The sequence below is a fragment of the Macrotis lagotis genome, chromosome 3 (assembly GCF_037893015.1).
Source record: "Macrotis lagotis isolate mMagLag1 chromosome 3, bilby.v1.9.chrom.fasta, whole genome shotgun sequence".
In the NCBI taxonomy this organism is placed as follows: Eukaryota; Metazoa; Chordata; class Mammalia; order Peramelemorphia; family Peramelidae; genus Macrotis; species Macrotis lagotis.
This window is the reverse complement of record NC_133660.1, coordinates 137758475-137902653: the sequence shown is the minus strand read 5'-3', so window position 1 is coordinate 137902653 and position 144179 is coordinate 137758475. Positions and strand designations below refer to the sequence as shown.

At 31.8% G+C, this 144179-nt stretch overlaps 1 pseudogene; it reads left to right on the top strand.

Annotated features, from left to right (window-relative positions):
- The first annotated feature begins 29347 nt into the window (after nt 1-29347).
- Nucleotides 29348-121887, top strand: LOC141519213 (eukaryotic translation initiation factor 3 subunit L-like; annotated as a pseudogene).
- The last annotated feature ends 22292 nt before the right edge of the window (nt 121888-144179 follow it).

Genomic DNA, 144179 nt, shown 5'->3' with positions numbered 1-144179 from the left:
GTAATTATTAAGTGTCTGAGACCGGATTTGAACCCAAGGTACTTCTGACTCCAAGGACAGTGCTTTATCCACTATGCCACCTAGCTGCCACGTTGATTCCCTTATGTGTACTTTTGTACAATGTTTTATTTTTTTCTTTTTATTGTAATTTTTCCTTCTCATTCTTCTTTCACAACAAGACTAATGTGGGGAATATGTTTTTACATATTTTCATCTGATCTGATACATTATTTTATGTATATAATGTGTAAAATTACTTGCTTTTGTGGGGAGGGGGAGAGGGAAGAGTGGAATTCAAAAATCTTACAAAAATGAATGCTGATAACTAGTTTTTCATGTAATTGGAAAAAATAATATTAAAATTAAAAGAAGAATACATATATTTCTAGTAGACTGTGAAATTTTAGTTTTCCTGTTTGTCCTTCACTAAATGATAGGTATTCTGAATCCTCTGAGAATTCAAAGTTTATAAGACTCCCTTCTGGCCAAAAGTTGGTAAAGAAGAAACAAAATTTATATTCTGCACCTTCCTCCCTCAAGCTATTCCACATGTGTTTAGACTATTCTTCCTTCTAATCTGGCCACATGGATAAATCCCAGCTTCTGGTTTCAGACATTTTCCCTTGAATATTACAAAGCATGACTAAGTCACTTCAACTGTTTCCAGTATGTTCCCCTGGTAACTTTATTTCATTTCACATAATAGATGAAAGCAATCTTCTTCTCCAAGTTAGACTTGATTAATTTGATTCTCATTTGGGATCCGATTTTTTGGATTTTGGATACTGATAAGTTTCAAAGACACAAAAGAAAATAGATACAACAATATTGTTATTGTTTCAGATAAATCGAAGCAAAAAAGTAACAGTTTTAAAAATAGTAATAGGAATAACCATCATAAAGCCTGATTAATCAGAAGTAATGCAAAAGTTTTCATTTCATCATTCAGAACTATGTGAATAGAGGCTAAAGTCCTGCATCTTTTTGTCATTTGAAGAATCCTTTTGTCCAATAAAATTGACATTTTTCTAGCAATATATCTACAAGCTTGATAAATGTGATAGACATTTATGTTGAAATGATATTGCTATTCTTTCTTCCAAAACAAATTAAAAAGACTTAGACTTTTAATTTCTTGACTTCATCGTTAACATATTATGACCATTCATTATATGTATCACATTTAAACCCCTCAGATGAGATGCAAAATTGATCCCATTCAGATGCTTGGTGATAACATCTGAACAGTTTCAAGTGATTGAGCTGTATGTCATCTAGTCTGTTAAAAAAAAGAAATAACCTGAGGTGTCCTCAAGTCAGGGTTGTCTCAAAATGACATATTCTATTAATAAACAAACTTATCACAAATGCGTTTTTCCCTCTCCTACAGAAATCAGGATAATTTTGTTTCTCCCTGAAACTATTTATTATAATATTTGGTTGATTCTTTTTCAGGGTTCAGTGTACCATAGGGTACTAACCAAAATTGTGGCTGAAAGAAATGAAAATGGTTTTCTTTGATTAGACAATAGTTATAAGAAAAAATAAGTGCTATGTATTTCATAAAATTTTGTGATTATTTCATAGATAGAAGCAATCTATTAGGTAATCTGTATCTGTGTGTATTAATATGTATCTATTAGATTATACAAATTAGTTTAATGTTAATCTAAATTGACTTTTAATATTTATCAATTTCATAAATAAATGCATTTGTAATTAAGCTTTCAGTCAACTGAGGCGGTCCCAGATCAGGGCAGAAATATCCCAACGAAATTTTTCAAAGTTCCTACCCACTAACCTAGACAGCAGCTTTGTCTTGTTTATATGTAAGAAGTTATTCTTTCAAAATAATCCTAAACTGTGGATTCCCCCCCCCCCCCCATAGACTTTTTTGAATGTAGGAGGAAGCCTGTTCTCATGCTGGATCTGATTAGAATAAACTTTGAGGAGAAAGTTCCAAAGACTATTTGCATATCAGAATCTAAAATCTAATTAGATAAGAAACAATTCTTATTTTAAAAATTTTTTATAGTATCACTCAGTTTTGCTCTGCTTTTACATATCTCAAGTCTGCATATCTCATGGCAAACAATCTTTTGGCAAAAGCCCTAGTTGACTTCTTTGTAATTGCTCCTTAATTTCTTCTTGTTTATAAGCTGAAAACCAACTTTGATCTGCCTAATTCAACTGTATGTGAAGGATAAAATGTGAGATCCAAACCAGGAGGCAGGCTGAAGATATTGGGATAATGTTTGAGGAAGCATAATCATTTCAAGATCCTAGCTTTATATTCTGTTCTCCCCTCATGTGTTTGTGGGTTTAGCTGAATTTATTTCTTTGGTGTCCTAAGACAGAGGCTAAGCATGATGTGGAAATAATACAATGACAGATTTTTGCTAGCCAATCAAGGCAGCTCATTATCAGAGAACCATTGAGAAGTTAGCAATGTGAGGAATGTAGGGTGCTGGTCTTCAGGGAGTGGAGGGGCCTCCTTAGGGAATCCATTGCAAAGTGGGAATGGCTCAGGCAATCACAAGACTGGGAGAATTTTCCTAATCCCATTCCAGGCATAGCAAACCCCAAACTGGTTCTCAACTGGCCAAGAGTGACCTAGAGATCTTGACCTAATGCAACTGAGTTTGCGCAATTAGGTAATTGAATATTAACCCACACACCCCCTTTGATGATTGGGGTTCATTAGCATATTATGTGTCCTATGATGTGGGGGGGATCATGTTAGGGGCATGTTATGGAATGGGTGGATCTCTTAGATTGTAACTCAAACTCTGATGGCCTATGAAAATCCAAGAGGGAGGGGAAAGAGTTTCTGAAAACCATAAATTACCTGATGCTCCAAGACCAATTCATGCCTCACACCCAGGTGAGGTACCCATACTTTGTAAGGTGTATCTTGCAAGATTCGTGAATGGAATGCACAATGTTCACTCACTCTAGCAGGTTTTTCTTTTCATTCATTTATAACAGCAACAAGGCAGCCCTATTAAAAAGCAGTGAGTTAAAGGAATCATGCTCCTCAATAGAATCGTGAAGAAATAAGTTTAAGGCAGATCTTTATATGGATTGGATAGATAGAGTTACAGCAACATAGGCAAGCAATGGAAAGGGCAATCACAAAAGAATCATAAAGGGCAATTTGGGGAAGATGTCAGTGATATTAATAGAATTCAAATCTATATTGACTGCCTAATTCATTTGGGATATATCATATTTCCTTCTCTATCAGGCTTTTCTAAATTGTTCAGAATGGCAGACCCCCATGTAAATGAGGCTGTTGAAATGTGAAAGAAATTTAGGAGATGACAAAACTTTATGCTCATAATAAAAGAGGTCCCTGAAAGTCATGGAAAAAGTAAAAAGGAACATAAGATAGAAATTAAAGTTTTCCAATTAGAATTCAAGTACCTAATAGTGATGATATTAGAGTTTAAGAAGGACAAAAACTCAATAATTTGAAATATATGACAATTTAAAGGAAAGGATGGATATGTTTAAATTATCATTTTGTCAACAATATTTCCTGGTCTATAAATGAGATCTATTATATCACTTTTGATATTTTGATATTAGATATATACTGAGATTTAAATTTGTCATTCAAAAAACTCATTAAAGGGAAAGTCAGTTAAAAATATTTCCTGCTTTCCAGTAATGTGAAACTACTAAGATTCAAAGGTGATGACTATCTTTTCTGCCTATAGACAAGTCAACATCTCCATCTTCCTAAGAAAGTGGAGAAATCACAGTTGATTGCAAAATGAGTGTATATAGATCATTTCAAAGCTATTTCAATGTCTTAGAGTTTTTTCTTCTTTAAAAAAAAGATTATAGAATTTTAGATTTGGAAGGGGCAACAGAGAAGATTGAATATAACCAGGAATTTCTTTATAACATTCATTTCAAGTGGTCAACTTAGCCTTTGTAACAATACTTTTTTACAATGGATAATTTATAATTTTACATGGCAACTCATTCAACTTTAAGTTTACATATATGTATATATATACACATATACCATATATGTATATATACATGTGTATGTATATATGTGTATATATATATGAAGATATATATATATATATTTATATAAATTTACATATCTTGAACTGAAATCTGATTGATGCTTCTATCACAGCTTCTTCCAACTTCTGCAACCAAGGCATCTTTATAATGACCTTCTTTTATCACTCATATGGGAACTCAGTAATCTAAATGATGGCTTGACCAGGGCAGAGTCTAGCAAAAAACAGTATTTTGCTAGCTATAAATATTGGATTTCCATCAATGTAGGAACAACAACCAGCTTTTTTTGAGGGATGCATCACTCTCAAATTCATATTTTCTTCGCAATTCAGGTCTCAGATGTTTTCTTCTTTCTGACCATATCTTCCCCTACATTCTCATATTGATTTTTAACTAATCTGTTCATATTTATTATGGTCAAATTTTATCTTATTAGGCAACATCTGGATTCATCTTGCCAGTTCATTTTTAATTCTGATTCTGACATCCAAATATTAGCTATTCAAACCAGTTTTGTGTCATCTGCAAATTTCACAATACCTCCCAAAAATTATTGGTTAAAATGTTGAACTTTCTCTCTACTTACACAGCTAAACACCTTAGCTTTCAGGCTCAACAACTCTTTATGAAATAATTGCAATGTAACCTGCCTTAAGTTTCTTATTATCCTAGTCATTATCATCTAGACATCGCTACCAAGTAACTTGACTTAGGCATAGAACTGTCAATGTTCTATTCCAAAGCAATTGACTTAAATACCTCCCTTTGCCAATAGTACTATATATATATATATACTATTTTTTTTCTTTTCTCACATGACTGTGTCAATTTCATTATTTTCTTATCCAATTATATTTGTGTCCAAATATATCTGGATAATTTGGATCCAGTTTTTGGATTGGAAAGGTAAATGAAAATTTTGTCCCTGTAGTCTATTATCTTAATCTAGAAAAAAAAAGAGTTGGCATATTGTTTCTGGTTTTTTAAATCATCAAATTAATTCAAGTCCATTAATTTAATTTTTTTTGAACAAACTGATCATTCAGACATACTTTACTAGAATTTTAGGCAGCAAAGTATAGCAATTGAAGAAATATAGAGTTGTGAAGTATCAGGAGAGAGGCAAAATGAAGTCTGTAATAATCTGAATTGTAACTAGAATACAATTATTAGAGCATTCCCTTTTGTGAGAAATTTAGAAGGAGACAATAGCACCAACTCAGTTCATTCACTTGTTGATTTCTGGTCCATTTCAATGACACTGGGCCTTTTGTTCTTGGGATATTTTGTCTCTCATCCAGAAATTAAGTTTCTTTTTTTTTTTTTTTTTGCAAGGTATATCGGGTTAAGTGGCATGCCCAAGGCCAGGCAGCTAGGTAATTATTAAGTGTGTGAGGCCAGATTTGAACTCAAGTACTCCTGACTCCAGGGCCAGTGCTCTATCCACTGTGCCATCTAGTTGCCCCACATACTCTTTTCTAATGGCATTCCCTCTGTTTATAATTTCTCATATGGCTATATCTGTATATCTATGTATAACCACTTGCTCCTGGTGCAAAATTTTCTTGTTTCAATTTTGTTAATAGTGTATATTTCTTTGTATGAAAAATTATGATCTCTAATACAAAATGTCATAATCAAAGCTCTCTGGCTAGTTACACTTTGAATTATTAATGAATGAGTGCATATTTCAGTGTATATATATATATATATGCAAGTATATTTATAAATATGTATGTATATATACTTATATATGTATATTTATAGAAGATGTGCACATATAATGTGCATATACAGGCTTATATGTATATGTACATACTAAATGCACAAAAATATAAGCAAGCTACACAAATACTGAAAAAAATTGTCTCATTTAATAATAACAGTTGTTTAATAAAAGAAAATTTTGTTCTCAAATCTGAATGTATTCTAACTGATTGCTTAGTGTTTTCCTCTCATTTTTATTTTCAAAGCTACTGAAAGTTGCTTCTATCTAATGGTATACCAGAAATCCCAAGGCTCCAAGGTTTTACATGACATGTCATATTAATGCAAAGTTTTACATAAGATACTGTTATCAAACATTTGTTTGAGTATTTTGACAATGTCATGCCACAAATTGCTTGACCTCATCCTCAGAAGCAGCAAGTTTTCTTTCTTTACAATGATTGTCAATTTTAATTTTAATGTAAAAATAAAGATCTTTGCTAAAGCATTTAGTTTATTAATTTATTATTTATTTAGAGAGTTTATTAAAACTCTATTTAATTTAAATGTGAAGGTACCCTTTTTACTTTACATAATTAATCTAAATTTTGAAGTTACTTTCAAAAATTTATATTTGGGGCAGAGAATTGAAGGAAAGGATCTGGTCAGTTAAATTCTGATAATTAATCCAGATTGACTACTCACAAGGTTTCTCTCATGCATTACCAAATTTCCATAAAACTCTTTGAAAAATGTAAAACAAACAAAAAATATCTAATTTTGTCAAACTCTCTTGTAAAGGATTAATAGACAGAGTAAGTGGCCATGAGGAGTTCATCCCCAGAGTCATTGAGACCTGGAACAACACAGTGCTCTGAACTCAGGAAAGAGCTCTGGCCCTTTCTCTCTCTTTGTTCTCCTGCCTTTCATCCTTATCTTGTTGAATATTCTCAGGAAGGAGCTTTTGTCCTTATCCCCTCTGCCTTTCATCCTCATCCTGTTTAAGTGTCTCAGGAAGGAGTTTTGGCCCTTATCTCTCTGCCTTTCATCCTTATCTTGTTGAAGATTCCACATATTCCAGGATACAGACCTTTTGTGGCATGCCCCTTACACTTTCACAGTCCCTGGAGATGAGGAATGCTGATACAGAGGGACTAGGCTTATATATACCCTTACTCAACTATGTGAATCAGAGATGTAGCATTTACCTGCAATAAACTCCTTGCTTATCTCTCACTGACTGACTTTCATTATTGAACATGGGGGTCATATCTAGCTGTGCCCAGAAGAGTTGTGTAAATTAGGCTGAGGCCTGGCTGCCCAGATTGGAATGCAACACTCTCTTATATTGTAAATATCATGCAAAAATTAAAACAAAATAAAAATAGCATATCTTCAATATGTTTGCCACTACCATTTAGTTCAGGGTCCCTGGAATATTTTTAAATATCTTAAATAAATGCAATTAAATATTAAAAATAAAGTGGTCTAGCATCACACGGGGAAAAAAGCAAACAAACAATGAAATACATAAATAGTATCTATTATCTATCTATGAATCCAGGTTGATAGACAACATATAGAACTCATTACGTGTGTGTGTGTGTGTGTGTGTGTGTGTGTATTTGCAGTAGACAGTGCAAAAGAATAATAATTCCATGCAGAATTGAATAAAAAGAATGTGGACTAGATTACCTATTGAGAATCGCAAAATTATTTTTATTTCTCCATGATTCTTTTTTTTTTTAATTTTAGGTTTTGTTTTTTGTTTTTCAAGGCAATGAGGTTAAGTGGCTTGTCCAAGGCCAGACATTTAGATAATCATTAAGTGTTTGAGGCCGAATTTGAACTAAGGTACTCCTGACTCCAGGGCCAGTACACCACCTAGCCACCCCTTTTCCATGCTTCTTAATGAAACAAAGGACTGTCATTGGACTAATAATAGTTTGCTGGTGACACATACACACACACACACACACACACACACACACACACACACACACACACGTACCCAAAGTTAGTGAACACTATTTTGTGTAAAATTGAAATAAAAGATCATCTAAAAGATAATTATTACAAATGAGGACTTGTGCATGAAAGGTTTATGTAAAAGATGATATTAGAAAAAGGTTGACTGAGGGATAAGAGGAAATATAACAAAAACAAAGATGTGTTAGTCTGATAAAATAATAGTTTATGTTCCACTGATTTCCACACAATATTAAAGGAAACTGGTGAAGTACACCCCATGTTTGATGACATTTTGTAACAAATTTATTGAATGTCATGGATAAAATCATACAACATGTGAAGGTAAAGCTAATTGGCATTCTGCAATTCTTTCTACATTACTACAGAGAAAGCCCACATTAATTATTGTACTAGTTCATTGAAATTTTGAAATAACTTTTGGCCATAAAATGTAGTAGAGAATTGGTAAGAGTTTTGGTTAGTTGGTCAAAAAATAACATTCATATATTGTATACCTGATGTAATATATTTCAGATCCTTAAAGATAAAGCAAAGAGTGGTCACAGTCAGCTTATTGCCCTGTGAATCAGAACCTTCCTACCAGTAGAAACTTGAATTCATATATAGTTGTCATTTTTTTTCAATCTTTATCCTTCTTTTTTTAAAATCGTTTCACGAAGGAAATCTTTCTCTGGAAATCTGATTACTCAAACTTGAATTCAGAAATTCTTGAACATAGGAACTGTGTCTTTGGTAGCAAGTGTTACTAACAAAGCATTACTTCAAGAATATCTGAAATCTTGCTTCTTAGTCAAGAAATCTAGTTTCTTGGGGAAGAAAAACAGAACAAAACATACACAAATTTAAAAAACATACCTTTCTGAATCTGAAAAAAATTATCTCTTTATATATATTTTCCCCTTAATCCTAATTCCTTATGCCAAAATTTACTAATTGGTAAACATGCTTAACAAAATATGTATGTACAGTACTAACCTGTCTGTTCCCTGGTGAGGTGAGGGAGGTGGGATGGAAAGATGGAGGGAAATTTTGTAACTTGCAAATATGCATGTGTATATGGATGAAAATAAATGAATTTTAGAAAAGAAATCTAGTTTCTGAAATCACAGTGCCTAGAGGATTGAAATCCCAACTTCCTGTTCATTGGAGTTTCAGTTTCAAAGACATTGTGCTGACCTATCTTCAACCCCAGTGAATACACATATGTCTCCTCCTTCTATTGTATTTTTGCAAAAATCTTTTTAATGCTTTAGTTTCTGTCATTTGTTGTAACATCAGAAACACCAGTCTCTGATTCTTGCTCAGAAACTATGAGTAAGCATATGCAATTACTGTGTGCTACTATTCAAGGTAACCTTTAGTGATTCTAATGGGAGGGAATTCTTTCTCCTCCTTTCTGGACCATTTCCGTACCACTTGTCATATTGAATTCTGTATTCTAAAATTTTGTATACAGTAAAGGGATAGACAAAAAGGAAATGAGAATAAGTAAAATCACTGGTCTTTTAAATTAGAGTGTTTCCACTAAGGTAATATTTATCCTCCTAAGACAATCAGTCTATAAGTAGTTATTAAATGCTTTATATATGAGGGCTTCCAGATTCTTTTCAAGACTGCTTTTTACCTTTTTTGTCCAACTTTTACTCTAAGAAGCTCTAGCACACTCTGTGACCATACACACTGTTTAAACATTTTTGACAACAGCAAAAATAGTTTGGGAATCAGGCTAAAACCAAGGGATCGCAAAATCATCAGGAAGTTATGGGGTGTCCACCCCAAGCATACAAAGACTTGCCCTGGTAGAACAGTTATCTTGAGAATAATTCATTCCAATGACCAAGAAGACAGGTGAAACATAAGCTATGGAGCACTTAGAGCTTGGTTAAACATCAAAGACACCAAAGATATCCACTGAAGAACAAGCCATGTCCAGTTTTCCTGATATTCATCTTGCCAGGGGGCTCCAATGACTCTGGAAGAAATAGTAAGACCTTGTCAATGATTTCTTGCAGTTCTCCTTCACTATAGTCCAATTTATATGGGGGTCAAAATATAGTTATGTTACTTTGGTTCTTTTTGAGTGCAAAGGACAGCAATTCATGAACCATTATTAAGTTCAATAACAGGCACTGTGAAATGAGAGTAAAACTGGAAGAGAACCTTCTATCATTGTTCTTGTCAATAGTCACAAGTTTCCTTTGTCCTCTAACACCAGAAAGAACAGTGGACAAGCCCATACTTCATAAGGAAATGTTTTCTAGGGCCTTCAACTAAATAAACAGGTTATAATACCATGAACTTGATTGAAACAACTCATTAAATTCATAGGAGAAATCAATGATCAGTTCTAGTTACAAAAGTTTTTTTTTCATTGACTTGAATATACATACATACCTATATGTACATATATGTATGTATTTCCCTCTTTTCAGTTGTCATTTCTTCTAATTCTGCTTCATGGGACTCAGCAAAAAATAATAAGAATTTTTCTAATATTCCTCAGTATGACTAAAAACATTTTTTTCTGATTCTATGAACTCACATTGGTTCTGGCTATCATCTCTACTACATGACAAGTTCCTAATTCTTTTGACCATTTCTCATACAGCATGAATTTGAAACCCCTTACTCATCTTTGTATACCCTTCCATTCTCAAGGCCCTCCCCTGGGCCTTTACCTTCATACCTAGTTATCAGATTAAAGTTTTTCAAAATGTCTTGCTCCTGGATCATTTGTTTATTTGTTAATTTTTGTGTTTGTGTAGTTTTATACAATTTTAAGCTTAATAATACTAACTCCTTTTTGCTTTACTTTTTCCATGAGTATATAGTTATTAGTTCAGCAAACTATTTATTAACTCATAGGGAATGTACTAACAGGTCCTTGATCTGTTCAGATTACATTACCATTAATCCTATTTTGCCTGGGTATTTTATTTTGTAGACATTTAAGTGGCTGGTGGTATTGAGTTTATAAATTTAATCTTCTTTCACGAATACTTCAGTGGTATCAGATGTTATCATTCTTTGTTAGCAACATTCTCATCCTTTTCAACATCCCCTGAAGAGATTCAACTCCTTTAGATAAATTCCTGCTAAGGCATGATGAGAATTTAGGAAAATCACATTATTATATTACACTGTACATATCCATACATTTTTGTCCAAGGAACTAATGTTGGATCTTGATAAATAATCTCACTGATTGGAAGGGAGGAACAGTTCAGACAAATGGCTTTAATCATGGAAGAACATATAGTGAGGAGTGAACTAAAAAGAATGAATTCATTATTAAAAAAATCATTGAAAAAATACTTCCATTTGAACTTTTAAAGGACAGACATGAACATTTCTGGGTAGACATAGGACAAATTAAGCCTGAGTCTTCCCAATTTTATGTCAGCAGGACAGTTATTCTCATTTGGATTGCAAAGCTAGGAAAAGAGCTAATACACTTAGATTTGAAAGCTGAAATCAATTTCTTGTTTTTTTGCCAAACTACTTCATTTTTTAAATAAAGTCAGAGATAGCATTGACAATTCCAAAGCCATGTTTATCATAAAGTGATATTATGATTTCTCATCAGCTCTTGATTAGACTTGAAATAGACTGAACAGAGATCAAACTATAGAATACTATCAAAGAGTTTCATCTCAGAGCTCTACTTGACACTTCTAGGGACTCCAGAGACATAACAAACTGATTTCTCAGGCTATGGAGAACGATGAACCTTCTGACTGCTTATAACAATGTGAGGACTCAGCTCTGAAGGAGACAGGTTCTTTGAAATACAAAATGAAGTAGCTAGATGGCAAAGTGAGGACAGTCCTGGATGTGGAGTCAGGAACAGAAGTTCAAATCCAAAATCAAATATGCATTTTTATAGACCTGGGCAAGGATTTAGTAGTGGAAAATTGCCTTGATTTCATGGAACCAGAGGGCAAAATAGTTATTGGAAGAATACATCAATCCACTCCTGAAAGGGAGCCCAAAATGAAAACACCAAGGAAAGTTGTGGTCATATTCCAGAATTATCAGATAAAAGAAAACTCCTGCTAGCACCCAGAAACAAATTATTTAAATACCAAGGAGCCACAGTAAGTTTCACACAGGACCTGGCTGCATCAACATTAAGGGATTGTAAGGCATGGAAGGAGATATTCTGAAGAGCAAGAGAGTTTGGAATGCAGCCAAGAATCCACTACCCAGCAAACCTGAGCCTACTCTTCCAGGGAAAAATGGACATTTAATGAAATGGGAGACTTCCAACATTTCCTGATGAGAAGACCAGAGGGGAAGAAGGGAGGAAATGAGAACACCTGACTCTTCATCTCTTGAGATTTCACTTAAAGTTAGCTTACACAAACACTCAATTAAGTTAAGAAACTTATCTTACCTTTCAAGTATTAAAAGGGGAAAAAGGGAGGGGGAGGTTGAGGAGGGAGAGAAAAAGGCTAACTAATAGAAGGAAGGAAAGGAAGAAGGGGCAAAGGGAAATGGGAAGGAAAGGGAAGGAGGGTTGAACTAGGAGGTCAAACACACTGAAGATGACAGTTTTCAGAAACAAAACACTGGGGAATATGAATAAAGAAAAAAAAGGAGAAAACTACAAACAGAAGGCAGATATAATTGAGGGAAATACAGAGTTAGTAATGATAGTTTGAATGTGAATAGGATGAACTTTCCCTTAAAACTTATGTGAATAACAGATTGGATTAAAAACCAGAATCCTACAATATGCTCCTTACCAGAAACTCATTTGAATCAAAGTGATACTTATAGAATAAAAATAAAAGTTGGAGCAAAATATATTTAGCTTCAGCTGAAGTGAAGAAAGTAGGAGCAGCAATCCTTATCTCAGACAAAGCCACTGCAGAAACTGATAACTTTAAAAGAAATAAGGAAGAAAACTATATCCTCCTAAAAGGTACCAAAGTTAATAAAGTAATTTCAGTACTAAATATGCATGCTTCCCATGGTATAGCATCCAAATTCTTAGTGGAGAAGTTGAAAGAACTACAAGAAAACATAGACAGCAAAATTCTACTAGTGGCATGTTGGGAACCATTGTGTATGGGAGTATTGTGAATTATCTTCACTTGCTGTCCTTGATCACCAGAATTTTATAGTACTGATTGCCATGGGAGTTGGACTTGATTAGAGACTGAATAGATTTATAGGCCCTGGTGTTTTGGTGAATAAATGGAGCACTTGGAGATATAGATAGAGTACTTGTCTCCTTTATAATCCTTGTCTCCCACCCCTCCTGCTGGTATGGAGAATATTGAGAGAGTCCAGAAGTGGGACTCAACATATGAATCTGGAAAGGGACTCAACAGTGGGAAACCTCAAATTCCTGCTCTCAGATTTAGATAAATCCAATTATAAAATAAACAAGAAGGTAGTTAAGGAGGCAAATAGCTTGTTAGAAAACCTAAATATAATAGTCTTATGAAGGAAATTGAATGGGTATAGAGAGGATTATGCTTTTCTTTCTGCAGTATATGACACTTACACAAAAATTGAACATGTACTAGGGCTTAAAAAAACTAATGACCAATTTCAGAAAGGCAGAAAGAGTGAATACACCTTCCTAAGATCAAAATGCAATAAAAATCATATGCAATATTGAACCAGGGAGATATAGACCCAGAACTAATTGGAAACTAAATTACTTCATTTTAGAGAGTGAGTGGACAAAGCAACAAATTATAGAAAGTATTAATTCTTTCATTATAGATAAAGACAATAATGAAACAACATACCAAAACCTAGGGGATACTCTCAAAGTGTGTTTCAGTTAATAAATTATATCTTTAAATGCTTATATAACTAATTTAGAGAAAGAGGAAATCAATGAACTTAATATGCAAGTAAAAAAATTGAGAAAGAACAATTAAAAAAACAAATTAAAAATAAATTAGAAATTCTAAAAATTAAAGAAGCAATTAATAAAATTGAAAGCAAGAAAACTATTGAACTAATAAAGAAAACCCAGAGTTGGTTTCGTGAAAAAAACAATAATATTGATAAACCTCTGTTCAATTTGTTTTAAAAAAAAAGAAAGAAGAGAAACATAAATGAAAAAGTTGAACTCATCATCAATGAGGAGGAAGTTAAAGTAATAATTCAGAATTATTTTGCCCAACTTTATGCCAATAAATTTGACAATCTAAGTGAACTGGATGAATATTTACAAAAAAATATGTTGCCAAGATTAAATGAAGAGGAAATTAAAAACCTAAATAAATCTAGCTCAGTAAAAGAATTTCAACAAGCCATTATTGAACTCTCTAAGAAAAAAATTCCAGGGTCAGATGGATCCACAAGTGAATGCTATCAAACTTTTAAGGAACAATTGGTTCCAATTCTATATAAACTCTTTGGAAAAATAGATGAAGACGAAACTCGCCTAACACTTTCTATGACACCAATATGGTGCTGATACCTAAACCAGGAAGAGTTAAAACAGAGAATGAAAGTTATAGAGCTATCTCCCTGATGAATGTAGATGCAAAAATCTTAAATAAAAGCTTAGCAAAATAATTACAACCAGGTATCACTAGAATAATACATTATGATCAATTAGCATTTATCCCAGTAATACAGGGTTGGTTCAATATTAGGAAAACTGTTAGTATAATTATATTAATAACATAGCTATCAGAAATCATATGATCATATCAATTGATGCTGAAAAATCTTTTGGCAATATACAGTACCCATTCCTACTGAAAATACTAGAGAGTATAGGAATAAATGGACTATCTATCTAAAACCATCAACAAGCATTGTATTCAATGGGGAAAGGTTAGAGGCATTCCACATAAGATCAGGGGTGAAACAAGGATGCTCATTATCATCACTATTCTTCAATGTTTTATTAGAAATATTAGCTACAGCATTAAGAGAAGAAAAAGAAATGGATGGAATTAGAATTGGGAATGAAGAGACAAAACTCTCACTCTTTGAAGATGACATGATGATATACCTAGAGAATCCCAAAAAATTATCTAAAAATTTACTAGAATAATTGACAACTTTAGCAAAGTCACAGGATAAAAAATAAATCCTCATAAATCCTTAACATTTCTATATATGACTAGCAAGATACAGCAGAAAGAGCTAGAAAGAGAAATCCCACTCAAAGTAACCTCAGACAATATAAAATACCTGGGAGTCTATTTGCCAAGGCAGACTCAGAAACTTTTTGAAAACAATTATAAAACACTTCTCACACAAATTAAATCAGATTTAAGTAACTGGACAAACATCAATTTCTCATGGGTATGTCCAGCTAATATAATAAAAATGACAATTCTACCAAAACTAAACTACTTGTTTAGTGCCATGCCAATCAACATTTTAAAAAATTCATTAATTAAAAAAAGTTGTAAGTAAATTCATATGGAGAATTACAAGAATTTTCAAGAATTCAATAACAAAACAAGTGAAAAAAGAGATTTAGCCTTACCAGATCTAAAATTATATTGTAAACCATCACTCACCAAAAGTGTCTGGTATTGGCTAAGAAATAGCATGGTGGATCATTGGAATGGACTAGGTGCAATAGCAGGAAATTATTATAATAATCTACCATTTGATGAACCCAAAGAGTCTAGTTATAGAATTGGAATTTAGTATGGAAGAAACTTAGATTAGACCAACACCTCACACTCTATACCAAGATAAGGTCAAAATGGATAGAGAATTTAGACATAAAAAACAATATTATTAGCCATTTAGAAGATCAAGTATTTTTTTACCTGTCAAATCTATGAAAAGGGAAGCTATTTATGTCCAAGGTAGAGATGGAGAACATCATTAAAAACAAACTAGATAATTTAGATTGCATTAAATTAAAAAGTTTTTGCACAGACATAACCACTGTTAACCAAGATCAAAAGAAATATAGTAAATTTGGAAACAATTTTTACAACTAGTATTTCTGACAAAGAACTCTTTTCTAAACTATACAGAGAACTGAGTCAAAGTATCAAACAAAAAAAAAAACCCAAGCCATTCCCCATTTGACAAATGGTCAAAAGATATGCAAAGGCAATTTAGAGTTCAGGAAAATAAAAGTGATCCATAGTCATATGAAAAATTGCTCTGAATCATTACTCATTAGAGAAACGTAAATTAAAGCATCTCTAAGACACCACCTCACACCTCTCATACTGGCCAATATGACCAGAAAGGACAATGATCAATGTTGGAAGGGATGTGGGAAATCTAGGACATGAATACATTACTGGTGGCACTATGAACTCATCCATTCTTTCTGGAGAGCAGTTTGGAACAACAACCAAGGGGCAACAAAAGTGTGCATAAACTTTGATCCAGCAATACCAATACTGGGATTATACCCTGAAGAGATTATGAAAAAAGGGTAAAAACATCATCTGTTCAAAAATATTTATAGCAGCCCTGTTTATGGTGGCAAAGAATGGGAAATTGGCTGAATGTCCTTCATTTGGGGAATGGCTTAGCAAAATGTGGTATATGTATGTCATGGAACACTATTGTTCTATTAGAAACTCAGAGGGAAGGGAATTCCGGGAAGCCTGTATGGGCTTGTATGAACTCATGCTGAACAAGATGAGCAGAAGCATAAGAACACTGTAGACACTAAGAGCAATATGAGGGTGATGATCAAACTTGATGGATAAGCTCATTCCATCATTGCCACAAATGGAAAATTTGGGGCTATCTGCCATGGAGAATACCATCTATATCCAGAGAAAGAAATGTGTAGTTTGCACAAAGACTAAAAACTATTACTGTCAGTTTAGGGGGAAAAAAATCTTATTATGTAATCTTGCTATCTCTCATATTTTCTTTCTTAAGGGTATGACTTCTCTTTCATCACATTCAACTTAGATTAATGTATACCATGAAAACAATGTAAAGCCTAACAGACTGCCTTCTGTGGGGTTTGGGTGGAGGAAAGCAAGAATGGGGAAAAATTGCAAAACTCAAAATAGATAAAATCTTTGTTTTAAAAGAATAAAACAAATCAAAGAACAATTAATATCACCTAAAAAATTGCCTAAAGGTTCTTTAGCAATTCTTTTGTAAAGACTGGGACCAAAATGGTTCTGTAATCTCATTACTTCAATAATTCCCTTTAATTATGCTCATTCATACTTATCAAAAACTACTCAATTTATGCAACTGTATTCATTTTCTTTGATAAGACCAGCAGGAGATCCACTTAAAGTTCTGGAAGCTTTCCTTAATTTTCTCCAGACCTCAGAAAGATAGCATTAGTGAGCTATAATTGTCCATTTATCTTTCAATTATTGGATGGCATCTTTTATTCCTGTTTTTGGAGTTCCTCATTGGTTGTATGTTATTGCCTAGCCTACTCATACATAGCATTTTAACACTTGTTTCCATACAAAAACACTTGTAAAATATATACACTTAAAAGATGAGTTTTTGCTTATATGGGAATCTTGGTAAGGAAAAATGCTTTGTAATTTCCTGAAAATACTCCCTCTGACTGCCTCTTTCTTTCTTTCTTTCTTTCTTTCTTTCTTTCTTTCTTTCTTTCTTTCTTTCTTCCTTCCTTCCTTTCTTTCTTTCTTTCTTTCTTTCTTTCTTCTTTTTTCTTTCTTTCTCTCTTTCTTTCTTTTTTCTTTCTTTCTTTTTTCTTTCTTTTCTTTCTTTCTTTCTTTCTTTCTTTCTTTCTTTCTTTCTTTCTTTCTTTCTTTCTTCTTTCTGTCTTTCTATTTTTTTGTATTTCTTCTTCTTCTTCTTCTCATTTCTCCTCCTCTTCTTCCTCCTTCTTTCTCCTTTTTAGTTTTGGTTTTTGTTTACTATCTTGACTACTAATTCTTATATATATATATGTATATATTTATACATTGTTAGACTAGAACTATAGAAAGCTGTTAGATTTAATTTTTTATTTAGATAAATAATTCAAATACATTGAAGTTAACACAAATCTCAGTATGATCAGCAGTACCTTGGCACTTGATGTAGTCAATATAATGGCATATATAAATAATATCTGAAGGGCCTCAACATTCACAATGAATCCCTCCTTGAACTAGACTCTGTTTGGGATCTCCTTCATCATAGTGAGAAATTGTCTTGAGTAATAAACATTTCCTTTCTCTCTGTCTTTCCTGATTATTATTATTTTAAATAGTCTCAAAAGAGAGTGGTCTATTGTTGAGAGAAATCTCTTTGTAGGACAACCTTTAAGAACTTATTTTGTTGGTTCCAAAAGTAAACAAAAAACATAATTGGATTTATATATTTTTCATTTATTAACCATTTTTATCCTGATAAAGATGGCTTCTATTGCTGAGTATCATCTACAAAAGTCTGTTTATTTCCTCTGAATACCCTCAAAGAAGCTGCTTTCAGTTCATGAATAGATGATTTTCATAAAAACATATTTATAATTTTAGGGGTGCCTAGGTGGTGCAGTGGATAGAGCACTGGCCCTGGAGTCAGGAATACCTGAATTCAAATCCAGCCTCAGATACTTAGTAATTACCTAGCTGTGTGGCCTTGGTAAGTCACTTATCCCCATTGCCTTTCAAAAACTAAAAAAAAAAATCAAAATTTTGAGAGTAAGAATGCAGATCAATAGTGGTTAATCTATTTTTGTTGTCCTTTTTTGGAAATCATCCCCCCCAATGCCATTCTTCTCTTTTTTTAGATAGCTTCTATTTTAGTTTCTCATTAACTTCACAGTTATATTTATACATATTCAAGCATTTATACTTAATTCAACCTTCTATTCTATTCATCTTTACTTTTTTCATTATGATTCCTATTTCTTTTGTTAGTTCATTAAGAAATATGATATAAGGGCTGAAATATTATTTAACCTTGTTGGAATATATTTTGCTGTAGTCATTTTTGCAAATATTTTTCATTTTTCTTCTGTTTCATGTGTTTTTCCTTGAATGTCCCTGGAACAATTATTTCTATTGTTAAAAGTCTCTTGTGCAAAGCTTTCGAAGAAAATAATGTGGTCCCAATTAAATATTATTCATATTCTTTATTTTTCATCTTAAATTCTCATATATTTCTCAAATAGCTCAAAAATTAAGGAAGATATAGTGATACAATTTTGCTTAATGTATTGTGATTTGATTTTCTAATGATTAAGTAAAAGATTCTAACTTGATTTCAGGAAAACAAAAACATCAAGTCATAATAATTATGACAGATCACACATCAGAGAGCTTCAAATGGTCTTCAAATACTTCCCAATAGAGAAGAGGTAACCAACTCCTAAACAAGCATAATGGTTTGCTAAGATCATTCATTAGGTGTAATATAAAAATTCAGGTGCTCTATTTTCAGAATCAATTCTCTTTCACCAATAACAGGCTTGAAATGTTTTAAATTTAAAGTTGAGTAGGAATTCATAAGGGAGAACAGACATTCTCAAATAGTATGTTAGAAAATAGTATTATTAAAAATCAAGCATCCATTTAGCATGAATATTAGTGTATATTGTCATGTACATTAATACAAGAGTAAAAAAATGAACATTGAAAAAATCAGGGAAGAAAAATTAGGGACTAGAACCTAAGGCATATATATTTTTTTTAAATTCTAAAAGATTGGGGAAGTTAAAACTTGGAGATGAAAAAATTTAAGAGTTGAAGATCAAAGTCACCTTTATGTATTTGAAGACTTGCCTGGTAGAAATTAGTTTTGATCTGTTTTGGCTGATTTCAGAGGTAGGACTAAGCACAAAGATCTTAACTTATAGGGAGAACAATTTTTATCTCATGGAAGCATGACAACAGCAGTAACAGCAATTTAATTTCATTAAATAGAGCTATACAAAAGTTGAATGGTAGTGGATTCAATAACAGTACATTCCACTTCAAGGACCTTTAAAAGAGAAGACAGGGTACTGACTTTCTTGTGGATATTGTGAGTAGATATGTAATTAGGTACATCTTGTACTAAATGCTCTCTGAAGAGAATCACAATAATAAGATACTATGATTTGCTTGATAACAATTACAATTCTCATAGGTATTTGCTTTTGTTTTTGTACTTCTGAGAGTATAGATATGTGGTTAGATAAAGAAGAAAAGTGAGAAAACTACTTAATAGTTAAATTCTTTTATTGTTTTTTTCTTGCAGTTCTGTAATTCATTGTTGAAGATATTGCCCTGTGTGGAAATTTCTCTTTCAAGCAGATTGAAAATTCTTCTGTAATATATGTCCTTAATTTGAACCCTCACCATTCATTTCCAAATTCCAATTCTACCACACTAGCCACAAAACCAATCCTCCTCTCAGATTTTTCATCTGATCCTTAAGCATCTATCAAGAACTTGTTATTAATGCATATTTTATTTCTTATGATTAATGCAATGTATTTTGTATATAATATATATGCATATTACCAATATACAGGCTTACTTATTTATATGCATATATATTAATATGACAGTTCTAATCAACCATAAAAGTAATCACTGTGTATTAAGTAGCACTCCTAGTCAAGTAGATTGCTCCATGCTTCAGGAGGAATATGGCATCCAGCATTTTCAGGATTGTGTTTTTCCAGTTTATCACCTTCTGCTTTTCATTATAGGTATTTTCCCTCCTATTATCATTTAAAGTCCATCAGTGACTCGGTTCAGATTATGCATAAAAAAGAAAAGCCAAACAGTTTTCTATATTAACCACTTTCAGAGGAGAAATAATATGAAAATTTGTCTAAATATGAACAAATTGATATAAAAACAGGAGAAATCTTTTATAGTTAAATATTTTTTCTATTGGAAAACATATATTGTTGCATTAGTCAATGGGAAGATAAGAGAAAAAAGATATTTGAGAAACCTCAGCTCTTCTCATCTTTTGCTGAAAGCATTTCTATTGACATTATGTCAGATAAGAAGGAAATGACCTGAAATATAATTTAATATCATATTGTGCATTTATCTAATATGGTTAATTTTTTTGTTAAATGATTTGGACAAAATATTAATTCCTATGAACAAGAAAAATTTCTTCACTAAATGAAAACATGAATAGATAGAAACAACTTAATACTTCTTTTATTCTGAATTCTGGTGAACATTAAAGGATGGTGTTATTCAATCGAATTAAAGTAGATAATAATTGAAGTTAGGAAGTAAAGACAAAAACAATAGTTGATTTGAATATTCTTATTTAAACTCTAATTTTTGTAAATATATTTATTTGTTTTAATTATCAGTGAAAACGTTTGATTTTAGCCTTGCTTCTATATTTATATTGTCATTTAATAAACATTTGCTATGTATCTTCTTAGCTTCAAGCACTGTTCTAAGTATTCACATTACAAAAAAAAAGAAGCAGAAGAAAATCCTAACCTTAAAAATCTCACAATTTAACGGGAGACAACATAGATTCTATATAGAGGATAAATTACATGATATTGGTAAAGGATTCCCTGGAAGGCAAGATTTTTTTTTTAACCTGAAATTTGAAGGAAATTAGGGAAGTCAAAAGGCAGAGATGAAAAGGGAGAATATCACAAACCTGAGGGACAACCAGAGAAAATGATAGGAGCTGAGAGGTGGACTGATGTTTTAAATTAAACATTTAATTAAGCATTTACTACATTGAGACAATATGTTGGGCTTTGGAGACACCAAAAATAAATAAGTAAATGGTCTCTGTCTTCAAAGAAATTAAATCTCTTGGGTCAGACTATGCATACTGAAATGAGAAAGCAAAAAATAATTAAAAATTGAAGTAGAATGTTCAGAAAGGCTTCCCATAGGAGATACTACCTCCTAGCAATACTCAAAAAATTATAATTCTAAGAGCTTGGGTTGTAGAGTCATTGTGCCCCAGGTATTAGGAAAAGCCTGCACACAGGCATAAAGAAAAGAAAATGACATTGGGTTCAGCGAACAACTAATAGGTCAACTTCTCTGGTCATTGTTAATAAGAACAAATTGCCATACAAATTCCAGCAGATATCTCTCTGTAATATAAAAGACTGGACCTAAGACTTTACAAGTAAAGGAAAAATTGGAAATCTACATATTAATGCATGTTAGTATCGTTTTATGAAATTTACACTGATACCTGCTCAGATTATTTGTCCAGGTCACAAAGCCAAAATGTATCAGAAGTGGCACTTGAATCTAGATATTTGTAACTCTGAGGACAGCTCACTACTGACCATGTGATATTGCTTCAGTTATCCAATGAAGGTTTGATAAATATTTTCTAGTAGGTCAAAGAAATATGAACATAATATATTGATTCGGAACAAAGATTTTTCAATTTTTATCTGACTGTTAAAATGAGGCATTAGTACTTGAGAGATCTTTAAGAAAGCTAAATATTCTACAAAAGCAAACCATTTAAAGGCTATAAAATGTATCTGATCCAAACAACTTGGTTTTTAGGTGAACCATCTCTGGAGAATATAACTAGAAATAAAATAATCTAATTTACTTTTTTAATCAGGGAAACAAATTAGAGCCATTTCATCTATTTTTTAATCAATTTTTGTGTTGCAGTCTCAAATTGGTAGCAGGTTCTTTCATATATATATATATATATATATATATATATACATATATATATATGTATATATATATATATACATATATATATATATATATATTGACCTAAACCAAGTTTTTTTGTTTAATTGAAAATTACAGGAATTTAGGGGTAAAAATATAATCCATATAAACAGGAAGATTTAATTATTTTTCCCTATCAAAAATGAATAAATTATTCTATATCCTTATGGTATAGCTTTGAAGCAACCTTTTACTGAATTTCCTTACTATCCCTCATTCTTCCTATTTTCTTCTCTACCCAAGTTTGCCTAATATAATAACTTTATATTTATTAGAAAGGCAAATTACCTTGACCAAAAACAGATAAATACTTTTTGGGCAAACTGTGTTAGGTACTGAGAAGTTTATTTGTTTGGTTGATTCTTATCTTTCATTATTGAAGAAAACCAAAATTACATCACTATGTTATGGGATAAGTTACAGTGTGTCTCATTATGCATGATCAGACCAGTAGGAGCTCTCAATGCTCTGCCAGTAGTCAAGCACAAATGGTCCATGTGTAGACCTTGGGTGGTTATTTTAATCTTAATTATCTCATATTTCCTTTGAACTTCCTCAATTCTACCTTTCTCAGAGAGCATAGCACCATCTTTGATGAGAGTATCCCATGCTGGGAGGTCCTATGCCATGTCTCCCATGTTGCACAATCAATTCCAAAGCTCTTAAGAGATACCTTCAGAGTTCCCTGTGTTGCTGCTTCTTTTTACCTGCTTGTGAGTCCTTGCCCTGTGTGAGTTCTTCATAAAAATAGTCTTTTTGACAAGTGAATGTTTTGACATTTTAACTTCTCATCATTGTACTCTCTGAAGAAACATTTGAGAAAAGAACTCAGCATCCATTCTCTTATCCTGCCTGGTGATCTCTAATGAGTTACTCAAGGTCTATTAGTCAGCATGTGTCAAAGGTGGTAGTAAGACTAGAATTTGCCAAAACCTTGCTGATATTGGTAGAGGAATTTGACTTATGAGTATGTCATGATACCAGTAAAATAAATGGAGTAATACCAATTCAAATGATCTTCTACAATAAACTTCAAAGAGGTGTCAATTCACAGTAGGTTTTTATATATATCAGAACTTAGAATTCTTCAAAGAATAAAATGTGGAAATAAATGTCTAGGTATAGAATTTATAAATCCTGTTTTCTGACCTGCAAAAGTACTTGAATGAGGACTAAGGAACTCACCAATCAAACATAATAGAAGAGAAGACACTTAGAAGTCATTTTTTTATCAATAGGTAATAATTTCCTCTCTGAAGAAGAGGCAAAATACAGGCAATTTCAGATGATATTTGAATATATTTATCTGTAATGAATGATTTTAAATTTTAACTAGTGAGTTTTCACTTTTTTCAATTGATTTTATTAATTAATGAGAAAGAAATTCATTATTTTATAAATAATGTTTCTAAGGACTTTGATTTATGTGAAAATGTACATATTTTTATTTATAGTGAGTTATGCATTATCAGTCCTTAAATTGAGCACACTTAATATAGCTATTTCCTTGTTTCATGGGAAGATATAGTATTCAGATAATGTTTGATAAAAATAAAATTTGCTAAAAGTTCCAACTTTGGAAAATATATTAATTTTATAAATATATTATTTTGAATTATATTGAGTTTGACTTGTTATGAAACAGTCTTAAGAAACTATTTCCCAAAATGTAAATGATAAGGAGCATAGGTCTTACTCTTAGCTAAGTTCAAAGTTAATGATTATAGGAAACTAGATATCACTGTGAATAGAGTGCTGATCTTGGAATAAGGAAGACCTGGGTTCAAATGTAGACTCAGATATTTACTAGCTGTTTGACGCTGGACCAAGTCATATAACTTCTATTAACCTTAGCTCCTTCACTTGTAAAATGGGGAAACCAGTACCTACTTTCTCTTTAGGTTGTTTGTGTTCAGCACAGGGACTCATACATTGAAAAAACTACATAAATGCTCATTCTTTTCCCTTATCCCACATTAGAATTAATCTAAATCAAAACTGTATCTGTATATTCACAAATAACATATAAAGTAAAAATAACTAAATTAATCCAAAAATATTGACAAATACATTTTATCTTCTGTATGGTAGGAATAATTTCTTTACTTTTCAACTTCTCTTTCCATGCGTAAGCAAACCAAACAAATGGTTTTGTGATTTTAATTGACAAGGGAATGAAAAAATATGTTTTCATATGTTAGCATATAAAACCTTGAATTCCTCCTCTTTATATAGATGAAATATTTTGTACATTTTTCAAAGAACTAGAGCAATTCTAACTGACTTGAACACCAAAAGTCATCCGAAATATTTTAACCAAGAATTTTATTTACAAAAATTGACTCAGTCCTGTGGAAGAAAACAAAGTATAACAAATGAATAGATCATATGCTCACTTTGTGCTCATAGCCTTTTCAAGAAATAAAGAACAGTGAACTTATTAGGTTGGGTATATCTCCTCTAGAGAATCAAGGAAGACAACATCAGGGAAGAAGGAACAGATGAATTGCAATCTACAATGTTGAAGGGAGTACTTACACAATTGATCATAAATCTATTAAAGTTTTGAATAAATAAGAAATCCAACAGCTAAAGTTTATGCTTGTTTATTTGTTTGTTTTTTAACAAAGGAGTGGCAATGCTCATTTTAATGATCTAACATATTGATTAAAAAAAATCTATCAATTTGTACTATTGTTCTGGCCCCAATACATTGACAGATTATACTAGAAAGCAAAAGAAAAGAAAAAGGGAATTATTTTGATTGAGGTATATATAGACTCAGTGGGAATGGGGTGGGGTGGGGAGAGGGAAATGGATTAGGGCTCTGAAGACTTCATAAAGCTAAACAATCCTCTGGCAAAATACTTAATAATACACTTTAAGACTTCTGGTGTAATGCCTATAGAACAATTATCTCCTGCCTAAACCTTTCTCTGTTATCCATACTACAGACAACATAAAAGATCATCAGATTATTGCTTGCTTCTCTATTATCCATTTGCCTCATTTCCCAAATATAATTTATTTGGAGGACTGAATGAAGGGATACCACATCATAGGTGCCTTAAATTGAAAGTGGATTATTTTTTCTTACTTGAATTGCCAAATGATTTTAATTATTTTGTTTTAACTGTCACTAGTAAGGGCATGCTACATTTCAGTGTAAAACTGTTCATTAAGGATATAAAAACAAATGTATTTCAACAACCTTAAAGTTGTGAGCATAAAATTTGAGACTTTTTTGTAGGTTTTTGCAAGGCAAATGAGGTTAAGTGGCTTGCTCAAGGCCACACAGCTAGGTAACTATTAAGTGTCTGAGACTGGATTTGAACCCAGGTACTCCTGACTCCAAGGCCAGTGTTTTATCCACTATGCCACCTAGCCGCCCCTCCACCTCCAAATTTGAGACTCTTAAAGGAATAAGTCACTATCAGGTAAAGTCTTTTATTCTTATTCAGTGGATAATATTGTATGTGCAATTAATTAATTAATTTGGGTTAGAATGTAAAGGCTCTGTCTGAACATTTGTTGAACACATAAATACAACATATATAGGCATTTCTATATCTATATCTATTTACCTATTTTAATAAATACCAGTTCATGGTGTAATCTATATGGAAAATTTCTGGGATAATAGTTTTGTTCTGTACTGGTGAGTGAAATCCTCATAGCATACATTTCAATACAATGCACTCAGAAAAAAAATCGGATCTGAACATTAGTGACACTTTCAAAGTGATGTCAGTATAGTAAAGAAGGACTTTTCTGGAAGAGTTGAAAAGTACATTTTACAACTAAGACTCAATTAGTATCTGATTTCAAAAATATGATATTTGAGAAAGACAGGAAGGATATAAGGAAAATGACTTGAAAGGAATGTTGCTGTGTTATAATGTATGAAGGATATTTGCTTTTCTTGTATCAATCTATAGAAAAGTCAGGCAATGATCTATCATAACTATTCTCCCAAGTCAGGTACTCAATCAAATCTATATCCCAGTAGTATGGTTAACTTCAAGCTCAAAATCCATGACAGCATATCTGATGGATATGAGCACAAAGTCTTGTAGATATTAGAAAATGTGTATATATCCATTTTCTTATATCACACAATTCTAGCTCAAGCTATTCATCTCTTCCCCATTTCTGTCTCTAACTTGTCTCTGTTATCTCTCAATATCTCATATCTCTCTGCCTCTGCTCTTCCCTTTTGTCTCAATCTCTATGTCTCATTTTTTCTTTCTATGCCTCACTGCTTATCTTTTTGTTCTTTCCTTTTTTTCTCTGTTTTTTCTCTTTTCTCTTTCTGTCAATCTGTCTTTTTCTCTTCTCCCTTTGTTTCCCTGTCTCCATCTTTATCTTTTTCTTCTCTTTCTCTTTCTCTTACTTCCTCTTTCTTCCTTCTCCTTCTCTTCCTAGTGATCTTAGAGAGCAGGCCTCAGATTAATATATAAGTGTATGTGACTATATATATATATATATATATATATATATATATATATATACACACACATATATATTAGATTAAGAGAGTTGCCTAGTATTGAGTTAAATCCATGTATTTATATGGTCTTGAATTCAACATTATCATTAGTTGAAGGATTGTCCTATAATTTTTACTATCTAAATTTTGTCCTCAATAATCTAACTTTATGAAATATATTTAAACTGGTCTGATACATATTAACTTCTACCAAAAAAGCAATAATAGGAATACAACCTAACCTTTATGTACTTATTTTTGGATGCATTCCTTAGAGTAATTCAATGTTCTGACAATAGAAATTACAAAAATCTCTGTCTAAAATCAAGTATCAGTTCTATAGCAAATATGGTTTGATAAAGTTTTTTTTTAATTTGGAGTGGGAAGGTTAAGTGTCATTTTTGAATGAATTTTAAAGGGACTACCTAGGAGTAGGGCAATTTAGGTTCAAGTGTCTAAATCTTACTACTACTTTGTCTGAGAAAGCTTCCAATATCCATTGGATATGCAGAAATATTTGTATTCCATTCTTTAAATCATTCATTATATTCTGTTAATGACTAGGAAATAGGGTTGTAATTAAAAGTCCTTTACAAATTAGTCTTCTTTAACTAAATACCTCCACCTCTCATTTCTTGGAATATGTTAACTTGACTTCAGGATACATCCATGAAAACATGTTTACAGTTACAACTATATGATCATTTACTTTCAGGTGGCAACTTTAACCTCCATGATTATCCTCAATTTCTCTTTAAAAATGTCTCTTAAAAATAGAATTAGATTTTTTTTTTCTCTTCTTACAAGTAAGGTCAATGACCCACACTTTACTTCTCATGGACCACAAGTATCCAATAGCCCATTGTTAAATGGCTCATTTCACCTTCCAAACTCTGTATTCCAATGTAGAACCTCAGAAACCTTTAACATGAAAATAGGCTAATGAGTCTTGTCAATGGAGGATATCTGTGTGAGATGGTAAATTAAAAGCTATATAGGTAACTTAGTCATGGAAATTAAGAAAAGCTTTCCCCATATTTTAGATAGACTACAAATATAAACATACACAGACAAAAATGTATATTAAAAAGAGGCAGCAGAATAGTAGAGAACTGCTGTCAGGTTTAGACTTTCCATTCTCTCATTCTCTCTCTCTCTCCATATAAATATATATATATATATATATATATATATATATATATATATACATGCATACTTATGTTTATATATGTACATATATACAGCATGCATAATATGTACATAAGTAAATATATTATATTTATACTATGATCATGCTCAAACTTTTTTAATGGTTCCAGAAAATTTCTAACACTTGAAGTTGAAGACCTAGTATTACAATACATCATAGAGAGTTTTCTCATAAGATTTCTTGATAAAATTATAGCAGATTTCATTGAAAAGAAAAAGAAAAGAAAACTATTAGATATTGCAACAACTTGATGGTTGTTCTGCTTTTCTTAAGTTTCTGCCCATTTCAGTATATTCTTCACTCATCTGTCAAATCCATCTTTCTAAAAATGCAAGTTCATCCTTGTCACTCCTTCTTTTCAATTAACTACAGTTGCGATCTGCTGCCTACAGGATCAAATATAAAATCCTCTGTTTGGTTTTAAAGTCTTCTGAAACTTCACCTTTTTTTCTACATCCACTGTGGCACTTGTCTGTTTCCTTGATTTTCCTGGGGCAAAACATTTCACCACATGATTCTGGGCATCATCTAATTGCTCTATCCCATGCCTAGAACCAAAAGTACACTAGATTCAAATTGCTTTGGTCTAATTATTAAAATTTCAGCATGTGAAACATTTATATTGTCGAAATCTGCAAATGCTACAAATCAGGACATGATTATTTTGTTGATTGTCTAGATTTAAGAAAGCAAGGGAGAAAATATTTAAAATGCAGATCAAACTTAACTGAGTAAGGTGTGTACGTTTTAAAAGGACAAGAGAGGGAAGAACTGTTTGGGAAATATTTACTGGCACACATTTGCCCAAAATTCTTTCTCTCTCTTCCCATTATATTTTCATGATATATTTTCCTGGTTTCATTCATTTCTGAACTTTTCTAAGAAACATTTCCTGATATCCTTTAAAGATAGTCCTTTCTCTCTGTGGTTTGTCTTCAAATTTTCATGCAACAAATTTAAGCTTATTGGGGCAGAGCTAAGATGGATGGAAAGCAAAAATTTCCCCCAAACTACTCCAAATTCCATTAAATTTTGGGACTCTAGCCAAATTTTATCTTGTGGGGCAGAATCCACAAAAAAAGTCAGTGAAACAATTTTCTAGTTCAATATACTGGGAATATCCACAGAAAAGGTTTATTACACCATGGTGGAAAGTGTTAAAGGGCAACCCAGGTTGTGCCATAGTAAACCTACCTAGCTATCCAGGAACAGTCTGTGGGGTCCCTGGGCCCCTGGTGACACCTGGATCTATGGAAGCAATGGTGGTTTCCAGACCTCTTAGTCCAGGGATTACCAAGGACAATTGAAAAGGTTAGCATGAAAACGCTCCTGCACCAGAGTGAGAGCCCAGTTCAATGCTGGCCTCAGCACATACTTAGCCCCAGAGGAGTAGATCTGGGGAGTTACCCTACAGGGAGTTACGCAAATGCTACTCCTAAGGGTATTTCCAACATTTTTTTAAGATGAGTCTGTAATGCTGCATCTTTTATAGGTATTTAAAATTACATACATTAAAATGAGCATGTCTATGATCATATACATATTTCATATGATAATATAATGCATATAGAATAGATAAAATGTAACCATAGAAGAGATCATAAAAACATGTTTGATTTATTTAACATGTATGTGAAATGGGAGAATTGAAGGAATACTTTCTTCACTAGCATCCCAACAGATACATTTGTATATGTGTATCAACTTTCCTTTGTCATTGAATGAAAATCTTAATCCAGGCAAGCAACTGAGTCCCAATGTCATCATCATCTTGGTTTCATAAAGTTCTCAATTTCAATCTCTTCGTTCTCCCCATTTTCACTAACCTCCTAAAATGATCACTGGGATTTAAAAAAAAAAACTCTCAAATTTCATTGTCTTGGCAGGCAATTTCTGGGAAAACAGTTTCCAAGTATTTTACTAAGGCTCCATCTATTTCATCATATAAAACATTGTGGGAGTAGAGCAAAAGTTATTCAGCAATAAGTTCTCTGGTTTTGATGCTCAAATGTAATGCTTCTTTTTAATTAGTTAGAGTCTTCTTCCAAATAATATTCTCCATAGCAATGTATTATTATAAGCCAAATAGAAAGAACACTATATCTATCTCTACTTCTCTAGGAGTTCAGGAATTCTGATTGCCACCTACTTTCACATTAGAAAGATTACTGTCAGAAGTTCTGATTTCTGAGTTATTGTCAAAAACTGTGGAATAGTATATGTATCTTCCACATAATCTTATTCTAATTTACATTTTCTACTCCGTGTAGTAGACTGAGTACAGTATTTCCCCCCCACCCCCCCAAAAAAAAAAACAAAATAAAAATACTCTGATACTTAAAAGACTGGGTGTTTTTTCTTGTTTTTTTTTCTTTGTTTGTTTTTTTTTTTTCTGATAGACTGAGTTGACTTCCCAGGCAGCATGTTAGGACAAGAGTCTACTCCTACTAAATCTAAGCAAGCTGATTACGCTGAAGTTCCCTATAGTCTATCAGAATGGAACTAGTGGACATATCTTTGCTGTCTAATGTAAGATCATCTGGTTGACTGGAGAACAGTGATAAAATGGCAAAAACTAGGCATAGATCCACATCTCACATGCTATATCAAAATGGGGTCAAAATTAGTACAGGATTTAGACACAAAGAGTAGATAAATTAATAGACCAACAAATAGTCTATCTATCAGATCTATGAAAAGAGGATACATTTATGACCAAAAAAAGAATTAAAGTACATTATAAACAAAAATGAATCATTTGGCTATATTAAATTAAAAAAGGTTTTGCACTAAAAAAATCAATTCTGTCAAAATTAGAAGGAAGCCAGAAAACTGGAAAAGTCTTCACAACCAGGAATTCTGATTAAGGTCTCATTTCTAAAACATAGAGAAATGCATCAAATTTGAAAGGTCATGAATCATTACTCAAATGATAATTGTTCAAAGAATATGAGCCCACAATTTTCAAATGAAGAAATTAAAGCTATATATAAACATGAACAAAAGTTCCAAATTATTATTGGTTAGAGAAATGCAAATTAAAACAATGAGGTATCACCTCACATTTACCAGAGTGGGCAAATTGGGAAAAAAGAGAAAATGATCAATGTTGGAGAGGTTGTGGGAGGATTGGAACATTGATTGCTGGTTGAGTTGTGAAATGTTACAAACTTTCTGGAGAGCAATATAGGACTATGCCCAAAAAGTAATAAAACTGTTCACACCCTTTGACCCAGTAATTCCAGTTCTAGGTCTATTTACAGTAGAAATTATTACAAAGAAAAAAGTCCACATGATCCAAAATATTCATAGCAGCACTTTTGGCAGTGGTAAATAATTGGGTATTGAGGAGATGCTCATCAATTGTGGAATGGCCATATAAGTTATAGTACATGAACACTATAGGAAACCATAAATGGTCAGACTATAGAGAAGCATGGAATGACTTATAGGATGTGATGCTGAGCAAAGGTAGTAGAACAAAGGGAACAATATGTACATTAGCAACAACAGTGTGAGATGAACAACATTGATAGAAGCAGTTACTTTCAGTAGTTCAGAGAGGTAGGACAACTATATTAGACAGCTATGGGCAATGTTATCCCCATCCAGGGGAAGAGAAACTAAACAAACAAAACACACACCAAAAAAACCTACCCTGTAGAATGTGATGAACACTTTATACAAATTATCTCTTATGTCTCTCTTTCCCTTAATACTATTTCCTTTTACTGAAAATAATTAAACTGTAATCATGTACGTACAATGCTGACCTGACTGTTTGCCATTGAGAGAAAGCAGGTGGGAAGGGAAGGGAGAGTAGAAAGAAATTTTGTAACTTAAAATATATATATATATATATATATATATATATTCAAAAAATAAAAAATATATTCATATAGATGAAAATAAATAAATAAACAAACAAATAAAGATATACATGAAAAATAACATTCCTCGAATTGGTCAGTTTTTCCACATCAAAATCCCTTCCATTTTATTTGAGTATTCTTCCAATAGAATGCCTACTTCTTGTTGGTAAAGATGTTAGTACATCTTTATTTTTTTATTACTGTACCTAGCACAGCATCTCATACAAATAAGTTATTTATTAAATGAATTGATTTAGGAATTGTCAGTATCAGAAACTATTTAATTATAAACTTTCATACATAAGGAAATATTGAGTGAATGGAGTCTTATCTGTTTTAATATTCCAATTTTATGCATGATGATTGTTTATATTGATAATCTGATAGACTCATACAATTTATGTATTCTCTATGCCCTCCACAGATGGATTTCTGAGTTCAATGTAATTAAATCATTATGATTATTAACAATGTCTTTTCATCAATGCTCTGATGAAAATCCATTCATAGATTAGCTTCCTGTTATTTTAATTCATCATGGATACATGGTGAATCTTTCTATCTCTCCATTTCTCATTCTGTAAACTTGATTGAATTACCTCCTTTTTCATTCATCATTATCTATGATATTGCATCTCATATCAAAATTATCAATGGTATTTATATAATAGAATAATAGATTCTCACCATGTTGGCAGAAGGGAAATGGCTATGAAGAAAGACAGCTGAGATATCTAGCAGCCTGTAGCTATTAATCACATTTTGCTCTTATTTAAAAAGTTTTTACATGTTTTCTTCTTGCTATGATTGCAAAGAATATGGAGATACAAACTATTCCATGGGTATTTGAAAGGAATTTTTTGAAGTAGATATGTTCAAAGGAAAAATAATTCAACAGAAGTGAGCTTTATGAGGACACTGAAAAGGCAAATAGAGAGTGACAAAAGCAAGTAAGACAAAGAGTGATAAAAATAATAATAACAACAATAGGAACAACAATCACTATAGAACACATTTACAATGAAAGAATGTCAAGTGATTGGTAGCCCTGGTTGGACATTGGATGGATGGTGGAGTATGTGTATGTTCAAAAATTGTCTGTGGACTGGAGAAAAAGAAACTAATTTTTAGGGGTTGAATGAGAGCGAGATGATTGAGTTGTTCTTGAGCCTTGAAGCTCAAGACTTCTGAGAGACTGAGAGACACATTTTTTTTAGGAATCTGGATATAGCTTCAACTCACACTCCATAGACCACCTTTAAGTATAAGCAAGGAAGAGAGTATTAAGAAATCAATAAGGTTTAAATTCCTATCAACTTTATTAATCTTTATCCACCTCTTTGTAGGTACATAACATATAGTCTCTTTTTTAATAAAGAAATGATTGGGTGAGGAGAGCAGAAGTGAATTTTAATTTCTATGATGAGAAGGATTATCATGACTGCTTGTGAGAAGTTCTTAATAGTACCTTACTGATGCCTACCATTCTATTTTTCACTGCACTATTGGTTACTTATCATTTTGATTCTTATGTAATGAATCAATTTGTACTATAGAGCATTACTGTGATAATAATTATATATAAGTGATAAACATTTTGACTAAATACTTTAATATTGGAAGAACTGAATAATTCCTGAAAAGTAATTCAGCTACCTCTCTTTCCCCTACAGAATAGTGGACCAATTTTACTGACCATCTCCTGTATTCCTCTGTGAATCACACAATGATAGAGAATGAGGTCAAAAGCAAGACAGAAACAAAGATAGGCATAAAGAGATACATATGTAATAACTTGATGGACAGTCCCATCTAGTTCCAATTTACAGATTAGTCATTAGACCTTTATTCAACCACTTTATTATTTCTTTTCAAATAATGCTGTTACTAAGCATTTATTGAGTGCTTTTATGCTCCACAAGAAGTGATGCCAAATCCCATACAAAAAGAAAGCAAGTTTTTACCCTCAAGGGAAATATGTTCTAGTTGGGGTAGGCACTGAATAAAAAGGATCTTATGAATATGATTAGAAAAATGTCTTATGTACTAGGGTGAAATTCACAGAATATTTGTTATAGTATTCTAGATCATTAAATTTGGAAAATGTTATTTAATAATTAGAATATTTGAAGACTTCATTAATAAGACATCTTTATGTCTGTCTCATTTTATCTTTTCCTTACTTTACTGTTTTTCTCTTTCTGTCTAGGTTTCTGTCAGTCTCTCTCTGTAACTGTTTGTATCTCTCTTTACTCTTCCTTAGATGAACAGATTTCTCCTAGATTTGTAGCTCATTTGATGAGTGAATTGTATCCAGTGTAAGGTTGGCAAAATTCATCTATAAATTTGCATGTTTTGAAAATTCCGTTGTAAATGTAGAAGATATCTGATGAACCTTCAGCATTGCATTTCATTCTACTTAGTCAACCAGTATTAAAAATAAAAAAATGAAATAACATAATTTAATATTCTACATACCTTATGGTTGTGCCATAGTATAAATGAAGTATCCTGTATAATACATATCATTCTATTTGAATTGTTCTCTGTCCATTTGTTGCCTCTTATCCAATCTTGAGTACCTATAAGAAAAATCAGGTATTTAGCTTTTAATAAGGAAAAATGACTTTCCTTTTAAATGTTTGAAGATAAAAGGAAAGAATTGATGAAGGAAAATCATTTAATTTCCTTAAACTATCTTTTATTTTGTTCTTAAAAGTGAAAGAGAGCAAAGATAAAGTGTTATAACATATTTACTATTTGATATTTTAAATGTTGTTTGTAAACTTCTTTTCTCCTTCATTTTACAAAAATCTCATGACCCTGTAATTATAAAAAAGTAGTTTCAATAAATTATAAGATTAACAAAAATTCTATAAGTATTTATATTAAGTGACCTTTCTCTTTATAAGGTCATGCAAAATTCACTATGTTCCTCTATTATTTGTCTTCCTTATCACTCCTTAACTTTAGAATTTTATGGAAGGTGGGGGTAAAATGAAATATACTAAGAGCTGTTTTTACAAGGCTTATTTTAAATAGATCATTTAGGTGGTTAAAAGAGCAGATGAAAATTAAAAATGAGAAGAGAAAAGAAAGACATGGTTCATAAAAATATGAATGACTTTATTTGAATTCATTTAGGCATAAAATGTTTAAAACATGGAAGTTATGATAACCTGACAGATGGCTTACTGAAGTTGAGTACATTTGTGGTGTTTAAAATCAGTCAGTCATGTTAAATAAAAAGAGTTGCATTTCCACATGTGAAGAAAATGATAGATTCCTTTAGTAAAATGTTGTTGCTAGCTACATGACCACTTGCTCCAGTTCAATGATTTTAAACACATGGAATCATAGCTTTGGATATTTTGTGGTTACAAATTATTTCACATACATTATCTCATTCAGTTCTCACAATGATCTTATAAAGTAGCATCAAATTCATTTTATAAAGAAATTGGGACAAAGAGAAATTAAATGATTTGTCTACAAAGACTCCATCACTAAGTGATGGAGTCTGATTTTCAGTCTGAACTCAACAGACTTCTATTATCAGTTATTAGGTATGCAAAAAAGTGGTAGGATGCTGTAGTGAATTAAGACCTGTCCTCAGAGTCAGGAATATCTTAGGTGAAGTCCCTCCTTAGATCTATACTCTCTGCATGACCATGAACAACTCATATAACTCCTCTCGCAGTCAATATATTAAGATAAGTAGCAGAAAAGATTCTGATCTATATTTTTGAATATTTAGAGTTCATTTCTACTGATTAAAATTTCCTACTCCTAATAAAATTGTGTTAACTAAAATATACACACACACACACAAACCACACACACACAACCACAGAGTCCATGTTTTTAAGGAACTTTAAAATGGAAATGTATATAACATTTATATGCATACCAACTGGAAAGACAAATGAGAGATATGTAGTATTAAAAATAATAAGTGAGGGGAATAGCAGAAATCTTCTCACTTATTATTTTTAACTTAATTCCATTGTAACCTCTTGACCTCTTGCATATTGAAAGTTTTTTTTTTTTTAATAATTCTTTGGAATCAGATGACCTGGAAGAGAAAGTGCTGAATCTAGGGTCTAAAATACATAAGTTTTAATCCTTATTCAGATGCTTACTAACTCTATGACCCTGAAAATTTAATTTAAAATCTCTCAGTTTGAGTTTCATCATTTTCATTTTGGGAAATATAATGATAAATGATAAATAATAATCCCTAACATTTGTACGTTATTGTTGTTGTTGTTTATTTTGTTTCAATTGTATCTAACTCTACCAAGACCCCAATTGAGATTTTTGGGGGGACAAAGATACTGGAGGGGATTACTATTTCCTTCTGCAACTCATTTGACAGATGAGGAAACAGAAGCAAAAAGAGTTAAGTAACTTGCCCAGGGTTACACACCTAGTAAATGTCAGAGAACTGATTTGCTGTTTAGCAGCTAGATTGCATAGTGGATAGGGTGTCAGATATAAAGTAAAGAAGAACCATCTTCCTGAATTAAGATCTAGCCTCAAATATTTCCTGTATAACTCTGAGTAAGTCACTAAATCCTATTTGCCTTAGTTTCTTTATCATGAAAATGAGCTAGAGAAGGTAATCGCACACCATTCCAGCATCTCTGCAAGGAGAACCACAAATAGGGTCACAAAGATTCCGGTACAATTGAGAAATGATTGAACCACAACATTTATATAACTCTTTGAAATTTGTGAAGTACTTCAAAGACATTGCTTCATTTCATCCTCACTTCAATTGTATGTAATAAGTGCTTTATTATTTCACATTTTGCATATATGGAAACCAAGACAAACAAAGGTCAAGTGACTTATTCAGGTCCACAGAGTTAGTAAGTGTGTGAAGTAAACTTGAGACCTAGATTTTCTGACTCTGGGTCAAGCAATTTATCCACTGAGGAGCTACTGATTTCACTATTTCAAGTCAGGGAGGTGGTCAGAGAAGATGCAATGTGATGGAAAATAGATTTTGAACTAGTATGAATTAGAAATTATAGAATGATAATTCTGATCAAAAAAGGAAAATAAAAAACTATCCATTCACAAATAAGTAAATAAATTAAACCCAGTCATTCATCTATTTATTTAATGGTAAAGGAAATTGAATGTCAGGAAGCTTACATAATTTTTAGTGTCATGCAAAGTAAATAGCTGAAACAGGATTTTACTTCATGCCCCTTGAGTTTGAGAAAGGTCAGGTCAAGTTGATGATCAGGGAGTAGTCCCCTTTGATTACATTATCCTTTCTACGAAAAGTGGTAGATTTTCATATTTCATGACCACTATTTTCATTTTAATTCAGCACTAATGGGATAGAGCAATAGGCAATTACATGTCCTGAATCTATTCTGCTTTCATAAATTTTGTATTCCCTTTCTTTCATCACAATCTTCTAGAACCCAAATTTTCCTTCTTTCTTAATTCCTTCCATTCCTTCATAGGAACTCTGGAAATTTAATTCCTTCCTATTATAATAATCCTTGGGGCAGTTAACAGTGGATAGAGCACTGCTCCTGAAGTCAGGAAGACATGAGTTCAAATCCAGCCTCAGACACTTGACACTTACTTGCCTTGTGATACTGAGCAAGTCACTTAAACCTAATTGCCGCTCATGCTGGATCATCTCCAGTCATTCTGATTCATAAATGTCTAGATGTCTCCAGAGGTGAAAAAAAAAATGTTAGTTGGATGATGTAGCAGAGCACTCCTCTCACTTATATCCAATTCAAATATATGTTATGGTATCACCTCCCTGATGTCATTGCCTTCTTGAAGAACAAACAACAACTCTAGACTCATGTATTCTTCTTTGGAAAATATCTTATAGTTACTCTAATCAAAACTCCTAAATTTATTGATGAAGAAATTGAGAATCTGAAAGGCTGTAACTTTCCCAATGTCACAAAATTAACAAAGGACAAAGACAAAATTTGAAAATTATTCTTTGGATTCTAAATCAATTGCACATATATGAGTAAAAAAATATGTACACTGATGCAAACGAAATTCAATAAATAGAGCAATGTTTAGGATAATTAATTTGGCAGAAGTATAAAGGAGGAGGAGGGATGAGGAGGTCAATTAGGATGCTAATAGAAAACAGTGAAAAATAGGTTATGGTTGAAATAATAATAGATTTAAAATCCAAAGAATTAGATTGGTATCCTATCTTTGAACCTTGGTAGGATTACTAAACAAGTGAACACATGCCTAGGGAAGTGAACAGAATCAGGAGAACAATGTACACAGTAACAGGAGTATTGTTTGATGAACATCTGTGAAACACATATCTATTATCAGAAATGCAACGATCTAAGAAAATTCTAAATGATTAATAAGGATGCATACTATCTTCCTCCAGAGAAAGAACAAATTAATTGATTACAGATTGTATTCTGACTGTAGTATGCTTTTCAACACTTTCATTTATTCTTTTATTCCTCTCTTCTGGTACAAAAATGACTAATATGGAAAAACTTTATATAATTGTACATGAAAAATAAATTCCTAATTAGTTACCATCGGGGTGGGGAGAGGAAGGAGGAAGAGATAGATCTTGGATCTCAACATTTTAAAAATGCTTTAAAAATTATTTTTCTTGTCATTGATAAAAATAATAGAAATATATTTTTAAATTATATTCAGTATTTTCTTGTTTCTACTCATTTCAGTTGTGTCAGTTTATGTAAGTCTTTTGAGGTTTTTCTGAAGCCACTCTACCTGTGACTTTTTACTATAAAATAGTTTTCCATTGAAATCATATTCAACAAATTGCTCAGTCGTTCCCCAAATGATGTACACCCTCTCAATTTACAGTTTTTATCACCACAAAAAGAGCTACTTCAAACATTTCTGTAATAATATGGACCTATCATTTTTTTAATCTCCTTTGGATAGACTTAATAGTGGTATTGCTGGATCAAAGAATTTGCACAATTTTATAGCCCTTTTGTTCATAGTACCAATCACTTTTCAGAATGCTTGCAACAGTTCACAATTGCACATATAGTATATAGGAGATACTATCCCATTTTCTAACATCTCCTAAAGCATTTATATTTCTATTTTTTCTCAAATTAGTTAATATGATAGGTATGAGGTCATAACACAGAGCTTTTTTAAATTTGCATTTCTCTAATCAATAATGATTAAGAGATTTTTTCAAATGACTTTTTGATAATTCTTTTCTTTGGCTAAAAACTGCCTATTCATATCATTTGACCATTTATCAATTGGGGCTGACATTTAGTCTTATAAATTTGACTCTGTTCTCTATATGATTATTAAATGAGTCCTTTAACAAAGGTATTTGCTGAAAATTTGACCACATCCAATTTTCCTGATCATTCTAATTTTGTTTGCAATGGTTTTGTTTTTGAAAAACTTTTTAAATTTTGTGTGATTAATATAATCTAATTTGAATTTTAGAATACTATCTAAGTCTCATTTGGTGAGGGTCAATTCTTTTTTTATATTTCTTTATTTTGATTTTTGTACAAATGGTGTTTTTTATACATTACTAAAATATTCTTGTTTAAGAGTAAACATAATACCCCCTCCACCCAAAAAATATACACCCTGATGAACAATAAAGTAAAGGAAGGAGAAAAAAATTAAAATTAAAATTAAAATGATAATAATAATAATGATAGAAGAAGCTAGGTGGCACAATAGATGGAGCACTAGCCCTGGAGTCAGGAGCACCTGGGTTCAAATCCAGTCTCAGACACCCAACAATCACCCAGCTGTGCAGCCCTGGACAAGTCACCCAAACCCATTTGTCCTGCCAACCCCTCCAATAATAAAAAAATAAAAATAATTTTTTTTAAAATGAAAATAATAATAATAATAACAATAACAATAATAATAATAATAATAATAAATGTGTTGTCTGTGTTCTAACACCACCAACTCTGTTGTGGGTGGATCACATACTTTATGATAAGTCCATCACAAAAGCTACTTCCATACTTTTCCACTGTTGCCATTGCTGATCTCAACTTCCTCCATTTGTAATTCCTCACTACCATACACTATATTTTCTTTCTCCTTTCACTCTGCCCCTCTTTTTAAATGTGCTGTAGGGTAGCTGAGTGGCACAGCAGACTGATCACCAGCCCTGTGGCCAAGAGGCACCAAGACTGCATGCCACCTATAAGACACTGTGGTCCCAGATAGGCCATCCAATCCCAAACCCTTGCAAGAAGTAAAAAAGAAAATATGTCATATTTGACCACTCTCTCCCATGGTCCACCCTCTCCACCATCACTCACATCATCCCCCTTCCCCTGTCCCCCTTCTCTCCTTTTTACTCTAGATATCTACACCCCATTGAGTATATATATATATATATATATATATATATATATATATATATATACTGTTTCCTCTCCAAGCCACCTCTGATGAGAGCGAAGGTTCTCTCATTCTCCCCTCACCTTCCCCCTTCCATATCATTACTATAGCTCATTGTAATAAAAATTTTATTATATGAAATATCTTAGCCTATTCCACCTCTCCTTACTCTTACTTCCATGATATTTCCCTTTTAGCCACTGACTCCATTTTTACAATATATTATATCTTCAAATTCAGCTCTCTCCTGTGCTTCATCTATAAAAGCTCCTTCCATCTGATCTATTAAATGAGAAGTTTCTTATGAGTATTTTCAGTATCATTTTTCTATGCAAGAATACATGTAGTTCATCATCGAGTCCCTCATATTTTTATCCTTTTCCTCCTCTCTCTATGCTTCATCTGAGACTTGTATTTGAAGATACAGGGCACTGGTCCTGGCCAGTTCAGCTCTGGCCATTTTAATAGGAACATTTGAAATTCCCCTGGTTCATTGAAAGTTCATTTTATTCCTCTGGAAGAGGACATTCAGTTTTGCTGTGTAGTTGATTCTTGGTTGCATTCTGAGATCTTTTGAATTCCAAAATATTATATTCCAAGTCCCATGAGTCTTTAATGTACTTGCTGCTAAGTCCTGTGTGATCCTGACTGCAGCTACATGATATGTGTGTGAATTGTGTCCTTCCGGCTGCTTGTAATATTTTCTCTTTGACTTGGGAGTTCTGCGACTTGGTTATAATATTCCTGGGGGGTGGTTTTTTCTTATCTCTTTCTCAGGGAGATTGATGGATTCTCTCAATTTCTATTTTGCCCTCTGTTTCTAGGATATCTGGGCAATTTTCCTGTAGGAATTTTCTAAAAATGAGGTAGTTTTCTGGTCATTACTTTCAGGAATCCCAATAATTTTTAAATTATCTTTCCTGAATCTGTTTGCCTGATCAGTTGTTTTTTCAATGAGATGTTTCACATTTTCTTCTAATTTTTCATTCTTTTGGTTTTGAAGTACTGTGTCTTGACTTCTCATAAAGTCAGCAGCTTCCTTTAGTTCCATTCTACATCTGAAGGGTTTATTTTCCTCAGAGAGCTTTCTTATTTTTTTGTCCATCTGGCCAGTTCTACATTTTTACACATTCTTCTCCTCAATAACTTTTTAAACTGTTTTATCTATTTGACCTTTGCTGGTTTTTACCATGTTATTTTCTTCAGTATTTTTTGGATCTCCTTGACCAAGCTGTTGACTTCTTTTTCATATTTTTCCTGTGATTCTGTCATTTCTTTTCCCAATTTTTCTTCTATCTCCTTTACTTGATTTTCAAAATATTTTTTGATCTCTGTCATAGGCCGAGCCCAATTTCTGTTTTTCCTTACAGTTTTTACATGCAAGAACTTGTACTTCCTCATTTTGAGATTGACTATTATGATCCTTCTTGGGATCATAAACAAAGTATTTCTCAAAAAAGTTCCTCTTTTTTCCTCTGTTTACTCATTTTCCTAGCCTGTGCCTGGTTTCGGGTGCTTCCTGAGCTTTTGAGTATTATTGGTACACCCCCGACAAGGATATCAGTGTGTGAGGCTCTGTCTTCCCTCCTGGTCTGTGAATGACCACAAGTGCACCCCTCTACCACTGGGCTGAGGTGGGGGAGGTGGCTGTTCTATGTGGGGACTAGACTGGGATCAGGCTCTGAATGTGGTCTGATCCCCAGAGTCCTGTTCCAGGTACTGAGAGCAGTCCTCAGAAGTCTCTCTTCACTCCCCTAACTTAAGTATACTGAGCACTCAAGGATCAGTTGTCTGGGGCCTCCTGCTTATAGACTTCACCTGCTTCTATTTCCTGGATCAGGGTTGCCATGGCCATGCTGCTCACTGTGTGCCCTGAGGGCTGGGCTTCATAGGCTGGCTCTCGCAGAGGTGCCCCCAATGATCGTCCAAGTTGTGTCTAGTGCTCCCCAGGTTGTAGGTCGGGAAACTGCTCCTACTGTTGTGAGCTGCAGCTTCCAGATGCCCTGGGGCTGCTTCCAGGAGGCTGAAGTTCCTTCACTCTGGCAGGCTGCCCATCTAACCCTGTGGAGTGGAGCCTTTCCACTATTTTTCAAGTTACCTTGGGCTGAAGAACTGCCTCACTGGATCCTTCTGTGGGTTCTGTCAATTGAAAATTTAGTTAAAGTTGTTATTTTATGAGTTTTTAAATTTTATATATATAGAGAGAGCACCTAAGAGAGACTTCTCTCCTGTTGCCACCTGGGCTACACCACTGGTCATCTCAGCTTTGATTAATATTTTGATTTCTTCATTGTTTCAAAAGTTAATGGTGGGACAGCTAGGTGGCACAATGGTTAGAGCATTTACCCTGTAGTCCAGAAGATCTGAGTTCAGATCCATACTCAGACATGTAATTATTACTTGGGCAAGTCACTTAACCACATTGCTTTGCAAAAACCCTAAAAAAGAGCTAATATCCTTGATGAATAAGATCTCTATAGGATGACACTTTAGAGAATGCACTAGAATATGCATCCAATTCAGCCCCCTTATTTTACCTCAGTGGAAACTGAGACTCGAGGAGGTTAATTTATTTGCTCAAAATCACAGAACTATTAAATATCAGAAGTGAGATTTAGTTTTTATTTAATGAAAACTTTTTCTACATGCAATGAAAAGAATAAAAGTCACTTAGACAAGAATAAAATAATGCATTAATAAAAAATAACAAGGTAAATAAAAACAATAAACCATAAGGCAATTTTAAGCTGCAAAGTGGTCTTCTAAGACCACAATGAGAATTGTTAATTTAATGAACCTTTGAGATTCTGTTGAATTTTATAGCAGGTATCATGCACAAAATTATTTGAATTGAATGTTATATTGGTCCATTAAGTTGTCTCTTTGTTCCATTTAGCAAATTTATACCACACATATTTTCCATAAGAAATAATAATGCAACCTTCATACTTGAGAGTTACTGTAAATACTAAATGGAGTAATACATGTAATTGTTGCATATTGTTTATATGAAAATATAAAAAAAATAATATAATTATTATTATTATAATGATTACTTTTGTTATGACTGAAACATGGTTCCTAGCAGAATCAGTGTCATATTAAAAATGTCTAAGAATTATAAGATGATGCATATATATCATAAGGGTAATGTTAGGATTAAGCTTTGCCTAGAATTTAAACAATGAGTAAAAAAAGTTAGTTATCAGTGCTGAAATCAGTGCTTATGGTGCCTTTTGCAAAATTTCTATTTAACAATAAATAATTTATCAGTTAATTGATACCAATCAAACTGTCAAATAACCACTTTACTGAGCTAGAAAAAATAGTAACAAAATTCATGTGGAACAACAAAAGGGAAAGAATAACATGGGAACTGATGAGAAAAATATATAGGAAGATGGCTTAGCTATATCAGATCTGAAATTATATTATAAAGCATTAATCATCAAAACTACCTGGTATGGGTTAAGAAATGAATCAGTGGATTAGGACAATTTCAGGAGAAATTGCATTAAATGACTACCACAATCTACTATTTGAAAACTTAAGACATAAACCTCTGGGATGAGAATTCACCATTTGACAAAAATTGTTGGGAAAACTGGAAAATAGTATGGCAAAAACTAGGTATAGATCTACATCTCACAGCCTATGCCAAAATAAGGTCACAATGGAGACAGGATTTAGACATAAAGATAAAAATTAATAAAGATAAATTAATAGACCAAAAACACTATCTATCTGATCTATGAAAAAGGGATAATTTTATGACCAAATAAGAATTAGAGCACATTACAAACTTCAAAATGAACGATTTTAAGTATATTAAATTCAAAAGTTTCTGCACTAAGCAAATCAATATTGCCAAAATTAGATGAAAATCAGAAAGCTGAGGAAACAATCTTCACAATCAGTAGTTCTGATAAAGGTTCCATTTTTAAAATATATAGAGAATTGAATCAAATTTATAAGATCACAAGTCATTCTCCAATTGATAATTGGCCAAAGGATACAAATAGACAGTTTTCAAATGAAGGAATTAAAAGCTCTATATAATCATAAAAATGCTCCAAATCATTATTGATTAGAGATATGAAAATTAATACAAAAATGAGGTATCATCTCACACCTATTAGTTCAGCCAAGATGAGAAAAAATGGAAGATGTTCAATGTTGGAGAGGTTGTGGGAGAATTGGGACACAGGTGCATTGCTGCTGGAGCTGTGAACAGATCCAGCCTTTCTGAAGAGTAATATAGATCCATGTGCAGAGAGCAATAAAACTGTTCATATCCTTTGACCCAGCAATTCCCATTCTAGGACTATATCTAGAAGAAATTGTAAAATAATGGGAAAGGTCTTGCATGCTCCAAAATATTCATAGAAGCTCTTTTTGCAATGTCAAAGAATTGGAATTTGAGTGATTACCCATCAATTTGGGAATAGCTAAACAAGTTATGATTCACATATATGGAATATTATGTTCTATAAGAAACCATAAATGGTAGGAGTCAAAGCATGGGATGACTTACAGGATCTGATGCTGAGCAAAAGGAGCAGACCCAAGACAGCAATGTGCATATCAACAGCAACATTATAAGAAGAATAACCTTAATGGAAGCAGCTCCTCATTGCAGTCCAGAGTTCTAGCACAATTGTATCTGACTAGTCTTTGACTATATTATACCTAACCAGCAGAAGAAAAACAAACAAAACAAAATACACAGGAAGAAACCCAACCCTTCTGTATATGATGAACACTTTATAAAATTATTTCTTGCATATCTCTTTCCCTGAATCCCAATTCCTCATGCCAAAAATTACAAAGTTGTAGATATGTTTATCAAAATAAGCATGTAAAATGCTAACCTGACTATTCCCTGCTGAGGGGAGGGAGGTAGAAAGATAGAGTAGAGGGAAATTTTGTAACTTGGAAATATATATGTACAAAAGGATGAAAATAAATAAATAAAATAAAGTTAATTGATATGCTCATGTTATAATTGAAAATTATTTGGTTTTCCATGCTATTTATATTTAAAATGTCAACTTGATTCAAGGAATCTGTGACTATTAAAAGTATAATATACAAAATAAGACATGTCTAATTGACTCATGGAGACTGCTTTGCCTAAGGATTTATTTCACTGTAATCATAGAATGGAAGCTTTTATTTTTAAGTAAATAATGTTCATTACCTCTGAAATCTTTTATCATTTAAAAATATCTAAGTGGGGAAACGTCTACCCCCTTGATTAGTTCTCCAAGGATATTTAGAACCTTTCAATTAAAGTTGATCACAGAGAAGCCATCACTTAAAAAAAATTGCATGTTTGTTAGGTCTTCTAAAGAATTCATAAATTCTAATCATGAACTTTGCCTTGTTATGTTATTTTTAATAATAACAAATTTTCATTTAAGAAAACTAATGCAAATTATTATCTATTAAATAGGTCAAATTTTAATCTAATACTCAGAGAATTTCCTCAAGTTTCAATTAGTAAATTACTCATCATGATTTAATACAAAGTGTTTGAGCTAAAATTTGAACTCTGCTCTTCCTAACTTGAAATTCATCTATCTTTAGCTCTTTATATTTTTTCCATATTACACTTGTTTTATCTAATCAGATTTTCAAAGCTGAATTGAAACAAATAAAAATGTCTTAATGATTATCATTATTCAAAAGTGGAATTGGCTAATTTTTGGTGATGATTTATCCATCATTGAAGAAATTTAAACAAAATTTGAATTGCAATTTAGTGGGACTATTTTTTGTAAAAAAGATTTATAATTTGGATTATATGACTACTAAGACCCCACTCCAACCTTAAGACTAAGCTATCTGACATCCTGTGATGAATAGAAAATTATAAAACACTTAATATTTTGTTATAAAATCCAAACAAATAACTATTTTATGATACTATTAATATGATCCACTTAAAAATCTTAAGGACACAGTTTTTTGTCTAATAAAAAAAAGATGATAATTTAATGTCCCTAATTTTAATATCTAGCATTCAATATCAAGATTCTTTCTATTAGCTGGTAACTGTGACTATCAGTCAGTCACCTACATTGAGATGAAATTAAATAGCAAAACCTTTATGTGATTACAGGAGGATATAGAAAAGAAGATTTTGAGTACTTTAAGAACTTGAACACATTGCTAATCTTATAGAAACTATCTTTATTTGAGTACTTCTATGACTGGAAATTTGTCATATTGTAGATATCTTCTTGGAGTTTCTCTTACATCACACAGATGTGATAGTGGAAAAGCTATGGCTCTCTGAAAAATCAGAATGATAGATAGAAATACCAATGAAAAACCTTAGTACTTCTACCATAATATCTCTCTCTCTCTCTCTCTCTCTCTCTCTCTCTCTCTCTCTCTCTTTCACACACACACACACACACACACACACACACACACACACAAAAACATATGCACATGCACATATGCCTTTTCTTAAGTAGCAGTATGACTCATCCTGTCTTTGTGGCTTTATTCCCCACCTTCTTTATTACTACCTTTTTGGTCTCCTTTCTCTATTCCTTCATTTATACTTTTCTCTGAAGTTCATATTTAAAGAGAAAAGTAGTTTAGTAAGTATGTAGTAAAAATAAAAGTATTAATCACACCATGCATAAAACTCTAGAATTTGCCCATACCAAAACTAGAAATTTTCTTCTACCTGGATGCTCTTTCATCTACCAGACACAATACAGAATATGATCTTTTATATTTTCTCATTGAAATTCATCTTACAAAATTTAGCCCAATGATCTAGCCTGTTGAGATAGTTTTGAATTTGGATTCAGTCTTATAGTATATTAAGACTGTCTTTCCAGCTATCTGGGAAATAGAGGAACATACTACTCATGTCTTTGAGTAGCTTAAAAACTGTTAACAACAATAATTAAAAACATGGAATATTGGGAAATTCAGCTGGGGACTTCTTGCTAAGTTAATGTTGAACCACTAATAACTATTTTTTAATTAGCCATTAAACCATTCCAAATCCATCTCACTATATTATTATTAAATGCACATTCTTCTCTACCTCCTTTAAGTATAATAAATGATAATTTATTACAACTTTGCTAAAGTGCAGGTAAGTTATATCTGAAAAATCTATTATGTTCTACTAATTTAGTAATATTGTCAAAGAAAGAACTTGAATTAGTGTGTGATGCCTTTAATGATATCATTTTGGCTCTTTTAAATGTACCAAATAGTTACATGATTAATAGGAATGAATAGGATAGAATAAGAAAACAGGTACAATTTATTTGAAAAATTGGTTCTTTCTGAATAAAACAGATGATGAATAAAAATCCCTAGAAACAGAATGTATTCTGACTAATAATAATTAAAAAATGAAGATCCTTGGTCTTTCTTAACAGCTAAAGAACCCACCACGGAGATCACATATGTTTAAATACTTTTAGAAATATGAGTTTTCCTTGACAGGTGAAAGCCATCCTGATTGGTGAACAATTGACAAGGGTATGCATATATATTAATGAGGAGGGCTAAAAATCTTCAGTTTTTCCTGTTGAGAACATGATGATGAAGAAGCTCTGCTACTTCCAGTATGTGGACAAAGGAGTTCATCTCTAACTAAGGCCACTCTGGTGGATAATTTTCACTATGAGCTTAATTATCCTAAACTCCAATGGAGGGTTACAGTGATATGGATTTATTTTCCAAGGGCATGAGATTCTGTCTATATTATAAAGTAAAAGGACCCCTAATTAGGTGGGATCCTGTCCAGGATCACAGATCATGTACTCTGAGCAGCAGGCAAATCTCTTTTCAGTCTGGCATTTCAGAAACCTGTTGAATGATATACAGGATGTGGTCACTGAGGGAGTGGAACCAAGAGAACATTGTGAGATGAACAAACTTGATGGAAACAGCTCTTCTCAGCAGCCTAGAGAGCTAGGACAACACTACTAGACTGGTCACAAACTATGTTATCCCCCATCCAGAGGAAGCAAAGCAAAGCAAAACAAAACAAAATAAACACACCCACACAGGTGCCCAGACCAATCCTCCAGAATCTTATGAACACTTTATAAAAATTATCTTTTCTCTCTTTCTCTTAATCTTAATTCTTCATACCAAACATAAACAATACTAATATGTAAACATGTTTATCAAAATAGGTAGGTATAATACTAACCTGGCAGTTTGCCACTGAGGGGGGAGAAGGGTAAGTGAAAGGAAATTTTGTAATTTGAAAATATGCAAATGGAAATGGATGAAAATGAATAAATTAAAAAAATAAAAATTAAACAATGAAATAAAAAAGATGTGGTAGCTTAATGAAGAAATAGAAAGAAAAAACTTTAATCCTAATTAAATAATACATTATTAGTATAAGAGAAAACAATCTCTTCTCTCATAGCTACAGTTTGAATTTCAGAAAAGATGCTTCATTTATCTTTGCTAGGGAAAAGCTCCTGAAGCATGTGAGCTTCATCCTGCCATCTCAGCTTTGCCTCTGTAGTCCTACCATCCATCTTCAATATGCCATTCCAGAATGGTTAAACATTATTCCTTCAATGTATTTTATGCTTTGGAAAAAATTAAACTTTTTTTTATTTCCTGGAAAGCTAAATTCCAATTTCTGACTCTATGAACATCATTCCCGCCATACTTAAAATATTAACAACTCTCACTTCTGCATCTGTTTCTCATAAAGAAAAGATCCAGTGCCACTTCTATCCACTGGAAAAAATCATATTGATGGACAAAGGTCTAATGTCTTCTCATAGAGTGAAAAATTGCCAAAACCAATAAGCCCAGAGATTCCACATGGATTCATTTTGGCCTGTAGCAGGAGTGGAACTATTATTAAGTTCCCTACTATTCTAGACCCCATCTCCAATTTCTGGTCTAAATCTCTCCTTATAAGACAATTTAAAGATTACTCCCACTTTATAATCCTTTAAATAAGAATAACTTCCAATTATTATCATATATTTCCTCTTTACCTTAAGTAATATATGAAGTTGAGTCCTGAGATACTTTGGGATTTTGACTAGAACATGAGTATTGAAGGGATACATGGTGGTTACATACTGGTACTTTCTCTACCAACATCTGTACTCTTCTTCCCTTTCATAAATAGTAAAAAAAATGTTTGTTATAATTTTCTCTACATGTTAACTCTCTTCATGTAGATTTCCTTGCTCAATAACCTCCTTATCAATATTTCCATGTTTCTGTTACCTGAAGTTCAAAGTCTTTGCTTGTGATCTCATTATTCCAACCTGAATTACTTTGTATTTACACTACAATACTTTGTAAACATGTGAAGATTAGTATGATACTAAGTATCAGAAACTCAAACTTAGGCTTGACACTTAATGGCTGTGTGAATCAATCCAAGTCACTTATCCTTTCAGTGCTATAGGAAAATAAAAAACTAAATATTACAAAGAATGTGTGTTGGTACAGAAAGCTTCATCCAGGAATAAGTTACTAAAATTAAAGCACAGATGAATTTCCTACTTCATATCTTTCATATATACTTTTTTGACAGTCATAAATGTCCTTTTAGATAGATTTGGAATATCAAACTCTTCCCACTGAGAGTCCTGGTACAACTGGCCAAAAGCTCCCAGGCAACTAGAAGTAACATGCTCCCACTGTATATTTGGGAATGGAAAAACATTTTGAAGTTAAGAAGCAGAAAAGAGATATTAAACCAATGAAAAATTTTTACCTTACAATTTTTCCTGGGAAATTACTCTGTTCTGATGGTGGGGTTTTGTTTGTTTGTTTTTGCTTTTTTCTGTTTGTTTTTTTAAGATGTATAAAATTTTGAAGATGAAATCTAAATGACAGAAACAATTTGCCTGCACTCTACAATTATAATTATGTGTTTATAAGACAATTTTAGGTAGACTACTTTCTTCCTAAAAAAAAATCCTAAATTGAAAAAAATAAACTTTTGTTTGTTTGTTTGTAATTTGGGGATAGCAGAGTAACTTTATGACCTTTGTTTAACTCCATGGTTGATAGATTCAGCATCAAAATTAAACTTCTAAATAAGATTGTGGGTGTAGGTAGTGATAGAATGACTTGAGTCCTCCTAGGAAGTCATCTAATCAGTGATTTTTTTCTGATATTTCACTTTTTTTTCTTCGATTTTTTCCAATTTTAACACTTTTATTATTTCTTGAGGTCTTAGGGGGTAAATAAGTTTCTAGTTTTAATCTAATTTTAAAAAGTTCTTTTATAAGAGTTTCTATATTTTTACAATTTATCCATTGCAAAAGGATTCTGAGGATTTTAATAGTTTTAGTCTCTTTTCTCATTGTTTTCAATTTATTTTTCAGAATTTTCTTGAGTTTCATTTTCCCCGCATTTTCCTCCACTCTACTGCTTTTATTCTTAAAAATCTTCTCCCCCTCTTCCCCACTAATTTTTAATTTTCTTTAGTGCGTCTAGGAATGCTTGTCAGGTTTCTGTTCAATCCTTTTTTTTTTACCTTTAAGAGTTTGCTTAGAGACATTTTCATCTCATTTTCTCCTGAATTTTTGCTTTGGACTTCGAATTCATTTTTTTGCTTCACGCCTATTTCTTCTCTTTACATTTTATGTTAAAGCTGGACACTACTTACCTCTGAGAATTATTTGCTTTTCTACTTTGATTAATTCAGGGACAAAAAGAAAATTCAATAAAATAGAGAACTTTTAAGCATTATTGATGTAAAGGCAAGAACTGAAAAGAAAATTTAGCTTTTGTAGAAGACTGAAGAGAAACATTAAAAGGTAAAAATGAAAGGGAAATCATAGTGGACTTAACAAAGATTAAACTGTTTATAATACTACATATAATGATGAATATATACATGTGATTAAAATGATACTGATAGTGCACAAAATCTTTGTCATTATTAGCACAATTAGAAGGAAGTATGAGTTGAATATGAAGCAATGATATCTAAAAGTAAAATTAAGTTGTGAGACAGGAATCCTGGGAAACAGGGAAAAGGAAAGGTAGAATGCTAGATATTATTTCATGTAAAAGAGGCTTCAAAAAGCTTTTGAAGAAGTGAGAAAGGGTGTGGAATTGAGGGGGTGGGTAAAACTTACTTTTATCAGAATTTGCTCACAAAAAGAAAACATACACATACACATAGGTATAAATATCACAGGAAAATATATAGGCAAAGGGATTTGAGAAGCTAGGGGTAGGATAGAAGGGAGAACAGTTTAAGGGAAGATGTAGTCAGTGGCAAACACTTTTAAGGAGGGACAGGATGAAAAGTGATAGAGAATAGAATAATTAGGGAAAAATAAAATGGAGGAAAATAATTTAACAATAATAATTGTAGAATAAACTCATTGAAAGCTTGTCTGATAAGGGCCTCATTTCTCAAATATATAGAAAACTGACATATTTATAAAAAGAAGAGTCAGTTGATAAATGATCAAAAGATATGACCAGATTTAAGATAAATAATCAAAACTATAGTCTTATGAAAAATTCTCTGACTGCAAATTAAAATAATTTTGTGATAATATTTATTAGATTGATTAGGACAGAAAAGGAAAATAGTAAATATTAGAGGATATGTGGGAAAAATGAGAAATCAGTTCATTGTTGATAGAGTTGTGAACTTATTATGCCCAAAGGTCTATAATACCATTCATACCTTTTGAGATAGCATGTTTAAAAAATAGGAAAAGAACCTATGTGCAAAAAGTATTTATAGTAATTTTTTCTGGTCACAAGGAATTGGAAATTGAGAGTATACCCATAAGTTAGAGAATGACTGAGCACATTTTACTTTGTGATTATGAGGGAATACTATTCTGCTATAAGCAATTATGTGCAAATGGTCTCCAAAAAACCTGGAAAGACTAATATGCAATATAGATAAAATTACAGTGAGATTATAAGATGATCATATGAGAATGAGTTATTCTCAGTAATACAATGATTTGGGAAAACTCTGAAGAATTTTTGATGAAAAATGCTATAAGTACCTGAGAAAGAACTGATGATGTCCGACTAGAGGCAGAAATATCATTTTGCTTTTGGCTTTACTTTCTTGAGTTTTTGTTGAGGGGTAGTCTATATTTTCTTTTCCAATTTGATTATTATGTAGAACTTTTGTTTGACTACATGTGCATAATCAACATTAAATTACTTGTCTTCCCAGTGAGGAGAGTGTGGTGAAGTAGGAATGGAAAGAATTTGGAAGTCTAAGTTTTAAAAACAAATGTTAATTTTTTTTAAAAATATGAAACTGGAGGAAATAAAATACAAAATAGATTGTGATTCAGCTGTCCAAAAAAAAGATATTTTCAATTTTTTTTGAAAAGTGTCTACTAAGCCATATTTTTACTGCTTTTAAAAGTCATATAGCAGAAAATTTTAAAAAGCATCAAAATTAATTTTATTTCATAGATTATCATTTTCTTTGCCTTTCATAATGTTCTAGTATGGTGCTTCTTGGTGATACAGAAGTTCTTGAATGTAATTTCATTGAAAATCTTGCCACAGGGTGGCTAGGTGGCATAGTGGATTAAAGCACAGGCCCTGGAGTCAGGAGTACCTGGGTTCAAATCCAGTCTCAGACATTTAATAATTACCTATCTGTGTGGCCTTGGGCAAGCCACTTAACCCCTTTTGCCTTGCCAAAAATCCTAAAAAAAAAAGCTTGCCACAACTCTGATAGATCATCAGAAAGTAGACATATCTTATATGAACTTGGCATGTGAAGATCAAATAGTATTCTATGCTTCAGAGAAGTAAAGCAGAAACGGTACCATGATTTAGAGGAAAGAATAGTATTTCTCAAGTTTGAACACTTGATATTGAATCCTTTAAGTGAAATCAATTGCTATTGAACCTGACCAAGTCTATTACAATTATTAATTCTTAGTTTCTTTATATGTAAAACAGCAATAATATAACTTACCTCATAGGGTTATCATAAAGAACATGTCTTAAAGTTTATACACACATATAATGTATATATTTATATATATGAAATATTATTAGAATACCTGAATTCAGATCCAACTTCAGATGCTCAATAGTAAAAACTTGGATAAGTCATTTAATTTTTATCTGCCTTAGTTTGATGAAGTAAATGAGGACAATACCTACATCCCAGAGCTGTTATGAGCTTAAAATGAGTTAAGCTTTATAAAGCATATTACAAACATTAAATAAATTTATAACTGCTTAATACAGTTTACATATTTTTATCACAATGCCATTGAAATATGGCAATTAGATGAAGATGATGATGATGGTAAAGATTAACAATTATGAGCATAGCAAATGACTGTAGATACTGGAAGAACTATTAGTTGAAGAAATGTATTTTATTAACTCTTTTCATAAAAAAACTCTTATGATTAATAAAAGAGTTTGCTAGTACAATAAAGAACTCTCTAATTGCTAGAGTTATCCAAGAACAAAGTGGCACAACCTATGATTTAGTGAGCTTCTTCCATTAAATATTGCTTAAGCTGGATAAAGCTATATGTGATTCAAAGATATAAAATCTCTACATTAAATCATATGATCACACATGTAGAACCAAAATGAACATAATAGAGTTCTATTCCCTCACAGATGAATAAGCTGAAGTTCAAAAAATGTGACCTTAGACATTACACAAGGACACAATTAGAGAACAAGAATTCAAATACTCAGTCTAATTTGAACATAGCATTCAGTCCCTTCAACATTATCAGAAAAAGATCTGGTGCCAGATTCTACTTACTGGAATTTTTGATCAATGGAGGACCAACAAACATAATTTCATATGAATCTCAAAACTTCAGAATAAGTGTAAGTAATTATGAATTCTATGTGCTTCAATTCTCTATATATTTTCAACTTGAATCAAAAAATTACAAAGGGCAATGTGGCCACTGCTAAGAGACAATTTAGATGATACTTTCAATGTATAATTTACTTTGCTGCAAATTTCCCTATGTGATGTCTTTATAGTTATAGTCTTTGAAACAAGGATGAATTATGTATCCATATTTATATGAAACTTATTTAAAGGATTGATAATACCAATAACATTAATAAATTACATTAAAATTAAAAAGAAGCAATATTTCATGTACCTTTCTTCTTAAAATTTTACCTTGAGAGATATGCTAAAGTCAATAATTCATAGAACATGCATTTAAATATGTTTCTATGTTCTTGAATAAATAATCTTTTTGATTGTTTTAAGGACACAGCATAACTCTTCTGTCAGATATGGATTTTGGATTGTCAAAGACCGAGGTATATATATCATTCAAAGCACTTGGGGGCAGAGGACAATTATTCTTCATGTTACTGTAGCAATCGTATAGCCCTGTACATCAGCTAATGACTGGCACTGACTTCTATTCTTACCATAATTCTCTAATCAAAGGGAAAATAATAACCAAAAAACAATCTTTCCTTTTTTTCACCATACATTCTTTGTGTGGGAGGAAATGGACACATTGTGGAGGGAAAATAAAAGAAACAACAAAAAACAATGAGAAATATGCAGAATATTCAAAGAAATAAATTTTAGTTTGATATAAGGAAAACTTCCTAACAATTACTGATCTCTCAAAGTAGATTGAGATATCTTGGAAAATTGCAGACTCCTTCTCACTAGAGATCTTTAATGAGATACTTAAGATTCATTTGTTGGTGATGCTGCTGTGGAAATTTTTTTTTTGAATGTAAAATTGAGATTGATATATATATATATATATATATATATATGTATATATATATATTTATATTTATTTATATTTATATATAGAGAGAGATTCTGAAATTCTATACTTTAAGATCTTAATAATATATAGATATGAATTACGACCTTTAAGGATGTTGGGCACCTAATTCTGAATATTCCTTTTTTATTTTATGTATTAAAATGACTTGTTTATGTTGGCTAAAATAGTTCATGCCTGTAGTCCTGCAACATCAGAGGTTGAAACTAATGGATCACTTGAGCTAAATAGTTCCAGGATGCCATTGAACTGAAGTTGATCACATATTTTTACCAAGAGACTGAGTACCTATGAGCAGGTTGACTTTTTTGTTGTCTGAAGAAGGGTGAAGCAAACCAAGTGGAAAATGGACCTAGTCAAAACTCAAAAGCTTTTAAGTAGTATATTTACCCTCATACACAGTGCATAGAGCACTGACTTTGGAGTCAGGAGGTTGAGAGTTTGAATCCAGCCTCAGACACTTGATAATTATTAGTCGTGTGATGCTAGGCAAGTAACCTAACCTAGATTTCCTAACATCCAGAATCATTTCCACTCATCCTTATTCATATCTGGCCACTGGATATAGGTGGTTCTGGAGAAGAAAGTGAGTCTGATGACTTAGTAAAGCACTCTTCTCACTGAGATCCAATTCATGTGCTTGCCATCATATCACCTCTATGATGTCATTTTCTTTTTTGGGAATGAAAGACAGTGATCATCATAAGTAGTAGTTTGACTACAGAGTGACTGCTATATTTTCTGACCAGTAGACCAGAATGATCTTGTTGCAAAAATATAGCAGAATACTTCATATATATATATAGTTAAATTAGGCTAGGATATGATGGATCAGAATAGGATAGCAAAGAATTTCATTTCTATAATTGAATGTAATTTTTTTCATATGTTTAAAGGTTAGTCCAGAATACAGAGATAATCTTACCTGATGAGGTTTAGACATTATGTTTCCTCAATTTGCTACAAGAGTATAATCATTATTTGCCTTCTGTTTCATCTTACTGTTACTCATATTGTGCTTTCAGTCAATAACTTTGGTTCTTTTATTTTTTTGAATAAATTATTTACCTTTTTATAATACCCAGGAAGAGACAGTCTACAAACAAATATATACTAATCAACTTTTATGCAGAATAAATAAGGAATAATTAACAAAGAAAGGACATTGAAATTAGGAGAGATTGGAAAAGACTTCCTATAGAAGGTAAAATTTTATTTGGGATTTGAAGGAAATGAGAAGTCAGAGAAGAAGAGAATTTCAGGTATGGGGTGATGGGCAGAGAATATAACTGGTGCTGAAATTCAGAGTATCTGTTCCTCCAATGGATTAAAGACCAGTGATACTGGATTAAAAAGTTTGTTTTAGTGAGTAAGGTGTAAAAAGACTGAAAATAAAGGATAGGGTTAGGTCATGAAGGGCTTTAAATGTCACACAATTTTGTATTATGACAGGAAGCTACTGGTTTTTTTTTTTTGAGTAGAAGAAGAGTAGATAACATGATCAAACCTAGATTTTGGGAAAATTACTTTAGCAGGTGATTGAAAAGGAATTGGAGTGGGGAGGGACTTAAATCAAGCATAAATAATAATAGAATATTTCAATAATTGAGATGATATGATAAAAATCTGCACAAGAATGATGGCAATGTCAGAAAAGAGAAGGGAACAACTGAAAGATGTGCAAAGGTGAAATTGATAGATCTTGGCAACAGATTGGATTACCTTCAGGGACTGGAAAGATGGTGTTGTCCTATAAAGAAAGAGGGAAAATATGTGTTTGTGGGAGAAGGAATTTTAGGGGAAAATTTAAGGAGTTTAAATTATCTACTGGATATCTAACTTAAACATATTTGAAAAGCAGGTCAAGATAAGAGATTTAAATTCAGTAGAGTTTTGGAGGCAGTGGCTAAATTTAAAAAGTATCAGTATAGAGATGGTAATTATATCTATGAGAGTTGATGAGATCCTAAGTTTAAATAATAGAGTGGAAGATGAGAAGTAAAACAGAACAGAATTTTGAAGGTCATTTATGGCTAGAATATGATTTGGAATAGGAACCAGAAAAGGAGAAAGAGAAGCAGCTATCCTAGAATGCTATTATCTTGGTCATTCTATGAGCAATTGCTAGTTTTCAAATTGTTTAGAACTGACTTCACTTGCATGAAAAACATTTTGTAATTGTGTTCTTATAGTTTTTAGGTTTGTCTTAGAAGGAAGATTTCCAATTATTTGATATTGCCTACAGTAATTTCAAAGGGAATTTCTCTTTGTATCTCTAACTGCTGGGCTTCAGTGGTCATGTGCAAAAATACTAATCATTTATGTATGTGTATTTCATATCCTGTAAATTTGCTAAATTTATTGTTTCAAGTTTTATATATCATCTTTTTTTGCTTATAATAATTATTTCAATCCTCTTTTCTCCTTTTATTGTTAAAGTTAACATTTTTAGTACAATGTTGTAATAAAAATTGTGATAATGGTCATCCTTGTTTCTACATTGATCTTATTAGTAATTCTGTTAGCTTATCCCCATTATGTATAATGCTTGGTGATGGTTTTAGATAGTTGTTACCTATCATTTTATAGAAAACTTCATTTATTCCTATGTTCTCTATTATTTTTTCATAAAAATAGATGCAATTTGTCAAAAGTCTTTTCAGTTTCTTTTAAGATAATCTTAGGATTTTGGTATTTTATTATTAATATGATCAATTATGCTGCTAGTTTTCTTTGAAGCAATCCTGCATTCCTTGTACAAGTCCCACCACATCGTAGTATATAATCTACATGATAAATAACTATAATTTGTTACTATTTTGGCTATAAATTTTGCAAAATTTTGATTAGGGAAATTAGTCTAAAATTTTCTTTCTCTGTTTTCAGCTCCATACTTGTGAGCATTTTTTTAGGTATTGGTACCATTTTTGAATCTTAAAACAAATTTGAAAAGATTCCTTCTTTGCCTTTGTTTTGCAAATAGTTAATGTAGTTTTGGAACAAATTATTCTCTAATTGTATGTTAGAATTCAATTGTAAATCCATTTGGCATTGAATATTCTTTAGTTAAATATTTCATTGATGATATTCAATTTTTTATTCTTAAAGGGGGATAATTAAGTATTTTATTCCTTCTTTTGTTAATCCAGTTAATTTATATTTTTTCATATATTTATTCATTTCCCTTAGATTATTAGATTTAGGCAAAATAGCACTGAATTGATGCTTTCACTTCCTTTTCATTTCTGATAACTTCATCTTCTTTATTTTTGATACTGGTATTTTTATTTTTTCTTTCTTTTAAAAATTAAATTAATCAAACTTCCTTTTACTGTGTTTTTTTTTATATTTCATAAAACCAACACAGTTTTATTTCATAAACCATTATTCTTTTACTTTATTTTTTTAGGATTTTGCAAGGCAAATGGAATTAAGTGGCTTGGGTAATTATTAAGTGTCTGAGACTGGATTTGAACCCAGGTACTCCTGATTCCAGGGCCAGTGCTCTATCCACTGCACCACCTAACCACCCCTATTCTTTTACTTTCAATTCTATTCATCTCTCCTTTGAGTTTCAGAATTTTGTATTGGGTATTTAATTGATGGTTCATTCTATTTTAAATTTTTTTTAGTTGCAATCCCATATCAAAGATGTCTTCTTTCTCTATTATATTCATATAAACATTGCTTTTACTGTATCCCATAGGTAGTAGGTATATTGTCTCATTATTGTCATTCTTTTTGAGAAAATTATTGTTTTTGTTTCTATAATTTTTCTATAATTTTATAATTATTGTTTGTTTCAATAATTTGGTATTTGATCTATTCATTCTTAAGCATTATGCTTAATTTCCAATGAATTTTAAGTTCATCTTTCCATGGTCCTTTATTATAAATATTTTTATTTCATTGTGACCAGGTAAAGATGAATTTAGTATTTTTATCTTTTTGCATTTAATTGTAATGTTTTTATGCACTAATAAATACCAAATTATTGTGTAGACAGCATTTTCTATTGAAAAAAATAATTATATATTCCTTTCTATATCCATTCAGCTTTCTGTAGAGTTCTGTCATATCTAACTTTCCAAAAACTTCATTCCCCTCCTCAAATTCTTTCTTGCCTATTTTGTGATTAGATTTATCTAGTTTTGAGAGCGGGAGATTTAGGTCCCCTAATATTATAGTATTGTTATCTAGTTATTACTGTAACAAACTTAACTTCTCCTCTAAGAAGTTGAATGTCAGATCACATGGTGATTATGCATTTTTTATTGATATTTTACTTTGTTGTTTATAGCATCTTTTACCAAGATATACTTTGTTTTTCCTTATAGCTTTTAATTAGATCTATTTTTGCTTTTGCTTTGAGATCAAGATTAGTGTTTTTTTAACTAGCAAAAGTGTAAAATTTCTTGCTCCAATGTTTTAGCTTTTTTTCTGTGGGTATCTCTCTATTTGTATGCATTAAATATGTTTTTTTTCTATAAAAACATATTGTAGGATTCTGAACTTTTTATCATTCTGCTGTCCATTTCCATTTTATGTGAGAGTTTTCCCCATTCACATTGACAGATATGATTACTAAAGCTGTATTTCACTGGAACCTATTTTTCTTTTATTTATACTTTCCCCTCTCCTTTCACCCTGTTGCTCCTCACCAGTGTTTACTTTTGAATATTATATCTTGTAATTTGATCTCCCTTCCAAGAGACTTCATTTTCCTTCTCTTTTTTACTCCTGTTTTGGCTCATCCTTTTCTTTTCTTTCTTTCATTCTACTCCTTCCCTTTTCTTTGCCCTTCCTCCTATTTCCTTGTAGGAGGAAATTTCTATATACAACTGAATATGTATTTTATTCTCTTTTTTTTAGTCAAATCTGATGAGGGTAATTTTCAGCCCCTCCATTGTAATATTTCCTTTGAGCCTCTTCACGTGATTTAATTTTTCCCTATTCTTTCTCACTATTTCCTCTTCTTCCAGCAAATTTTTTCTACTCCTTAATATTTTAGTATCATAACAAGCATGCCAACATATTCTCATATCCTCTGTATGTGTATATTTTTTCTAAATTCCTAAAAGAGATCCTGCTTTATAGAGTTAGAAAAATCATCATGTTAAGGAAAGTAAATAATTTAAATCTTATTGAATAGCATGTATTTTTTACTTTCCCATTCCAAATTTTCTTAAGTATTAATTTGAAGATTGAATTTTTTGCTTAACTATATTCTTTTCATCAGGGAAATTTAAAGTCCTGTATTTCATTGAATATCCATCTTCTAGGGGGCAGAGCCAACATGACTGTATGAAAATAATATGCTCCTGGAGATTTTCCCTGCCAAAGATACATGAAGCTTCTTCACTGACATTCAATCTACAGATCCCATCAAGAAAAACAGAAGATCCAAAGAGGTTTTCAATGGTAAACATAGAGGAGGATCTTCAATAAAAGTCTGTCTCTTTGAGGTAAAAGGGGAAGGAAAGCCCAAGAGGTGGGAGAGCAGAAAAGTCAACAGGACACTTCTAGCCACAATGCATTCCAGGTCCCAACAGCTTGACAACAGCAGAGGTCTCAGGCGCTAGATAGCAAGCCAGTATGGAGGGTCCCAATCCCAAATAAAATCTGAATCCAGGGTAAAAGACAGGATTGGGTTGGGAACAAGCCACTGCTAAGTCAGAGCCTGAACACAAAGATGCAAATAAATCTCTGCAAAAGCAAGACCTGTACTGCATAAGCAAAATTGTGATCAATGGCAATCAAGGGATCTGACCCCAGTCCCAGAATTAAAAAAAACAAACAAAAAACTTGGATCTACTGTCCCTATACATCCAGGAGCAGAGTTAAAAAAAAAATCAAAGATGAGTAGAAAAGCAGAAAAGGGTGCTCTCTATAGACAATTACTTTGTTGATGAAGATGATAACAATGCCATGTCAGAAGAAGAAATCAGTGACAAATTACTCACAATTGAAGTCTCAAAAGAATCAGTGAATTGGACTAAAATTCAAAAGCTCATAGAAAAGATTAAAAAATAATTTAAAAGTCAAAGAAGTAAGGAAGAAGAAAAATGGAAAAAAGAAATATATGTCATCCAGGAAAATTATGAAAAAATGGTCAGAGAAGTCAGCACCATTAAAAAGGAAACCAAAAAGGTAATTGAAAAAAATAAAACCCTAAAAATTAGAGCTGAACAAATAGAAAGAAATGAAATTACAAGATTGCAATATTCTATCTAGCAAAATAAAAAAGGTTGAAAAAATTGAAGAAAACAGAAAGTATCTTTACAGAAAAACGAACACATTGGAAAATAGTTCCAGGAGAGTTAATGTACAAATCAGTGGATATAAGAAAGCCTATATCAAAAAAGAACTTGGAAAACAATGCAGAAATTATCAGGGAAAATGCTCCAAATTGAAAGAATACACAGAAAAAGATCCCAGGATAAAAATTCCAAGGGCTTTTATAGTCAAATTCCAGAACTCTCAAATAAAGGAGAAAATACTGCAAGCAGCAAAAAAGGAAGAAACTTATATAAAAAGGAAGCAAAATTAGACTCACAAAAGACCTTTCAACTACAACATTGAAGGACAAAGTACCTGAAATACCAATTTAGCAATGGGAAAAGAAACTGGGATTTCAACAAAGAATTTACTACCCTGCAAAATTCAGCTTATACTATCAGGAAAAGATGCATGTTCAATGAAATAGAGAAATTCCATAATTTCCTGACACAAATACCAGGACTGAACAAAGAATTCAATTGTCAAATACATGACTGAAGAGATGCTTAAAAAGTTAAATGAATAGGGGAAGGAAGCAAAACAAAACAAAAATTAGTCAAGACCATTAAATTGTATATAATCCTAAAAGGGGAAATATAACACTTATAACTCTTGAGAATTGTATTTCCCTTTGGCCAATCAAAGGATAGAATATAATTCAAGATATCGGACTTGGGGTCCAAGATAACATCACTATTTTTGAGACAAAAATCCTTGATGAAAAGCAGGGGTTTTAATTCTAAACTTAAGTGTCTCAGTAGCCTTTGACCCACTTTAATTCTACCATAATGCAAAGTAAGTGTAGCACTTTCTCTGATGAGGGCCTCCTGAGCCAGTGTCTATCATAATTTACAATCATTTGTAATGTTCTTCAAGGGAGATTTTCAGGGCCTCCCAATACTTAGATCCCTTTAATAGTCTTGAAGTTGGGGCAGCTATGTGGTGCAGTGGATACATCACCGGGCCTGGAGTCAGGAGTACCTGAGTTCTCAGACACTTAAATAATTCCCTAGCTGTGTGGCCTTGGGCAAGACACTTAACCCCATTGCCTTGCAAAAACTAAAAAAAGTCTTAAATTTAATTAAATCTAATTTGGAAACAATCCTTTATTTAACAGAAGGTGAAGTGCCCTGTTTGGGAAGGTGGTAAAATGTGGGAGAAAATAGGCTTGGGGGAAGGGATACAAGTAGTTAATGAAATTCTTGGACTTTGGATGATAGTTTGCCTGCTAAGGAAAGTGTGTACTTGGAGAGTACTTGAAAAGAGGGTAAGGTAAAAACAATGACTATGATTTAATATAATTGAAGACTCTTCAAAAGTGTACTTCCAAGGGATCAGAAGAGGGAAGGTTTTGAGACTTTGAGACAATGTTGCTTATCAAACAATCAAACCATCAATGGATTTGATCTTAGGTCCTTCTAAATCTGAGGTCAGTGCTCTATCCACTGAGCAACCTAGCCACACCCAATCACACCCACACCCAGTGGGATGGTACTTTGATAACACCTAGAGTTTATCAATAAATCAATGAATTGAGCTGTGATTGATGATACCTCATCAACAGTATTTGAATGATAAAGAAAACCAGATGTGAAGGTACAAATATTTAAAATTTTAGAAGGGAGGGTGTGCCTATTGAGTAAACCCAATTCAATAGATTTGACCCAGAGAGGAATCAAGATAAATTCCCACTTGTGTTTAAAAATCTATTCTACCCTACAGGGGAGGGGGGTGACAGGGGAAACTGAAGATAAGGGAAGAAGGGACTGGTAAAAGGGAAAGGGAAGGTAAAAGAAAAATTAAACTGAAAGTTAAATTTTAAAAGAAAAGTTAAAGAGGAAAGAGAGTAAAACTTTGGTGAGGAAAAATAAGAGAAAAGGAAAGAGAAAAATATAAATGTAAAATGATAGCAAGGGGGAAATACAGAATTAGTAATCTTAACTGTAAATGTAAATGGGATCAATTGTTTCATAAAATGGAAGCACATAGAAAAATGAATTAAAAGCCATAATGCAACAATATATTGTTTATAATAAATGCATTGAAAGCAGAGATACACACAGGATAAAAGTAAAAGGATAGAGCAAAATATATTTTGTTTCAGTCTTAGTAGAAATATCAGGAGTAATGATTCTGATCTCAGGTAAAGTAAAAGGAAAAAAATGGATCTCATTGAAAGGGATAATTTACATCTTCTTCAAAAGCTCCATTGATAATAATGTTATATCATTACTAAACATATATGCATCTAGTGGTATAGCATCCAAATTCCTAGATTTTAAGCTGAGTAAATTACAAGAAGATATAGACAGCAAAGCTTTAATAATGGAGGACCTCAGTCTCCCTCTCTCAGAACTAGAAAATCAAACCACAAAATGAACAAGAAGGAATTTAAGAAGGTTAATGAAATCTTAGAGAATTTAGATACAATAGATCCCTGAACAAAATTTAATGGGGATAAAAATGAATATATACCTTTTCCTTGACAGTACAAGGCACCTATACTAAAATTGACTATGTAGTATGGCATTAAAAACCTTATAATCAAATTCAGAAAGGCAGAAATAATAAATGCACACTTCTCACATCATGATGCTATAAAAATTACAAGTAATCAAATGTCCTTGGAAAGATAAACCAAAACTAATTGGAAACTAAATAACTTAATATTAAATAATAGGTGTAACAAAAGCAAATAATATAAATAGTCAAAAATTATATTCAAGAAAATGATGCTAATATGACATCATAGCAAATTTTATGGAATGCAGCCATGGCAGGTTTGAGGGGAAGCTTTACATGTCTAAATGCCTATATGAATAGAGAAAGGAAAGATAATTGAATTGTGTATGCAAGTAAGAAAGCGAGAAACAGAACATTAATTAAAGATCCCCAATTAAGTACCAAATTAGAAATTTGAAAATCAAAAGAGATATTTATAAAACTGAAAGCAAAAAATCTATTGAGATCTTAAAATAAACTAAATGCTGGTTTCATGAAAATGCCAATAAAATAGACAAATTTTTGGTTAATCTCATTAAAAAAAGAAAGAACATAACCAAATTGCTATTATCAAAATCAAAATGGTTGAACTAACGAGAAATGAGGAGGAAATTAAATAGATAACGTGGGACTATTTTGCCAAATATTAAATTGGATAACCTTAGTGAAATGTAGGAATATTTGTGAAAACACAAACTTCCCAGGTTAACAGAAGAAATAAAATACTTAAAAATACACATTTCAGAAAAAGAAATTGAAGAAACCATCAATAAACTCTCTAAGAAAAAGTCTCCAGGTCCAGATGAATATACAAGTGAATTCTGTCAAACATATAAGGAACAATTAATTTCTATTCTTTATAAACTATTTTAAAATAGGAATTTGAGAAACACCTTTTATGACATCAAATTACCTAAACCAGGAAGAACCAAAACAGACAAAGAAAATTATAGACCAATCTCCCTAATATATATTGATGCGCAAATCTTAAATAAAATTTTAGCAATAAGAGTACAGAAAATTAATACTAAGATAATACACCATGATAAGGAAGGATTTATACCAGGTAAGCAGAGATGGTCCAATAATAGGAAAACATTCAACATAATTGAATATATCAATAGTAAAACCAACAGAAATCATATGATTATCTCAATAGTTGCTGAAAATGCCTTTGGCAAAATACAACATCTATTCCTATTAGAAAGTTTAGGAATAAATGGAGTTTTCCTTAAAATAAAAAAAAAAATAGTATTTATCCAAACCTGTCAAAAATATTATATGTAATTAGTATAAACTCAGAACATTTCCATTGAAATCAGAGATAAAACAAGAATGTCTATGATCAGCAATATTGTTTAATATAGTATTAGAAATGCTAGCTTTAGCAATAAGAGAAGAAAAAGAAACTGAAGTAATTAGAATTGGCAATCAAGAAGTAACATTTCACTCTTTGCAGATGATATCATGGTATACTTAAAGAACCTGAGAAAATCATTTAAAAAAAATCCTTGAAGCAATGATCAAATTCAGCAAACTAGCAGGGTTATAAAATAAACCCACATAAATCATCAGTATTTCTATATGAACAACAAAGTACAAAAGCAAGGGATAGAAATGGAAATTCCATTTAAAGTAAGTATAGACAACATTAAATGCTTGAGAATCTACCTCCGAAGTTAAATCGAGAAACTGTATGAAGATAATTTCAAAGCCCTTTTCACCCAAATAAGGTCATATCTAAATAATTGGAAAAATATTAGTAGCAAATATAATAAAAATGATAATGCTACCCAAATTAAATTGCTTATTCAGTGCCATCATAATAACTACTTTACTGATGCAGAAAAAATAGTAATACAATTCAGTTGAAGCAACAACAGATCAAGAATAGCAAGAGAACTGCTGGGGGAAAAAAACTGCAAAGTAAGATGGCCTACCTCTACTAGATTTAAAATTATATGTTAGAGCAGCAGACATCAAAATTGCCTGGTTCTGGTTAAGAAATATAGTAATGGATCAGTTGATGTGAATAGGTTAAAAAAAACCAGTAGGAAATCACTATAGTAATCTACTGTTTGACTAAACAGAAGACAACAAGCTTCTGTGATAAGAACATTTTTATTTGACAAAAAATTGTAGGGAATACTGGAGAATAATATGACAGTAACTGTGCCAAATTAATGTCAAAATGGGTACAGGATTTAGACATAAAGAGCAACACCATAGATAGATTAATAGATTAAGAAAGAATCTATTTATGAGATCTATGGAAAGGGCACAAATTTATGACCAAATAAGAAATGGAGTACATTATAAACTGCAAAATGAATTATTTTTGAATATTATATTCAACTAAAAAAGTTTTGCACTATTGAAGGCAATGTTGCCAAAATCAGAAGTAAAGCAGAAAGCTTGGAAACAATCTTCCCAACTAGGAACTCTGATTAAAGTATCATTTCTAAAATATATAGTCAATTGCATCAAATTTAGAAGGTTACAAGCCACTTTACAACTGATAAATGGTCAAAGGATATGAATAGACAGTTTTTATTTGGTTTTTTTTAGGTTTTTGCAAGGCAAATGGGGTTAAGTGGCTTGCCCAAGGCCACATAGCTAGGTAATTATTAACTGTCTGAGACCCAATTTGAACCCAGGTACTCCTGACTCCAAGGCCGTTGCTTTATCCACTGCATCACCTACCTGCCCTGGTAGACAGTTTTCAATCAATAAATTAAAGTTATATACAATCATATGAAAAACTGCTTCAAATCATTATTTATTGGAGAAATGAGGTATGACTCAGAGGTATGACCTCACACTTGTCATATTGTCTAAAATGAGAGACAGGGAAAATAATCGATATTGTAGTGGTTGTGCGTGGAATTGGACATTAATGCATTGCTGGTGGACTTGTGAATTGATACAACGATTCTGGAGAACAATATGGAGCTATGCCTAAAGAGTAATGCAACTCTTTATTCCCTTTCACCCAGCAATTCCAATTCTAGACCTCTACCCAGAAGAAATCATATAAAATGGGGAAGGTCCCCATGTTTCAAAATATTTATAGCAGTTCTTTTTGTAGTAGGAAAAAAAGTGGAAATGGAAGGGATGTCAAATAATTGGAGAATGACTAAACAAGTTATGGTCCATCAATACTATAGAATATTATTGTTCTATAAGAAATTATAAATAGTTGGACTCTAGAGAAGTATGGAATGAATTATAGGATTTGATATTGAATGAAGGAAGTAGAACCAAGAAAACAATGTATACATTAATAACAACATTATAAGATGATCAGTCTTGATGGAAGCTGGAAGCAGGTCCTGCCAGCAGAGAGATAGGAGAATCATATTAGACAGGCCATAAGCAATACTATCCTCATTCAGAGGAAGGAAAAAAAAAACAAAATCAACCAAAAATAAGACTTCAGAAAGAAAACACTTTATAAAAATTATCTCTTATGTATCCTTTTTTCCTTTATCCTAATTCCTCATGCCAAAAATGGCTAAAGTGTTAACATGTTTATCACAAATATGTATGTGCATATTAACCTGACTGTTTTCTATTGAAGGGAAGGGGATGGAAGGAAAGGGTGGAATGAAACTTCACAGTTCTGTTTGTGAATAGTGATGATATTATCTGTCATAGATCCCCTAATATTGTCCCTGATTATTGTACTGATGGAATGAGCAAGTCCATTAAGGTCTATCATCACCTTCCCATGCTGTTGTTAGGGTGTACAATGTTTTCAGTTCTGCTTATCTCACTGATGCAAATATTTCCAAGCTTTTCTGAAATTCCATCCCCCACAGATTTCTAATAGAACAGCATTGTTACATGACATACATATACCACAATTTGTTTGGACATTCCAAAATTGATAGATATTCCCTCAATTTCCAATTCTTTGCCACCACAAACAGAGCTGCTATGAATATTTTTGTACAAGAGATCTTTTTACCCTTTTTCATGATCTCTTCAGGATATTGACTCAGGAGTGGTATTGGTGGATTCAAGTGTATGAACATTTTTATTGTCTTTTGGGTATAATTCCAAATTTCTCTCTAGACATATTGAATCATTTCACAGCTCCACCAAAAAATGCATTAATATCCCACATTTTCCACAACTCTTCCAATATTCATTATTGTCCTTTCTGGGAATATTGGCTAACCTGAGAGTTGTGAGGTAGTATCTGAGAAATGTTTTAATTTATATTTTTCTAATCCATAATTACTTAGAGCAATTTTTTCTTATGACTACTGATAGCTTTGATTTCCACATCTTCAAATAACCTTTGCAAATCCTTTGACTATTTGTCAATTGGGGAATGGTTTGGTTATTTTCTTTTATAAATTTGATTCAGTTCTCTATGGAGTCTAGAAATGAGTTCTTTGTCAGAAAAACTAGTTGTAAAATTTGTTTCCCTATTTTCTTTTAATCTTGATTATAGTAGTTTAGTTTGTGCAAAAGCCTTTTAATTCAATGTAATGAAAATTATCCAGTGTGCTTTTAGTGATGTTCACTATCTCTTCATTCATCATAAATTGCTCCCCTTTGCATAGATCTGGCAGGTAGACTATTCCTTGTTCTCCTGGTTTGCTTATAATATTGACTTTTATATCTAAATACACTGAATCCATATTATCTTGGTATAGGGTATGAGATGATCTAATCCAAATGCCTGCCATATTATCTTCCAGTTTTCCCAGAAGTTTTTATCAAAGAGTGAGTTCTTATCCCAGAAGCTTGATTCTTTGCATTCCTCAACAGCAGATGACTATAATCATTTCCTGTTGTCTCTTTTGTACCTAGTCTATTCCACTGATCCTCCCCTCTATTTCTTAGCCAGTTCAGGACTCATGGTTTATAATATAATTTTAGATCTGGTAAGGCAAAGTTGCCTACTTTTGTATTTTTTCATTAAAACTCTTGATATTCTTGCCTTTTTGTTTCCCCATATGAAGTTAATTATAATTTTTTTCTAGTTCTTTAAAGTAATTGTTTGGAAGTTTGATTGGTATGGCCCTAAATGAGAAGTTTAATTTAGGCAGAATTTTCATTTTTATTATTAGCTTGGCCTATAATGAGCAGTTGATATTTGATCAGTTATTTAGATCTGATTTTATTTGTGGGAAAAGTGTTGTATAATTTTTTTCATAGAGTTTCTGAGTCTACCTTGGCAGGTATTTGTTTCCTTGAGTTCTTAGATGATTTTTTAGAATTCTCTAGAGAATTTTGTTTCATCATTCCTAATTCTAATTTCTTCAATTTCTTTCTTCTCTCATTGATGAAGTCAATATTTATAATCAAATATTGAATAGGGATTGGTGATAACAGGTATCCTTGTTTCACTTCTGATATTATTGGAAATGTCTTTGGCTTATTACATATAATGATGGTTGATTGTTTCAGATAGATAATGTTCATCATTCTTTGTTTTTCATCCATATGCAAATGCATACTTCTAAGTTTTCACCCTTTGTGCCCACCCCACTCCCATCAGTGGTGAACAGTCAGGTTAGCATTGCACTTATAATTTTTGATAAATATGTTTATAGATTAGTTGTTTTCATTAGAAGGAATTAGGATTAAAGGAAAGAGATATATGAGATAATTTTTATAAAAAGTGTTCATCAGATTCTGAAGAGTTGTTTTTTGTTTGTGTGTGTGTGTGTGTGTGTGTGTGTGTGTGTGTGTGTGTGCATGTATTTTGTTTTGTTTCTTTTTCTTCCTTTGGATGCGAATAATATAGTCCATAGTCAGTCTAATACATTTGTCCTAGCTCTCTGAACTGCTGAGAGGAGCTGCCTCCATCAAGGATGTTCATCTCACAATGTTGTTGTTGATGTGTACATTGTTCTCTTGGTTCTACTCCTTTCATTCAGCATCAAACCATATAAGTCATGTCATGCTTCTCTAGATTCTGGCCTTTTATTGTTTCTTATGGAACAATAGAATTCCATAAATATTTGTATATCATAACTTGCTTAGCTCTTCCCCAATTAATGGGCATTCCTTCAATTTCCAATTCTTTGAAACTACAAAAAGGGCTGCTATGAATATTTTGGAACATGTAGGATTTTCCATTTTTATGTAATTTCTTCTGGATATAGACCTAGAATTGTAATTGCTGGGTCAAAGGGTATGAATATATTGCTCTTTGGGTATAATTCCATATTCTCTCCAGAAAGTTTGGATCCATTCACAACTCCATCAGCAGTGCATCTCAGTCCTCCCACAATCTCTCCACACTGATCATTTTCCCTTTTTCTCATCTTGGTCAATCCAATATGTGAGAGATGATAACCCATGTTATTTTAATTTACATTTCTCCAATCAATAATAATTTGGAGTATTTTTCCTATGATTATATATAGCTTTAATTTCTTCAGTGAAAATTGCCTATTCATATCCTTTGACCATTTAACAGTTGGTGAATGAATTGTGACCTTATAAATTTGATGCAATGCTCTATATATTTTAGAAATGAAATCTCTATCAGATGTCCTAGTTGTGAAGTTTGATTTCAAGCTTTCTGCTTTCCTTGTAATTTTGGCAGCATTGATTTTATTAGTGGAAAATCATTCATTTTGTAGTTTATAGTGTGCTCTAATTCTTGTTTGATCATACATTCAATACCCTTTCCATAGATCTATAATCTGATAGATAGAGGATTTCTTGATCTATTAACTTATCTATGGTGTTGTTCTTTATGTCAAAATCTTATATTTTCATATAGGGTATGAGATGTGGTTCCATGCATAGTTTTTTGCCATACTATTTTCTAGTTTTCCCAAAATTTTTGTCAAATAGTGAGTTCTTATCCTATCCTAGAAGCTGATGACTTTATTCTATTTCTTAACCAGTACCAGGAAGTTTTGATGACTCTTGTTTTATAGTATAATTTTAGATCTGGTAGAGCTAAGCTACCTTCCTTTACATTTTTCATCCATTCTCTTGCTATTCTTGCCTTTATTTGCTTCAGATGAATTTTGTTACAATTTTTTTTTCTGTCTTGGGAAAGTAGTTATTTTGATAGTTTGATTGGTATGGCACTGAATAAGTAATTTAATTTTGGTAGAATTGTCATTTTCTTATATTAGCTTGACCTAAACATGAGCATTTGACATTTTCCCAATTATTTATATCTGACTTTATTTGGGTGTGAAGTGCTTTATAACAGAGTTCATAAAGTTTCTGGGATTGTCTTGGGAGTTAGATTCCCAAGTATTTAATGTTGCCTATAATTACTTTAAATACAATTTCTCTTTCTATCTCTTGCTCTTGGACTTTGTTATTCATATATAGAAATGCTGATAATTTATATTGGCTTATTTTATATCTTGCTACTTGACTGAATTTTTTAATTGTTTCAAGGGTTTTTTCAATGATTTTCATGAATTTTCAAAGTATACCATTATATCATCTATAAAGAGAGAAAGTTTTTCATACTCATTGCCAATTCTTTTTTGTCTCTTCAATGTCTTTTTCTTCTCTTATTGCTATAGCTAATATGGCTTATTTAAAGGAGTAATCCACGGATTTCTACATTCTATATTTTTTTAGGGTTTTTTTTGCAAGGCAAACGGGATTAAGTGGCTTGCCCAAGGCCACACAGCTAGGTAATTATTAAGTGTCTGAGACCATATTTGAACCCAGGTACTCCTGACTCCAGGGCCGGTGCTTTATCCACTGTGCCACCTAGCTGCCCTTACATTCTATATTGTTTTTAATAGGAATAGGTGCTGTGTTTTTGTCAAAGACTTTTTCAGCATCTATTTAGATAATCACATGATTTTGCATAAGTTTGTTATTAATATAGAAATTATACTGTCAATCTTCCTAATATTGAACCAACGCTGCCTTTCTAAAATAAATCCTGCTTGGTCATAGTATATTATCGTAGTGATAACTTCCCGTAATCACTTTGCAAACATTATACATTGGATTTTTGCATCCAAATTCATTGGGGAAATTGGTCTATAATTTTGTCTTCATAGTTTAGGTATCAACATCAAATTGGTGTCTTAGAAGACATTTGGTAGAGTTCTATCTTCACCTATTTTTTCCAAATAGTTTTGTATGAAATTAGAACCAATTGTTCTTTAAATGTGCGGTAGAATTCACTTATGAATCCATCTGGTCCTTGAGATTTTTTTGTTAGGGAGTTAGTTTAATGATGACTTTTGGATTTCTTTTTCTGAGATAGGGTTGTTTAGGTATTTATTTTCTTCTTCATTTAGTCTGGACAATTTATATTTTTGTAAACATTCATCCATTTCACTTAGATTATCAAATTTATTGGTATACATTTGCCAAAATTGTTCCAAATTTTTACTTTAATTTTCTCCTCATTGGTGGTAACTTAAGCTTTTTCATTTATGATAATAGTAATTTGGTTTTCTTCTTTCTTTTTTAAACCAAATTAGCCAAAAGTTTGTCTATTTATTGCTTTTTTTCATAAAACCAACTCTTGTTTTTATTTATTAGTTCAATAGTTTTCTTGTTTTTGATTTTATTAATTTCTCTTCAATTTTTGAATTTCTAATTTAGTATTAAATTAGTGATTTTTAATTTGTTCTTTTCCTAATTTTGTTTAATTGATTGCTTAGTTCATTGATTTCTTCTTTCTCTATTTTAATTATGTATGCATTTAGCAATATAATATATCCCCTAATACTTGCTTTGGCTGTATCCTGTTAAGTTTTGATATGTTATCTCATTATTGTCATTGTCTAGGATGAATTCATAAATTCTATCTATTTCATTGTTTGATCCACTCATTCTTTTTTATTTTTTAAATTTACTTATTTATTCATTTTTTTCATCTATATGCACATGTATATTAGATGAATTTGTCAGTTCTTAGATATTTTTTATTCTCTAGAGAATCATCATTCCTATAATTTCTTCAATTTCTTTCTTCTCTCATTGATGAAGTCAATATTTATAATCAAATATTGAATAGGGATTGGTGATAACAGGTATCCTTGTTTCACTTCTGATATTATTGGAAATGTCTTTGGCTTATTACATATAATGATGGTTGATTGTTTCAGATAGATAATGTTCATCATTCTTTGTTTTTCATCCATATGCAAATGCATACTTCTAAGTTTTCACCCTTTGTGCCCACCCCACTCCCATCAGTGGTGAACAGTCAGGTTAGCATTGCACTTATAATTTTTGATAAATATGTTTATAGATTAGTTGTTTTCATTAGAAGGAATTAGGATTAAAGGAAAGAGATATATGAGATAATTTTTATAAAAAGTGTTCATCAGATTCTGAAGAGTTGTTTTTTGTTTGTGTGTGTGTGTGTGTGTGTGTGTGTGTGTGTGTGTGTGTGCATGTATTTTGTTTTGTTTCTTTTTCTTCCTTTGGATGCGAATAATATAGTCCATAGTCAGTCTAATACATTTGTCCTAGCTCTCTGAACTGCTGAGAGGAGCTGCCTCCATCAAGGATGTTCATCTCACAATGTTGTTGTTGATGTGTACATTGTTCTCTTGGTTCTACTCCTTTCATTCAGCATCAAACCATATAAGTCATGTCATGCTTCTCTAGATTCTGGCCTTTTATTGTTTCTTATGGAACAATAGAATTCCATAAATATTTGTATATCATAACTTGCTTAGCTCTTCCCCAATTAATGGGCATTCCTTCAATTTCCAATTCTTTGAAACTACAAAAAGGGCTGCTATGAATATTTTGGAACATGTAGGATTTTCCATTTTTATGTAATTTCTTCTGGATATAGACCTAGAATTGTAATTGCTGGGTCAAAGGGTATGAATATATTGCTCTTTGGGTATAATTCCATATTTCTCTCCAGAAAGTTTGGATCCATTCACAACTCCATCAGCAGTGCATCTCAGTCCTCCCACAATCTCTCCACACTGATCATTTTCCCTTTTTCTCATCTTGGTCAATCCAATATGTGAGAGATGATAACCCATGTTATTTTAATTTACATTTCTCCAATCAATAATAATTTGGAGTATTTTTCCTATGATTATATATAGCTTTAATTTCTTCAGTGAAAATTGCCTATTCATATCCTTTGACCATTTAACAGTTGGTGAATGAATTGTGACCTTATAAATTTGATGCAATGCTCTATATATTTTAGAAATGAAATCTCTATCAGATGTCCTAGTTGTGAAGTTTGATTTCAAGCTTTCTGCTTTCCTTGTAATTTTGGCAGCATTGATTTTATTAGTGGAAAATCATTCATTTTGTAGTTTATAGTGTGCTCTAATTCTTGTTTGATCATACATTCAATACCCTTTCCATAGATCTATAATCTGATAGATAGAGGATTTCTTGATCTATTAACTTATCTATGGTGTTGTTCTTTATGTCAAAATCTTATATTTTCATATAGGGTATGAGATGTGGTTCCATGCATAGTTTTTGCCATACTATTTTCTAGTTTTCCCAAAATTTTTGTCAAATAGTGAGTTCTTATCCTATCCTAGAAGCTGATGACTTTATTCTATTTCTTAACCAGTACCAGGCAGTTTTGATGACTCTTGTTTTATAGTATAATTTTAGATCTGGTAGAGCTAAGCTACCTTCCTTTACATTTTTCATCCATTCTCTTGCTATTCTTGCCTTTATTTGCTTCAGATGAATTTTGTTACAATTTTTTTTCTGTCTTGGGAAAGTAGTTATTTTGATAGTTTGATTGGTATGGCACTGAATAAGTAATTTAATTTTGGTAGAATTGTCATTTTCTTATATTAGCTTGACCTAAACATGAGCATTTGACATTTTCCCAATTATTTATATCTGACTTTATTTGGGTGTGAAGTGCTTTATAACAGAGTTCATAAAGTTTCTGGGATTGTCTTGGGAGTTAGATTCCCAAGTATTTAATGTTGCCTATAATTACTTTAAATACAATTTCTCTTTCTATCTCTTGCTCTTGGACTTTGTTATTCATATATAGAAATGCTGATAATTTATATTGGCTTATTTTATATCTTGCTACTTGACTGAATTTTTTAATTGTTTCAAGGGTTTTTTCAATGATTTTCATGAATTTTCAAAGTATACCATTATATCATCTATAAAGAGAGAAAGTTTTTCATACTCATTGCCAATTCTTTTTTGTCTCTTCAATGTCTTTTTCTTCTCTTATTGCTATAGCTAATATGGCTTATTTAAAGGAGTAATCCACGGATTTCTACATTCTATATTTTTTTAGGGTTTTTTTTGCAAGGCAAACGGGATTAAGTGGCTTGCCCAAGGCCACACAGCTAGGTAATTATTAAGTGTCTGAGACCATATTTGAACCCAGGTACTCCTGACTCCAGGGCCGGTGCTTTATCCACTGTGCCACCTAGCTGCCCTTACATTCTATATTGTTTTTAATAGGAATAGGTGCTGTGTTTTGTCAAAGACTTTTTCAGCATCTATTTAGATAATCACATGATTTTGCATAAGTTTGTTATTAATATAGAAATTATACTGTCAATCTTCCTAATATTGAACCAACGCTGCCTTTCTAAAATAAATCCTGCTTGGTCATAGTATATTATCGTAGTGATAACTTCCCGTAATCACTTTGCAAACATTATACATTGGATTTTTGCATCCAAATTCATTGGGGAAATTGGTCTATAATTTTGTCTTCATAGTTTAGGTATCAACATCAAATTGGTGTCTTAGAAGACATTTGGTAGAGTTCTATCTTCACCTATTTTTTCCAAATAGTTTTGTATGAAATTAGAACCAATTGTTCTTTAAATGTGCGGTAGAATTCACTTATGAATCCATCTGGTCCTTGAGATTTTTTTGTTAGGGAGTTAGTTTAATGATGACTTTTGGATTTCTTTTTCTGAGATAGGGTTGTTTAGGTATTTATTTTCTTCTTCATTTAGTCTGGACAATTTATATTTTTGTAAACATTCATCCATTTCACTTAGATTATCAAATTTATTGGTATACATTTGCCAAAATTGTTCCAAATTTTTACTTTAATTTTCTCCTCATTGGTGGTAACTTAAGCTTTTTCATTTATGATAATAGTAATTTGGTTTTCTTCTTTCTTTTTTAAACCAAATTAGCCAAAAGTTTGTCTATTTATTGCTTTTTTCATAAAACCAACTCTTGTTTTTATTTATTAGTTCAATAGTTTTCTTGTTTTTGATTTTATTAATTTCTCTTCAATTTTTGAATTTCTAATTTAGTATTAAATTAGTGATTTTTAATTTGTTCTTTTCCTAATTTTGTTTAATTGATTGCTTAGTTCATTGATTTCTTCTTTCTCTATTTTAATTATGTATGCATTTAGCAATATAATATATCCCCTAATACTTGCTTTGGCTGTATCCTGTTAAGTTTTGATATGTTATCTCATTATTGTCATTGTCTAGGATGAATTCATAAATTCTATCTATAATTCATTGTTTGATCCACTCATTCTTTTTTATTTTTTAAATTTACTTATTTATTCATTTTTTTCATCTATATGCACATGTATATTTTTAAGTTCCAAAAATTACCTTCCACCTTGTCTTCCCACCACCATCCCTCAGCTGTAAATAGTCATGTTAGCATTATATATGCATATTTTTGATAAACATGCTTATGAAGTAGCCATTTTCAATATGAGGAATGATCCACTCATTCTTTAAAAAGAGGATATCAGTTTACAATTAGTATTAATTATATCTCTCCATGGTCAATTATTGCATTTGATTTTTATTGCATTAAGGTTTTCTGTCTTTCTTCATTTGGTTATGTGGTTTTTATGCCCTAATATATGGTTAGTTTTTGTATTCCTTTCTATTTTCATTCAATTTTCCCCAAAAATCTATCATGCCTAGGTTTTCTGAAATTCTATTTACCTCCTTAACTTCCTTCTTGTTTATTTTATGGTCACATTTATCTAATTCTGAGAGAGGGAGATTGAGGTCTCCCACCAGTAGTTTTGCTCTCTATGTCTTCCTATAATTCATTCAGCTCCTCTTCTAAGAATTTGGATGCTAGACTGCTTGGTGCATACATATTTAATATTGAAATTATTTCATTGTCTATGGTACCTTTTAGGAGGATATATTTTCCTTCCTATCTTTTTTAAAGAGATCAATTTTTACAGCTGCTTTGTCTGAGATAAGGAATGTTATCCCTGCCTTTTTCACTTCATCAGAAGCATCATATATTCTCTTCCATCCTTTTACCTTTTCTTGGTATGTATCTCTCTACTTCAAATGAATTTCTAGTTAACAGTAGGAGAGTTCATGCTATGTTCCCTATATTTGTATTTTCCCCTTTTTTTCAGAGTATCCCTATTTCCCAGTACTATTTCCCAGTACTTTGCTTCTGAACATCACTTACTTCAGTGTGTTTTCGCCCATTTTTACCAACCCCTTTCCCTTCTTAATAATTGAAAGGTAATATAAGTTTTTAAACTTAACTCTCTGTCTCTGTCTCTGTCTCTGTCTCTCTTTGTCTCTCTGTCTCTCTGTCTCTCTGTCTCTGTCTCTCTGTCTCTCTGTCTCTCTCTCTCTCTCTCTATCTGTGTGTGTGTGTGTGTGTGTGTGTGTTAATCGTTAATTAATTGGCCAAATCTAATGAGAGTAAGATTCAGGTGGTCCTCACCTCCTCCCTTCTTCCTCTCTATTGCATAGGTCCTTTGAACCTCTTTATGTCATGCAATTTATTCCATTCCTCATCCTCCCATCTCTTTACTGTCCCTCCTTTTGATTGAGTTATTATTTTTATATCATTCTATCAAAGTCATGGACAAGTTATGTATGTCCATTATTCTGGCTAAACATTTTCTGTCTAACAGAGTTACAATTCTCAAGGTTTATAAGAATCTTTTTCTCATGTGGGGATATAGCCAGTTTCATCAAACTGAATGTTTTTTTTTTCTTTTACCCTGTTTACCTTTTCATGTATGTCTCAAGTCTCCTGCTTTCCATTTAATGCTGGTCTTTCCATCAGGAAATGCTGGAACTCTCCTACTTCATTAAATGTCCCTCTTTTCCTCAAGGAGGAAAGGCATAGTTTTGTAAGACAGTGAATTTTTGGCTGCATTCCAAGCTCCCTTGCTCTTCATAATATCCTATTCTAGTCCATTTGAACCCTTAATGTTGATGGAGCCAGGTCCTGTGTAATCCTTACTGTCTCTTCTTGGTATTTCAGTTGTGTCTTTCTGGCTGCCTGCAGAATTTTTTCCTTTATCGGTTTGTTCTGGAATCTGGCCACAAAATTCCTTGTTTTTATTTTGGGATCCCTTTTGGGAGGGGATTGATGTATTCTTTCTATAACTATTTTGTTCTCTGTTTCCATAATAGCAGGGCAATTCTCTTTCACTACATCCTGAAGTACAGAGCCAAAGCTTTTTTTCTCCTCAATGTTTTCAAGAAGTCCAGTGTCTCTTGAATTGTCTCTCCTTTATCTATTCTCCAGGTCAGTTGTTTTGCCAATGAGGTATTTTACATTTTCTTCTATTTTTTTGTTCTTTTTTTATTTTATTTAACTAATTCTTGTTTTCTCATGAAATCATTAGTTCCTATGGATTCCAATCTCTTTTTTAGTGAAGAAATTTCATCCTTTACCTCTTGCAACTCCTTTTCCAATTAATCAATTCTAATATTGAAGCAGTTTTTCATTTGCCCAATTGTGGTTTTGAAATAATTCTCTTCTTTTTGCACTTGTTTAATTGTATTTTTAAAGGATTTGTTTTCTTGTTGCAAAATGTTAATTTTCTCTTGCATTTCTTTTCCCAGTTTTTCCATTTGATCTCTTCTAGATATCATCCTAGTCTGGAGATCAATTCATAGTCTTTTCTGAAGATCTAGTCCCCTCTGGGCTAGGGTTCTTGTCTTCAAGATAACTTTTATTGGCTGACTTCTGTTTGCTCTTTGTGCATTTTCTTAGGATCCTGTATTGGGGGAGGGGCTGGTTCACAAACATTTGGTATTGAGATCCCTAGAAGCTTTCTTCACTGGGCTTAGTAATTCCAAGTTGGTGAGCCAGTAGGGGATATCAGAGACTTTCTCTAGAATGATTGTAGCCTTGATTAGTGGCCCACTCCTTGGCCTGGTGGTGGTGGTGGGCAGCAGTGTCTGGGTTTTCCTCAAATAATGTGGTCTGGGACCCTGGGCTTTACAGTAAATCTACTTAATCCTCAAGCAGCAGTGGGGAAGATCTGCCATTCACACCTGAGCCTTGGTGTCTGTGTGTTTGTGTGTGTGTGTGTGTGTGTGTGTGTGTGTGTGTGTGTGTCTATGTGTGTGTGTGTGGTGGGGAGTGTTATTTTATTTGTTCTGGGAAGAGTTACTTACTCCCCCAGGAATAGGGGATGGGAGCTCAATTGGAAATATGGGTAGTTTGCTGAAAACATTGGGGTTTGTGGCCCTAGTCTTCCAATAAAGCCAGGCTGATGGGTTTAATGTATAGTCAGAGCACTGGAGTTTTCCTGTCCCCCTACCTGCCCCTTCCCACTGCCAAATCTTGTCAAGTTAATCCCTGGGCCTCATGCCACTGGGCCTGTGCAGGCACTCTGCTCTCTGTCCTTTGTTTGCCCATGCTTTCTGGAAACAAATCTTGCTCTGATTTTCTCCTAGGTTCTTCTATAGTTTCTGTGGATCCAAATTCTGTTAAGAGGCTTGGTTCATATTAGTTTAGAGGGAAAGCTAGGATGACATAAGCCAGTTCCTGGCTTCTCTCTCCCATCTTCCAAGATAAGTTTTCTAGGTCACTTTTTTTTTCGATTTCTTCTGTTTCTCCTGTTTTTTTTTAATTAAATTTTGTTTGATGGAGTCTTTATGACTTATATAGTCATTATTTTCCAAATTTCCAATTTTAATTTTTAAAGTATTTCTTAATGCTTGTAGTCCTTTTCTAATTAGTCAATTCATTTTCCTTCACAGGATTTTTTCCCCCATTTGACCAAATCCATTTTAAAGTATTATTTTCTTAAGTAAATTTTTGTGCTTTCCCCCCCAAAACTGTTGACTATTTTCCCCAGATTTTTCCTGCAAAAATAAATATTATTTCTTTCCCCACTTTTTCTTCTACCTATCTTACTTGATCTTTTAAATTCTTCTTCAGTTTTCTAACAGACTTATTGGGCTTGAAACTAACACATATTTTCCTTTCAGAATTAACATGTAGACATTTTGTCATTGCTGTACTCTTCGGTGTTCATCTTTTGATCTTTGTCACTAATGTATCTTTCTATATTTAAGGTATTTTAAAATTTTTTTGCCCATTTTAAAGCTGAGTTTTGTTTCTGGTGAAAAGGGAGTACTGGGTTGACTAGGTGGTGCAGTGGATAGAGCTTTGGCCCTGGAGTCAGGAGTACCTGAGTTCAAATCCAGCCTCAGACACATAATAATTACCTAGCTGTGTGGCTTTGGGCAAGCCACTTAACCCTATTGCCTTGAAAAAACTACAAACAAAAAAAAAGGAAAGAAAAGGGAGTACTGTCCAAGCTTTTTGTGTTGGAATCCTCTATCCTTTTTACTGACCTGACCCCAAAGTTTCAGGTGCTGTATGCTTTCCCACAGTTCTGAAGTGAGCCATTCAGACAATATATATTGTCAAGGGTTACCAAGCTACAATTTGACTTCTGTGCAGTGACTGGAGATCACAGAGTGATCTTTTGTGCCAGTGAATTGTTGAGTCAGGATGAAGGAATCTTGATTGTTAATTTCCTGCTGGCTTGTTTGCATATTGTCCATTCTGGGCTGCACCATTCATTTGGGTAACCAAGTAAATCAGGTTTTCCCCAAAATCTTTCTAATTATCTTAAACTGAAAATTGTTTCACTGTTTCTTTTTGTAGTTTCTATCACTTCAGAATCCACATAGAATTCTGTTTAATGTTTTTTCTAAGAGAACTTGGTATGGAAGATTTGTCCAATGTTGATTCTGATATAGGTAGTTTGTCCCTTTTTACCAAACCTAGTCTTACCCTTCCTCCCTCAGTTCACACTGTGGATTCATTGTGACAATGTCAAACAATGCAGATGAACAATTGTTTAACTCACTGCAACCTAGAAAATTCAAGCTCAAACATCTGCCATATCCCTTCCAACAATAATCATTATCCTTTCTGGTCATGTTGGCCAATATGAGAAGAGTGAAGTGGTACCTCAGAGAAGCTTTAATTTGAATTTCTCAAATAAGTAATGACTTAGAGCAATTTTTCATATGACTGTGGATTTCTTTGATCTCTTGATCTGTAAATTGCCTCTGCTTATCCTTTGACAATTTGTCAATTGGGTAATGGCTTTTTAAAAAAAAAATATGACTCAATTCTCTTTATATTATATACATGAATCCTTTGTCAGAAACATTAGTTGTAATGATTGCTTTCCAGTGTAATACATTTATTTTGTTCTTGGTTACAATGATTTTGTCTGTGCAAAAGCTTTTAAACTTAATGTAATAGAAATCATCTAGTTTGTTTTTAGTGATGTTCTCCATCTTCTCCTTAGTCATGAACTGCTTCCCTTTCCATAAATCTGATAGGTAAATTAGTCATCGATCTTCTAATTTGATTATAGTATTGTTTTTTATGTCTAAATCCCCTATCCATTTGGATCTTATCTTGGTATAGGGTGTTAGGTATTGGTCTAATCTAAGTTTCTTCCATACTTGTTTACAATTTTCACAGCAGTTTTTCTCAAAGAGAGAATTTTTATCCCAATAGCTGGACTCTTTGGGTTTATCAAACAGCAGATTACTATAATCATTTTCTGCTACTGAACCTAGTCTATTCCACTGGTCCACCACTCTATTTCTTAGCCAATACCAAACAGACTGATGCTTTATGATATAATTTTAGATCATATAGGGCTAAGCCCCCTTCTTTGGTACTTTTTTTTCATTTACTTACAACTTTTTTTTAACACATTAAAATATTTTTTTTGGAATTTTAATTGGTAGGGCACTAAACAGGCAGTTTAGTTTTAGTAGAATTGTAATTTTTATTATTATTAGTTCTACCTTTCCATGAGCAGTTGATATTGACTCAGTAATTTAAATCTGATTTAATTTGTGTGAAAAGTGTTTTATAATTGTTTTCAAAAAGTTTCTGAATCTGCCTTGGTAAATAGACTCCCAGGTAATTTATATTGTCTGAGGTTACTTTGAATGGGATTTCTCTTTCTAGTTCTTCCTGCCAAATCTTGCTAGTCAATATAGAGAACTTGAATATTTATGAGGGTTTATTTTATATCCTGCAACATTGTTAAAATTGCTAATTGTTTCCAATAGTTTTTTGGATGATTTCTTAGGATTCTCCAGGTATACCATCATGTCATCTACAAAAAGTGAGAGTTTTGATTTTTCCTTCCCAATTTTAATTCCTTCCATTTATTTTCCTTCTCTAAATTGCTGAAGCAAACATTTCTTATAGGATATTGAAAAGTAGTGGTGATAATGGGCATCCTTGTTTCACCCCTGATCTTATTGGGAATGCCTCTAGCCTCTCCCCATTGAATATAATGCTTGTTGATGGTTTCAGATAGATATTGCTTATTATTCTAAGGAACAGTCTATTTATTCCTACATTAGTGTTTTAAGTAGAAAATAGGTGCTGTATATTGTCAAGTCATATGATTTATGATAGGATTGTTGTTGATATAATTGATTATACTAACAGTTTCCCTAATATTGAACCAACCTTGTATTCCTTAGATGAATCCTACTTGGTCAAAATGTATTAACCTAGTGATAACTTGGTGTAATCATTTTGCTAAGATTTTATTTAAGATTTTTGCATCTATATTCATCAGGGATATAGATCTATCATTTTCTTTCTCTCTTTTAACACTTCCTCGTATAGGTAACAGCACCCTATTGGTTTCATAGAAAGAGTTAGGCAGAGTTCCGTCTTCCACTAATTTTCCAGAGTTTATATAGAATAGGAACTAATTGTTCCATTAATTTTTAGTACAATTCACTTGTGTATCCATCAGGCACTAGAGAATTTTCTTATGGAGCTCAATAATGGCTTGTTGAATTTCTTTTTCTGAGATAGGGTTTTTTAGGTGTTTAACCTCTTCTTTATTTAACCTGGGAAACTTACATTTTTGTAAATATTCATCCATTTCAATTAGATTGTCAAATTTATTGGCATAGAGTTGAGCAAAATAAATTCAAATTATTACATTAATTTCCTTCTCATTGGTGGTTAGTCCACCTTTTTTCATTTATGATACTAGGAATTTAGTTTTCTTCTTTTTTTTAATCAAGTTGACCAGAGGTTTATCAGATTTATTGTTTGATTTTCATAAAACCAATTTTTGGTTTTATTTATTAATCCTATAATTAATTTGCTTTCAATTTTTTTTAATTTCACCTTTAATTTTTAGAATTTCTAATTTGGTATTTAATTGGGGATTTTTAATTTGTTCTTTCTCTAATTTTTTTAGTTGCATATTAAGTTCATTGATTTTCTCTTTCCATAATTTTTTCAGGTAATCATTTAAAGATATAATATATCCCCTGACAGCCGCTTTGAATGAATCCCATAGGTTTTGGTATGTTCTTTCATTATCGCCATTATCTAGTATAAATTGATTAATTCTTTCTAAAATTTGTTTTTTGATCCACTCATTCCTTAAAATGAAGTGATTCAGTTTCCAATTGACTCTGGGTCTATATCTCCCTGGCCCAATATTGCATCTCATTTTTATTGCATTATGATCTGAGAAAGATGTATTCACTATTTCTGCCTTTCTGCAGTTGTTTATTAGTTTTTCATGTCCTAGTACATGGTCAATTTTTGTATAAGTTCCATGTAGTGCAGAGAAAAAAGGCATATTCCTTTCTATCCCCATTCACTTTCCTCCATAAGTCTATCATATCTAGTTTTTCTAACAATCTATTTACCTCTTTAACTTCTTTCTTGTTTATTTGATGATTAGATTCATCTAGACTGGAGAGTGGGATGTTGACATCTCCCACTAGTAGAGTTTTGCTGTCTCTGTTTTCCTGTAGTTCTTTCAGCTTCTTCCCTTCCCTAAGAACCTGAATGCTGTCACACTGGTTGCATATATATATATATATATATATATATATATATATATATATATATATACACATATATATTCAGTACTGAAATTGCTAGTTGCCTTCTTTATCTCTTTTAAAGCTATCTATTTTTGCATCTATTTTGTTTGAGATAAGGATTGCTACCCCTGCTTTTTTGACTTCAGCTGAAGCAAAATATATTTTGCTCCAACCTTTTACATTTAATCTATATGTATCTCTCTACTTCAAATGAGTTCCTTGTAAGCAGCATAATGTAGGATTCTGGTTTTTAGTCCCCTCTGCTATTCACTTAACCTTTTAAGGGAGCATTCATCCTATACACATTCAAGGTATAATTACTAATTCATTATTGCCCTCCATGCTATCTTCCCTCTCTTTTTATTTTCCCCTTTATGCCCTTTATCCATATCGCCCAGTATTTTGTTTCTGAATACCACCCCCTTCAGTATGTTTGCCTTCCTATATCCTCTGCCCCTGTTTTCTTTTCCCTTTCCCTTTTCCCCCTTTCCCTTCCCTTCCTTTTGTTAGTTCGCCTTTTATCTCCCCTTCCCTTTTTCCTTTCTTCCCCCCCTCCACTTTTCCCCTTTTAATACTGTGAGGTTAGATGTTTTTAGTTAACTGAGTATGTGTGTAAATTAACTTTAAGCCAAGTCTGATGAGAAGATTCAGGTGTTTCTCATCTCCTCCCTCCTTCTACTCTATTACTATAGGTATTTTGTACCTCTTAGTGTAATCACATTCACCCCATTCCGTCCCCTCCCTCCTTCCATCTCCTTCCTGTCCTTCTTTTTAAGGACTTGTTTTAAATCATTCTATATGAGTTATAGAAAAACTGAGTATCTATCAGTTCTAGCTAATTACATTCTATGCAATAGAAATTTTTTCTAACGGAGTTCAATAATGGCTTATTGAATTTTTTTTTTCTGAGATCAGATTATTTAGGTATTTGATTTCCCCTTCACTTAACCAGGGTAACATGTATTTTTTTAAATATTCATTCCCTTTGCTTATATTATCAAATTTATTCACATAGAGTTGAGCAAAATAATACTAAATTATTTCTTTAATTTCCTCCTCATTAGTGGTGAGTTCACCTTTTTCCTTTATGATATTATCAAATTGGTTTTCTTCTTCCTTTTTGTTGTTCTTTTATAAAACTAACTCTTGGTTTTATCTATTAGTTCAACAGTTTTCTTGCTTTAATTTTATTAATTCCTCCTTTAATTTTTAGAATTTCTAATTTGATATTTCATTGGCAGTTTGTAATTTGTTCTTTCTCTACTTTTTTTTAGTGGAATGTTTTGTTCATTGATTTCCTCTTTCTCTAATTTATTTATGTATGTAAACATTTAAAGATATAATATATCCCCTGACAATTCCCTTGGTTCTATCCCATAAATTTTGATATGTTGTTTCATTATTTTCATTCTTTAGGATGAAATGATTTATACTTTCTATAATTCACTGTTTGATTTGCTGATTCTTTAGAATGAGTTTATTTAGTTTCCAATTAGTTTTAGGTTTATTTCTCCCTAGTCCATTATTACATGTGATTTTGATTGTATCATGATCTGAGAAAGATATAGTCACTATTTCTGTCTTTCTGCAATTGATTATTAGGTTTTTATGCACTAGTACATGGACAAAGTACTACCCTGCTTCAAATGATTTTCTTGTAAGCTGCATTTTGTAGCATTCTGGTTTTTAATCCACTCTACTATGCACTTATGTTTTTAAGGATATTTCATCCCATTCACATTCAAAGTTATTATTAGTAATTCTTTATTCCCCTCTCTGCTATCTTCCTTCTGTTTGGATTTTCTCCTTTTTTTCATTTTATCCATATTTGCCAGTATTTTGTTTCTGAGTACCACCACCTTCAGTGTGTTGCCTCCCCCACCATATGCAACTGCTCCCATTTTTTCCCCATTCCCTTTGCCCCTTCTTCCTTCCCTCTCTTTGGTTAGTTCCCCATTTCCTTCCCCCCTTTCCCATTTTCCCCTTTTAATACTTGAAAGGTATTAACTTAACTGAGTGTATGTATGTAAACTTTAATTCAAATCTGATGAGAGCAAGATTCAGGTTGTTCTTAACTCCTCCCTTCTTCCCCTCTTTTGCAATAGGTTATTTGTACCTCTTAATGTAATGAGATTTACATCACTCAATCTCCTCCATCCTCCCATCTCTTTACTTTCCCCTTTTAAAGGAGGTTTTTGTTTTTAAATCATTCAATCTGAGTTACAGAGAAGTCATGAATGTCTATCACTTCTGGCTAAATATATACTCTCTAGTAGAGTTACAATTCTAGAGATTTATGAGAGTCTTTCTCCCAGGTAGAGATATAGCCAATTTCACCTTATTAAATAGAAGGACTTTTATATACTTTTTTCTAACCTTTTCACGTGTCTCTTGAGTCAACTGTATGAAGTCCAAATTTTCTATTAAGCTCTGGCCTTTTCATCAGTAAAATGTTGGAATTCACCTATTTCATTAAATGTCCTTCTTTTCCCCTGGAAGAAAAAAAAATTAGTTTTGCTGGATAATGAATTCTTGGAGGCATTCAAGGTTCCATTGCTTTTTGGAATATCACATTCCAGGCCTTTCAGTACCTTCATCTTGATGCAGCTGGGTCCTGTGTAATCCTTGCTCTGGTTCCTTGGTAGCTAAAATGTTTCTTTCTGGGTGCTTGCAGGATTTTCTCTTTTATCTGATAGTTCTGTAGTTTAGCCAAAAATTCCTTGAGGTTTTGATATTGGGATTCCTTTCCAGAGGAAATTAATGTATTTTTTTTTTAGTTTTTGCAAGGCAATAGGGTTAAGTGGCTTGCCCAAGGCCACATAACTAGGTAATTATTAAGTGTCTGAAGCTGGATTTGCACTCATTTACTCCCTACACCAGGGCCGGTGCTCTATCCACTGTGCCACCTAGCTGCCCTGATGTATTCTTTCAATGACTATTTTGCTCTCTGGTTCCATGATGTCAGGACAACTTTCTATCACTCAGTTCTGTAATATTAAGTTCAGCCTTTTTTTATCTTCAATTTTTACAAGCAGCCCAATGGTTCCTAAGTTGTTTCTCATGGTTCTATTCTTGAGGTCAGTGGTTTTCCAGTGAAGTATTCTATATTTTCTTCTATTTTTTCGATCTTTTGGTTTTGTTAAACAGAATCATGTTGTCTCATGAAGTCATTAGTTTCCTCAGACTCTATTCTTATTTTTAGAGAATAATTTTCTTCAATTACCCTTTGCAACTCCTTTTCCAATTGGTTAATTCTATTTTTAAAGAAGTTTTACCATTTGACCAATTAAGGTTTTGAGAGAATTATTTTTTTTTGCATTTGCCTATTTGTATTTTCCAAAGATTTGTTTTCCTCTTGCAAGGTGTTAATTTGTTCTCCTAAATTTTCCAATTGATTTTTAAACTCCTTCCTGATTTCTTCAAAGGATATTTTATGGGCTGGAGATCAAATCATATTCTCCTCAGAGGTTCTAGATCACTTGGATTTAGTCTCCTTACTTTCTAGGTAGTTTTCTTTGAAGCCCCCCCACCCCTTTTCACTGGTTTTTCTTCATTTTCCTAAGATCTTGTGTTGGGGGAGGGGCTGGTTCACATAGTTTTGTTGTTGATGTCCCTAGAGCCTTTGATCATTGAGTTTTATAACTCCAAGTGTACCAGGCAGTAGGGGGTGCTAGAAGCTTTGCTTACTTGATTTAGTACCATACCACAGAAGCCCAGCAGATTGAAGTCCACAACTCTCTGTGCTGAATTCACCCTCCATCCCTGCTGAAGCACCCCAGATCATCAGTCCTACAGTCAAAGACCCCAGTTGGCTCTTGGACCATGCCTCCCACTGTCAATGACTCTGCAGCTGAGCCTAAATTAATGGGGCTCTCACCCTGCCCCCACTGGCTCTCTGCTTTCTGCCCCCGACTCACTCACAATCCCAATCCCTGATGACAGACCTTCTCTTGGCTTCTTTTCCTGTGTTTTGTTTATTAAATTTCTGTTAAGGGGTGGCTAGGTGGTGCAGTGTATAAAACACTGGCCCTGGAGTCAGGAGTACCTGGGTTCAAATGTGGTCTCAGACACTTAATAATTACCTAGCTGTGTGGCCTTGGGCAAGCCACTTAACCCCATTTGCCTTGCAAAAAAAAAAAAAAAGAAACCTAAAAAAAAAATTCTGTTAAGAGGTTTGTTTAATATTACATATGAGGGAGGAACAGGGGCGCTTATCACAGTGCCTATCTTCTCTCCATCATCTTGGCCAGAAGTCAATCATTATTAAAAATAAACATCTACTAGAAGTCAACTTTTCAGAGTGTAATAAGAATGTGAACTATCTATCTTTCTATCTTCAAAGATTTCCACAGAAAAACAATCATTTTTTTTATCAGGTGACACAATATGTAAGTTGAATAAGTTACTGTCATGTAGACATTTATTCTAATTATCAGATGAACATTGAAATAAAAAAATAGTATTTTTCTTTTGGGGTAAGTACAGTTGCAATATTTTCTAATTTCAAAAACAAAGCATCTGGACTGACTCTAGTTGTGGAAATTGTCCATGGTTGAGTGGCTTTAACTCATCTGAACCTTTTCCTACTATGAAAAAATGAAATTATAAGAGAAATAAGTGAAATAGGTTAATTTAAGGCACATGACCTTGTAAATTTGAGAGTTTACTAGAATTATCACATAGCACTTTGATTCTCCATTGTTCTGGTAGAAAGATATTCAGATTGAAAATCAGAAAATCTGTATTAAAAATGAGGACTGTCACTTGATACCAACATGATTTTGGGTGTGTCATTTCAACTCTGACTTTTGGTTTCATCAAGTAGAAAATAGAAATAAGCAACACAAATTTCTATTAAAATACTTGAAAATGTATGCATAATCAATTTTCCTTAAAATTATAAAAAAAACTTACCCCAAACCATCACCAAGTATTATTTTTAATTTGGATAAGTTAGTAAACCTTCTACTAAGATCGGATATGAAATAAGCATGCTGACTTTATCTAAAATATATATTTTAATGCAGATTCTAGCAATAACAATATGAAATGAAAAAGAAGAGAAGAAATAATCAGAATAGGGAATAAAGGTAAAAATTATTTTGCTTTGGCATAGTATAATTTTATGCTTAGAAAATCCAAAAACTCAACTAAAAAGCTAATTGAAGCAATAGTATAGAGTAGTTGGATGTAAAAAAAAAATTTACATGTTACAAACATTCTTATTTCTTACAAAGTCCTTGAAGAAGTCATAAGAAATACCCTATTTACAAAATCTTAGTAGAATAAAATATTTCAGAATAACCAACCCCCCAAAACAAATCAAAGAGCTACATGAACAAAAAGTATATTAAAAAATTTTTCATGAATATAAATATTTTAATAATTAGGTAAATATTAATTATTCAGGGATGACAGGGGCAATTTTAGAAAACAGAAAAATTTGCCTGATCTAATTTATATTTAATGCCATCCCTGTTATATTCCTTTTTTCTTTAGTTTTTTTTTTTTTTTTTTTTTTGTCAAGGCAGTGGAGCTAGGTGGCTTTCCCAAGGCCACACACCTAGGTGATTATTGAGTGTCTGAGCTTGGATTTGAACTCAGGTACTCCTGGCTCCAGGGCCAGTGCTCTATTCACTGTGCCACCTAGCCACCCTCCCCCCCCTTTATATTTCAAAAAAATATTTTACTGAAATTGAAAAAAAGCAGCAAATTTCATTGGGAGGAATTAAATATCAAGAATTTCAAAGGAAAAAAAAAATCAAAGGAAGGAGATTTATCAGTACCAGATCTTAAACTATATTATAAGGCAGTAATTATCAAAACCTTCTGACACTGGATGATAAGTCAAATGGTCTACTAATGGAATAGAGTAAATATACAATTTATAGCAGCAAATGACTATGATAATCTAGTATTTGACAAATGTAAAGTTTTAAGGTTTTGGGACATCAATTCTTTATTTGTTTTTAAAAAATGGGAAAATTGAAAAGCAGTCTGGCAGAAATTCAGCATAGACAAATATTTTACCCTATTCACCAAGATATGTTCAAATGGATACATGACTGTATTATAAGATATTATAAGAATATTTGAAGGACATAGAATACACCAAAAGTAGGAATGGAAGAATAATTAGTAAATGAACAAAGAGAGAGAGAGCAATGTGAGATGTAAAATGGATAATCTTAATTAAATTAAATTAGAAAGATTTTGTTCAAATAAGACTAATATAGTCAAAATTATAAGGAAAGCACAAAATTTGGAAAGAGTGTTTATAGACTTTTTTCCCATAAAGAACTCATATCTCATCTATATAAAAAACTTCATTAAATCTACAAGTGCTAGTAATTCAATAATTGATAAGTGGTTGATGGATGTGAATGGGGAGTTTTCTGATGAGGAACTCAAAACAACTCTTAGTCACATGAAAAAATGCTCCAAATGACTGCTGATTAGAGAAATACAAATTAAAACAGTATTGATATATTATTCTATCAGATTAGCTAAAATGATTTAATATTGGAGGGGCTGTTGAAAAATTGGGACACTAAGTCAATGTTAGTGGAACTATGAACTGATCCAATTATCTTGGAGAACATTTGGAATAAATATATATTATTAGTTTTTAAAACAATGTATTGGGAAAACTGGAAAGCAGTTTGGCAAAACTTTGGCATAGAAAGATATCTTGCACTATTCACCATGATAAGGTCAAAATGAATATTTGGCATTATGTCCAAAGAGTGATTATAGTGATTATACTCTTTGATCTAGTTATTCCAATATTGTCTAGTTCCAAAAATCATTAGAAAAAAAAAGGAAAAGAACCGGTATGTTCTAAATATATTGTAACTCTTGTTTGTGGTGATAAGGAAAATATTTATAGTAACTGTTTCTGTGGTGTCCTTTTATGGTACAGGAATGTTCACCAGTTGGGAAAGGGCTGAAAAACTTGCAGGAAATTTTTGTGATATAACTATCCTTTCAGAAATGATATAAAATCTTGGATAGACTAACACAAAATAATAAAGGCTGAAATGAGGAATTAAGAGAAAGAAAATATAAACTAACAGAAATATTATTTTAAAATTAAATTTGAGTGACTGTAATTTTGATTATACAAATATTAAAACAAACTGCAAAGGAATTATGAAGGACAATGATATGCATCTAATGAACTGATAAAGTATACATATATTATATGATATGATATATATATATATATATATATATATACATATAAATTTTTATGCAATGACTTTATGTTTCCATATATTGCTTGTAATGGTATTTTATCTCTAAAGAGGATGGGGAAGAGAAGAAAATGATTTATTTTCTTCAATTAGCTTTTGTGTTTCCTTTTTAAAAAATATTGATTTCTCTGGCTAATTTTTCATACTTTTTTTCTGCATGACTATCATTTCTTCTTTCCAGTTTTCTTCTTCCTCTCTTCTTTGGTTTTAAATTCTTTTTTAGGCTCTTCAATGAGCATTTGGATTTGAGTTCAATTCATAGACTCTTTTGTTACTTCCCCTGTGAGTAATTTTTCAATGATTTCTTCTTCAGGCATGGCAGTATGATCTTTGTAAAATAGTTTTCTTCAGTGAGTGCTATTAGCATTTCTGCTCATCTTTGTTGTTTTAGCTCTGCTCCTGTATAGATCCAAGCTTTTTATGCAGGCACTGGGGTATGATCCTGGCTTGTCATTGGCCAAGATATTGCCTATGCAGCTCAGACCTTGTTTTAGCAGAGGTTTATTTCCTCTGTTATGTCCAGGTTCTGACTTAGCAATGGATTGCTCCCGATCCAGGCCTGTGTTATAACTATGAGAAAGATAATGTAATAATAAAAATAGCACTACTTTTATAATCTAGGATCTTAAATTCTAATCCAGAGTCTACAATTATTCCATATTCATTATTCTGTAAAATTGTGCCTTCAAAATCTTTACTTCAGAGTTTAAACCTAATACAATTATAGTTGGAAAGAAATTTGAGACCATGCTCTAAAATCTCAAATTCTTCATACTATTTGTCTCAGCATTTAAAGGACAAGAGAATTAGGAAAAGGATACATCAGTTTCAATAAAGAGCTGTATGCACAAAAAAGTAAGAGTTTTATTTGCGTTGGTAAAAACTGCAAATGAAGAAGGAACATTAATTAAGACATAGCTGAACAAAATTTTATATATGAAAGTGATGGAATGCAATAGTGCTATAAATAAATGAAGAGAATAATCAGAAAAACAAAACAAAACTTGAAAAGATTTGCAGGGATGATGTGAAATAATGGGAATAATCAAGAGAACAATTTATATGATAACCACTATATCTAAAAAAATTTTGAAATGTTTAGGAATTCCGAATTAATGACTATTCATAAATCCAAAGGACTGATAAACATATTTTTCAATTTAAGATCAGGGTTTGAGAGGTGATAGATTAAAGAGTATAGATTAAAGCATATTTCATTTTCTTTTATTCTCCTCCTGCAAAACTACATATTTTTAGAAATCAGTTTTGTTTTTCTTGCTTTTTCACTGATTTGGGGAATTTAATCTGGTGAAGAGAGAGAAAATACAAAAAGTTGATGATAGTTTCATTATTTTCAACTCATTCCCAACTCAATTATATTTTTCTCCAATGATGGGCTTCATTACATGACATAGTTTGAAATGTATCTATTAAAAATATTTAACCTCATCAATTACTTTTGGCAAATTCAGCATAATAATACTTGGAACCAGAAGGAAACTGAGAAGACATTAATGTCAATCAGTTTATTGGCAAATGAACAAATAGGGAGATGGCTTGCTAAAACTTAAACAAATATTGAGTAAGAAAAAAAAATTGAATTCAATTCTTGCAATCTTAAATACAATCTCCTGTTCTGAGTCATTTTATCTTCTAGAATAAATAAAAAATAAAATTTGAATCTTGTGAATGATAAAGTGTACAATGAAAACAAACTGATGTTCTAAGTAAATAAAAATTGAGCCTCATATTAAAATAATAAGAAATAATAATTCTTTTTTTCTTTCTTGTGGGAAGAATTCGCTATCAATTTGCTTTGAAAAAATTTGAAAAAAAGTGGTTCTACATTCATTTTGTAACTTTAGCATTGTAGAAATACAAAGGAAATTGATTTTATCTGGAAAATTTTAAGGATAGCATTTATTTCAATATATTCCTTTTGATGTCATTTAAAAAGTTTTCTTCATTTATAATCTTGCCATTCATAATTCAATATAAATAACCTATTATTTATTCATTGTAAATACAAGATTCTATAGAAGGCAAACAAGATGCAAATATTGAAATGAAAAAGAGTTTACAATCTTATGTAGTTGTTCTTTGGCAAGAAGACACAGTATGTAAAACTGATAAATAATTATGATGTAATTTGAAGAAAAAAGAGAATTTACTAGGTCAATCAGGCAAAAAGCTTTATTTAGGAGATGATTCAGGTACAAATGTGCATAGATATTACAAGTGAAATGCTATAATATCATTTATCATCTTTAGCTGAGTTCAAAAAGGGAAAGATTAAAATCATAATTTCACATAAACAGCTGCAAATATAATCTATAGATGTATCAATATTATCTATTTCTAGGAAAGAGAAACAGAAAAAATGCTATAATGTATAATGGGCATGAAATGTCAATTTATCTAGTGATAATGTAAAAAAATTAAAGAGTAAGGCAATGATTATATATAACTTTCAAAATGTTAATTTCAGATATTTTGGTACTAAACATAATATTTTAAAATTGAGTTTTATATACCTAATATAATTATTGAGTGGTAATCTCAAGGAGATGCAAAAATGGATGAAGGTCTAAAAAATAAAAGTTAAGTGAATAAAATCTGATTTTTTAGAAAGAAACAAAAGATGCTGATATTTTCATAATCATAGAACTGAAAAGTAACTAATTAGGACAGGATAAATGAAATTCACAAAAATATATAGACTACTTTGTTTATATAAAAATTAATATAAATATGTAATTCATATTGAGATATGAAAAAGGGACATAAACAAGTTTGAATACTTCACAATGTTCAAAATAGTTATTATAACATTAGTAGAAATTCACATCCATGAATATATGGAATTCTATTCATGGTATTCATGATGCTTACATTCAATTTTTGAGAGGTCAATAATCTGTAGTATATAAATGTAATGAGATTACAATTTTATTACACAGAATGATGAATAAGAAGATTTCAAGAAGGTTAGATCACTGGTCAATTTTTCATGAAATACTATGGAATATAAAATTACAGAAAAACATTAATAAACAATGAACTTTGCTCATATTTTTGTATATCAGTTGAGAAAAATTCTTGATTCTTACAAATTTAATATATATATCCAAATTTAAATTTAATATATATTTCTTATATTCATATGCACATATACACAGATTGAACAAAAATGAGATAAAAAAGCTGTTTTGAATATTTTTCCTTTTTTTCTTTTAATTATTCATTCCTTATTCTTTAATCATAAGTCTAGTTCACAAACACAATGGCAAATACATTGATTTTTCCTTGATTTTCTTTGCTTTCCTCCTTATTCCTTCACTCTATCCCAAATTGTATCTATTCTTATAGTTTCAATTAAAATCCCTAGAGAGATTTAGATACAGGAATGTGTACACACACACACACACACACACACACACACACACACACACTCACACACACACGGATACACATCCAGATACAAGCAAATTTTCATTCTTTATGTGTAGCTCTAAACTTTCCTAAATTTGAAATTACTTCTAGATAATGAACAGGCTTCAAAGAATTTGATTCATTCCTAATGAAATGTCATTGCATTTTTTCTCGATTAAAAATAATATATATTCAGAAAAAACAACAAAAATTTAAAAAATTAAACAATACAATAGATGATGTTACTTTATAGCTTTCTAAATCAAAATGTAGTTTTCAGGAATCCATCTGTATTGAAGTTTGACATTTGACTAGTATAGGGATAGTGAACTCAGCCTCCTACTCTCAGAGTCCTGGTTCAAGATCCTCCCTAATTATGACCTTAAACCTGAGCTATTTCAGTAATCTTCAGTCTTGTGTCCTATGCTCTGTTTCTCCTCACTGATAGTACATCCTTCACTCAGTTATCAAATGATAGGTTTGACCATGTCACCCATCTATTTAGTAAATTTAATAAAAGGACCCCTATTACACCCAGGATCAATTATGAAAAATCCCTATGTTTGTTACTAAATCTTGTCAGCATACTATTAGGAGATGTCTTATTTTCCAGAGCTAAGATCCAGCAATCAAGTTGTGAAATGAGTTTGACATAACAACAATTCTTCACACTCATCCAGGTTTGTTTTCCATAATTATTGCATTGCTTTGACTAACATCAGGTATTCTCTGAGTTGAGTGTGTCCCTGACTTTCTGTGTGTTTGTGTGTGTGTGTGTGTGTGTGTGTGTGTGTGTGTGTATACCCATCTCTATGTCTAAATCTCTGTAAGAACTATAACTGAATCTAAGCCACAGCAAAATCCCAGAATTGTTTCACATAATTATTGCAATGTTTGACCAACACCAGGTATTCTCTGAGCTCATAGAAGCACTGACTGTGTCCATTTGACCCTGATAGAGACCAAATATATTATTGTTACTGCTACCCCTCACTGTTAAGGCTACAGTTCACTGTGTAGCCATTGGTATAAGTGTTCATCAAAGTAGATTTCCCATTGGTGAAGCCTGGGTTTGCTCACAAACCATTTCCCTCACTTTGAAATTAAAATTCTGTTCGATTTCTGCTGCCTCTTGCTGTTCTGTTTAGTTCTGCTCATTCACAGGTTAGAGTTTGGTTCAATCCAGTTGACAAGTCCTTAGTAATATAATCCTTCCCTACCCTTTTAATGTACTTTTATCTTACATATCACAAATATGCTAGCTTCCTTATTGTTTTAATACAAGATCATTCATGTCTAAAGTCTAATAATTTTCACTGGTTATTTTCTATACCTGGAATTCTCTCTATTTGCACCTCCTGTCCTAACTTACCCAACTATCTTTAGATGGATAGTTATATGATAAATGATGATAGACAGATAGATGATAGATAAATGGATAATATTTTATTTACATAAGAGTTTGGAATTCTTTGTATATATTGTTTCTGAAATTAGAGAAGTATCCTTAAGAGAATAAACTTTTTTTGGTCTTTTTGTATCCCCCAAATTTTGCACAATGTCTGCCAGATTGGCAAATGACAAATATATGATCTTGTAAATCACCCTCAGTGCTCGGGAACTAAATTTTCTAATGTCAAAAATGCAGAAGTCATAGATCAGATTTAGTAGTATGGATTTCCTCACCAAGAATTCAATATACAATTAGTCCATAAACTAATCAATTAAAAACAACCATAGTTTCAACAAAATGTTCCATGTTTTTTCTATATGTGTGTTTTTAAAGAAGAAAATCAGAGTCCCTACATTTAGACAACTTACATTCTATTTTGAAAAAAAGTGAACTTATAAATTTTGATCATTCAGAACTTCAATCACTTTAATCCAATTCTCCATATTTTCATAAGTGATTTTACTATTAACGATATCACCTACTTCTCTTATTTCTAATAAAATTATTTTTTCCAAATTATATATAAAGATAATTTTCAACATTTGTTTTTGTAGAATTGTAAGTTACAAATTTTTCTTCTTCCCTCTCTTCCCTACCACCTACTCATGATTGCAAGCAAATGAATATGGGTTACACATGCATAATTATGTTAAACATATTTCCTTATTAGTCATCTTGTGAAAGAATTGGGAAAAAAGACTAAATAAAAACAAATAAAAAAGTGAAAATAGAATGCTCTGATTTGTACTCGGACTCCAAAGTCTTTTCTCTAGATGTGAATGGAATTTTCTGTCACTTCTATTAGAATTGTCTTTCAATACTAAATTGATAAGAAGGGATAGTTGATCATTACACAATGTTGCTGTTACTATATACTGTGTTTCCTAGTTCTGCCCACTTTACTCAGAATCAGTTCATGGCACTGTTTCCAATTTTTATGAATTACATCTGTTCCTAATTTCTTATAAAACAATATAAAACATACATACACACATATATCTATTATATTATTCCATTTATAATTCTTATAAAATAATAGTATTCCATTATATTCATTATATAACAACTTGTTCAGCCATCTCTAAGTGTTGTCACTACCTCCATTTCCAATTCTTTGCCACCAAAAAAGAGCTGCTGTAAAGATGTTTGTATATGAGGGACTTTTCATACTCTTTTCAATTTGTGATACAGATGTAGAAACAGTATTTCTGGAACAAAGAATATTCACAGTTTCATAACCCTTTTGACATATTCCAAATTGTTCTAAAGAATAATTGGATCAGTTTACAACTCCAACCAATAATGTCCTAAATTTTCCCATATCCCCTCCAACATTTATCATTTTCATTTCCTGTCATATTAGTTAATCTGATAAGTTGGAGGTGATATTTCAAAGTTGTTTTAATTTGCAGTTATTTAATCAATACTGATTTAGAGCACTTTTCATATGACTAATAAATATAATTATATTAAGAGAGCAAAAGGCATTTGTGCTGTCTCAACTTTCAAGGTTTGAGATTTGCTAAATTTACATAGGAGATCAAATTTCTGTTGTAAGTTCAATTGTATCTCCATATTGAGTGAATAAAGAAAGAAAAACTATGATCCCAAACTATTATAATGTAAAATAAGACCTGGGTTGAACAATTGTTATTTCAATAAGAGCAATACGTTTTTAGTACGAATCGTATTGTTAGGATAAATCGTATTAATATTGGTGTTTGGTTTAATCCAGATTTCTTATCCTATGTTTTTAATTTAATATTTCAGCATCAGATGCCACATTGTTTATCTGCTATCTCATGAAACAAGCCAAAAAATTTAATTCTTCTAGAAGGCTGCTGCCCAAATTTTAGAACTTAGAAAATCATAATTTTGACAAGAGAAATGTGTGTCTACATACATGCAAAAATTCATACACATTATTCATAATATATACACATATGCAACAATTATAAAATGCATATGTCTTGTATATAAGTGTATTTAAGAACAGGAGCATGGTTCATGTATTACTCTTTCCAGTCAACTTTTGTTTTTCTAAGGGCAGCTAGATGGCGCTTTGGGTAGAGCACTGCCTCTCAAGTTAGTCGGGCCTGACTTTAAATCTGACCTCAGACAGTTACTACTTGACTTTGGGCAAGTCACTTAAAATTGATAGCCTCACATCGAGGGCCATCTCCAGTTGTTTTGATTCATATCTGACCCCTGGACCCAGAAGACTCTGGAGAAGAATGTGAGGCTGGTGACTTAGTGCAGCCTCCCTCACTCAGATTCAATTCACATCCTTGTCATAGCATCACTGATATCTGATATCATAGTCTTCTTCAAAAATGAAGGACATAGATTTTTTTTCTAAGATCATCCTTACCTGTTTTAAGGGTAAAACATGATGGGGAAGCATCTATTTCCCATTTATTGTACTTTGTGGGACAATCTTTAAGCAAAAAATTGAAGAGGCAATTCAGAACATATTGAGTAGGCTGCTCTGTCAATTTTCTTCTTTAGATCATACTGAGAGGCACATCCATTGACAAGATATTATTAGACAGTTAAACATCTGGGAGTCATCTAACCATAGCATTTGCTCTTCAATAAATCATCAGCTGCCATGTCCAGACTCCATGAGAAGATGCTCTTTTGACACTATCAAATAAAGGCTCATGTCCTATAATCTCATTAAACCGAATAAGGAAAAATACAGTTCCTAATAGAATAGTGAGCTTTAGGACCACTGTGACACAGGATAGTGAGACTCTTCAGAAAATACCTATATCTTCCCTTCTTTATTTTTTAAATCATATTTCAGTTACTTTGCTTCTCTTTTTTCTTTGCGTTTTTATTTTCCCATGCCACTGTAAAACAGTTTAGAGCCCTTGTCTTTCTTTCTAAATGATTATCTTAATTAGCAACTTAATACTCATGTCCTTTAAGAAGAGAATATAGTATAATGAGAAATCCTATGAATTTATAATCAGAGGATCTACTCTGATTGCCACTCTTTTGTTCTTTTAGTTTTTGTTTTTTTTTTTTTTTTGTGAGGCAAATGGGGTTAAGTGGCTTGCCCAAGGCCACACAGCTAGGTCATTATTAAGTGTCTGAGACCGGATTTGAACCCAGGTACTCCTGACTCCAGGGCCGGTGCTTTATCCACTGGACCACCTAGCTGCCACGTTGATTGCCACTCTTTTGAGCAATTTAACAACCCATTCTGACCCCTAATTCCTTAATTTGCAAAATGAATCAGTTGCAATAGTAAACTATTAAATTCCCTTCCAGATATGAATGTGTGTTAGTTTGAGTAATATCAACTACTACAAGGAGACTTAATTGAAATGCTCTCAGTCCTATATTGGACTTCAAACTATTAATAACTAACTTTATTTAATGTGTTCTTTATATATTAATATAAATACATTTTGCTTCCAGAGGTAGACTGTAAGATCTTTGATGGCAAGATTTATATATCTTACACTTATTTTATGCCTTTACGGTATTGACTCAGAGTAAATTCTAAAAAATATTATTGAAATGAATTGAAAAATAGAAATGAATTGAAAGATTTTCTTTTATTGGGCCAGTGCTAGCTCATTTTTATATTCTTTTAATCAGCTGTCTGATTTGAAGTTCAAAAAATGCCAGACTGAAGATTTAATTTCACCCATGTTTCTATCACTAGAAATTACAAATCAGTATCCAGAATCCTCATCCAGTAGTGTATAATCAACATTTATTTGGTGCCAGTTTCCACGGGATTATTTTTAGAGAACTACAGTAGCAACATAAGTAGTTATATCAGTAACTGCTACAATGGCAGGTACTTGGCAGAATTATTTGTTGGTACTGCATCAATTTTCATATGTATTCACGAATGTGGTCATTATCTTATTGATGCACAATACTCTTAAGTATGGAAATACATTTTGATTTGTAATTTAATATATCTGATTAAGAGAAAGTTATAAAATAATTTATTCTTCTTTTTCCTTCTTATTCATCTCTTATTCTTCTGTTTACTGAGTCTGGATACTCAAAATGATTGAAATAAAAGAAACTTTTAAAAAATGTTTCTGTGAAACTCAGAGAAATAGAAAATGATTTATATATATATGTATATATATATAAACTTATGAATTCAAAACAAAACTTGCCATCTCCATTTAACATTAAACTTTATGTTTCTTATTTTTTAAGTTCTGAAATGAACAATTTACTTATAATCAAACAAATGTTTCTATGTCAGTTGTATATATGAGCATATTTATATAAAATATATATAACATATCAGAAAAATAGTAATTTATCAGTTACTAGGGCAAGAATTTGCAGTTTGTATGTAGTGCAATTTTTTTGTATAGAACTAGAATTATGCATCAATAATTTTTACTGATTACTTGAGTACATTTAAATAATGACATTCATAAACAAATTATAGGAGTAAGAAAGCATCTTTCATATCTGTAAATTGGTGATAATTTATATTTATCAAAAAGGGAATAGAAAGTAAAGTAAGAAATGAAACAAATAGTTTTGATTATAAAAAATTAAATATTTTATTGAAAATGAAAAATGACAAAAAAGAATTGATCTAAAATTATTTGCAAATTAATTTTAGCTAGTACATAGTCTAAAATATTCAGGAAACTAAAAGAGAAAAGAAATTTTTTAGTCAACAAACAGTTCATCTTTTGCCAGAGTTTTGACAGTTTTAAGTGATACTATTTTGAGGCATTACATAATTCTATAATATTTGATTTCAAATTCTTTTTTGGTGTATGGATTCATAAACATATATTGAGAATCAAAAAGACTGAGAGAAGTTTATTGGTACTAAGTTGTTACAAATGTAGTGTCTATCTAATGACTTTTATAGATTGTTTTAACCAAACATGAAAATTAAGGTAAAGATAAGAAATCTTTGATACAAAGTCATAATATACATATTGTTGAAATAACTGAATTATTGTTATTTTAGCATGTACCTTTCAAAACTGAAGAACAATCAGAGCTATGATATATTTCAATAGAGGTCAATAATTCTATAATTCTCAACTAGTACTGTAGAGAATAAATTAATCAGAATATCACTATTTGGTACTATTGGTTAAATAGAAATTATTATTTTTGTTGTAGATAAACACTATCTCTTCACTCAACTTTGACAGTGTGGAGTAAACAATAGCCATCATAATGTATAAAATAATGAATGTAGAATGAGAAAGATTTTTAGTTGCAATTCATGTGAGAAACAGTTTTCGTGGACTATACATATTTGTAAAAGGGTTTTGCTTTTATTTTCTCTGCTCCCCTTCCCCACTGAAGTAATGCTAAGAGGACAAGTAAATCAAATTCTAAGTAAAATACAAAGGATTCAGTTCAGCTAGGTGGCACAGTGAAGAGAGCACCTGCCCTGGAATCAGGAGGAGCTGAGTTTAAATGTGGCCTGAGACACACACCTAGTTGTGTGATCTTGGGCAAGTCACTTAACCCCATTGCCTTGCAAAAACCTAAAACAAAACAAAATAAAAAAAAATGCAAAGGAATCAAGATGCTTAAAAAGCAAAAAAGACAACATATAAGACAATTTAATCTCTACAATTGAGTATACTACTTTTCAATGATCATTGCCATTTACAGTGATGATCCTGAAGCACAAGGAGAAGCTGAATTATTAAAAACAAAAAAAATTGAATTCAGAACCAACATTCAAAGAAATTCATAAATGTATTTAAGAGTTCTAATTATACATCATAATATTGTGCAAATGTTCTAGTTAGTAAAGAACTTGCTCCATATAATAATCATACAAAGGGAATTTCTTTTCCTTTGTAGGGTTCAATAAATTATTATTTTAAGCTGCTTACAATCACATTCTTAAGGAAAATTTATCCCTAATATATTTAAAGTTAGAAGCAGAATTGGAGGTTATTAATCCAATTATCTCATTTTACACCTAAAGGAAAATGAGACCCAGAGGAAGAGAGAACTAATCTGTGCATCTCTAAGATTATGAGAAAATATTTCAAAAAGGAATGGTAGTGATTTTTGAGCATTTTGTTTAATAAAATGCCTATGTGTCCTTCCAGACTAGGAGCCTAAGTTAAAGTTTCATACTTTCATCCATAGTTATATAACTGAGAAGGTCTCCTACTATTTTACTCTATTATGTGTAAATTAGAGTGTATATAGAGAGAGCACAGGATTGGGAGTCAGAAGAACTAAGTTCAAATCCTAACTTTGACTTGTCTGGCATTGTGATAGTGGTAATGTACTTCCTTTATGGATCTGTTTCTTCTTCTGTAAAATTAAAGGGTTGAACTAAATACAATTTAAATTCCTTTCCAGCACTTGAATCCAAATGTCTCCCAAATCCCCTGACTTTTATAGTTCTTTGAATTTAAGTATAGTTTTTATAAAATAAAGTTTTTTCCTGGCTTTTCTCACAACATTTAGGAGCAATTTATTAAAATATTACCATGTATTTCTGAAACTATCTCTTCCATAATTTCTTATAGCAAAATAGTAATCACACAGACACACAAACACACACATATAACTTGTTTATCAATTCTCCAAATGATAAGTATGTCCTCTATTAGTCAGACTGAATACCTTGCATATATTATATGTTAGGAATTCAGTTGAGTATTTATATAAAAACAAAAGAAGCAAATGCAAGTCAGTTTTACTAAAGCAATCCCTACCTTCCAAGAGATCATATTCTTTTTTTAGAAAGATTTTAGTTAATTTGAATTTTACAATTTTCCCCACTAATATTGCCCCCCCCCCACATCCCACAGAAGGAAGTCTGTTAGAATTTATTTTGTTTCCATGGTATACATTGATCTAAGCTGAATGTGATGAGAGAGAAGTCATGTCCTTAAGGAAGAAACATATTGTATGAGACAGAGCAGAATTGCATAATAAGAAAACATTTTTTTTTTTAAATTAAAGGTAATAGGGGTGGCTAGGTGGCGTAGTGGATAAAGCACTGGCCTTGGAGTCAGAAGTACCTGGCTTCAAATCTGGTCTCAGATATGGGATAATTTCCTAGCTGTGTGTCCTTGGGCAAGCCACTTAGCCCCATTTGCCTTGCAAAAAAAAATCCACCAAAACAAAAAATCTTTGTTCAAAGTCCACAATTCTTTCTCAGGATAGAGATGGCATTCTCTATCACAGATATCCCAAAATGGTGCCTGATTGTTTCCCTATTGGTAGAGCAAGTCCATTAAGGTTGATCATCACCTCCATGTTGCTTTTGGAGTGTACAGTGTTCTTCTTGTTCTGCTCATCTCACTCGGCATCAGTTCATGCAAATCCTTCCAGGCTTCCCTGAATTCCCATAGCTCCTGGTTTGTAATAGAACAATACTCTTCCATGACATACATTTACTACAGTTTGTTAGGCCATTTCCCCAACTGAAGGACAAGACTTAATTTCAATTCTTTGTCACCACAAACAAGACTGCTACAAATATTTTAGTACAAGTGATGGTTTTGATGTATGTCATGATATCTTCTGGGTATAGACCACTGGTGGTATTGCTGGTTCAACGGGTATGCACATCTTTGTTTCTCTTTGGGCATAAATGGAGATTGCTTTCCAGAAAGGTTGGTTGAGTTCACAGCTCCACCAAAATGTGTTAGTGTCTCAGATTTCCCAAATCCCTTCCAACATTGGTCACTGTCCTTTCTGGTCATATTGGCCAATCTGAGAGATAAGAAGTGGTACATCAGAGATGTTTAATTTGCATTTCTCTAATAAGTAATGATTCAGAACAACTTTTTAAATGACAATGGATCCCTTTGATTTCCTTATCTGTAATTTGCTTTTGAATATCCTTTGACCATTTGTCAATTGGGGAATGGCTTGTTTTGTTTTGTCTTTTAATTGACTCAGTTTTCTGTATATTTTAGAAATGAGTCCTTTGTCAGAAATACTAGTTGTAAAAATTGTTTCCCAATTTACTAGATTTCTTTTGATTTTGATTACAAAGATTTTGTCTGTGAAAAAACTTTTTTAATTTAAGTTAATCAAAATTGTCTAGTTTGCTTTTATTGATGTTTTCCATCCCTTCCTTAGTCATAAAATGCTTCCTTTTCCATAGATGTGACAGGTAAACTATTCCTTGGTCTGCAATTTTGTTTATAATATAATTTTTATGTCTAAATCCTGTATACATTTTGATCATATTTTGGTATAGGGTTTCAGGTGTTTCTCTAATCCAAGTATCTGTCAAACTGGCTTCCAATTTTCCCAACAGTTTTTATTAAAAAGAGAGTTTTTATACCAATAGCTGGACTCCTTGAGTTTATCAAACAGCAGATAACTATAATCATTTCCTATTATTACACCTAGTCTATTCCACTGATCCATCACTGTATTCCTTAGCCAATACCAGACAACTTTGATTACTGATGTTTTATAATATAATTTTAGATCTGGTAGGGCTAAGTCACCTTCTTTTGCATTTTTTATTGAATCCTTGGAAATTCTTGATTTTTAGTTATCCATATGAATTTATTTACATTTTTTTCAAAATCAATAAATTAATTTTTTGGAATTTTGATTGGTAGGGCACTAAACAGGTAGTTTGATTTTGGTAGAATTGTCATTTTTATTAGATTAGCTCGACGAATCAATGAAGAGTTGATATTTGCCCAGTTATTTAAATCTGATTTTATTTGTGTGAGAAGTGTTTTGTAAGTATTTACAAATATTTTCTGAGTCTGCCTTGGCAGGTAGACTCCCAGGTATTTTATTATCTGATGTTACTTTGAATGGAATTTCTCTTTCTAGCTCTTTCTTATTGGTCATATATAGAATGTTGAGGATTTATGAATGCTTATTTTATATCCTGAGACTTGGTTGCTGAAGTTGCTAATTATTTCTACTAGATTTTTAGACGAGTTTTGGGGATTCTCTAGGTATACCATAATGTCTTCTGCAAGGAGTGAGAGCTTTGTCTCTTCCTTCTCAATTCTAATTCCTTGAATTTCTTTTTATTCTCTTGTTGCTGAAGGGAACATTTCAAAAACAGTATTGAATATTAGTGGTGATAGTGGGTATCCTTGTTACAACACTGAACTTATTGGGAATAACTCTAGTCTATTCCCATTGCATATAACACTTGTTGATGGTTTCAGATAGATAGTGCTTATTATTCTAAGGAACAAGCCATTTATTCCTAAATTCTCTAGTGTTTTTAGTAGGAATGGTTGCTTCATTTTATCAAAAACTTTTTCAGCATCTATTGATATGATAATATGATTTCCCTGTTTCTGCCATTCTGCAATTGATTATTAGGCTTTTATGCCCTACTATAAAGTCAATTTTTTTGTGTATGTTCCATGTACTGCAGAAGAAAAAAGTGTATTCCTTTCTGACCCCATTCAGTTTCTACCATAAATCAATCAGGTCTAGGTTTTCTAATAATCTATTTACCTTCTTAACTTCCTTCTTGTTTATTTTATGGTTAGATTTATCTAAATCTGAGAGTGGGAGGTTGATATCTCCCACTAGTAGAGTTTTGCTGTCTATGTCTTTTTCAACTTCTCCTCTAAAAATTTGGATGCTTTCCCATTGGGTGCATACATATTTGTTATTGATTGTCTATGATAACTTTTAGAAAGATATAGTTTCCTTCCATATCTCTTTTAACACTATCTATTTTTGCAGCTGCTTTGTCTGAGATAAGGATTGTTACCCCTGCTTTTGTCACTTCAGCTAAAGTTAAATATATTTTGCTCCAACCTTTTCCCTTTACTCTATATGCATCTTTGCTTCAAATGAGTTTCTTGTAAGCAGCATATTGTTTGAATCTGGTTTTATTCCACTCTGCTATTCACTTGTGTTTTGAGGGAGAGTTCATTCCATTCACATTCAAAGTTATAATTACATGTCAACTTTAAGTCAAATCTGATGAGAGTAGTATTCAAGTGGTTCTCACCTCCTCCCTTCTTTTTTGGATTTTTTTCCTAATTATTACCAATTTAAAGCTTCTTAAATAATGACTATTGATGACATGGTTTCTTCCTCTTTGACCTATTTATTTATTGTCTTTGACCATTTATTCATCTGAGAATAACTGTCATTCTTATAAATTTAATTCAACCTTTTGCAAAGATTTTCTCCTCATTTATTTGCTTCCATTTTAAATTTACTTAAATTGATTTTTGAGCAAAATCTTTATTTGAAGTAATAATAATCATTTTCCATTTTATCTTCTGTAATTCTCTCTCTCTCTCTCTCTCTCTCTCTCTCTCTCTCTCTCTCTCTCTCTCTCTCTTTGAACACAAACATACATATACACATAGACACAAAGACCACACAGTTTCTCTTTTTCTGGGAATGAAACCTTTACTTCTCCATGGATTTGATAGGTAATTTCCATCTTGCTTCTCTAATTTGTTTATGGTATCATTCTTTATTTTTATTCAGGAATCTATTTTGAATATATCCTGTTATATGTTTTGAGTTGTTGTCTTGTTCATAGTTTTTTTCTAGAATTGTTTCAAATTTTCCCAAAACCTTTTGAAAAATAATATTTTTCCCTTATAGCTAGGATTTCTCCTTTATTAAACAATAGACTACCATTCCCATAAAAGGCACTTTGCAAACAACAAAGTGCTTCTTTTATTATTCACTGAGAATATATCTTAAATACACATAAATCAAATGATCACGAATATCAGAAGGGTGAATTCCCTTTCTTACCTTTCCTAAATGTCTTTTTAAGCTGTGTTTTTACAATCAAATGACAAAAATATTTTACAAAATTATACAGCATTAATCCACAAAAGTTACATTTAGAAAATTTCCAAGAAAAACTCAGTAGGCATGGATCTTGCCAGCCAAGTAAGAGGTTCAAATGCCACAGTTGGTGCAGCTGCTTCTTGGCTGGAATGCTAAATAGGACAGTTTTTCTGTATTGAATGCATAATTTTGTCTGAGGATAAAACTGGATTGAATAGTCATGCAACACTGAAGATGGTGCTAGAAGGGAATACCTTGGCATCTTCAGTAGCTTTCTCACCTGTCTAGTCTGGGAAGCCTATGGAAACTTGAGGCAGCTGTGAAGGCTAATTTGAGTCATCTATCTAGCTTTGTCTTTACAAGTTTTTATGGTACTTATTAGCACAGTATGGATATGTCCATACGAAAAGATTTGATTATTTGATATGTTAGAGTGAAGAGAAGACTATACTTTCTATCGTTGTCCCTGTCTCCAGCTCTCTCTCTGTTTCTCTGTCTCTCTGTCTCTTTGTCTCTCTGTCTGTTTCTCTCTCTCTCTCTCTCTCTCTCTCTCTCTCTCTCTCTCTCTCTCTTTCTCTCTGGTATCAGAATTCATAAGAATCAGAGAATCAATGATTTTGAGATGATTCTTTTATTTTACATATGAAAAAGCAGGTCCAGAAGTAATAAGTGACTACCCAATACCACACAGATAGTAGGTGGAAGATCTGGAATTTGACCTCATGTTATCTGATTTTACTCCAGAGTCCTTTCCTCTTTACTAAAAGGGCAGCATTAATCACATAATTGGAGGCATTATTCTTTCTCCAAGAATTTCAAAAGGCTTGCTTATTTTTTAAAAATGTGCTCATATATAGATACTCATACTAAAATACATCAGAGTTACTTCATAATGTAATTTGCAAACAAATTCAAAATTGCCCCAAGCAAAATGCATTTGAAGTGTTTAAATATACTGCATGTATTCTGCATTTTCTCCAAACCATCACTCTTCAGTATAGCATTAAGACAGATTGGTAAAATTTGGAATGTGGACCAGGAGGCGAGTGTTGAAGCTCGGATACTGGTTAAATTGCTTAGTTTAATTGTCCAAAGGATGAGGGGGATGAATGTAGTAATCTTCATCTATTTCAAATCTAAAATTCAAATATTTTCTTAGGATTTATTGACTAGCTAACATGTTCCAAGCATAGTAGAAGGCATAGAAGACAATATGACTCAACACAAACTTTAAATATATTAGAGACTACAAAAACTCAGGTTTATACCATGCTTTAGGGTTTACCTAGCTGTGTGGCCTTGGACAAGACACTTAACCCCATTTGCCTTGCAAAAAATCTAAAAAAAAATTTAAAAAATAGAAAAGCATAGTAATCTTTATATCATATCATATTGTTCTACTCATGAAAACCAATATTATTAAAACAAAACTAAAATGAGATTTATTAAAAACAATACTTATTGATATCTATATTCCCAATTGAATTTGTGAACTTAAAATGAGCTAAAATTCTAATTCTTTGATTTTCATGCATTACAACAACCTATAATCCAAGTAAATAAAATATCTGAGGTTAATGTAGTTTACTATTTTCTATACAATATATCCACAGAACAAAGCAAGCCAAAAAGTAAAATTCCCCCAAATCATTCAATTTCCAAACCAAAATATTTCAGAATATATATCTCATTTAATTTTCACAATAGTGCTCCAAGTGTGATACTAAAATTGTCCACATTATAAATTACTGAACATTCATAAATGTTAAGTGACATACCCCAGGATGCAGATTTAGTGATTATTCCTATCAAGATTTAACGCAGGTTATTCTAAGTATAATGTTTGTTAAAAGATCTCACTTCACAATTCAAAATTATCATTTAAGAAGCTATTCATTCATCAAAAGACAAGTTGATTTTCTGAAACTTTTATCTAAAACAAATTGATTTTCTAGAAAAATCAATGCTATAGAATATATGGGGAGAGTTTATTTTTCTTCAATTATGTCTGCTATATTTCACAGTTAAATCACATGTATGAACATATGGTGATTTATCTTTTGCAGAACAGCAATGAATTGGTTACTCTGTGGAGTTAGTCAGCTTTTTTTTTTTTTTGTTATTCTCTTTTACGTTTTTACAAGGCAAATGGGGTTAAGTGGCTTGCCGAAGGCCACACAGCTATGTAATTATTAAGTGTCTGAGACCGGATTTGAACCCAGGTACTCCTGACTACAGGGCCGGTGCTTTATCCACTGCGCCACCTAGCTGCCCCTAGTCAGCTTTTTTACAGTCATATCAGTTAAATTCACATCAATTGAAATTCTTACTTATTAATTTGTATTAGCATTGGCTAAGTGTTCTACATCAACCTTTGCCACATGAACATATAAAGAAATACTATCATATTGCCTTAGAAAGTCAGTATGGAAACTCAAATCACAAATTTTGGTTGTACCTTATCTATAATTTCAAGTTCCACATTTCAGTGGATTGACAAAATTCATCAATATTAATTGACTTAAAATATAGTCACAAAAATGTTGAAACTAGGATTTAAATCAATTTATTTCTGAATTCAAGCTTAGCACCCTATTCATGAAACATTGATGTCTTTATCCTTTCTTGTAAAATGGAATATTGAGTGCATATTAGTTTGCTTTTGAGTATATTTAAGTTCACACATTATTCTTTGTGTTTGAATAATGAATGAGATGCTTGTGATTGTACTAGATAATTTCCTTTTGGGCACTGTGAGGATACTGCTTCCTCGATAACATGCTCTATATTTTCATTTCAAAAAATAAAAGGCCACTTTTAGGTATACATGGGTGCTGAAAGTTCCACATCTACTTAAGGTATGAGAGGCAAACTGAATGAGATGGATTTTTATCTCCAAATGGGATCCTGATAACTAATAAGTCTAACCTTTCCCAGTGGATGTATGAAGTTAAAGCTACTAATTGATCATGTTGGCACTAAGGTGTTGTTCATTCTGCAAAGGCCAAGTTAATTCAAATTGATGTGATTCAAATTCAGCTTAATCAACTACCAGAAAGACTGTGATTTCATTCCCAGTTACACTACAATTGTCCATCTCCTATATTTGTATTACTTATAATCTAAAAAAAAATAACCCATACCTTACAGACACTTCCCTACCCTCACCCAAACCTGCCCCCACAATCATATAAAGAAATATATACATACATATTCTGTAAATAAATAAGCAACTGATTTACATTTCTCACAATTCATACAATTGGTTTGAAAATTGATTTTGGGTGAGATTTTACTTTTTGATTTGTTTTATTCTAAGGATAGTTTGTATAGATTATAGTGAACTACATTAACCTCAGGTATTTTATTTACTTGGATTATAGGTTGTTGTAAAGGATGAAAATCAAACAAGTAAAATTTTAGCTCATTTTAAGTTCACAAATTCAATTGGGAATAAATATAGATGGATTTAATAATAATTTATTAGAGGAATACATAAAAGAATTCAGGTATGATTTGAAGGGAGGTTTGGATTATGAGATCTGAAATTTCATTGAATTAGCAAACTCCAATAGCAATGTTTGATAATGCAGATCCATGATTGGGAATTGGGAATAAAAATGTTAATTATTACCATGAAATTTTTCATTGAATGACAAATGAGAAATACATTTTGAAGATATAAATAAAGGAGTTAGAAAGTATATGCAAGATGATATTAATGACAAATAACAATAATGTTTGTGATGTAGAAAATCTGGAACATACTCAGTCCATTCAGCTATTTTTCAGGAATAATGTTTTATTCATTTGAAAGTTAAGAATTTTCAATATATCTCAATGAATTATTTCTTTTATTGCTTTCTGTGACCTTAAATTTTCTTAAAATTAAAAAAGAAGATGTGTTGATCCAGGATGTATGAAGTTTTGTGAAAATACATGTGCTATACCCAATATAATGTGCAAAAATTATTTGCATTATTATTGTGATTGCTGAAAAAAGTACTCATTTATAAATAAGGAGAACAAAGCTTTTCTTCTATTATTTTAAATGTTCATAGATCATATTGAATAAGTATTTATTTCATACAAACCAGCTTTATGAGTTAAAATAATAAAATGAATGATTAAGAAGTGTTTGAAAAACTAATATTTTTGTGGAACTTGCTCTTTCCATACTCACATCCCCTAATATAGAGGCACCCTTCTTCTGAAAGCAGACACTTTCATAGCATTGAAGGAAACTCTTTTGATAGGATTTGCATTTAAAATTGCTAAATTGGGAGAGTATTGCTTTGCTTCCTTCTTTTCATTCTCTTTTATATTTATTGTATAAAAGGTAAAAAACTTCTTTTGTTTCTTCTCATTCCTTGAATGTATTACAACATTTTTTTCTTTCCTATACATGATGTATGTCTTCGGGAGTATTCCTAATAGACAATTTCCCTTCAAATGATTTTTTTTATAATTAATAAATAATTCATTGTCCTCACTGGGGGCAAGAGGACAGAATGGAATTTTGGAGCCAGAACAAATACCTTTCAATAATACTTTATTGTAAAACACATGGTTGGTTTAATAATAATTTATTAGGGGAATACATGAAATAATTCAGGTATGATTTGAAGGGAGGTTTGGATTATGAGACCTGAAATTTCATTGGATTAGCAAATGCCTGGTATAAACAATATGTTTGATAATGAAGATCCATGACTTTTCTATATTATCTCTGTTAACTTGTCTGAAACTTATGGTCACAGAATTTTGTCCCAGACTATAAAAGAAAAAAATTTTTCCATAATCAAATAATGTGTGTCAGAGACAAGATCAGAATCCAAATACACCAGATAACTATGTGAGTCTGTTATCCAATGTGCTACTTTGAAAATTATTAAATGACATGAACTGGATATTTTTATACAGATATATGATAATCATTTTGTGATTTTTATCATCTTCCTTTCACTCTCAAGATTTTTCTAACACTAGAAGTTAATTCATTCTTTTTCTAAGAGTGCTTTGCAACAATTTCATGTTAATCATCACCATAATTGTGAGTCAGAATTTTAAAAGAAAAAACGGTGAATTCAGGAAAATTATTAACAATTAATTGCATGTGATGAAAAACTAAAAAATATACATGACGAACAAAGCATACAAATATGGTGATTAATTAGGAAAATGATGACAGTCAAATCATTATATTAGAGGGCATATTAAAAATAACAGACAAAAACATGGTCATTTGTAATAACATAAAATAATTGAATTACTATTTTGAAGAAATTCTGCAAGAGATAACTTTACTATTTTATAGAAATTAAAAGAAATACTCACCATATCATGTTTGTAAACAAGGAAATAAAAACTTATTATTGAAACTGATAGAATATCTTCAACATTTGACTGACTTGTCAAACAACATAAACTAAATAACTTTAGAAAAATAAATAATAGACTATATTGCAAGTGTGTTTTCATTGAAATATGGAGACACAGACAGAGAAAAAAAAGGATGAAGAAGAAGGAAGAGAAGGAAAAGGAAGGAGGGGAGTTGGATAATGTAGGGGCAGTGAAGAAATTAAGAATTAAAACATAAAATTCAGCAATTAAATTTGAAAAAATCATATCCCTTTAGCTTTTAGAAATATTTGCCCATTAATCCTTATGTCATTATGCATGTAACTGGCAAATATTATGTCAATCTAAAGGAATAAAATTATTTTAAATGTAATTCTATGGTCAAGGTCACTGATAACAAACTGATATAAAATGGAATTCTCATAACAAAGCTGTTAGGAAATGATTCCATTAAAAAACTTAAATGATGATTTTTAAAAGGTTTATTAAGAGTTCTAAAGAAAGATTCTAAACTCCACAAATCTGCTAATTAGATAAAGGGAACTTTTTTTGTTATCATTTCTGTTATCTATTTTACTTATATTAGATACTTATGATTAGATTTCTAATTTATAAAATAAAAGGATATGATTATATGATCTCTAGATCATTCTAATCACTTTGTTCTATATTTACAAATTCATGAAATTCACTGACTCAGCTCTCATTTTTCATTACTTTGTGATATTTAAATTTTCAAGTAGAAGTTATGAATTAAAGCAAATTTATATCTGCCAATGATAAATATGTAAACATTAGTCTATCTGTGTACATATTTTTTCTACCAATTGAAATATAAAGTTCTTTATGTCTTTATATTTTGTGATGATTTTCTATATATTTCTATATATATTCTTCACAGTTATCTTTTAATGCACAAAATATTATTGCCATTTGAATAATATCTTAAGGGGAAAAAAATGAATATTTACTTGTTATGTCCCTCATTTTCCTGGGATAATTGCAAGACTCTTTCATTTCTGGTCATACTTATCATCAATTACAAATTCATTCTACTTCACTTTTACAAGTAGTTTGACCATATACGTGAGGTCATTTAAGTCTCAAATGTTTATATTTTTATTTATAGCAATTTTATTTTGTTCTCAATTCAATAAGGGATATATTAAGTCCTTCCAAGATCAACTAGTCTTATTTGGATAAAGAGAGTAGAAAAGAAAAATGAAAAAGAGTTGTTTGTGAGAGAGATCTAACAAATGAAGAATTACATAAATTATTAGAAAGGATTTGTTCACTTTTAGTCTAAAAGCTAATGATTTAAATCAGAGTTGGGTATTCTCAAGTCCACTGGTTGAATTGGTCTGGGGTTACCAAGAAGACCACAAGCCACAGTCAAGATTCAATAAATATAGAAGCTTCTTATGTTTGAATTAATTAAATATTGGACCAGTTATAGCCTATGACTGACTTAATAACTATCTAAATGGCAAATGACAGATGTAAAATTTCTCAGTCCCTGATTTAAATGAAATAGATGTGTAAGTGAATGTAAAAAAAGTTTCAGCAAAACCGAGTAAAAAATGGCAAATATAAATAATCCAATGTTAAGAAAAAAATAAATTGGAGCATTTGAAAATTAACTACCAGTGAGCTAAAGTGTGCAAGGACATCTAAGTTTAGAAGTGATTTTTTAAAATCAAATGTTCAAGAATAATTAACTCTATTAATAAATAAAATGTCTGTCAAAAATGGGAAAAGGAGTCATAATAAATTCTTTATCTTGTATATAGTCTTGTTACCAAATCCAGAAAGGTATTATACAGAAAAAAATATAATTGTATAATGTAGTCTTCAGTGAATTTTGAAAGAAGTTAAAAATATATCATTGAGTAAAGAAATACATATATTCATTACATCTTATAGCATAGTTTAACCAAAATTAATTTCTTTTAATATTAGAAAAGTAATAAATCTATTTTACAAATGAAAAAATGATATATTCGATGGATTGATGACTCAAATTCAAATATTAAATGATGCAGACAAAGCAACTTACAGTATATAAAAATTTCTTTTTAAAATGATAAGAATAGAGCTTTTCTTGCTGTCACAGATTGCATCTATATAAACCTAAGAATCAAAATTACCTGCAAATGAATTATTCTAGAGTGTTTTTCCTATATGATCCAATATAAAGAGCGCTTTTGATGACTACTAGTACTATTCATATTTAACATACTACTTGAATATGTTAGGAAGATAAAATTTAACTACAATGGGAAGAAATATAAGCAAAAATGAAAGAAAATTATTGCTTTTTTTACATTATCATTTTTAAGAAAAAATTTTATTGAGTTTAAAATGACTATAATTAAAATTTAGCAAAATAGAAAAAATATAAATCATGTGTATTTCTAAGATTTTTATGAAACAAGCCAAATTTAAAGGGATAGAAATTCCATTCAAAATGGACACAATGTTTAAATATTTGTTTAATAAAGTAAACAAGGCCATATGACTACAACTATTGAAATATTTTAAAATAAAAAAGATTGATCTAAATAATAATGGAGATATTAATGCCTTGTTGATTGCTTTTGATAATATAATTGAATTGCTAATAGTACATAAATTGTTTATCTAATGTCATACAAATCAAATCAGCAAAGGATTATAACAGGAAAAAAAATAAAAATCACCTCTAACAATGGAAAGAAAATCAGATAGAAACAATGTATGTGCTGCAAATTTGCTTAGAGAAATCATATTTCTCTTTTATTATGTGTATGTGTGTGTTTATGTATGTGTAAAAAATAAAATAGGAGCTAAGTTTTCATCTATTTTAAACCATATTTTTGAGGGTTTAGGGTTTATCCCATATGTCATTTAAAGATCTAAATGAATAAAAGTAAAGTATCTCAAAAAAAAGAAAGGAGGAAGAAGTGTGAAATGATTGTTCCCAGAACTACTAAATCTTTAACCATATTATAAAAAAAGAATTTAACAAAATGATTTGATATCAAAAAAAAGGTAAGGAAAAATAAAAATGAGAGAAGGGAAAGGAGATAAAACAAAAATACTGACCAGTGTAATATATTAGGTACCAAGTTGATTTAAGCAAATGAAAACAATAATAAATTTTTTCATAAAATTCCAAGATTTTGACTATTTCATCAACACTTTTAGTATATGTTTTATGTTATTTTATTTTTTCCAATGATAATTTTCAATATTCATCTCTTTTTAAGCCCTCCCTTTACTTCCTCCTTCCCATGAAGGCAACTAATTTAATCTGGTAAACATATAAAATCATGTTTAATATATTTCCATATATGTCTTATTATGGAAGAATAATTAGAACTAAAGGGAAAATACATGAGAAGGAAAGAAAATAATATAAAACAAGTGTTAAAAAGTGAAAATATTATTCTTTGGTCTGCATATAGACTCCATTGGTTTGTGTTTTGTTTTGTATTTTTCTGCGTATATATGGCATTGTCCATTACTAGTCTTCTAGATAGTACTTGATCACTGAGTAGGGGTAAGTTCATCATAGTTGATCATCACACAAGGTAAATATTTATTAGAGGAAAAGAAATCTTTGAGACAATTTAAAAATAGACATTATGTTTAGATCAATATCTTATGCTATATATACAATCATATCCATGTGGATATGAAATATAGATATTAAAGCTAATTTAAAGGACTAGGGTAAAGGAGAGTTAAAGACCATTCTTTTTTGTTTTATTGAAATTTTAATTTTTCTGAAATTAATATTCACATATATGTATGTAGATATATACAGACTGTCTATGATATATAATAGTCTGACAAATATTCACACATATATATAATAGTCTGAAAAATATTCGCACATATGTATATAAATATAATAGACAGTCTGACAAATATTCACACATATGTATGTAGTTATATACAGACTGTCTCTCTCTCTCTCTCTCTATATATATATATATATATATGTGTGTGTGTGTGTTTATATATATATATATATATATATATATATATATATATACATATACATATACAGTCTGACAAATATTAATTGAATCTTTTCTTTTCCGGCTCTTTTTACTTTTTATTCCTCCTGCATCCTGTTCTTTCTCCTCTGTTTTTTGACCAGTGTAATTTCAAATATGCATTCCCTAATTAGCATATAACTATCTACAGTCAATGTAAGCTATAATGCTTGCAAAAGACAGAGACAGAGTTAGAAATTGGTTTATGATACTTTTATGAATTTCTATTTTTTCTATTAATTTTTATTAAGGTGAAACATTTGATTAGCTTCCAGATTTTCCTCACATGAAACATATCTCATTTATTTTTAATTAAATCATTAGTTGAAAAATTATATGCATATACACTACACACATATATGCATAATTATATATACATATATGTACATAAAGATTAAAGGTTTTGCTAATCTTCAGTTTTTATAAGGGTTATATCACATATAGAAATCAATTTCTTTGTGTTTGTGTGCATATGTATATATGCATGTGTAAATACACATATGTATTTATGTATGTATTTTTTGTATATATATATATATATATTTTTAGATCAACATAAGCTATATATACAATCATATCCAAATGAAATGTAGATGTTAACTGTGATAGTTTCCCAATTATGGGAAACTATCACAGCTAAATATATGGACTTTGAGAATAGTAAGCATTGGATCAACAAAAACATGAGATAGCCTATTAAAATTAACTTGATCTTTTCATAAGTGTTATATGTGTGCAAATATTTATGCATCTCTTTTACACAAATTGTTTGAAATTATGTATGAATTTACATATAATAAAATACCTGCATATATTTGATATATGCACTTTCAGAGGTTATCCCTTTAGTTGCTATGAAATATTTTTTCTCTTTGTCTTTATATCAATATCTCTCTCTCACACTAACTCTATATTTCTCTATCTCTTCTTTTATCCTGCGTCTTTTTCTTTCCTCTCTGCTCAGTGAATACGTTCTTCTTTTCATTTTAAAGTTGAAAAAATTGATGCCCACAGGCAATATTGACTCATACCTCTCATTTCCTCACACTATTTCTACCTTTCTTCATACTTATATAGTATTCCACAAATTGAGATTCCTTGAAAATAAACCTCCAAATTGTTTTATGTTTATGTTTGATTTTCACAATTATTTTGTTTCTTTCAGAATTTTCTATGAAGTTCTGATCCAGAAACTTTTCTTGCTTTATTTTCATTTTTACATCCCATTGGCACTTACACTTAGAATACATGAGCTTTGAGTAAAGTGAATACACATATTAGAATTTCAGTGTAATTTCCAATGGTAATTTGTGGTCATAAAGATACTGGAATATCTTCTTTATTTTGTGTCTTTTTTTTTCTAACTTCATTCATAAGGTACTCAGTTTTAGTTAGGTCTAAAGTACAATCTTTTAATTTTTTTAATTGGCTAATTTCTGAGGTTTTTTTTTTTTTTTTTTTTACTGTTTTCTGAGGTTTTACATATGTATTCCATTCTATTATGCTCCTAGGATATGGAGGTAATCTTGGGTTTCTGTCAGCTATGTTTAAGATTTGGAAATTTTTGATAAGTGGAAACATCTTCAATTATGGTTGTAGAAAAGAGCTCTCTTTCTAAACCAAGAACCAGCTTAACTAGGCTGAGAGGTGCATACTACTAGAAACTTGGGCATAAAACAAGAACTAATTTGTCTTTATTGAATAATGACATAGATAAAAATAAAACTTATTTTCTGTTCTAAGTATACTTTCATTTCTGCAAGCATAACTCAGGACCTACATAATATTGATATCTAAACATGGTATATAATAATAATAATAATAATATCCATGTATCTTCAAAAAAGAAACAAAAGAAATGACTTTACTGAATAATGGTATGACTATTTACCTCAAGAGTAAGTCAAAGGACTGTTGTTTGGACAACAGGCATTCTAAATCCTCTTTGTAAAGTCTTCAATAAAGTAACTTATCAGGGAAGTATTTGTTTCCCAAAAGAAGCCCCAAACTCAAAACTCAAAAAACCAAGCAACCAATCAAACAAACAAACAGAAAACATTCATCACTTTTGTATAGATTGTCCTGTTCAAAGTTTATTTGAAAGAGGGCCTCTAGTAATGCAGATGTTCTCCCAATGCTCCATCCAAAAATAAAAGAAAGTCGTGCTGTATTATTACTCCTTAGAATATTAACCTGAGCATGAGATCTTTAGTCACTCAGATTAATCTAGTTAAAAATGATTAATTTATAAAGTGGATTTAGAATTTATATTATCCAAATAACAATCCTTTGAGTTACACCTCTGGCAATTATTCCTTACATAGGGAACAAAACTGAATATAATGAGAAGTATGGTCTATTTTACTTTTTTGGAATTATTTATTGCATTGATGATCCCCAACCACTCCCTTTCCAATCATGTTATCTATTAGCATTTATGTGATATACCTCAAAATCATTGAATGCAATTATCTCAGAAAACACATTTCTAGAAACTGAAAACTAATGAATGGATATTCAAAAGGTGAATATGTATCACATTATAATTCATAATTTGAATTTACAACATAGAATAAAGGAAGTCATGAATGTATGTATGCCCCTTCTCTGAGCTGAGACTCTGATCTACCCCCACCTCTTATCATGTTATAAGCATTATGATAACAAGACTACATGTGGTCTCTACACTTAGAAGGGGGTCTGTTACTTGCATAAAGGAGATTTGAAGCAGGACCTGGTCTACAAACCCCAATTTAAGCAACAGATTCCAGAAGTCATCAAGAACTTTATATAATATCCATAAAACCTTATCTTGTTTTATGGGCTAGAAGATTTCTGAGTTTCAGGCCACTAGTGTGTCTAGGGATGGGTCAAACAAAAGTTCTAGAACATTCAAGCCATTTGTGAGAAAAAGTGGAACAAGCTCACTGAAATGTTCTTCAAAAATACCCTCTGGTCAGAAGGGAAGGCCATCGTCCACCAAGTTAATAACAGTGCTGTTTTCCTGGTACCGCATGAGGAGATCTACTACAGGAACATCTATGCCAAAGTCAGTGGATCTTCCTTGGAACAAAGGTTTGAATCCCACTACAGCTACTGCAAGCTCTTCAAACACATTCTCAATGCAGATGATTCTGCCCCCTTCTAGCTGGCCAACCAGTGACTGTGGAATATCATTAAGGAATTCATCTACCAGTTTCTGTCATTCAGTCAATATCAACATAATACAGTCAAAAAGTCAGAAGAGGAGATTTAATTTCTTCATTTCAATCACAAAATGCTGAAATGTCCATGGTGTCCTGAATGTGTTTCAATCCCTCATAGACAATCTCAAATCACCCTGCTGCTAGATGTCTACACAAGCAGAGGTGAATGTTTGTGGAAGGGGAGTATGGCCAGCACTCCTCTACAAGATTCTTGTCTACTTCAACCTAATGTGGTTTCTTTGGCTGCACTCTCTCTTGGAGGATTATTATCAGAGCATCAAGGTACTGGAGAATATTGAAGTACACAAGAAGTTCAGGTCTCTACCTAGTACCATGTGGACTTTGCCTATCTGAATGGATACAAGGATGCCATTCTTATTTTTAAAAAAAAATTATTTATTTATTTTTATATATACGTATGTATATTTTACATGTACACGAATATTTTTACATGTACATGTATATTTTTAATTTTAAAATTTCCTTCCACTCTCCCTTCCCACCAACCTCCCCTAAGCGGTGAACAGTCAGGTTAACTTTGTACATACATATAATTTTCCATATGAGGAATTAGGATTAAAGAAAAGAGATACATAAGATAAAATTTTTATAAAGTGTTCATCAGATTCTGAAGGGTTGCTGTGTATAAGTGTGAGTGTATTTTGTTTTGGTTAGTTTTTCTTCCTCTGGATGGGGATAATATAGTCCATAGACAGTCTAAAACAGTTGTCCTAGCTCTCTGGATTGCTGAGAGTAGTTGCTTCTGTCAAGGTTGTTCATCTCACAGGATTATTGTTGATGTGTACATTGTTCTCTTGGTTTCACTCCCTTCGTTGAGCATCAGATCCTATAAGTCATTCCATGCTTTTCTAGAGTCTGACTATTTATAGTTTCTTATGGAACAATAGTATTCTATATTATCCATGTACCATAACTTTTTTTTTTGTCATTTCCCAATTGATGGATGTCCCCTCAATTTCCAATTCTTTGCCAGTACAAAAAGACCTACAATGAATATTTTGGAATATGTAGGACTTTTGCCTGTCTTATAATTTCTTTTGGATATAGTACTAGAATTGGAATTGCTTTATCAAAGGGTATGGACAATTTTATTGCTCTTTGGGCATAGTTCCACATTGCTCTCCAGAAAGTTTGGATCAGTTCGCAATTCCACCAGCAGTGCATCAGTGTCCCAATTTTCCCACAACATCTCCAACATTGATCATTTTCTCTTTTTCCCATTCTCACCAATCTGATAGGTCTGAGATGATATCCCATTGTTGTTTTAATTTTCATTTCCTTAGTTAATAATGATTTGGAGCATTTCTTCATATGATTATATGTAGCTTTAATCTCTTCTTATCCATACTCTCCATAAGGAAAGGTCACAAATGTTACTAGATATATATATTTATAGATTTGAGACTATGTACTTACAAAATTCTACAAGTTGTTATTACTATTTGGTTAAAATCTTTAATGATATGGCAAATATTGGTAATTAATTATCATTCATTATTATTTATTATTATTATTATTTATTATTATTTATACATACAAATAAATAATCTTAAACATTCATCTTAACTTGAAAAATTTCCAAAGTGCAGCAATTTTAAAATTCATAACATTGCTGTACTTTGTCAAATATGACAATTTTTTTTCTAACAGGAAAAAAATTAGCTTTTTCCTGCCCTCAAATAGTCCAATATCATTATAAGAATAAGGAAATGGTCTTGCTCCTAAATAAATATCATATACTCTCATTTGAACTCTTTTTGGTCAGTATATAACTCTATATTCTAATAATAAATCAGTACCAATCTAGAGAAATTTTAAAATTGTACTTTCCCTGGAAAGGGAGACATTTAAGAAGCCAGACACAGCAGGATCTCTGAACTATACTGTAATAATTCACACCTTTTTCATTGTTAGATATGAGACTGTATTCTGAGCTCCATTAAATGCACAAGGTGTGAATTATTTCCCAATAATTCACACTGTCAAATAGTTGATTGTGCTTATAAACAAGGCTTTATTCAAATATTATTTCATTAAAAAGCTTTAAAATGTTCCAGTATAATGTATATTTAGAAGGAAGAATGAAGGGAAAATGAATGAGAATGAGAATAATATCAAACTTAATCAATGTAGTGCAGTTGTAAATACAATAATTTCTACAGATAATAAGTACAATAAATTATGATTTTTACTTTTTCTTCATGGATTTGGAGGGCATTTTCCCATTTAACAACAAAGTCAGCTTAACTAGCCTATAGTACATGACCTCCCATTAGAATTTTCTTCCTTGAATCTCCTCCCCTGCTATGTGTCTTAACAGTACTTCAGAGGCAGCTGACCCTTCTGAAGTTTCACTACTGCTTTTTTAAAGGCTTCTGGTTTAGTTCCTCAGCACAAGAAAATTGCCATGGTATCCCAGTTTGCTTCTGAAGTGCTATAGATAAACTCAAACTAAATTCAGTGTTTGCTTTTGAATTTGGATTGTCTGTCAAGTGCTCTCATTTGAGGGTGTCCTACCTCCAGTGGAAATTTAATTTTACTCTAAACTGACCATCACTCAATAGCAATTCTTGATAAGTGATTAAACTTCTTGCAAATACAGAATTATAACTCATGAACTAAATTTGAAGCAATGACAGTCCTCTTAAATGTAGTTCATAATCAAAATGTCATGTGTTTTGGCTCTTCTGGTTCTCCAACTTCCTTCTGTCCTATTACCTTCTTAGCAAACATTTACTTTTTTTGTTTTATTTCTTCTTTAAATGAAACCACACATTTTCCATGAAAAGAAAGACTGAAGGGATCAGTAACCATATCCTCTTTTGAACAAGTCAGTAATGTTGAATTCAATTAAATCCACAGTTTTCAAGTATCTACTTTGTATCAGAACCATAACTAGGAAAAGTTATATTTCAGGAAACTACCATGCAATACTTCAGGGGCAACGGTATTGAAAAAATTATGAGAAGGGAAGAAAGGAACAAATGGTCTCATTTCCCTGTGGTAGGGAGACAGACACCAGAACAAGGTCATTACTAGAGAGAAAAACAAAGGGAAGGATAACATCATCCTAGTATATTTTCTGGCTGCTTCTTATTTTACACATAATAATTCATGCTATCTGAAAATTAACCTCTGTTGCCGAAGTACTGCAGATCATGCTAATCTAAATTAGGAGAAAATTTAAGTTGTCTCATGCTAGGAATAGCTTGTATGGTGCTATTTTTAGACACATAAAAGGAAAAATGGCAGAATTCTAAAACAAGGAACAACCTCATCATAAAATTAGATATGTACATGAATGACTATAATAATAATTTAGAATATCATTATGCATATCAGAGATGTCAATAAGAGTTGTGAAAAACACACATGTAGAATCATTCTCTGCTTTGGAGTGTTAAAGAAAAAGTCTGATCTCAGTCAGGAAATACAAGAAGAAAAAAGAAATAATTGATGAAAGTGATATGATACACATAGAATATTTCATTTTAGTCTTTGGAGATAGCATGTAGAAATGCCCAGATATAGGAAAGAACAGAATAAGGTTTTAGAATTATGAATAACCAGATATTATGGATTCATAGAGTATGAGGAATCAAGATAGAAATGTAAAATGTATGAAAGAATTGAGGCCTCTATATAAATAAGAAAGTTTAGAAGAAGAGTATGATCTAGGAAACTTAAGTTTATAATGTTTCCCAAGTCATCTAGCCTGAATTGTCCAAGAGGCAAATGAGCGAGTGATATAGGAAAGAAACAAAAGGAAAGTGATATGTGAATTATTTGCATAGGAATTTTACCTTAAACCATAGCAGTCACTGAGGTTATCAAAAAGAAGGATTCCACAGATAAAATTTTGGAGAAATATTTACAATTAAGAGAAATGAGATAGATGATTTACGAAAAGAGACAGAAAAGGAACTTAGTGTGTGGTCTTATTAAGTTACTATGACAAAAATTAAGTTAAAGAGGGGGATACCATAACTTCATATTCTGGCTCTAGTGACAAACCCTGCCAAAATTACTTTGATCTTAACCAATCCACACATTAGCTGTCTCAACAAATCTAATGTAAACTAGCTCAATTAATGTTCTTTGTTTAGGTTTGGTTTCCAAAATGGTATTCAACATATAAACTCATATTGATCTGTGATGCCCACTACTTATATGGTCCAAAATATGTCACTTTTGGATGAACTTGATTAAGTAAATGAAATATTTTATTTTGTTTATTATGGACATAATATCTAAACTAGAAATAAACAAAACATACAAAGAAAATCATATACCATTCTCCCTAATGAACTGATGCAAAAATCTTAAATAAAATTTTAGCAATGAGACCACATCAAGTTATTATTGGATAATTCACCACGATCAGGTAGGATTTATACCAGATAGGGATGGATGGTACAATATTAGGAAAGCATTCAACATAATTGAACTTATCAATAGATAAATTAATAGAATCATATGATTATCTCAATAGATACTGAAAATCATTGATAAAATACAACAACCAGGGGGACAGAGCCAAAATGACAGCATAAAGCCAGGAATTCCCAGAAACCCATTACCCAGAAAGCTCCAAAAGCCATCGAACTATGACTAGCCAAAATTTAGATGGACAGAAACACTTGGGTGATACAGTCCAAGACAACTAAGAAGATCTGTAGGAAAGGTCTATTTCATTAGGACTGGGAGCTAGAAAGAATCACAATGAACTGCAGTTCAGCACTAGCACAGTTGCAGGGCAGCACAACTGGAGTGCTGCCTGGCTGGGTGCCTGGGCACCTGGGTCCATGGCAGAGGCAGTAGTTTCCCCCCTTGGCCTAGGGATCACTCAGAATAGCTGGAAGGGGTGGTAAGAGAACTCTGCCACACTGAAGTGAATGCTGAGTAGAGCAGAGAAGAGCACAGGCCTCAGAGCAGCCCTGTGGTTAGAACCTACAGGGGGAATTGGGGCAGAAAGCTAGCACTTCCTGAGCTCACAGTCCACAGGAGGTAAGGGGTTTTGGGGAGACTGCAGAGGTCTCTCTCTCTGCTCTTCCTGGGGCAGGATTCTGCTCTTTGTCCACACTCAACTGCAGGTTGTAGTCTGGGGCCATATAACACCACCATAACTGAGCAGGAACCATCCTTACAGTTCCAGGGCAGAGGGGAGGGCCTGAACACAGGTAAGAGAGCAATCAGAGCCTCTCAGAAGACCTTGTAGAAATTAAAGTCTCTATGGCTTGTCCCAAAAATCCCACAAAGCCTTGCAAATGCAATAAATAAGATATAGGCTGAAGAAATCAGAAAACAATAAAAAAAGAAGAATCTGACCATAGAAAATCACTTCAATCCCATGGAAGATATGGAAGGTGACAAATTTGAAGCTTCTGTGCCCAAACCTCCAAGAGAAATAGAAAATGGGCTCAGATTATGATTCAGTTTAAAACAGACTTTGAAAAGGAATTAAGGTAGATAGAGGGAAAAATATTGGGAGGAGAAATGAGAGTGATACAGATAAATCCTGAAAAATTAATTAGCATCTTGGTGCAAGAAACAAAAAAAATACTGAAGAAAATAATATGTTAAAAATCAGTTTAGGTCAAATGGAAAAAGCAACACTGAAGGCAAATGAGGAGAAGGAAGCCTTAAAAATTAGAATTGGCTGGCTGGAAAAGGAGATAAAAAAACTCTCAGAAGAATATGGAACTAAATGAAGCTAATGACTATGTGAGAAATCAGAAAGAAAAATATTATTCCAAAACAAAACAAAAACTAGAAGAAAATGAGAAATATCTCAGTGGAAAAACATATGACCTCAAAAACAGATCCAGAGGGGAAATTATTGGGCTACCTGAGAGTCACAAGCAGGAAAAGAGCCTAGACTTTAGCTTCAAGAAATAATACATGAAAATTGCCCAGAGATCCTAGATGCAGAGGGTAAAATAGAAAGTGAGGGCATTCATTGATCACCTCCTGAAAGTGATTCTAAAAAAAAAATCTTCCAGGAATATTTTATACAAATTCCAAAACTTCAAAGTCAAAGAGAAAATAACAAAATCTTTCAGAAACAAACAATTCACAACTGTGGTTCTATAGTCAGGATTACACAAGATTTGGCAGTACCTGCATTAAGGGCTTGTAAGGTTTAGAATATAAAATTTTGGAAGGCAAATGATATTGACTTACAACTGAGAATCAAGTACCCAGCAAAGCAGAGCATCCTTTTTCAGGGTAAAAGATATACTTTCAATGAAACAGGGGGCTTTCAAACTTTCCTATCCAAAACACCAGAGCTGAACTCTAAGTTTGATCGTCAAATACAGGACTCAGGTGAAGCAAGAGGGGGTGGATGAGAAGGATTAATTATGAGGAACATAATGATGTTGAACTCTTTGTTTTCCTGCATGGGAAGAAGATACTAATAACTTGAATGCACTTTCTTATTTATAAGAACAATTAGAAGGAAAATATATAGGAAAGACATAGGAGGGGATTGAATACAATGATATAATAAAAATTTGGAGTCAGTGGGTGATAAAGAAAAGTACAGGAGGAATAGAAAAGAAAGGAAGAATGGGGTAATATATTTTTCATATTAGTCAAGAAAAATTTTTTACAATGGAGTGGAAAGGGGAAAGGTGAGGGAAAATGAGTTAACATTCATTCTCATCAGAAATGTTTCAGAGGGGAAATAACATAAACACTTAATAAGGTATAGAAATGTATCTTACCCTAGAGAAAAATGAAAGAAAATCCATGGTATAAGGAGGAATGGGGAGAGGAGGGAATGCGGGAAGGGGGTGATAGAAGAGAGCGAAGATTTTGTGAGAGGGTACTCAGATACAACACACTTCTGTACTGTGACAGGGTGAAAGAAAAGAAAGAGAATAGAATAAATGAGAGTGAGGAGGAATAGAGTGGAGGAAAATACAGCTAGGAATAACAACTGTGGGAAAAACATTGAGGCAACTTCTCTGGTGGATTTATGATAAAGAAATCAACTCATCACAGAGATAGAGTCGTTGGAATCTGGACATAGACTGAAGTACTTTTTTTCCCCTCTCTTAATATTCTAGAGGTTTCTTATCTTTTTTTGGGGGGGGGTAAGGAGGTTATGTTTACTCTAACAGCAAGATTATTGTCATAACATAAAATAAACAAAAAATAAAAAATACAACATCCACTCTTGTTAAAAACACTAAAAAGTTTGGGAATTAAAAACCATCAGCATATATTATATGTAATGGGGATAAACTCTGAGCATTTCCTGTAAGATCAGAGGTGAAACAAGTATGCCCAATAGCACCAATACAATTCAATGTAGTTTTAGAAATGTAAGCATTAACAATAAGAGAAATTTTTTTTGGAGAAATTGAATTGAAGGTATTGAAGGAATCAGAATTAGGAATGAGGAATCACTGCTTTCACTCTTTGAAGATGATATGATGGCAGACTTAGAGAACCAAAGAAAATCATCTTAAAAATTCCTTGAAACAATTAATGACTTTAGCAATGTTGCAGGATATAAAATAAACCCACATAAATGATCAGCATTTTGATATTTGAACTACAAACAACAACGAACAAGAAATAGAAAGAGAAATTCCACTTAAAGTAACCAAAGGTAACATTAAATACATGGGCATCTACTTCCCAAGACAGAACCAGAAACTATATGAACACAATTGTAAAGCACTTCTCACCCAAATAAAGTCAGATCTAAATAATTGGGAAAATGTCAATTGCTTATGGTTAAGTTGAGCTAATAAAATATAAATGACAATTCTACCCAAATTAATTTGCTTATTCACTGCCATATCAATCAAATTACTCAATAATTATTTTACCAACCTAGGAAAAAATAGTAACAAAATTCATCTAGAATAGCAAAAGATCAAGAACAGCAAGGGAACTGGTGAAAAAAATATAAAGGAAGGTGGCCTACCTCTACCATATCTAAAACTGTACTATAAAGAGGCAGTCATCAAAACTGCCTGGTATTGGTTAAGACATAGAATAATAGATCAGTGTATTAGGATAGATTAAAAAAATAGCAGGGAATAAATATAGTAATCTACAGTTTGACAAACACAAAGACATTAGCTTCTGAAATAAGAACTCACTATTCAATAACAATTGTTGGGAAAATTGGAAATTAGTGTGACAAAATGAGGCATAGACCCATATTTCACACCCTATACAAAAATAAAGTTGAAATAGGTAGAGAATTTAGATATATGGATGACACTATATATAAATTGATAGACCATGAAATACTCATCTCTCAGATCTATGAAAAGGGGACAAATTTATGAACAAACAAGAAATAGAGTATACAATAAATTGTAAAATAAAGGATATTGACTATATAAAGTTAAAAAATGGTTTTTCACTTATAAAATCAATGTTGTGAAAAACACTATTCACAATGAGGAGTTCCTAAAATACAGGGAGAACTCCATCAAATCTATAAGGTTACAAGTTATTCCCCAATTGATAAATTATCAAAGTATATGAACAAACAGTTTTCACATAAAAAATAATGTTATATATAATCATGTGAACAATAGTCCAAATCATTATTCATTAGAATGAAAATTAAAATAACTCTGGGGTATCACCTCACACCTATAAGATTGGCCAACATGAGAAAAAAAGGGAAAATGATTAATGTTGGAGAGGTTGTAGGAGGCTTTGGACATTGATGCATTTCTGGTGCAGTTGTGACTGGATCTAACCATTCTAGAAAGTAATATGACCAAATGAAAATAAATGTGTTCATATCCTTTGACCTATCAATTCCTATTCTAGGCCTGTATCCAGAAGAAATCAAAACATAGGAAAAGTCTCATGTTTCAAAATATTCATAGGAGCTCTTTTTAATAGAGGCAAAGTACTGGAAATTGAGAGAATGCCCATCAATTGGTGAGTGCTTAACCAAGATTTTGACTATGAAAGTTCATGAATCCTATTGTTCTGAAAAGGAATTACAGGATCTAATGCAAAGCAAAGGGAGTAGAACCAAGAGAACAATGTACACATCTACAATAACATTGTGAGATAATCGGTTGTCATGGATGTAGCTACTCTCAGTGATTCAGAGAGCTAGGATAACTATATTATACTGGCTTTGAACAATGCTATCCCCATACAGAAAAAAGAAAAATGAAACAAAACAGAATTTAAAAAAACCTCAAAATCTGATGAACACTATATTCCATATTCACTTTTAAAAATATCTCTTACATATTTATTTCCTTTAATGCTAATTCCTCATACCAAAAATGACTAAGCTGTAAATATGTTTAATATAAATGTGTATGTACACTATTAACATGACTATTCACCACTGAAAGGAGAATGATGGGAAGGGAGGGTGGAAGGAAATTTTATAACTTAAAAATATACATAAGCATATGGATGAATGTTGAAAACCTTTTAATACAAGTGTTTGGAAAAATAAAAATCAATAAAATTAAATATGGACATAAGATTGTTCATATTTTACTTTTATGTACACATATTTTCATGACTGACCCCTAGTCAGTTCTTCCTGTTTAGATGACCAAGAGGGTCCACAGGATATTATGAAAATCTCTTTGTAATAAAAATAGAAGATAAAATTTTAGCTTGAAAAAAAAATGGAGAAGTATCCTTTGCCATTTCACCAGGCCAGAGAAGAAAATTCATATGGTATCTTGTGTACTTTTAATTCTAAGAAAAACCTCTTTTCTGTTAATTCAGCTAGAATGGATTAAATTTGAAAATTTGCCTCAATATTTGAGTGATTTGATCCACTGGAAAGAGCTGTTTAAAGCTTGATTATGCATGTATTGGCAAATGAATAAAGAATACAATGACAGTCATTTGATTGTTAGCACTCCTAATTTGCTACTATTGTCAATAGTAAAATGAGAATACATATGCTTTTCAAATCATTCCTTGTAAATCAATGTTAATAATAGTCACTAGAGTAATCAAAGAGGGATACTGCTTAAGTTCATTCCTATGAAAGATATGTATATAATTATCAGAGTCAGTGGTAAGAATTTCTTTAAATAGTAATTAAAAAGAAATTATCTAATCTTAGTCCTACTTAATTACAATTTAAAATTAATAATCTATCTGACATGAGGCAATCTGCTTCTTATTATGATTTTCTAAGTATGTTATTCATTTATTCTATTAAGTAATATCCATCTGTACACTTGTGATATGTCAGGCAAAACAGCAAATAACTAGAGCTTTCCTTAGGTGTACACTGAAACTAAAAGAACACTATATAAAAGGAATAAATAGCAGATAATGGTGTTATCCAAAATGTCTTGCCACCTAAAAGGGAAACATAATAACATCTTTTACACCTTTACCATACTTTAAACTCATACTTGTTCCAATCATCTCATTTAAATTATCTTATACTTGTTAAACTGATCTTCCAATTTCTAGTTCATCTCCTCTCCATTCTAAGTTTCAAATGGCTAACCACAACCCTGAAATATAGGCAATACAAGCATTATTAGTCTGTTTCATGAATAAGAAAATTATGGATCAGAATACTAAGTCTAATATCATGCTGTCCAAGATCATGAAAATATTCATATACAAGATAAAGAAATTGCCCTTAAAATCATGATTTTGAGATAGTTCTGATAAGGTAGAAAAATCAATGAAACAAATAAAAGTAAAATAAAAAATGTATCTTAGGGAACAATAAATTTAAGTTGGTTAATCAATAAGCATTATGATTTTGAAAATATCTATTTTGGCTGAATCAAAAGACTTATTTTTCTTATTTTTAAACTCATAAAAGAGAATATTTGAATTTCTTTTGTGAACAACATTGGTGACTGAGGACACTACCCTGTTTTTTCAGGTCAGTACAATGACTCCTTTATTGTATTCATTGTGCAAACATTTTTTTGATGTTAAGTGGTTGGGATAGAAAAGTGGGAAAAAAAGGAGACTGTCCATGCCCTAAAGGAACTTGCATTATAATAAGGGAGACAAAAATAAATATCCTTAAATAATGCACATTCAAATTTCTTTGTGATCTTGCTTGTGTACATGGCTGTATACAAACATGTATACTTATACATATATATCTACCTATTTCCTTTTCTAGTTATGTATATCTATCCATATGTCTCATAATTTATAGAAGATAATCATTGATGGAAGGCATTTGCAACTTGGGAATATGCAAGAAGGTTCCCCCAAATAGTGAAGTTGGACCTGAGTCTTGAGAGAAGGTAAAGAGGTTAAAGGGAAGGGTTGAGAATAGCATACCAGGTTTGGGAAATAGCAAGGACAAAGGTATTGTTGGGAGATGCAATATCACTTTTGATAAACAACAAGCCATATATGATAGCTAAACAGAAGTTTGTACAATGTATTACTATTATATTATTGTTATTTTCTTCCTTTGTATTTTGCACTTACTACACTATATCTATCTGTTCCTTTACATTTTATTTATCCATAGAATATGATATTCAAATTAGGATTAACTTCTATTCTCTAGTTTGTTAATGGGGGGACGTGGGAGAAAAGGGCATCAAAATTTTGAGCCATTACTTTACCTCTTTTCTTTCAAATAAAAATTCCACATTGAATTATACAAGAAGGTAGTTAAATAAAAACTAATTAATTCTATTTGTTGACTAAACCCCCCCCAGAAGTCAGGGAAATAATATGTATGAAAATAATGACCAAAGTTAATTAATTCTCCCATTGGGAAAAAAAGGAAATGGTTCAAGCAAGCTAAAGTGTCCTTGATTTTACATCTTTACCTTGGCCAGGTCATTCATATTCTCTGGAATCTGGCTTCACATCTTCAAATTGAGGGGGTTGTACCAAGTTATCTCTAAGAGAGCTTCCAGCTACAAGATTATTACTATATACTATAGAAGCTTTAAACTTTTTTTTTAAATTTCTCGAGCACAATCCCTCATTGTTTGTTTGGTGCATCCCTTCATCTTTATCTTAGTAAAAATGCTGTGAAATAACTTTCAATTAATGGTTAGGGGAAATAAAGTATAATTTTTCTTTGCATAAATTAATGGATATTGTGAAATATATAAAGATAGTTAATGATTTGTTAGTAAATGTTTTAACAACCAATTCATCATCATCATCATCATCTAAGACATTATATGACCAATGACGAATGCAGTATACATTAATTTTTAAAATTTCTTTTTATTTAAGAGTATGGGTTTAAGTGACTTGCCCAAGGTCACAGAGCTAGGCAATTATTAAGTGTCTGAGGCTGGATTTGAATTCAGATCTGCCTGATGCCAGGACCAGTGCTCTATCCACTGCATCATCTAGCTCTCCCAGGATACATTAATTTCAATTTTTAACATATATCCATTCTATTCTTATGTCTCCACTATCAAGAAAGCAATAAAGTAAATCTTAATTTGTTTAATTTGTCCATTTTGAAATTGCAGTGTTTATACTGAAAATCAACAATGTTTTTTTTAAGTTCATTTGACCTGGCTCCAGCACAGCCTTGAATGCAAAGAATTGGTTCTTATCATAAACAAGGGTGTACCAGACTGACTGGTAGATTTTTAAAATCAAATACTCAAAAGTTTTAATAGCTTTTATTTATTTAACATTTGAATTGTGTCAGTTTGAGTTTTATGCAATTCTTTTTTAAAATAATTCCTCTTCTCTAACTCATATTGTGTCCTTCAATATTATTTTTTAAAACTATTTTATTGGTCTTAAAGCCAAGATGGTGGAGAGGAGTCAGACACTGTGCTAAGTTCCCCTGGCTTTCCCTCAAAACTAATATGAAACAAGTGTCAACAGAATTCCATTCCAGAAAATCCAGATAAGAAAAAAGGAGAACATTGACCAACAAATTCTATTTCAGGGGAATGTGACTGGGCCAAGGGTAGTGAGCAGAAAGCAGATACAGGGACAGTAGTGTGAGATCCAGACTAACCCCAGAATAGCTGTGCAAACTTTTGACATTGCAATCAGGCAGGAGAGCTCCAGTGAGTTAGGAGGGAGAATTCCAGTCCAATGGATTGGAAAGCTCCACAGGCCTGAAAGAGTAGGGCCACAGTCACATATTTTCAGCTGAGAGTCCCCCTGTTTCCAGCTGAGCTCCCACCTCTCATCCTTGTGAGAGGGACTCCTCCCAGAAAAAAGACAGTAACAACCATCACACCCACACCAGGTTCAGGTGTGGGTAGCAGATGTCTCTCAGTACTGAGTGAATGATAAGATTAACTATATGCCTGAGGGTCCAGCCCACATTGTTCAAGGATAATTCAGACCCTGCTGTACCACCCCCAGGCTAAGAGTGGGCAACAAATCAAGGTTACAGACACTACAGAGAAAGCCTCTAGCACAGTCTATTGACCCACCCACTAGAAGTTACTAAACCCAGTCAACAAAACTTCTAAGTCTGCAAACCAGACTAAACACAAGAACCTAGGAAAATGAAGAAAGGTCAGCAAAAAGGGGAGTTTACTGAAAATTACCTCAAAGACAAAGACATTAACTCAGAGAGAGAGATAGAACTTCTGAGGAAAATATGAACTGGTCTCTAGCCTAGAAAGACTTCTTAGAAGAGATCAGGAAGAAGTCTCAAAAGCAATTCGAAAAAGTAGGAAAAGAAACTCTAGAGAAACACCTTACAAGAGAAAATTAACATTTCACAACAAGAAAATAATTCTCTCAAAATCATAATTGGGCAAGTGGATATATCTTTTAAAAATAGAATTGACTTTTTCTAAATTATTAAAGTAATTTTTTGGAATTTTGTTTGCTAAGTCACTAAACTGGTAGTTTAGTTTTGGTAGAAATGTCATTTTTATTATATTAGCTCTATCTATCCATGAGCAGCTGATTATTATTTAAATATGATTTAATTTGTGTGAGAAGTGCTTTATAAGTGTTAGGAAAAACTTTCTGACTTTCTGAGTGTGTCTTGGCAAATAGACTCCCAGGTATTTTATACTGTCTGAGGTTATTCCAAAAAAAATTACTTTAATGAGTAAGAAAAAGTTGTAAGTAAATTCATATGGAGAAATAAAACTCAAGAATTTCCAGAGATTTAATTTAAAAAAGTACAGAAGAAGGCAGCTTAGCCCTACCTGATCTAAAATTATAATATAAAACATCAGTCATCAAAACTGTCTGTTATTGGCTAAGAAATAGAGTGATGGACCAATGGAATAAACTAGGTGCAATAAGCAGGAAACGATTATAGCAATTGCTGTTTGATAAACCCAAAGAGTCCAGCTATTGTGAAAGAAATTCTCTTTGATAAAAACTGCTGGGAAAATTGCAAGTTAGTATGGAAGAAACTTAGATTAGACCAACACCTCACCACCTATACCAAGATAAGATCCAAATGGATACAGGATTTAGACATAAAAAAAAATACTATAAGCAAATGAGAAGATCAAGGACTAATTTAGCTGTCAGATTTATGGGAAGGGAAGCAGTTTATGACTAAGGAGGTGATGGAGAACATCACTAAAAAAACTACATGATTTCTATTATATTAAATTTAAAAGTTTTTGCACAGACAAAATCACTGTAACCAAGAACAAAATAAAGGTATTAAACTGGAAAACAATCTTTACAACTAATGTTTCTGACAAAGGACTCATTTATAAAATATACAGAGAACTGATTCATATTTTTTTTTTAAAAAGCCATTCCCTAATTGACAAGTGATCAAAGGATATGCAAAGTCAATTTGTAGATGAGGAGATAAAAGCAATTCAAGAAATACATTGTCATATGAAAAATTGCTCTAAATCATTACTTATTAGAGAAATGCAAATTAAAGCTTCTCTGAAGTATCACCCCACATCTCTCAGACTGGCCAATATGACCAGAAAGGGTAACAGTCATTGTTGGAAGGGTTATGGGAAATCTGGTACACAATAACATTGTTGGTGGAGCTGTGAATCCATCCTAACTTTCTGGAGAGCAATTTGGAACTATGCCCAAACGTGAAAAAAAAATGTGCATACTCTTGGATCCAGCAATACCACTACTGGTTCTATTCCTTGAAGAGATGATGAAAAACAGTAAAAACATCATTTTTTTCTAAAATATTTGTAGCAGCCCTTTTTTTGTTGGCAGAGATTTGGAAATTAAGTAAATGTCCTTCAATTGAGGAATGACTTAGCAAACTGTGGTATATGTACGTAATGGAACACTATTGTTCTATTAGAAACCAGGAAGGATGGGAATTCAGAGAAGCCTGGAGGGATTTGCATGAACAGATGCTGAGTGAGATGAGCAGAACCAGAAAAACAGTGTACACCCTAACAGCAACATGGGGGTGATGATCAACCTTGATGGACATGCTCATTTCATCAATGCAACTATCAGGGAAAATTTTTGGCTGTCTGTAATTGAGAATAAAATCTGTATCCAGATAAAGAACCATGGAGTTTGCACAAAGTTCAAGGACTATTCCCTTTACTTTAGAAAAACACTGATATCTTATTGTCTGATCTTTTTATCTCTTATACTTTATGTTTCTTCCTTAAGGATATGATTTCTCTTTCATCACACTCAATTTGGATCAATGAACAACGTGGAAACAATGTAAAGACTGACAAATTGCTTTCTTTGGGGTGGAGGAAGGAAATTATGATTGGGGGAAAATTGTAAAACTCAAAATAAATAAAATCTTTGAACAAATGTAATTGACCAGTTGGAAAATGAGTTTCAAAAGGTAAATGAATAAAATTCTTCCCTGAAACAAAACAAAACAAAAAAAAACAAAGAAAGGTATCATTATAAACCAATGACTTCATGAGACAACCAGAATATGTTAAAAAAAAAACCCAAAAAGTCAAAACATAGAAGAAAAGTAAAATACCTCATATGCAAAACTAATAATCAAAGAACAGATCTAAGAGAGACAGCTTCAGTGTCATTGGGCTACCCTGAAAACATTGAGGATAAAAAAAGCCAGGGCTCAATATTTCAAGAGCTTTTGAAGGAAAAATTGCCTGAATATCATGGAAGCAGAGAGCAAAATCATTTTTGAAGGAGTGCATCTATCCCCTCCTGAAAGGGATCCCAAAATGAAAACACCAAGAAATATTGTGGCCAAATTTAAGAACTATCAGATAAAAGACAAAATACTACAAGCAGCAAAAAAGAAACAATGTAGATATCAAGTCTCACAGTAAGGATTACACAGGACGTGGCTGCATCAGCATTAAGGGATAAATGACCTGGAATATGATATTCTGAAGAGCAATGGAACCTGGATTGCAGCCAAGAATTCACTATCTTGTAAAGCTTAGCTTTTTCTTCCAGAGAAAATGATGTACATTTAATTATTTAGGAGACATTCATATTTTCCTGATGAAAAGACGAGAGACAAAAGGAAGATTTGGATTTTAAAAAGAGATTCAAGAGATACATAAAAATTTAAAAATGGAAAAGCAAAAAAAATTGCTTTGCAATGAGAATTGTAACTTTTAGAGAAAACATACTTAGTCTGAACAAATGGACACTCATGACTTGTCTGTGACTCAGAATGACTTAAAAACAACATCTCCTTAAAAATGGGGGAACAGAAAAGAGACATGAAGATGAAGAAGATTAGATGGGATAAATCATATTACATGAAGAGGTAAAAATGGCCTATTGCAATAGAGGGGACAAAGAGAGGAGGTGAAAATTGCCTGAATCTTTCTCTCATCAGATTTGACTCAAAGAAGTATTAACACACACACCCTCAGTTAAGAAACTTATTAAACCTTCAAATATGAAAAAGGGGATGGGGGGGCGAGGGGATGAAAAGGGGAAATTAACAGAAGGAACAGAAGGAAGAAGGGGCAAAGGGAAAGGGGAATTATAGGGGATGGTAGGGATACAAGGGGGCAAACACACTGAAGAAGTTGGCATTCAGGAGTAAAATGATGGGGAATATAGATAATTTTTTTTAAAAAGGGGGAGAATAGAAAGGGAAGATAAGATGGAGGGCAATAAAGAGTAATTGTAACTTTGAATGTGAATAAGATGAACTCTCCCATAAAACATAAATGAATAGTAAAGTGGATTAAAAACTGGAATCGTACAATATGCTGCTTATAAGAAACTCACCTGAAGCAGAGAGATACATATAGAGTAAAGGTAAAAGTTTGGAGCAGAATATATTTTGCTCCAACCAAAGTGAAAAAGGCAGGGGTAGCAAACCTTATCTTAGACAAAGCAGCTGCTAAAATAGATCTCAATAAAAGAGATAAGGAAGGAAACTTTATTGTCTTAAAAGGTACCATAGACAATGAAGCAATTTCAATACTAAATATGTATGCACAAAAATAACATCCAGATTCTTAGAGGAGAAGCAAAATGAGCTACAGGAATACATAGAAAGCAAAACACTACTGGTGGAAGATCTCAGCCTCCCTTTCTCATATTTAGTCAAGTAAAACCATAAAATAAAGAAGAAGGAAGTTAAGGAGATAAATAGAATGTTGGAAAACCCAGACATGATATACATTTGGAGGAAATTGACTGGGGATAGAAAGGAAGATAGTGTTCTTTTTTTTCATGCAGTAAATGGCACTTACACAAATATTGACCATGTAGTAGTACATATAAACCTTATAATCAAATTCAGAAAGACAGAAATGGGGAATACTTCCTTATCAGGTCATAATGCAATAAAAATCATGTACAATAAAGGACCATGAAGAGACAGTCCTAAAACTAATTGGAAACTAAATAACTTCATTTTAAAGTATGAGTGGTTCAACCATGAAATTTTAGAGAGATCAATCATTTACTCCTTGATAATGACAATAATGAAACAACATACCAAAACTTATGGGATACAGTCAAGGTAGCTATTGGGCATATATTATATCTTTAACTGCTTACATAAATAAAATAGAGAAAGAGGAAATCAATGAATTAAACATGCAACTAAAACAATTAGAAAAAGAACAAATCAAAACTCCCCAAATAAATACCAAATTAGAAATTCTTAAAATTAAAGGAGAAATTAATAAAATTGAAAGCAAGAAAACTAGCTCAATTCTAATAAAAAGACAGGAGTTGGTCTTATAAAAAAACAATAAAATTGATAAACTTTTGTTTAATTTGATAAAAAAGAAAGAAGAAAACTAAATTACTAATATCATCAATGAAAAAGGTAAAACCACTAATGAGAAAGAAATTAAAGTAATAATTTGGAATTATTTTGTCTAACTGTATGCCACTAAATTTGATAAACTAAGTGAAATGGAAAATTATTTATGAAAATATAAATTGCTGAGATTAAATGCAGAGGAAATTAAATACTTTAATAACTCTATCTCAGAAAAAAGAAATTGAACAAGCTATCACTGAACTCCCTAAGAAAACATCTACAATGCCAGATGGATTCACAAGTTAATTCCAACAAGCATTTAAGGAAAAATTGGTTCCAATTCTATATTAAACTCTTTGACAAATTAGGTGAAGATGGAACTTTGCCTAACCCCTTCTCTCACATCATTAAGGAGCTGATACCTAAAACAGGAAGAGTCAAACAGAGAAAGAAACTTTTAGAAAAATTTCCCTAATAAATATGGATACAAAAATCTTAAATAAAATTGTTATCACTAGGATAATACACTAAAACCTAGCAGGATTTATCCTAGGAATGCAGGGTTGGTACAAATATTACAAAAACTGTTATTATACTTGACTATATAAATAACAAATCTAACAGAAATAATATGATTATCTCAATAGATGCTGAGAAAGCCTTTTACAAAATACACCATTTATCCCTCCTAAAAACACTAGAGAGTTTAGGAATAAGTATATTGTTCCTTTCATTGATTAGCAGTCACTATTTGAAAGCATCAATTAGCATTATATGCAATGGAGATAAGCTAGAGACATTCCCATCAAGATCAGGGGTGAAACAAGGATGCCCATTATCACCACTTTTATTCAATACTATATTCTAAATTTTAGGTTCAGCAATAAGAAAGAAAAAGAAATGGAAGGAATTAGAATTGGGAAGGACGAAAGAAAACTTTCACTCTTTGCAGATGACATGATAGTATACTTAAAGAATCCTAAAAATCATTTAAAAAAACTACTAAAAGCAACTAGTAAGTTTAGCAAAATCATGGGATATAAAATAAACTCTCATAAATTCCCAGCTTTTCTATATATTAATAACAAAATACAGCAGCAAGAGCTAGAAAGAGAAATTCCATTTAAAATAACTTAAGACAATATTACATACTTTGGATTCTACCTGCCAAAGCATTCTCAGAAACTTTATGAAAACAACTACAAAACACTTCACACAAATAAAATCAGATTTAAATAGTTGAGCAAATATCAAACACTCATGGATAGGCCAAGCTAATATAATAAAAAGGACAATTTTACCTAAATTAATTTATTTTAATTTTAATTAATAATTATTTGTTTATTAAATTAGTGCCTTACTAATCAAATAGCCAAAAAAATCACTTTAGTCAGCTAGAAGAAATTGTAACTAAAGTCATATGGAGAAACAAAATGTCAGGAATACACAGGGATTTAATGAAAAATGTGCAGAAGAAAATACCTTAGCCTTACCAGATTTAAAATTATGCAATATAACATCAGTCATCAAAATTGTCTGGCATTGTCTAAAAAATAGAGTAGCAGGTATGTAGAATAGATTCTATGCAAAGGAGACAGCAGGAAATTATTATAGAAATCTGTTGTTGGTTAAACCCAGAGTCCAGCTTCTGGGATATGAACTCACTCTTCAATAAACACTGCTGGGAAAATCACAAATTGGTATGGAAGAAACTGGGATTAGACCAACATCTCACAATTTATACCAAGATAAGATCAAAATGGGTACAAGATTTAGGCTTATAAGACAATATTATAAGCACACTAACAGATCAAAGAACAATTTACTTTTCAGATCTATGGAAAGTGAAGTAGTTTATGACCAAGGAAGTGATGGAGAACATCATTAAAAATAAAGTAGATAATTTTGATAAAAAAGCTTTTGCACAGACAAAACCACTGTAATAAAGATCAAAAGGAATGTAGTAGACTGAGAAACAATTTTTACAACTAAAATTTCTGACAAAGGACTCATTTCTAAAATATATAGAGAAATGAGTCAAATTTACAAAGCAAAACAAAACAAAAAAAACAAGTCATTCCCCAATTGACAAATGGTCAAATGATATGCAAAGCAATTTACAGATGAGGATATCAAAGCTATCCATAGTTTTATGAACAATTTCTCTAAATCATTACTGTTTAGAGAAATGCAAATTAAAGCAGCTCTGAGGTATCATCTCACATCTATCAGATTGGCCAAAACCAGAACAACAGTGTTCAATGTTAGAAGGGATGTGGGAAATCTGGAGCACTAATAAATTATTGATGGAGCTGTGAATTTTTCCAGCCTTTCTGGAGAGCAATCTGGAATTATGTCCAAAAGGCAATAGAAATGTGCATACCCTTTGATCCAGCAATATCACTACTGGGTCTATACCCTGAAGAGATCATGCAAATGGGTTAAACCATCCCCTTTACAATAATATTCATAGCAGCCCTGTTTGTAGTAGCAAAGAACTGGAATTCAAGTGAATGTCTATCAACTGGGGAATGGCTGAACAAATTCTGGTATAAGTATGTCATGGAACACTATTGTTCTATGAGAAACCAGGAGGAATAGGAATTCAGAGAAGCCTCGAGGGATTTGCATAAACTGATGATGAGTGAGATGAGCAGAACCAGAACATTGTACACCCTTATGGCAACATAGGGTTGCTGATTAATCTTATTGCATTTGCTTTTTCCATCAATGCAATAATCAGGGACAATTTTAGATTACCTGTGATGGAGAATACCATCTGTATCCAGAGAAAGAACTGTGGAGTTTAAACAAATAACAAAATCTATTGCGTCCAATTTTTTTTATAAAAGAATTGTCTTATGTAGTATATAATTTTGATTTTTCTAATATTTTATTTTCTTCTCAAGGATATGATTTCCCTCCCAACATATTCAATTTTGATCAATGTATAGCATGGAAATAATGTAAAGATTGCCAGACTGCATTGTATGGGGGTATGGGAGAGGGAAGGGAGGGTGGAGGAAACATTAAAAATTATAAATTTTAGAAAAAATGATGCATTGAAACTACTCTTGTATGTCATTGGAAAATAAATAATATATTAATTCAAAAAAAGGAAGACTAGAGTATAAAATATTTTATTCATTTATAGTTTTGACATGAGAATTGCACTCTAACAAAAGATGATTTAGTTAGTGCTGAAATCTTTATTTTATTGCCTATTTTTAATTTTCCATTTTTCACAAAATAATTTTATTTTATTAAATCTGAGTATTAAAGCATTTTATTGCATTTCCAGTGATTCAATTACTTTATGCAAAACATATATGTACTTTTGCAACCTAGTCCCTTGATAGCTAGCATATTTTCATGCTTTCTTTCTTTCTTTATTATTTATTTATTTAAGGTAATGAGGTTAAGGGACTTGCCCAAGGTCACACAACTAAGCAATTATTAAGTGTCTGTGTTTCAGATTCAAACTCATGTCTTCCTGACTCCAGAGCCAGTACCCTATCCACTACACCACCTAGCTACCCCCAGTGTCAATCTTTAAATATTATTTCTCTTTCTAACATTTTTCTGTTTACTTGTTTGTTTTTACTTTTAAAGAGGATGATTTTTAATAAGTCTGGTTATGTATAGACTTATCTTATATTCCACTTTTTCTAAAACTTCTCTTGAATTATTTTTGGTGGATTCTCATAGACTTCTAAATAGGCAATCATTTTTATCTGTGAAGACATTTTCTCATCTTTTCATAATTTTGTTTCTTTAATTTGTTTTTATTATGGTACTGACATAACTAGAATTCCCAAAATTCTCAAGAAATAGTGGTGAAAGTAGTTCACCCTGATTTATGCCTGTTCTTGATAGGCAAGGAAGTATGTTCCCATTAATTAGAATTTGGACTCTTTTAGAAGAACATTAATGTGAGGAATAGCAGGCATGATCTGGACCCATGATATCATCAGTACAAGGAACTTCTTGTGTGGAAAATCATTCCTCAGTTCCAAATTGTTAATTTATATATGAAGCACTGTCAATGAGAGTTAGTGAAAAAACAGAAGGTGAAAAATGTTGTGTATAGTCACATAGGTAGTATATGTCAAAAATAGCAATTGAATTAAAATTGTTCTAATTCCAAGGAAGACAAAAAGCACTTATTAAAAATTTATAATATATTTGATACTAAACTCTTCAGAAATATTATCTCCAGAACTGATGCTGAGTGAAAGGAGCAGAACCAAGAGAACATTTTACAAATTAATGACAACATTGTGAGATGAACAAATCTGGTGGATTCAGTTCCTATCAACAGTTCAGAGAGCTAGGACAACCCTAAGTTACTCGCTATGGACAATGCTTTTCCCATCCTGAGGAAGAATAACAAAATTAAACAAAACCCATAAAATTTGAATGAACAGTAAAGCTACTTTTTAAACATTTCTCATATATATATATATATTTTTTTTTCTTTCCTATCTCATGGTTTACTTTTCCCTTAATCCTAATTCCTCATCCTGAAAATGACTAATCTGTAAACATGTTAGATAAATTTATGTACACCCAATTGTTCATGGATGAGGTGAAGGGATTTTGAAGGGAGAGTGGAAGGAAATTCTGTAACTTAAAAAAAACTACATATGCATGTGGATGAATATTGAAAAACTTTCATAATATATAATTGGAAAAATAAAATAATTTTAACAAGCAAAAAAACAAAAATAGTCCCATTTGATCATCACATCAAAAATGACACACAAGTGTTATTATCTCCATTTTCCTGATATGGTGAGAAAAACAACAGTTGAATGATTTTTGCCCAGAGGAAAAAAGGCCTGAATTTGAACTCAATTTTTCTTACTCCAGGCCTGATGTCACACTGCTTTTATTTTTTGTTTATATTTTCCCCTCCTTATTTGAAAGAAAAATGATTAGTTACTCAAGTTAATAATCAGCTAGTTTTACTTTGAACAACTTCACCAGTGTTTTTGATTTTTTTTTTCTGAAACCACATTCTAAGGAAAAAATCATATTGGAATCTCCAGAGTTTTACTTATTTTGATGAATTGGAATTCCAAGCAACATCTTAACACTGGGAAATTTGGTAGGTGTGAAGTAATACAGGGACATATGTAAATGAAACATGACTTCCTCCAAGGGAAGTTTTCAAAGTTCTTCAAGTACTTACATAAGTAGCCAGGAGAAAACTGCTCAGTCCTTCTGAGCCTTAATTTTGGCCTCTATAAAATAGTGATAAGAGCTAGAACCTAATTTGTTGGGCTATTCTAAAGATCAGAGGAAAAAATAAATGTAAATTGCTATATAAACTTCAGAGTTCTACATAAACGAAAAAGCTTGATATTATGGTGCTGTTTCCTATTTAGATTCTCTAAACTAAGAGTTTCTTTGTAAGTTCAAATTATTGTTATTTTTCTGTTTGAAAGACAGGAGTAATTGGACAGGAGTAATTAATTCAAGAAATTGGATATCTAAAAGTATTTTTTTCAAATTTAGTCATTTGAAAAGTGTTTGCTAAAATTGATTGTTTGCAATTTTATAAGGTAATGGGAATAGATAATAAGAACTTTGTTTAATGATTTGCAAGTTATGTTATACTTGGAAACTTTCTAGGCATTTTTTGGCTCCCTTTTGAATCTTTTTTTAATGACAATGGTCATGTAATATCCTTCTTTTATATCTCACTACCTCTTGATATTATATCAAACAAATAATATTTTTGACAGTTTTTCTAATATTTCTAAATTGACATTTTATTTTATTTTTGAATTACTTGCCATGGTAGTTTTTCCATATTCACCTAGTTTCAAATTTATAGTGCACACTTTTATACCACTTTTCCTCCACTTCCTCCTTTCCAGACTGACAAGTAGTCTGTTAGAAGTTGTAAAACATGTACATTTGTGTTTAACATATTTACCTATCAGTTATTTTGTGAAAGAGGAATTAGGATTAAGAGGAAAGTAGGAAAATCATGAGATTGGGAGGAACAGGGAACATAATATACATTCAAATGTCAAGTTTTGATTTTTTTTCCCTCCAAGTTTGGATGACATTGTCCTGAACAGGTCTCTCAGGGTTGTCCTTACTCTCAGTACTGCTGAGAAGAGTTGTGTCCAATATGGTTGAACAACTACCAGTATTGTTAATGTGTACAGTGTTGTCTTGGTACTGTTTCCTTCATTCAGAATCAGTTCATATAATTCTTTCTATGTTTCTTTTAAGACCACCACTCATAATTTGTTATAGAGCAATAGTACTCTATAACATTCATATATAATAATTTGTTCAGTCATTCCCCAATTGATGGGTATCCCTTTGATTTCCAATTCTTTACCACTAGAAAAAGAATTATACAAATATTTTTGAACTTGTGGGACTTTTCCCATTCTTTTATAAGTTCTTCTTGATAAAGGCCAGTTTTGGTATTGCTAGGCCAAAGGGTATGATCAGTTCTATTGCTCTTTGTATGTAGTTCCATATTGCTCTGCAGAAAGGTAGGAAAAATTCACAGCTCCATCATTAGTCTCTTAATGTCTGAATCCTCCTAACAATCTCTCCAACATTGATCATTTTCCTAATTTGTCATTATAGCAAATCTTATAGGTTTGAAG